The sequence below is a fragment of the Anomalospiza imberbis genome, chromosome 1, assembly GCF_031753505.1.
Source record: "Anomalospiza imberbis isolate Cuckoo-Finch-1a 21T00152 chromosome 1, ASM3175350v1, whole genome shotgun sequence".
In the NCBI taxonomy this organism is placed as follows: Eukaryota; Metazoa; Chordata; class Aves; order Passeriformes; family Viduidae; genus Anomalospiza; species Anomalospiza imberbis.
In genome coordinates, this window is record NC_089681.1 from 113,954,239 (window position 1) to 114,082,390 (window position 128,152).

At 42.1% G+C, this 128,152-nt stretch overlaps 3 protein-coding genes and 1 long non-coding RNA gene across 15 annotated transcripts; 1 reads left to right on the forward strand and 3 right to left on the reverse strand.

Annotated features, from left to right (window-relative positions):
- Nucleotides 1-803: 803 nt before the first annotated feature.
- Nucleotides 804-6,425, reverse strand: RPL15 (ribosomal protein L15). 2 transcript variants are annotated; one of them, XM_068207033.1, is made up of 4 exons: nt 6,284-6,425; nt 4,632-4,816; nt 3,236-3,372; nt 804-1,160 (listed from the first exon to the last, which is right to left on the reverse strand). In XM_068207033.1, exons 2-4 carry the CDS (start codon nt 4,801-4,803, stop codon nt 855-857), a joined length of 615 nt encoding a protein of 204 aa, XP_068063134.1. In that variant the 5' UTR covers nt 4,804-4,816; nt 6,284-6,425; the 3' UTR covers nt 804-854. The 2 variants fall into 2 exon arrangements, with proteins under 2 accessions (XP_068063134.1, XP_068063142.1); XM_068207041.1 differs by having other exon boundaries at nt 4,632-4,813; nt 6,284-6,424.
- Nucleotides 6,426-7,506: 1,081 nt separating this feature from the next.
- Nucleotides 7,507-20,005, forward strand: NKIRAS1 (NFKB inhibitor interacting Ras like 1). The gene is made up of 4 exons (XM_068207153.1): nt 7,507-7,612; nt 8,308-8,432; nt 16,025-16,266; nt 19,065-20,005. Exons 2-4 carry the CDS (start codon nt 8,339-8,341, stop codon nt 19,302-19,304), a joined length of 576 nt encoding a protein of 191 aa, XP_068063254.1. The 5' UTR covers nt 7,507-7,612; nt 8,308-8,338; the 3' UTR covers nt 19,305-20,005.
- LOC137483785 (uncharacterized) lies at nt 12,134-16,126 on the reverse strand. The gene is made up of 3 exons (XR_011004645.1): nt 15,992-16,126; nt 12,319-15,410; nt 12,134-12,248 (listed from the first exon to the last, which is right to left on the reverse strand). It is a non-coding gene; the product is annotated as an uncharacterized lncRNA (long non-coding RNA).
- Nucleotides 20,006-23,141: 3,136 nt separating the features above from the next.
- Nucleotides 23,142-68,656, reverse strand: LOC137483732 (ubiquitin-conjugating enzyme E2 E1). Of its 11 annotated transcripts, none has more exons than XM_068207067.1 (8): nt 68,462-68,656; nt 68,297-68,333; nt 67,723-67,787; nt 66,294-66,382; nt 64,159-64,209; nt 32,011-32,143; nt 24,864-25,011; nt 23,142-24,088 (listed from the first exon to the last, which is right to left on the reverse strand). In XM_068207067.1, the coding sequence occupies exons 1-8, from the start codon at nt 68,639-68,641 to the stop codon at nt 23,991-23,993; spliced, it is 801 nt and encodes a 266-aa protein (XP_068063168.1). In that variant the 5' UTR covers nt 68,642-68,656; the 3' UTR covers nt 23,142-23,990. The 11 variants fall into 11 exon arrangements, with proteins under 11 accessions (XP_068063168.1, XP_068063154.1, XP_068063188.1 ...); XM_068207053.1 differs by having other exon boundaries at nt 66,294-66,472; XM_068207087.1 differs by lacking the exon at nt 64,159-64,209.
- Between the last annotated feature and the right edge of the window lie 59,496 nt (nt 68,657-128,152).

A 128,152-nucleotide genomic window follows, 5' to 3' on the forward strand; every position in this document is an offset into this window, starting at 1 on the left:
TTTATGTGCAAACTGACTTCATGCTGAAAAGATCACACTGTGATTTCACAAAAAGTAGTCTAAATAAGTTTATCTATAACTGTTATTCAAATGTGTTTATTTCTACCACCTAACCATGCAGAGTAAATCAGAATGCAGATTTTAACAGACACAGGTTTTCTGTTCTGGTATCAAAAGGAAGGTTTAAGAAACTGTCTCCCCTCAATCTTGACAAATGAAATACCTACTACTCTACAGCCAGTATTTTATTGCTCAGCCTAAAACCTTATAATTCTTTGCAATGTGCCCACATTTTTAGTACTGTGCACTGCAATGAACAGAGCACGCCTTCACCTTTCCATTCTGTGCTTAGCTGATTTAGACAATGTTTGAGAGGCCCAAGAGCTGGTTTGACACTGAAGAAGTACAATAAAACAGAACTTGAAAAAAAAAATAGCCATTAGTATTTAATTACCCATAAAAAATAAATGAGTACTTTCGGTTTACATCTCATTGCACAAGATCAAAGCTGGCCTTCAGTCCAAGCACAGGACAAACAGAGACCCCAGCCTACAAATAATGACTAAATAAACTCAAACCAAGAGAAAAAAGAGCATGGACCAGCCCCTGGCCTTTCAATACACATTACACACGTCCTTCCATGTTATCAAAAGTGAAACCCATCACAGAAGTCCATACTCCAGGCCTACAATCTCCACAAGTATCCAATTACATTTTCAAAAGCCTGTCAAAATGTGGAAACACCTGAACTCCCAGAGAATTCTACACTTATCTACATAACCCAAGAAGCAGCAGAAGCACTGTTAAATTGAACAACCTGCATGATCTTTATTAGATGGCCAAGTGTACAAGAATTAGCGGTAGCGGTGCAGCTGCAGGGTGTTGCGCCTTCTCCAGGCCGCACGGCGCGAGCCACCGATGGTGTGGTGGAATTTGTGGCCCTTGCCAAGCCCGCGGCTCTTGCGCCCGGCTGACGTCAGCCCGCGCATCTCTCTGTGCTTGTGGACAGGCTTGGTGATCCATTGGGTATCGGGGTTCCGCCTGATGGTCTTATGGAAGGGATCGATCAGGATCACTTCAAAGAACTTGTAAGTGGAATCTTCACCCACCCAATACGAGTTCAAGACTCTCAGAGCCCCACAGTGACGGCCAGCACGTTCCTAGAGGAAAAAATAAATGCAACAGGCCGTAAAACCCTGGATGCAGGACGCTCTTTATGCAGGAAGGTTATTAACTCAAACATAAAATTTCAATTTTCCCGAGGACAACCTCTTTTCTTAGAAAAACTCATCCCCTTCCATATGCAAAGGTGCAAGGAAAGTAAAAGCTGAAAAGAACGCTGTGTTACAAAAAAAAAAAAAAAAAAAAAAAGGCTGTTTGGATTCCTGCATGAAACACGTTTTAAAGACCATGAGCAGGAAGGTGCTTGGTTGACAGAAGAAAGAACTCTGCGTACACAGAAGCACCCAGTCAATAAAAACACTATGTTAAAAATAACTTCAAAGTGAAGATGAGGAGCATGAGCTGCACTTGGGGTCATGGAAAAATCTTTTATGGGAAGTTATGAAAGACTGATTAATTTCCACATCCAAAGCTACAGGTAAGAAATAAATTTCTGCAGAGTGTAAGCCTGTACTGGTGGGAGTAAAGGAATAGCTGATGCAACAAATCTTTGTACCACTGCTGGCGTATTAGTGTGTGCTATTCCTATCCTCACTTGCGGTTAGGAAGACACAATCTTAGTTCAGAAAACAAAACAAAGCAGAAAATAGCAATTATACAACTCAATCTGCTTCTTCAGTCAAGAATGTTCCTTATTTAAAACACACTAAGTGTGTTTAGGACTTTGTCATCATCATGGGGAAGCATGAACCAATGGACCCTGTTCATTTTCTTCCCCAATGTGATCTTAACCTATTGTTACAGGCTGCTCTAAACAGCTTGACTATTTTCCGCACATGGAATAACATTTTTTCAAGTTCTTTTATTCTAGTGTGAGAGCAACACCTGTATGAAATATCAGAACACCAATCACCATCAACCAGCTTCTATTCGAGGATGGGAGCTCCAACTGAGGCTTTGCATTTCTGTAATCTGAAAAATCTAAGTCTTCTGGAAAGACTGTGTCAGATTCAGAAAATTTGAAGCTAAAGCTGAGGGCAAATAACCGCTTCCGTAGTTGTCCTAAGTGAGCATGTGATTGCCATCAGGTATCTGGGAATAATACATATGAAGAGAATGCCATGAGCACTGAAAACAGAACAGCATTTTTAATTCAAACTCATCACCTGTGCTTCTTTTAAAATAAACATGTCCCATTTATATCTTTTCCCTGAAAAAAAATAATCCCACCATATTCAACTTGCAGAAGTCACTCAGCAATATTTTCAAAGTCCTGAGAACAGAAAAGTCTTCTGCTTCAAGATGGAAAGGCAATGACACTCACCCTTCCTCCACAATGTCTAGTTTGAGAATGCAGCCTGGTATTAACTCTAACCCACTGAAAAAGTTTTTTTTTTTCGTAAAGGTGAGAAGTCTATCTCTTCCAGACTACAACGGTGATAGCAATGAAGCTTACAAGATCTCATCAAATCGAAGTTTACATTTTGAGTATTTCAGTAACAAGATCTCACCTAAAAATAAGTTAACCACCAAGCTGTGTGCTTGTGAGGTACCAGTTTTTTCTAAAGAAGCAGGTCTCTGGCACACTGCCTTCAGCTCCTGCAATACAGCTAAGTGTGCTGTGCAGCACTACTACACAAACAGGTGCTACAGGCTTTAAGACAGGAACCCACGTGTACTTTGTGAAAGGACCATCCCTAGCAGCTGGTGATCCACACCACACATCAGGGAACACAGGACTGGGATTTATTGACAAGTTAGACCTTAGCACATGCAAGTTCTTATTTCTCATGCCTAGCTATTTTACTGTGGCTTGGACTAATTATGTGTTTTTCGTAACAAATATTGTGGCATACTTGAGAAGTATGAACTTCACTAAACCACTTAAGTGGTTCCCATAGACCCCATTTTAAAAGTCTGAATAGTTTTTTTATTGTCTCAGTAGAGCTTTTAAAGACATTCTGCTGCTTTCCTGCCACCATCCTTCCGAATCTTACTAACAACTTAACAAAACAGCTGGTTTGGTGTTGTATTTTTTGTCTTTGAGTATTTTCAGCTTTTACAGACTAAAACTTTCCAACCCAAATTTGTGAGCAATAACCAAAATACTCACCTCTGCTACAGACTGAAGACTCCGGGCAAACTTGAGCTGGTTAACACCATGATGCACAGGCTTACCATAGGTTGCACCTTTGGGGACTGGGCGTTTGCGGCCACCACGGCGAACACGGACACGGTAAATAACGTAACCTAAAACAAACTGTGACTCAGGAACCAGAACAATTCTAGTAGCAATTGTACTGCATTTCCAATACCCCAAAATTTAAATGAAATGCTGCAACACAAAGTAATTTTGCCATTTTTTACCAAAATTTACAACTTGAGGTGGATAGTGCAAGGTGTTTTTGTTATTTTCATTACAACTGAGTAAGGAAAGTGATATCCTGATGCAACTGGTTTTGGTTCCAAACCACAGCTTATGGCACCTTTCCACTATCCAGTCCCAAACCAACTAAGATCAGCAAAACCACTAACCAAACTACACAATTCAGATGGCAGCACTCAAAAAGCACAAGCCATCCACAAACCCTGCTGAAATCTGGTAACTGAGAAATGACAAAACTAGATAAACAGTAACAGAAGTGTCACATCTTAGCTTTTTATTTTCTTTGTGAATAAATAAATGGATTTCCACAAGTTACACATGGATAGCCACTTTTCCCATTTCTTTCCCTGACCAGTAACTGTTTTTCAATGACAATACAATCATCTTGCTCAAGAGCATGCAGCTGTAATACAGTCATAATATGGCTGAGTTGGAAGGAACCTTAAAGATCATCCAGTTCCAACCCCCCTGCCATGGACAGGGATAATTTCCACCAGACTAGTTGGCTCAGAGCTCCATCCAACCTTGGCTTGGACACTGCCAGGGATGGGGTATTCACAACTCCTCTGGGCAATCTGCTCCAGTGCCTCACCACCCTCACAGTTTCTTCCTAGTATCTAATCTAAACCTGCTCTTTCAGTTTGGAACCCTTCCCCTTGTCCTGTCACTACATGCTCTTGTGCAAATCTCTATCCAGTTCTCTTGAAGCTTTTTTCAAGGTGCTAGAAGGTCACAGCTCAGTCACCTGAAAAAAGTCAAAGTAACACATGACAAAACTTAGGCAGAGAAAGGACATCCCCCAAACCTAGGATACTAAAGGCCCTGCTCAACTGTGTGGCACTAACATTGCACAAGAACAAAAATTGAGGCCAAAGCCCACTTGGTCTTCACCTGCCAGAATGGCAACAGAAGGCACAGATGCGAAATTAAGTGAAGTTAAGGTTTTAGGCTGTGGGCACTGCTACCAACAGAGGACATTTATGATACTCTGCTCACTTCACGCAGGACACTTCAGTTTATTGGGGGATACTTCTGTTTCAGACTTTGTTACTCTGCTGTCACCGAAGGAAGCCGATGTCACTCCATCGTGAGGCACACAGACCTCACCTGTCCGTGCCATTACCTTGCTTGGCCTTGTATCCGAGCCTGCGGGCTTTGTCCGGCCGCGTGGGCCGCGGGGCGCGGTGCAAGGCCGACAGCTGGCGGTACTGCCAGCAGCGCACGCGCAGCAGGAACCGCATCACGTCCGACTGCTTCTTCCTCCAGAGCTCCTGGATGTACTTGTAGGCACCCATGTCTGTCTACCTGCTGGATAGAGAGCTCGGTGAAAACACTGCACCAAAAACAACTCCCAGTTGGAACCTCTTCCAACAGGGGCACTGCACCTGATCGCACATGGAACAGCACTGAAAGACAGGGAGCTCTCGTACCACTGACACACCTGGAAACATGGATCACACCTGGCAGCCTTCAGCATGACACCCTGCAGTCACCATTCCCAGTAATTTTCTTCCTATTTTATGTATTCTGAAGTGTTAAACTCCTTAACCGAGAAATTTTCAGATGCACTATGTCTGATACTACCGAACCCAACAATCAACACCTGAATCAAGTTTTACATACAAATCAAGTTATACATACAAATATCAAGAACTACAGGGCTGTGAGGAGTATGGCCTTTATTGTTAACTCTGACTTTACTATAAAGGTTTTACTTCTAAATGAAAGCTTAACAGCTTTATTTGTAAGTGGAAGTTTAACAGTTGCTTCAGAAACTAACTGGATTGGGACTTTTACTTCCTTGGAGCTATTCACATGGTGTCTCCCACATCTCAGGAGAGACAAGGCCTTCCCCCATATCTACTGGAACTGGGCTTTAAGTAAAAGGAGGCGTACTGACCGTGTCATACTAAAAAAGAAGTGTCATAGCTCAGCGTCCTACTGCTGCTGACATTTGTGTTTTGCTCCATAGATGCCCTGTGGGCTTTCGTAGAGTTGTTTCTAAAAATCTCTTGTGCTGAGCACCATTTGGGGTAGTTTGTATTGACTTCAGCAGAGGAAAGACTCAAGACAAAGTTCCTACAGGTCAAATTTTGTCATTAAGAAAACAATGATTATTACAAACTCCCTCTTCTGAGCTGAATATGTCTTAATAGTATGAACATGTCTTAAACGAATATGACTGAATAGTTGAAGGAGTTTCAAAAATCACATATTACTTTATTTTGTCGTATTACTCTGTTTTCCTAAAAACCTCTGAGGCCTCTGCAGCAATCAGCACGTGTACCTGAACTCCATCAAGCCCCCACCCAACTCACCATCAGACACACGCAGCTCACTTTATTTACATGTAAAAACGCGCCACAAACAGTTCGTGTGTGATCTTGGATACCCCTCGTTTGAACCTGCCCAGCTATAGCTCATCCATTCCCATCCCCAGCCACCCCACCTTTTCACGGCCTAATTGCACAAGAAAACTCCACGATCAAACCGCAAACCCGAAGGAAACCAGTGATATGGGGATGCGCGCCGTCCGTCACCGACCCGCACCCGCTCTGGCGCTCCAGGACCACGCCGGGTGCCCCGCTCCCCTCCCCGCCCCACCGAGGCGCAGCCCGCGGGCCCTCCTCCACCGGCCTCCCAGAGGCTCCGCGCCGCAGGAGCAGCCCCATCCCGCCCGGAGGCGGGCGGGCGCGGCGGCTGGACGGGCGGATGGGCGCCCGGATCCCGGGATGGGCGCGGATTGAGGGAAAGGCCGCGCGGACCGGCCCTCACCTGATGGCGCCCAGCGACGGAAAGGAAAGGCCCTACTTCCCACAAACCCTCGGGCCGCAACACCCTTCCGCCGGCGGCAGCGGTGCCTCATGGGTAATGTAGTCCTGCGGGGGTGCGGGCCGCGCGTCCCGCCCCGCCCGGCCCGGCCCCCCGCGCCCGCCAATGGGCGGCGGGGGCGGGGCCCGCGCGCGTCCGCGGGGCCGGCCGGGCCGTCTGTGCAGGTGCGCGCTCGCGGCGGGGGGGCGGCCCCGGGGGCGCGCTCGGGGGCCGGGGGCGCGCTCCGGGGCCAGGGCACTGGGGCTACACGCTGGGGCAGGGGCTTGGCGAGATGCGGCATCCCCCGAGACACTCCCTCTCCCCAACCCCCATAAGAGCCCCAGGTCAGGGATTGGGGTGGGACTTTGCTTAAAACCCTGAAAAGAAGCCTTAAAAAATGCCTCTAAAATAATAATGATTTTAAAAATCGTAAAATTATGAGGAACGGCTGAGGGAGCTGGGTTTGTTTAGTTTCGAGAAGAGGAGGCTCGGGGGGAGCCTCATCCCTCTCTACAGCTCCCTGGAAGGAGAAGGTAGCGAGCTGGGGGCTGGTCTCCTCTGCTGTGACTGCAGTGAGAGGACCAGAGGAAACGGCCTTCGGCTGAGACAGGGGAGACTCAGATTAGGTATTAGAAGAAAAATGTTCACTGTTAGGACAGTCAGGCATTGGAATAGGTTGCCCAGGGATGTTGTGGAGTCACCATCCCTGGAGGGGTTTAAGAGGCATCTGGATATGGAGCTGGATGATGTGGTTTAGTGGTTTAGTGGTTACAGTGGTAGTTCTGGGTTGATGTTTGGACTGGATGATCTAAAAGGTCTCTTCCAACCTAATGATTCTGTGCTGTTCTAAATAATAAACGCTAAGGAAAAAAAAAAAAAACCCAAAAACCAAAAAAAACCCCACAAACCCTAAAACCAATTGTAAAACATTTTCAGTGGAGGGTAGGGAGAGAGCACCAAGGAGTCCCTGGTTCTGCAGGCCCTGGCTTTACCCACTCCTATCCCTGCTCCCCTCCCTCCTGCATATGGCACGGCACAGGTTGGATGGGGCGTTGAGCGACCTGGTCTCATTGGTGGCAGGAGGCTGGAAGGAGAGGATCTTTAAGCTGCCTTCCAAGCCAAGCCATTCTATGATTCTATGATTTAGGCTTTCCCAGCCTGCAAGTCCTTTCTGCCTCCCTACCTGTGGCTGCAGGATGACCTTTCTGTTTTTCAGTGTATGCTTTTCAGAGCATTACCTGGTTAAACTGGAATTGAAGAAGGACAACGTCAGCCCCTCCTGGTCCAGAAAAGGTACTCTTCAGCTGTCTTTGTGGGAAATGGCTCCAAAGATCAAACTGAGTCAGGGCCTGCTTCCCTGCCATGGCTCACTGGCATGCCCATGGAAGTTTTCACTGGAAGTGCCCCTAGCTGCTGGATGCCTCCTGCTAGAGCCAGCCCCCATCCATCAAACTGCTTTAAAGCAGACCAAAAAAACCTGCTTTCTGCATTTGCTTTCCTGTGCTTCTGCCTTTAACGCTCCTGTTTTGTAGCTCCTGGTCCAAAAAAGCTAGAAACTTTCTTGTGAGCAGAATAAAAGGGAAGGAACCACCATTTTCTTGCATTTCCAGAAGTCATCCTGGTACCATGAGATACCATCAAGCCCACTGCAAACCCAGGAAGCCCGATAATGCCGTGCACACACACGCCAACAAACACAGCCCCTGCCCCGGGGGTGTGCATGCTCCAGCGCTCCCGGTCTCCCCAAACCAGACAGGACAAGTGTCAGGGCTGCAGGCAAGCACCAGCACCACTGGCAGCAGCCTAAAACCTGAAAAAAATGGTGTGGGAGGAAACTCTAGTCCTAAAAATATCAGTCGCCGGCAAGCGCTGGGAGGGAGCTGTGCCCCCGCTGCTTCGCGCTTTGCCTTGCGCCTTCCGTGGGCTCAGCTCCTGCCCGTGCCCATCCCCGCGCCGTGCTGGGCTCACAGCCTCCCGTGTCTGCACAGGGCTCCACCGTGGAACCGGCCCTCGGGAAGCATGGGAAAGGGCTACAAGGTGGTGGTTTGTGGAATGGCCTCAGTGGGAAAGACTGCGATTTTGGAGCAGCTTCTCTATGGAAAGCATACTGTCGGTGAGACATTTTTACTTTTGGGGGGAGGTTGTTTAGCATCCTTTCTAGCATCTTGTTCAGTGTGGGCCCCAAAACACCAGTAATGGAGGACTGCGAACTGCGCTGTGAAAGAGGAAATTAATATGATTTTGTGGCATCTCTGGGCTGTTCCTAAAATTCATAGTCCCTTGCTTACGGATTTTTAAAAGAGTCTTGGAGAAGAACCTGTTCCATGATGTTCCCAGTAATAAAACACAAGAATGTTTAAAAAGAAACAAACATTGAAAGTGGGTGATGTGCCTGCCACGTATTTACAAAAGAAATATCTCGTTCCCTGAAAGATGCCGTAGATGCCTGAAAAATAAATAGCTGTCACATGATGAGTGTAGACACTGTTTAGACTTTTGTTTCATCTTCTTAAAGCTTTATTTTGCTTGGTTTTGGCTAACATTTAATCAAAGCTCTGGAAAGAAAAACTGCTCAGCTTTAGGTTCCACGTTCTATGCTGAATTTCGAAGGCCAAGTGTCTCTGCTCTTTAAGTAATCCCCACGAGGAAAACAGACTTGACAGAGGAACAGGGGGTGCCTGATATTTGCTGTGCACAAAATAAATGGAACAAAGGCAGAGCCTGCACGTTTCCCTCTGTTTCCACATTTGGCTTTGAAAGGAAGGGCAATGATCATCAGGCTGACAAATTTTTCCTGCCTCACCTAGAAACAAGGGGTGGCACCAGGGCTTTGACAGAAGATGTTTCGTCATTTGGCATTTTTTTCTTGAGCCGGTAAATTAGACATTGGGATAAGTTGTTGGATAAACAGACGGATTTCTAGCATGGTGCTTTGCAGCATTGCACCTTTAAAATGTGTGGATGGGAGGAATTTGCTGGCAAAGCGTGATGCAGAACTGTGTGCTAATACCCGTGTTTAAAAGGAGGATTTCCTCTAATGTTGCAGCAACATCTGTTTCCAGCATCCTACTGAGCACAAGGCACGTAGCCCTGTGTAGCTTTCAACGTGAAGGTTGCAAAGCTTTGCAGGCTGAAGATTTTTCCCTTTTCTACCGACCTGCCTCTCCTCTGTGCTGGGCTGGGTGACTGTCAGAGACGCCTGAGCAGCATGAGCAAGGCCACGTTACTTAAAGCGTATTGCCATGCATTAATTCCTGCCTCCTATTAGCAACCCCGTCAGGAAGGATATTTGGGTGTTGCTGATCAGAGGAGCTATTTATGGAGCCAGCCATGTACATGATTATACAACATCATGGACACTGGCTGACATAACCGGAGTGAGGCCTCGTGCCTGGGGTTTAGCCGTGGGTGTCCCTCTGTCACTCCCAAATATCCTGCTGCAGCTTGGCCATTGAGCAACATAGACCTCCCCCCCGCCCCCCTGGACTTAAAAAGATAATTTTTCCTTGCCTGCAGCTCTGCTCTTATTTTTTGGAGCTACTGGTAAGGGACGGAACAGCTGATAGCAGATGGGGAGAGCAAGGGGAGAAGGAAGAAGGTAGTTTCCTGTTTCCTGTGATTTTGGTCAAATCATATTCCTGAGACATTCAGAGAAATAGGGCAAGTAGCAGAGACAAGATGAAGATATGGAGAGGGTCATTACGGAGTTGCTGCACCCCCAAGAGAAGAGTGGCCATGGCCCAGCAATTTTGATATCCCCGACACAGGCCATCAGGCACATTTGAGGGCATGGATCAATCAGCTGGTGCTTTTGGCAGTCCTGCTGAGTGGTCACCATCCTCCCTGCCCCTTCCTCAGCACATAGGCAGTTGTGGCAGGGGTTGCCTGGAGTATGGGCTGCTGGAAATGGTTCCCAGAAGACCTTCAGCTACTGTTCCACTCTGTATTGATTTAACTGCTGAATTGCAGAGGCAGGATGCCATTGTGAGGATCTCACTACACAAGGACGGAGTTTGAGGAATGGTGAGTCTTTGACTGCTCCTTAGCTGAGCTGCTTTAAACTACACAATGGTGCTACCATTGCAGGGGTGGTCCTTCCACACCTGAAACATGATTACAGTCTCCTGATCCTCGTTTCCTAAAGCTTGTGAGCTCCAGAAAGCAGACATGTACATCTTGGCTGCTGGCCTTTTTGGCCGGAAGCAAGAAGGGAGTACTGTGTTTGCTGAAAGCCTGTCTGTTCAGAGCCATCCAGCAAGGCAGCTCACCAGGCATGGCAACATGGACACAAGCTGTTTCAAAACCTGTGCTTCCTGACTGACGTCAGGAGCAGCTCTGCGGCCACTCCAAGGTGGGGAGGACGCTGAGCCAACACAGGGAGTCTTTCCATTCTGATGGCAGGCACATTCTCCTCTCAGAGACAAGAGGCACGCTAGAACTTGGTTGGAGGCTCAGAGCACAAGGTCTGCTGCCATTCTCCGAGGTGTCACAGCCACTGTCACAAGGATCTCCTCCAGGCTGTAAATCAGCCATGAGTCTGTCAATGCTCACATGCCTCCTGTTTCCTGTAAGAAGGAGTGGTGGCACAGCTGGTGTCAGGGAAGTGATTAGAGTCCTTGGAGGTTTCATGCTGCTATGTAAAGCCCTTGGCTTTGAGCCCATGCTCCTGGCTGTGTGCTTGGTGATGGTGCTGTAAACCCCGTTGCACTGTATCTTTTCCTAGAAAAGCATGCACCTTCAGGTCTCCCTGGCTTGTCATGGATAAAGTCCCTAAGTGCCACTGTTACTTACATGGTCAGCAGCTAATACTCTTGAAAAGGCACTAAGATTGCTTGATGTCAAAGAGGAAAAAGTACCCAGGAAGGAGGAATACCCCAAAAAGGGACTATCTGTGTCCGTGTAGCATGTGAGAAATGATGTCTGGTATTGGATTTTGTTCTAGGCTTTAAACTGCAAGGGAGTTTGCCTTGTGTCCCAAGATGGGAAAGGAGAGGACAAATAGATGAGACATGCTCTCAGAACCACGTAAAATAATGTAGCTATTGCAAGGCAGACACTCTCACCAAATTAATACAAGGAATTAGAAAAAAACAAAAAGGTAATGTTTGAAATGGGTGCACATTTAGCATTGAGTCATGTAGGGACTATATCACCATAGGTCAGAGCAAAGAGTTGCTAAGGATTGCACATGTGTATGTGGTACATATACAGGTACAGCAGTGTGCCCAGGTGGCCGAGAAGGCGGATGGCAGACTGGCCTGTATCAGAAATGGTGTCACCAGCAGGGCCAGGGCAGTGATCATCCCCCTGTGCTCACCACTGATGAGGCAGCACCTTGAATCCTCTGTTCAGTTTTGGGCTCCTCTCTACAAGAAATACATTGTGGGGCTGGAGTGGGTCCAGAGAACGGCAGTAAAGCTGGTGAAGAGAAGGGTCTGGTGCACTGCTGTGATGAGGAGCAGCTGAGGGAGCTAGGGGTGTTCAGCCCAGAGAAAAGGAGGCTCCAAAGGGAGACGTTATTGCTCTCTGCAGATACCTGACAGGAGGGTGTAGCCAGATGGGGGTCAGTCTCTTCTCCCAAGTGGTAACAAACAACAGGAAAAGAGGAAATGGCCTCAAGTTGTGCCAGGGGATGTTTAGATTGGATATTAGGAAAAACTAAGGAAAGGGTGTTCAGGCATTGGAGCAGGCTGCTCAGGGAGGTGGTGGAAGCACCATTCCTGGAGGTGTTCAAAAACCACGTAGATACGGCACTTGGGGATGTGATTGAGTGGTGGGCTTGGCAGTGCTGATTGAGCAGTTTGACTCGATCTTGGAAATCTTTTTCAGCCTTAACTATTCCATGATTCGGTGATTGCCTTGTACCTGGGATGATCTCTTATTTTGTGACTTAAGTGTTGTGTTCATCCAAATCCTCCACCTTGCTGTCCTGAAGAAAGAGGAGCCAGTCTTCTCTCCTGAGTCCTTGACTGGCAGCAGGAGATTGTCCCACTAAGTACCTGTGGTACCTGTCACTGCTTGGCCTGACCTCTCTTGACCAGGCTAGCAGGAGACTTTCTGGCTTAGCTTTGGCACAGGACACGTCTGTAAAGAAGATGGATACTTTTCCTTAAACAGTGTTCCTGTTCAGTGATGGTGCAGAAAGGAGTCTTTCTTCTGGCTTTAAAATATTTCTGGCCTCTCAGCCTATACTAAAGCTTATCAGCTCAAAAGGAGGAGATGAGAACTCTCCCTTGTAGAAAACTTATCTCTACCTCCTGGCTTTGTAAATAGCTGATATGGTCACGTTATTCATAAGCAGCTACTTCAGATCCTCTTACTAGCTAGGAATGAAAACACCATATATTACTGTGTTAGAAGCCATAATGAGAGAAAATGCCTCACTTGTTCCAGCTGGAGGGATTTGGGGTTTTGGCTTACACACTTTGGATGTGGAGGCCAATTAACCTAATTATGTATTCATAGAAACAATAGAATGGTTTGTGTTGGAAGGGACCTTAAAGATCATCTCCTTCCAAGCCTCTTGCCATGGGCAGAGACACCTTTTTGCATCTTCATTTCTTAAATTAAAACTACCTGGTGATAGAGTTGCCATCAGCTTTGCACTTTAGAAATAGATGAAAATGGAACTGAATGTGTGTAACTGAGGGTCACAACCTGGCTATTTGTTGGTGGGACTAGTACTTCCCTAGCAGCTAAATCTAAACAGATCAGCTCCTCCTGAGGTTTGTCCAGCTCTTACCCAAGTCAGGGATCCTCTGATACACAGTCTTTTGAGATCTAAATAAGAAAAGCCTGTTATTCTGCAGCTTATAAACATAAGGAATAGCAGGTTATAGGAGCTCTTTGCTGAATTCCTCTGGAAAAAGAGAAAAAGAGATTACACAAGAGATCTTCAAAAGTACCCAAGAAGACACAAAATTTGTACTGCATTAATGTTCAAGATCCAGCTGGGAACTTTTGAAATTCCATCCTTCTTGAAATTTTGATTTACTTAGGTATTTGCAGTCTATCTGCTGAGCCTACCCTGAGTGTGCAGTATTCATTAGTATATTGAGCCTTTTCTTTTCCTCATTGGGAAGCCACAAAGGGTTGGAACAACACCCAATTTATGACTGAGGCTTCCCGTTGCAGTTCCTCTGTGGCAGCAGTCAGTAAAAAACAAATACCTTTCTGCCTCTCCTAAGATTTACACCAGCTAAGTAGGTGCTAGAGAGTGGCATCACTTCTGTCTATTCCTCCTTTCCCTCTCCAAATTTTTTATATCTTTAGTTTTCAAAGGAAGCGTGACATTGTGCACTATGTTCTTAGTTCCCCTTCACCCCTCCAACTTCTGAACCTGAAAGCTGGCTCACTGTAGTGCTCTGCTCCATGGAAAAAACAGTCAAGCTGGCAGCAGTCTGCAGGATAGTAACTTCCCAGCCCAAGCTGCCCTTGCCCACCCAGGTAGTGGTGGAAGAAAGATGCCTGAGGACGCCAGTGAAGGGAAAGAGAATCAGGATCTTTGTGGCAGGGAGGATGGGATGATGCCAGCACCTTTCTAGGACACTGACTAGTGTTGCTTCTCTTACAACAACTTGCCTGACCCATTTTGAATGCAGACCTAGGAAGTGTTTGAATGGGATGCTACCAAGAAGAAGTGTAAACGTCATTGTCAGCAAGATGTGGCTGGTACATGGTCTGGAGCAGGGCCTAGAATAAGGTGACACAGGTATTTCTAAAAAGTATCTATGTTTACTTAGGAAAGTACTTGCATATACTCCCTCCCCCAGTGCATGTAGGTGAAATTTCATCTCTGGAATCTGATACTTGTGAATAAATTTCAACTCCCTCCTAAGTGCCCCCCCTATTTCACATCAAAATTTGTTGCTCTATTCTGCTGAGTTAAGTCCTGGGTCTTAAATTTTCCTCTTCATTTTTAAATAGGATGTTAAAAGACATACTTTTCACTGCTTCTTTTAATGCCATTAGGAAGAGATTGTCACAGGATAACAAGGATATATTAGAGGCTGTTGGATTACAGTGTAGCATTTAGAGGATGAAAAACTGTACAATATTATTTGTTGCTTTTTAAAAAGAAAACTTAGGTACTTATGGTTCCTTCCTTCTTGCCAAAGCCATGTTTACTGATGCTAGTTATTTCCTTGACCTGTCTGTACAATGCAGCAAGACAGAGCAAGAATATAGTGCTGTGTCTAAACAACAGTGCTATATGCAGAGAGGGCTTTGTTACTACCTCAGTCTTTAAAAGTGACCCTTTAACACATTCTACAATCACACAGGATGCATTTGTGCTTCCTCTTTTCATTAACCTTTGCTTTGTCCTTCTGTTCTCAGTTTTGCTCCCACACATTAGCGTGGCTATATTTGGAGGCAAGATAAATTAAATCTTTGGAAACCTAATAAGAGTTTGATCTATGAAGACTGCACAGAGAGGGGCAAAAAGAACAGCTTGTGCCACTTTCCTGCACAGGAATGCTGCATACATCACGGGAAACCATCAGCGTGGGTGGAATGCTTCAGCTTCTTTGTCAATGTGAAGTGTTTTGAATAGTGTTATTGAATATAGCAAAATCCTTATTTTCATAGGCCAGATAATCCTTTGTGTTTTCTTAAACAATACACTAAAATGGTCCCTTTTTTGCAGACAAAGAGAATAAAGCAGGACTCATTATTGTAGTCCTGCAGCAACAAACAATTGTATATAGGAGTGCAGTGGAGGCAAAAACGTGGGCTGCAGAGGGCTTATATGAATACTTAAAACCCACTCTGAAAGTGGCCCAGCTACACTATACATAGATTGTTTCGACCTGTACCCTTATGCACCTGCATCCAGCAGGAACACAAAGCTAAGGTGATTGATGTGTTTTCAGGTTTGGCTTAGGAAAAAATAATTTTAATTAGTTCAAAGCAAGCTGCCTTGAATTACTTCACATTTACTGTGTGGAGAGGAGGAGGGAAAGAGGGCCAGTATGCTGATAGTCAGGGTGGAACAGGTGATACATATATGAAAGCTTGTTACCCTGTGCATGCTCTTGCCTTGCAATAAATGAACTTGTTCGTATTAGCAAATCTGAGTCATTTTAAATCCCTAGGGGATGGAAAAAGCTCACTGTGTATTTGAGGAAATATAGTATGCAACTTTGTTTGCCTGCAAACATCCCCTTCCCTTTCTGGCTTAATTTCACGTATTGGTTAGTTATCCCACTAATACACATTCATTTCCAGAATTTGGCTCCTGCTTCTGCAGTATGATCCAGCTCATTATGAGGCAAAGAAGTAGGCTTAAGATGTTAGTACTTGACTATCTGGTGTTCCCTGGCTCTTGTTCCAAAAGGGTATGTTTGGGCAGGCTCGTTTTGCAGCATGTTTGGCACAGAACTGGTACAACTGGGTGGTTGGAGTTTGGAAAACTTGGGAGGAGAGCATATATCTTATCCTGTTCTGAATGTGCATGTTGCATAGATTATTTTAACAGGCATAATCATGTGCTTACATATTAATGTATTTACAGTGTCACTATTGGAAATAGCTAGTGCAGTCATCTAAGAATGCAGCCCTCAATGGAGATGCCAGGCAAGGTCAAGGCCTGGTCAAGTCACTCTGTAAAACACAAACTGAAAGCTACTGTGGGGCAAAATTCTGCTGCACTTATAGTGAGGCTGTACTTACGGCAGTGGGACATTCCTGCTTGTTTTCAAACAGGCGTAGAAGAGGGTGCCACAATGGAAGATGTGTATTTGGCATCGGTGGAGACAGACCGAGGCGTGAAGGAACAGTTGCGGCTTTATGACACCAGGGGTCTGCAGGAGGGCGTGGAATTGCCCAAACACTATTTCTCCGTGGCTGACGGCTTCGTCCTGGTGTATGCCGTGACCAGCCTCGAAGCGTTCCAAAGAGTCGAACTGCTCAAAAAGGAGATCGATGTCTTCAGGGACAAAAAGGAGGTAAATGCATGCTTGGCTAAATGCTGTATCAGTGATAGGAAGATAAGGTCGCAAAGCCCAACTTTTGTTTCTGTAAACGTCTTTACAAAGGAAAATGAATATACCCACATCCTTGGGCAACCCAGCAAAAAGGAGGCTTTCACATGCCAGGCAAGCTTAATTCACATGCCATGCAGGTCATGCAAAAGAATGCTTTTTTTTTTCTCTCCTTATTTCCTTTACTACAGCTAAAATTCAGTCAGCTGAATGCACCAGCCAGGACACTTATGACTACTAAAACATATGGTCTACAGCAGTGCAGCTCATGTTTTTTTAGATATTGTACAGGGGAAGTCAAGTGCATAGAATAATGTAACGAAGGGCATTATCTTTGTTTGTTTTGTATTCACGTACTTGATGGCTTACAAACTAGTGTAATTGACAATGGGTCTCCCAGACATTAGTCAATTGGCAAAGCAGCTTTAGTGTATCTTAACAACCATATTGAATCAATTCAATTGTGTGAAATGACTGCTCTATTTTCCCTTAGAAAGCAGCTAGTGTTTTCAGCTGACAGTGTTTCAGCTTAGCTAAACAAATATAACTTGCATGTGGCATTAGCATTACGGTTTTTCCTACAGTATCTATAGTCTGGAGTAGTTTTCCCTGTTAAATGGCTTTAGCCTACACCTTTCCAAATGCCTGTTTTATGCTGTTTAAAAGAAAAAAAAATGCGTGAAGAATTAATTGGATAATGATAGGGAGACACTTTGCAAAAATGTAACTTGTTTTGTACTGACAGCACACAGGGTGGTAGAGGAAGGCAGGCTCAAGTTTGACAGCAGACAAATGTGCAGTCACAGGAGAGGTATGTTAGGTGGTAGGGCTGGTGTGAGCTGCAGACTGTCACGTATATCAGGAATACAAGAGTCAAGCATAACTCCCCTGCAGGGCAAGGAAAGGTGGACAAGCAGGAAATTTTTTCCAGGCACTGTGTTTTATGATGGCCCTGTTTTGGTACTATACAGCATGTTGCAATGCAGAGAGGGAGCCACAGCCCCAACAGGATCTGCACCCTGCTCATCTGTGTTATCTGTCAGAACTCTTCTCTCTCATTGCATGCAGGTATTTTAGAAAACAGACAATTTTCTTATCCTTTTGGAGAGCTCAAAATTGTGATTCTGACTGAAGATGACATGGTTTAAAAAGTGGTGACCACAGTAAGATGGATAAAATAGTTTTCATTCCTATGATTTCCATAAAAAATAGGCTTTAAGGTGTACAAGGTGAAATCAGGAGTCCTACCTTAAGGTAAACTGTTAATCAGCAGATTAACGATTCTGTGACTTAAAGTCTAGAATTGGGGATGTATCTACACACATGATGCTTCTGAGCTGGCAGAACTTCAACTCGTTGAATGGCACAGTCCCCTATTGAGTGGCAGATGACAGAAAGCACTGATGGCTGGTTCCTCACCTCTGCTGGCTGTGGGAGCTCTCCAGCACACACCTTAAAGCCTGGCCAAATTTTATACTAAATAGAGGTTTTGTTCTGTTATACTGACAGAGCTTTACCATAGCTAAAATTTCAGCTGGAGCATGTGGTAAATACACATGAAGATTATAGCTTCTTTCAAAGCCCTCACAGAGGGGGAAAAAACCCCTAAGCAGCATTTTTCCAAACACCCTGGACTGGTGTAGAAAAGAAGAAGTCTCAGACCTCACAGGAACAGGACAAACATCTCTAGCTGGAAAGAAGCAGAAGGCATTCTGGAGTTAGCCTGATGAACAGGAAAGAGCAAGCAGGTGTGACCACACCAAACCCCACAAATCATCAAGAGAGGACTTTATCACTTGATCTTTGGCAAAACACTAGTGTAGAGATGAAAACAGCGTTTGACTAAGGACCTTGAACTAAAAATGTAGGTATGGTTTTCTGGTAAGAGCTGGTGCTGGCAAAACATTTTTAGAGAACAGTTAACTTAAAACAAGGAGGAGCAGTAGCTTCACATAGCCAGCCCTGCCTTTGGCACTTCCCGGAGCTGAAGCTGAAGTCATATACCTACCAAGCTCAGCCACGCTGGACTGTCTGGGTCATAGTGACACAAGTCACAAGATGGATCCTTACAACTGCAGATCTGAGTTGATACAGCTGTGCTGCTCTTGAAGCTGCTCCCCAGAGGATGCTGCTGGTGCTTATCTGCCCCTCTCAGCAGACTGTTCCCTTCAGCCCTTTGGGTGGTTCTTGGTGCCTGGGGCTGGGCAGCCAGCAGGACTGAGCTGGGAGAGGGACCCCATAGCCCAGCCTGCCTGGACTGCTGGCACGGTTGCCTTTATTTATATTGCGGGATGGGGCTTGGGAAAGAAACTGGGCAAAATCCTCCAGTGTGGGATCCAGGCTTTCTCTGCTGCTGTGCATTTTTTCATCTCTCGAGCATCTGCTGCTGTGACCTACTCAGATGTCATGCTCTTATCATTTGTCTAGGGCAGCTCAAGTGCCAAGTAAGTGGAGAATAGGGCTGTTTAACTTTGGATCTCTTGGCTATTGTTTCCCTTCAAGCAATCATTGAGGGCGGGAAGTGGGGTGTCGAGAAGGGGAAATCCTGCATATCCTATGATTAAAACAAGCTTCCAAGCCATAAGTAGATGAGGCTAATTCAAATCCCAGACCCTGATATTCCAATCTACATGCAACTCACCTTGTGCCACTGCTAAGTTACAGAACAAGACTGAACTGTGTTGCTCCTTGCCCACTGTTTAAAAGGATGGTGACTGGTGGATAGTTTTGGTATAAAGCTCACCCTCTTGTTTGGTTTGTAGGTTGCAGTTATTGTCTTGGGAAACAAAACTGACCTCCTGGACCAAAGGCAAGTGGAAACAGAAGCAGCACAGCAATGGGCAAGGGCTGAGAAAGTGAGACTATGGGAAGTGACTGTGACAGATCGGAAAACACTGCTTGAACCCTTCACCTTCTTAGCTAGCAAACTGTCTCAGTCCCAGAACAAATCAACATTTCCCTTACCTGGAAGGAAGAGCAAAGGGAATAACTGTGAAAACTAGACTAGCTTAGCATTGTCTCCTGCTGCCAAATCACAGTCTAAGTCCTTTTTGTGCCATTTGCTCCTTGCAGTTTCACTTAAAGCAATAATATCATTCAGCAATAAAATCAGCAAGCTTATAGCTAAGAGGTATCCTTCCTTCTCATAGACTTGGCTTGGAAAAGCTGCTGGTGGTAAAAGCCTCAAAAAGCACTTTATGAGAGCAGTTATTTTGCAGCCAGGGTTATGGAGGAGGTAGGCACAGATGGATACCTGTCTAGCAGGGGCTTTTACTATGCCTGGATACAGCCATGTTGAGGGACAAATCAACAGCTTACCAGTATATAATCCCCCTGCAGATCTATAGCCTGTAGTCACAAAAAGTATTAGCTGCAATAAAGCATTCAATTTGGAAAGGTGATATATTTGAAATGGCAACAGCTCTTTTACCTTGACCTTAAACAGGGCCACAGGGCTTTTTGATGCTGCAAGAGGCTGAGATCAGTGTCTTGCTGTAGGAGAAGGATATAGAGCAGGAGGAACAATTACCAGATTTAGCGACCTATGTTTTGCTAGTGTCTGGAAGAATAAAAAAACCACCCCCACATCTTCTGGGAAATACCCCAACATGAACCTTGTCAACAAAGTAAGCAGTGCTTTCACGTCAGGAATTCATTTGTAGAAACCAGAACAGCTCTCAGAGTACTCATTGATTGAACAACCTAAGGATAACATAGCTGTGGGTTTGTTCCAGCACGTCCAGTACAAATCAGTCACATTCCCACAGGTGGTAATTTTACTGAGAATTATATGGATCAATTTTGTATGCAGGAGGTATTGTTGGGCTCTGCTTAGGGCACACTTACCTGGCTGCTCAGGCAAGCCGCAGCAATCCACCCTCCCTAGGCCAGGTAGCAGCTGGTACAAAGTGCTGTATGACTCTGCAGGTGGGGGCTAAGGTGGGTAGGAGGCTGCTTTTTTGGAGACATCCCTGGGCAAACACCCAGAAATACCTGTACAAATGGCCTCGGTCTTAATGTGCTGCACTTGGTCTGGCTGCAGGAGCACAACTGCATGTGCTGTGTTTGACTCAACGCTGGCAAACCTATGTGCTGCAGGAATCTGCTGTCCCAGGCCAGCCTGGCAGTAAACTGGACAAAAGGGGATATATAGAGCAACAGAATGAGCAATTTTCCCAGAGATGGGGGCCAGTTTTTGGCATCTAACAACCTCCTGTACTAATTGATACTAGCTTTTCTTTATATTTGAAGGCAAGAGCAGGGAGAGGGAGTGAAGTACCCAGTTTCTGCATTTTCCATTAAATTAATCCTCTTTTGAACAAATACTGAGAATTTCACTGTGAATCAGCAAAACCACAAGCAATATTTGTACTGTCATAGCATAAGTGCTAAATAGTATGCTTAATGATCACAATTAAGCTCATAGTATTGCTCTTCTTGAATACTGATTAATAAAGCCTGTCAGCATTACTAAAGTCTGTCAACATTATTAATGTCAGAGCAGCAGTACACTTCACTAAAAATTAAACAGGAATCCCTACCATTATAATGCAGGTAGACGAAACTGTTTATGTGCTTTGCTCAATATAGTTTGAATTGCTGTGGCCAAGGAGTAAGATAAGAGAGCAATTATGAATGAGCAAACTCTTGTAATGCCCTGCTAGGAACATACAATTGCTTCCACACTGCAGCTGAGTAAGCACAATAGCACGACTTCCCCGCAGCTGGCCAGTAAGAGTCATTGTCCCCAGCGATGCTGCAGGATGACACTCCCTTCTCACTCACTTCCTACTGAACACACATGTACTCCAGGCTTCTCCCTACCCAGAAGACTCTCCTTGCCTGCATGCTGCTTCACTTCTGAGCAGCAGCAGTTCATCTCTTCACTGCAACCTCTTACCAAGGAACGGGTTATGTTCCTCTTCTTCAGCTCTGCAGAACCCTTCTGGAAGGGACTTGCATCAGCTTTGGATCAATCAAAATAAGAGAAGATGTCTACTAACAGCACAGCACTAAAGCTTACCCTTGAGCCAAGGGAGTGCAGGTTGACAAGACAGAATGAACTTAAAATGCCTGGAGATGGAAAGAATGGGGATGACTGGTTCCTGTCCAGCTCTGCATGCTGCAGACTCGGTGCCAATTCTTCTGCCAAGACTGATGTCACCTGTAGGCTGCCAGAGCTGTGCAGTGCAAGTGTAGCTTGCTCACTCACTCCACTGGACTCCCAGGACTTGACAGTGTTTTAAGACAGGCAAAAGAAACAGTAACTTCTAAATGACTAAGGCCATTTTTCCAAATAGGCTACATAAAGGCAAACACATTTTCTTTGATTTGGCTAAATTTAGAGTTTAGATAATTTGAGGCATTCAGATAAAAAAATCACCACCCACTGTTTTCTTTCATAAACGTATTCTGATGTTTTTCTAAATATCATAGCGTTTACTGAGAAGTGATGCAAGATCTAGTGTCTCCTCTGCAAATGATATGCACACAGTGGCTGGTACTGAGTAAAAATGAAACTTGCTGTAGTAGAGTCTTACACAGGGTGAATAAGCAAAGTACAGAGTATAATGTAGTAGCTAATGGGCAGAATATTTACTTTGTTCTTCCTGTTCCACTGACTCAAACCCTGTTCTAGGTCACTGGGATCACTTACCTTCTGCAAAACCAGAGTCCCTTCACAAGATAATGGAGAAAAAATATTATAAAGAAGAAAAACAAATTAGTAAACTAAACCATCTTTCTCTTCCCTCTAAAGCCTCTATCCTGCTGAATAAACACTGTACAAATCAGTCGCCCCCACCAATTACAACAGTTAATTTGACAAGTCCTGGTGGCATAAAGCAAGAAGCTGGCAAAAACCTACTGATATTAAGCCATTTACCTCTTTACTCAGTAGAGGAGAAGGAAAGATTATCAGAGATGCTCCTAGTGTGATGTAGCTATGCACCAAACAGGTAAACAGCTGAGGGAGCTCATACATCAAACATGCACTGTGTCACATGATGGCAGTTCAGCCGATGAGGGTATGGTGCTACTACCCACCCAGCGAAGGAAAGGACACCTCTAATTAACAGATTACTTTGAACCAAGTTAGATTTGCTCTGTATCTAGATAGGAAGAGAAGTATGTAAATAAAATACATCCAGAATTTATTTTAAAGTACAAAACCAAGTCTGAGAGCGCAGATGACCACCCAGCACTCACAAGAATGTTGCAAGGTGAAGCACTTGCCATGAAAAATGAATCTGTGCTTCCGGCCTTTACCTTAAGGGAGTAGTCAGAAATGTCATATCCACAATTAACTGCCCTGTTGCTACACACCTCAATGCAAACACTATGTCTCTAGGAGATAATCTTTATGGGTAGTTAGAGGATGTACAGATACTCCTTTACGGTGTTGTCTGCTACCTTACCATGACACGATTCCTTGTCTTCCAGGTGTGAATAGACCACTCCACCAGAAAAGCACCAAGACATTCTTTTCTTCCTTTTACTTACTGCCTCCTTCCCTTCCAGATGGCTTACACTTTTCTGGTTGTACTTTCAAACAACATGCCAGTCCTGCAGTGGCAAGGCTATGAAAACTTAAGTTAAAAAGTAACCATCATGGATGCTGTGGCAAGTTACCTCCTCATGGCCAGGTCCCTGCACAACACTTAGTGAACAGTTGTGAAGGTCTTATACTGTCATTCATTGTATGTTTGTCTGGAACTGTCTTCCTAAAGTAGCAGCAGCCAGTGCAGATCTCCCTTGTCCTTAAACACAGCACAAATCCTCCAAAGCATACAGACACACCATTCTGGGAAAATGACAAAGCAAGGGACTAAGCAGAAATCTTTTCTTCTTCTTTTTTTTTTTTTTTAAACATATTTTTATTAGCACAGTAACAAATGCAGACTTAAGTAGCCCACAACATACAACCAATCCACTGAGTGACTCCTATTCCACACCTTACAGTTAACAGCTTAAGGTATTTCACTACAGGTTACCATAAGTCCTGATTAAACCCTTTATTCTTTTCACAAAGATAGATTGGCTTATAAAATAATACATTAACTACTTCTCATTTCATATATGAGGCCATATATCCACCTCTCCATATCACAGATCATGAGATGACAGTCTTTAAAAAGGATTTGTTAAATACCAATGTGCCCTCCATAGGGAAAAACAATCCCAATATCTTTTTACAAAAAAAAAAAAAAAAAAAAAACCAAAAAAAAACAAAAAAAAAAACAAAAAAACAACTCAACCCAGAACAAAATCAATCCCTCAAACCCAAACAAACAAAAAGCAAAAAGTGTGTAGAGTCTTGAAAGGACTTTTACATAAATGTCAATCTATGTACCTGTACAAAATTAAGCTGTTTTAATCTTTTACATATTGCAAGCAAACTGAAAACCAAAGAAGTCTAAGAAGTTTACATTCTTCTCGGTACTATATGTGAGCTAATATTGCTGAACTAATTACAGTCTTAAAGTATGCTATTCCAAATCCTAGCTGTCTACTGTAGCAAGATACCTTAAGTTACAACAACAAAATCTTAGGAAATAAAAGACTGAATAAAATCTGTTATAGAAATACCCTACTCTTTACCAGCACCCTCCCACCCCCCACCCCTTCAAAATCATAAGCAGCTCTTTCCATCACAGACAAATAATGTAAGAGTTTGACGAAAATCCAATTTATGTAGCGTATCTTTTGGTCCATTGTCTGGCCATTCTGTCATGCTCTGCTCTGTTAGTCATATACTGAGTGGCAATGCTTCCAACCAGGGGGTCAGCTGAAAAGGAAACACACCGCTTATTTCAGACAAGTTACCCAATAAAAGCTTTTAAATAAAGCTGAAATGTGAATTCCATACAAGGCAAACACATGGGTAAGGTGCACTGTAACAATCTAAACATACTGAATTGGTGATCTGTATCTTCTCTGATTTTGTGTATTTATGGTGATGTACTAATCTGTAATTTGATAGTGTCAAATGCCAATAAAGTTTGAAGAAGTTTAAGACACAACAATCAATTGTATTTTGCATTACTGAGGATTTTCACCAATTTATGCATTTCAGGTTTATTTTATTCCTTCCAAGGGTGCCTGAGATACTCATGCTAAGTGTACTTGTAACAATGTAAAGCTGCCTTCTAGGAAAGATAAAACCTCAAGAAGGGGTTTAGTACAACAAGTTTAGTACACTGTGAGATCTGGCCTTTCTCTCCTCTTTAGACATATATAAATGCAACCTATAAAATGACTTTGGAAATGAAAACATATTCCTCTTATCTGTGTGGACAGCGGGTGGATTAGAGCAGCAGTGATGACCACTTGTGACATAGCTGGCCACTTCTTTTAAATGGTCGATGGAAAGGAAAAGGTCAACCCTCCTGTTTTCAGGTTGGGAAGGTATATCTCCCTCCAACACCTCCCCCAAGTCTTACTGCTCTGGAGAGGGAAATGTGCTCAACCAGAGGCATGAACTGAGCTGGCCCTACCAATGGAATGAGGAGGGCCACGTTATTTAGGTGCTGGGAGGAATTCAAGGTGGCAGGTGGACTTACCGGGGTTACAGTCTGTGAGGAGGGAGCAGATGGAGAGGAGAACTTTAGAAATGGTTAACGCTGGACTCCAGTTGTCTTTTAAAATGTCCAGGCAGATGACGCCTTGGCTGTTAATGTTACAGTGGTAGATCCTTGTCCGGAACGTTACCTGCAAGAGAGGGGTGTGAGCGGGTGCGCCGGGCTGCCGCAGGCTGTGGGGAGCACAGGGCAGCAGTAGCAAGCGAGGGAGCGAAGCAGCGCCCGGGCGCGCCGGGCCCCGGGCTGACCCACGCTGGGCTCCCCGGGCCGCCGCCGCCCTCTCGCGGCCGAAACAAGAAACAGCCGGATTTAGAACAAAAATGAGCAACAGCCTCGGGAGCCAACTTCCACGGTCAACGCAAAACCCAGGTCGTGGTGGGTTTAATTTCTTTTCCCACCTTTTTTTTTTTTTTTTAATTAATTTTTGCCTTTTTGTTCCCAGTGACAAAAGGGCCCAAGGCCTTAACACCAGCATTTTTCTCCTTCTAGACTTCCAAGGATTTATAAAATCCTCCAGACAGGCCAAAACACTTGGAATCACAGCTTCCATCACTTCTAAGATGCTCAGCAATGGGGGAAGTTAGTTAGATTTACTTATTTTCATGATGTGACTGAGCTAGGCAGCTTGCCACAGAAGTTATCCAAAAGGGAAACAGAAGCACCAGGATCTGTGCTCAGAACGCCATGGGACCCGCACAGAGGCATTGCCCTGACTCACCGAGTGAACAGCAACAACTAATTTGGTGCAATTTGCATGGATTAAGATTATGAGCATGAATAAAGGCTGGTGGGTTCATGTCCTAAATCCTCAAAATTTGTCAGCTATCCACACCTAGAAATCTTATTGTCTGTTTATAGGTCACAGAAATATTTGCAAAACACACTTGGTAAGTGTGTGGTACGACAAGAACACACCAGTGCTTTCTCTCGAGATGGGACCAGCCCACACATAAAACTTGCCAGTCAATTCTCATTTTTTCTACTGCCTTTCTGATGCAAAAAATTTGCCTGTGACCCTCGCTCTCACAGGCTTGGGGAGCAGGCATGGGGTAGGGTGACAGCTACAGAACTCTGGTGACTGGCATGTCCCCGTGCACTGAATCCATGCAGTGTTTCCAAGAATGCTCCCAATGCACAGAGCACATGGGCTATTTTTGGACTTCCAAAAGCGGTTACTTGTCACACAGGAGACACCCACACTGCATGCTTGGGGAGATTTTATGCTTTATTTCTTGTGAGCTGCTTGGATTTTGGATTAAAACAGGAAGCAAACAAAGGAAACCCCAAATCCCTGCACGTTTGCACATTATGGGGGAAATAGCAAAATGACTGCAAGAGAGCAGAGATGTGTTACCCTCCTACACCTTCTGCAAAAAGCTGCCACTCCAAAACCAAGAACTCCTGATGCTTTCTACCTAGGGAGCCTTAGAGGTATAGCAGACAAGAAGCCTAAATGACCTTTGCTTCCCAGATCATCTAATCTTTGGAGGAAAGGCAGCGATTACTCCCTGCAGTCATGTGGAAGTACACGTGCAGCAGCCTGAGCAGAGGGTGGATCTACCTCTGCTGTACCTGCCCCAACCCACACTGTTCAGGGCAAAACACATTAGTGGCATTTGCAGTTGCTGGCAATGGCTCTGCCTCGGGTTCCAGGCTCTCCCTCAGCCCAGCCCTGCTCAGTATTTCTGTGTTTGACCTGCACCTTTGGTCTCCTTCCAAGAAGGTTTCTAACTGTAAGCGAGGTAACCATTTTGACAGTTTAAACACTTCCAGAAGGGAAAGCATGGAGTATTTCCAAGTTGATACAATAAGGACCAAATTAACATAGGTCAACAGTTCTAATTTGTAAAGACAGAAAGTTGTTAACCCTGATTCTCAGCACAAAAGCAAAATACTCTATAGACAGTTTCTCAGTCCAGTTGACTAATAACTGATAACAAAGCATGAATGCTGTTTGCCTTTAAGAGTAAGATTTATTTTAAAATTATTTTTCATGAAGGAGGGGAAAGTGAAAATGAAAGAAGACTCCCATATACTTGCAGAACAGCCTGGTTCCTTAACACACCTTAAGATACAATCCTTAAGGGATGTATCCATGGCACTAAGAGCAGTTTTCTCCAGTTAGAGGAACTATACCAAGCACTGTGGAAAAAAATCTAAATTTGTTTTCACTTTAGCAGCAACTCAGAACTAGGATGTTGTCAGACACTTATAGTCCAGCTGTTTGCCATGTATGATTTTAGCTGATGGCACAAAAACCAGCAGTGCAGGGAAATCAAATGGAGCTGGAAGAGAGAGAAACTGGAAGCCCACTTGAAAACAAATAAAAATATTTAAAGTAAATGCTATTACACCCTAAAAAGGAAAAAAAAAATCTCACATCAACCTAGTACATTCAGACCAAAATCAAAAGAAACTGAGTTACTTGGAAGGTAGTGAAGAGAACAGCATGTGAAATAGCAGAAAAAATATAGTGTAACTGAACAATCCTTTGGAAATGTCCCACCTGAGATTATATTAATGCAGTAACTACATGGAGTTAAGCACAGCTTTTGAAAAGACATAAAAGAATCTAATCTCAACCTTACCCCAAAGTGATAGAAGAGGTTAATTTACACAAGCAGCAGAATAGGAGTGGGTGGAAGGAAGTGGTTAGAGGTTATTAATACAAATGATCAAAGCACACACACCAGGTCAACATAAGTTACTGTTTTCACCTCAGTAAATGAAATCTAACCCAACCATAATGTAACTCTTGGGAAAATGTGCATTGTAATAGTACAAATACTGAACTCTTAAATTCTAATGATACTTGTTTACTGGATTCTCCTAAATCCAGGCACACCCAGCATGTTCCTGACTCATTTGCTATCTGAAACACAGGCAAAAACAGAATACAACACAAAATGAGAAAACATAAAAAGCAGAACAGATTAACACTAACATTTTCAAGGTGTTGTATAGAATGCTCAATTAAATGCAAAAGAACTCCATTATACATATTTAGGACATGAAAGAGAGTATCTGTCCCTATATCAGATTTCTCCTACTGAAGTTCCTTGTACCATGCAATGCATTTCCAAGTCAAATTTTAAGATCTTTCATTTCTCCAACCTCAAGCACAGTAGTGCAGTCCCTCCTAATACCTTCACAGGAACCTAAATATCACTTCTAGCACAGTCTTTTGGCTCTCCTACAGGAACATCCTCTCCAAGAACATCTGCTCCAACATACTGAATCAAGCCCTCAGCCAGAGCTAGACCCAGTCCTCAAAGGCTACACCTGTATATCCTTCATCACACATCTCTAAGATGCTCATCAAACACAGCATTTGTCAGTGTTTATGCCTCAACACCTTCTCTCGCACATATTCCTTAGGGCTTGGAAGCTTGCCAGGATGACCATTTTCACCTAATTTTATTTAAGAAAGTAAATCCTTTAATGAAATTTCAGTTTCAGGTTATGAAATGTGTTCAACTACAGGCACTTCACATTGGGCAGCCCACCACGGTAGGAACTGTCCTCACAGGAGCTACCGAAGAACTCACAGAGGTTTTCTTCCATTGGTCTTACTGGGCTTATCAAGGAAGATTCAAGGATTTCTAGTCCTTTTTCCTTACACAGCTTCATCTTTTCAGAAATCAAGGCTTTTAAAATGGCATTCTACTTTATTTTAAAATGACTCTACTGTTCTGTGAGTGCTTATCATCAAAGTGATATATGTTGGATTTTGTTTCAACTAGCTGTTTCTGTATTTCTTACCCTAAAAGGCACTTACAGGAAGGCTACTGTAATTACATTAGCCTACCACTTAAACATGATCCACAAACAGTATTCACTCTCTACTGCAAGTAGTTGGACATCTGAAATCAACAAAATAGCAGGAATAAAGCAGGAGTGATATGATAATCACATTTTCCACATTACCACTGATTAACACTAGATTTTAAAGGAGCAGCTTTGGTTCTCAAAGGATGGTTCTTCATTTAAACCTGAAGTGTCCAAGTACAAAAAGTGTGTTCTACTATAGCACCACCATGCTTTCTCCTATATATCATCTCAATGAGACTGAAGTTACCTGGACTTTACTTCCATGCCTACATGTGGTTTGTAAACCGACTTGGACTTTGCTAGATAAAAGACTCCGTTTAAATGAAACTGCTCCAATACAGTGAGTCGCCACTAAACTCATCTTTTAAAGCCTCAGTAAGTAGTCCCTATCTGTTTGGTGCTTTAATCCCACCCTTCTTTTCATCTGGGTGAAGGTTTAGATGTAAAGATACAGGCAAAGCAATCTCAGTCAGAAGCAACGAGCAGAAAGCAGGGCTGAGCAGGAATGACATAACTGTTTATTTGGTTCTGCATGGGGGAACCTGGCATACAGGGCTGTCTCAGTAGCTCTGGCAGTTATAGGATGGTCTTGCAAGGCATCCACTTGAGCCTCGAAGCAGCAAGGTGGGAACACATCTAAGAGGAAGGGCTGCAGCTCTGGCTGGGGCATTTGCACCATCTACCCTGCCCGTGGCAGATACTTCTACCCAGATGGAGCTGCTGAAGGGAGAGGCTGCAGAGTGGATCTCAGACTGCAGGCAGTGTCAAGACCTTTCTCCTGGGCAGGACAGCCAGCAGGCCTGCCTGCAAAAGGTGTTGCCCAGATGGAAAACCTCCTGCAGCAGTTGGCTGAGCTGTAGGAGGCAGTGAGAACATGTGTGGCATCAGAGCTGCTGAGAAGGAGTTAGACAGCTGGTTCTAAACTGCACTGGACCCACATCCTATGGCCAAATAGCCAGAAACTCCCACCAGCACACAGGGAAGGGAGGGGGCCAATAATGCAGAAGAATAAAAGCTTGCCATGGCAAGGATCTGCAGGAAGAGATTTCCCCCCAAAGACTGAGGTGTCCCCGCAGAACCACTTTCCTACTCTGAGCCTGGAAACACCCATTGTATCAGAAAAAACACTAAAGCCAAGTAGGCAGTCCTGGAAGTAACTCTGGAGCATGGGCAGTTTTTTCATCAATCCTCCTGGTCAAAGGGAAAGGATTCAAAAGGGCTAGTCAAATCTAGCAAACCAACAAATGGTTATGGGACTGGTGCCACAGACAGGGGTTTGGCTACTTAGACCATGGGACTTGCTTTGGGAAACCTGGTCTGCTGGGCACTGATGGGATCCATCTGTCAGAGAAGGGGGAACAGGCCTGCATGGATGAACAAGGAGCTCCTGGACAAACTCAAACGCAAAGGAACTGTACAGAAAGAGGAAGCAAGGACAGGCAGCCTAGGAGGAATAGAGAGAGGTGGGCCTGTGAACTTATGAAGTTCAATGAGCCCATGTGCAAGGTCCTTGCACCTGTGCCTGGCAATCACAAGGACTTGTGAGACCCCACCTGAAGCACAGAATCCAGCTCTGGGGCCTCCAGCATGGAAAAACATGGACCTGTTGGAGTGAGGTCAGAAGAGGGCCGTCAAGAGAATCAAAAGGCTGGAGCACCGCTCCTATGAAGAGAGATTGAGAGAGCTGGGCTTGTTCAGCCTGGAGAAGAGAAGGTTCTAGAGAGACTTTAGAGCAGCCTTCCAATACCTAAAGGGGCCCACAGGAGAGCTAGAGATGGACTTTTCACATGGGCATGGACAAGGAGTCACGGCCTTAAAATGAAAAAGAGTTAATTTAGATGACCTATTAGGAGGAAATCCCTTATTGTGAGAATGGTGAGGCACTGGAACAGGTTGCTCAGAAGAGTTGTGAATGCTCGATCCCTGGAAATGTTCAAGGCCATGTTAGATAGAGCTTTCAGCAAAGTAGTCTAGTGGAAGGCATATCTTCCCACAGTAAGGAGGTTAGAACTAGATGATCTTTAAGGCCCCTTCCAACCCAAACCATTCTAGGATTCTATGATGAGTCTGAACAAGCCTGGGCTGATAAATGCTTCTGACATGTAGCATAGAAAGCAAAGGTGTAACAAAGCACACATGGAAAAGCAAAAGATCCCTCTTTAAATGCTTACTGGGCTCACAACATAATAAATTGCATACAGTTGGTTGGACAATAAAATAGTCAGCAAATTAAAAAAAAAACCCAAAACAAAAAAACAAACAAACAAAGAAACTACTCTAAAGTGAAGTAAATTCTGACATGGGAACCATCTGTGTTGCCAGAGAATCTCCAAAAAGAGATGGATGGATGTCAGCAGAAAAGCCCTAGAGATGTTCCAAGGTAGATCATGCTGTTTGTGAATCGGAGCCCTATCTTAGAGGTAGAATTTAAGGACCTGTTGGTACTACCAGAAACCCTGAAGTTATGTGAGCAAGAACAAGCAAACAGTTTCCTTAATTTGGCAACCTTGTATTAGTTTGTCTTGTGTAAGCAATTAGCTTTGCTCTGTTGAGATGGACTGATGGCCTGAAGAAGTCCTTTCTGCTACAGACTAGACCAAAGTCCGAAAGATGGCACAGTCATTGGCATTTATCTCAACAATCAAACAACTTTTAAGTAGAAAGTTAAACATGCACATTAATGCTTTCAGATACAAGACAAATACCAAGTGTATACACAAGCTCCTGTTGTAACCCAACACTTTTCCTGTGGCCACATACTGGAACCACTGGATAACATTCACTTACACTGGTATTTGCCTTAGAGCACTGGAACACAACACCGGAATGTAAGAGCTTCACAAATATAACACACCTACAGAAAGTTTATTACTGTACAAATAGGTGAACAACACAAGTGTCCAACAAAACTGGAAAATTAAATACTACTTTGGTGGCCAAAACACATGTAACTTATGCTTACAGTACCTGAGTTGTTTGAGAAATAAGTATTTGTAGCATTTTTCGTCTTCTCAAGTTTATTTACTTTTCAGTTTCTCAGTCCTGTCCCAATGCTTGCACTATATGCTTAGGACTTCTTATAAACAGAAGCAGGAAGAAAGAAAACAAGCTGTAGGACAATTATCAAGAGGACTGGAAAAGCTGTTAACATTAGCTAATAGAAAGTCCTGTAATGTCTAAAGTGAGCTTAAGTTTTTTCTTAAGAAGAGTGGATTTCAAATGGGCTGTGCTCCATTAACACTGCATGCTATCCATGTTTAGCAATCATTACTTAAGATGTTAGCTACAGGTCTCTTACCTTTGGAGGCTTGAAGGGATATTCTGGGGTAAATGTGATGTCAAGGAAGAAAACACCTCCCTCATAGACTGAACCTGGAGGTCCTAGAATGGTTGATCTCCATTCGTAGATGTTATCACCTTTGGGGCCAGCACTAAGAGATAAAAACCAAAATCATTTAGAAATACTACCACAGCTCAAATAAATATGACTTCTTACATTCGTCAAGTATGATATGGAAGAAATATTTCAGTGTTACTACTTATACATCACCTGAAGTAAAGACAGGGATTAAAAGAAGACTGAATGCTTTCAAACACTCAGACATCTTACCTGAACTTATCAGTGTTCCAGACTGTTTAGCAAAGCTGAGAAACGAGAGGTGGGGTATGGTTTCCATTTTCTCTCCCTTGACAGTTACAAGAGCAGCATTGCCCAGAACTACTCCTAAACATACTACACTATCAATACAATACAAGAGCTGAGTTTCAAAGAACAATTTCCTACTGTATTTCAGAAATGGCTCTTCCATCTCAGTCTTAATAAAACTGTACCATATTAAAGACCATACAAAACAAATTAAGGATTTTATTAATTTATTTAATTAATCTTGTGTGTTCTTTAAAATTAAAATATATCCTGCATTATTATTTAACAAAGGCTCATAGCATAATTGAAGGAAGCCAAATTAATGATGATGCTCTTAAGTGCCAAAATTTTCTACACTTTTATCATTCTACTGCACTGATTTCTAAGATGAGGCCACATGATTTTACCCTGTTGATATTGCTTGCATTGTGGAACTGCGTTTCTTAGGGGGAATTAAAATCACTGTGCCAATTTAAAACAGCACTTTCTCAAATTAGCTCTGCTTATTTGAGATTCTGCCTAACCTGCCAGCAGCTCACTACAAGCAGTACAAACTAAAGGTGTTGCAGAGATCAAATGTCTGCTTGGTAAAATTAGTTTTATTGATATCCTCAGACACTTGTACTCAGTAGTGTGCCATATGTCACTGAGTATTCCTAAGTACAGCTCGACCTATAAAGCCATTAATGGTGCAGGACTCCTTTGCTGGCTCTTCCCTTCTTTACTGCTATGGTAGTATTTCATTTGTAAAATGCCAGAGCTGGAAAAATATTTGCATAACGGGAGGTGCTGACACAGCTTTTTTAATCATGGATGTACCATGGTTTCAGAAATCTCTTCTCCCCTTGTTCTGAAGGGGATGGATCTTAACATTCCTAATACAATGAAAACTAGCCTTGCTCTTCTTTCCTCCTTCTTTTAACAAGGCTTCTCTAAGACAGAAGGCAAAACCCAGGCTCTTTTCATATTATAATAATCACAGAGCAGTATCACTTGAGAGGGAAGGCAATACAATAATTTCAATATACATATGACAATGTGCATTTGATTAATATGCAGAGAACAAGAGTAATCACTACGTGTTAATAACAATGTTACAAACAGAAATACAATTGCAAGAACATAAATTGTAAACAGTGATCAGAGACATTTTTTCCCCTGCTCTTCCCAGTACTGGTGAACATGTTCTTGACAGCAGGGGAATCAGGAGAGAGAAAGGGAATTAATTCTGTTATCAAACCTACCATTTTTTTTCCAGATTAACCTAATAAAATTTCACAATGTTGGTGCTAGATAATTTAACAATGGTAAAGTTATGACAAAAAAACATGCTTCTAGGGAAAGGAAAGCATGTAAGAAAGCAGTAGACAGATTCTCTGCAAATGATGCACCAGCCACAAGGGAAAGATTTTTCTCTCCAGAACACAAAACCCTGCACAGCTCAAGATCAGTATTAAATTAAAGTAAAAGCCATTCCATCCTGAACACTCCTGGTATCCCACACCACCTTAACGACTTGTCCCTGTCCTATGCAGGTCCATATATTTGGGCACTCAGTACTCTCCAGCTACCACTTGTGCGCTAGACTGGAAAAGTGTTGTGTTTTGAGGGAAGTTCTGGCTCTGGAAAGACACCAACTTAACTGTGCAAACTTACTGAAAAGGACTCTCTGGGGCACCCTTAGCCACCGCTCCAAGGAATCACCTCTTTATGTACCTATTAGCAACCTACTGACACACTGTCATTACTGCAAGTTGTGCTGGCAATCATCCTCCCCTCCCTCCCTCCCTCCCTCCCCTAAAGGTGGAGCTACTGAACGGGAACAGGTACTTGAACTTCAGTAGCACCGATTTACTGTTGGAATTTATATCACCAGAACTGCCAATGGAGAGCACTTCAGCACTCAAAAATGTGATGTGCGATTAGCAGTGAATACAGCCCTCTGAGCCAATGAGAAATATTTCAACATTTTGCATTTTATTTCCAGCTTCAGCCCAAGGGACTGTCAATAAAAAACTCCCACAGACTTAAAAAATATATTATCATTAGTAATAGTCTTAGAAATCTCTTGTATCCTATTAGATTTCCAATTAGAGCCATCACTGCACACAAGTAATATACTGCCATATTAAGAGTGCAACATCTTTGTAAGACATCAGTAGGCTTTAACAATGACAGGCTAAGCTTTCCTTTTAAGCTTTTCATAATTCAATTAACAGAGTAAAATAGCTGTGCATGTCCAACTTTTACACATTAACATTGATTTCTTATAAAAGAAAGACTGAATGAGGATGATGCAAGTCAGCTTCAAGTATGATACTACTTAGATTCAATTTAGGATTGGTAATATCAAACAGCTCACGAAGACCTAGTCCATAATAGAAAAGTGACAATACTCGACCACAGTGCAAGAACAATGGCATTAACTTTTGGTGGAGATATGGAAACTGTCAAAGGCTAAAGACTACATTGTTTGTTTAAAACCCTTGCCATTATCTGCTTCAAAAAGAAATTCACTGATGCATGGACACAAGACTCACTGGCACAGCTGTCACCTTGCCTGATATGTGTCACCACTGCTCAAATTAAGTGTCTAGAGCTACTAATACAACACTTTAAAGCTGTCCAACATATGACCGCTAGAAAGACGATTTCAACCAATTAAATAGAAGTTGTTTCTACTCCAAGAAGAGAGTATGTGAGCAATAACTTTCTGTATTAACTCAACAGCCTACAACCTCTTCCCTTCCAAAGGAAGAAATGAATAAAAGACCAGCAATTCAGAGTGAAAAACTACTCAGAAAAAAAACTGAAAAGATCCCAAGCCATTATTATCCTATCAAGCAGCATGTGTTACATTGCAGTGCAGCTGAGATCTCTCTTGGAAAAACAGTGAAGATGCACAGCACACACTGTAACAACTGATCCTGATTGTTCCAAATGATGCTAGCTTATCCCCCAGACTGATGTTATGACAGAAACACTCTGTGGGAAACTTCCCACAGCCAAGGTATTGTTCAAGGAGTATCTAATTTTCCAAGTCTAGAAGCAGGAAAATGCAAGGCATTACCTCTTGGTAAACCCAAGGCAGAGAGAAAGTGTCAGCACAAGTGAGACCAAGCTCAAAGTCCTGCACAGGCCAAGTCCTAACCAGCGTTGTGCTGCTTTGGAAAAACCCAATCTTGCTCTGCCTCTCTTTGCTGGCAGGAGCCATATTCTTTCCCAACTTAAAAATCCAACGGGTAAATTAGAAATGCCTGGAGCAGAGGCTGGGAAGCAGAACGATGCCTAGGCAAATTAGCTGCAGATGCCTTGCAATACTGAGGAACTGTAAACACAGAACTCTGTCTCAGAGATTCAGTCTTCATGGAGAAGACACACACACACACCCCCACACCCACACTCTTTCACAAATGGAAAAAGCTGAAATGACAGACAATCTACAAGAACACCCAGCCTGTGGCTTTTTTTATTAAGCCTGCCAGATATAACCTCCACCACAGGTCTGCAATACATGATACCACCCTGATATTTTGCACACACAAACTCAGCTTCCTCCTCTGCCCTGGCATCCTGGGCAAATCACTCAAAATATGCCTATGCCACAAGGGAAGGCAGGACTTTCTGGTATTCACCACATATAGCTAATGTATGAAAATCCCTGGGAATACAGTGATGGTACTTTCCAGGAGAATGACTCAGTAGGAGTCTATTGTTTATGTAAACATGCTATTCATTTAGAAACTACCTGGTCCTTTCTAGGAGTGGACCAAATGATAATGTAAGTGCCCCCCTTTGTGAAAATTCAGACTAGCAAATAGTTTAATTTCTCTTCTTTGAGATACAGAAGGCACAATAGGAGATCACTGCAGTGATAAATCAAAATAGTTGATGCTACAGGCACTAGGTCAATACCCTGATATACCAAAGCAGCACATATTCCTTTTAAAAGCTAACTAATTTAGCAGAGTAGTTTAGAAGTGCCACAGACTGCTATCCGTGCTATCTTCTCAGCGTGAAGAGAAGAAGGGTGATTCCATGGTATGATGAACGAAATAACACCTAATGAAAACGTACAATATATTTCAGTTAAAATTGCAAGTAACAAACCCCTGAACTCATACACCAGCTACTCCATATCCCTAGGTGCTATTTTGGAGGCTATTTCGCCCTAAACATGAAGAGTCTGATGCTAGTAGCTAAGCTGTTTTGAAGTTGCACACTTGGGGAAAATAAACATAAATTCTAAAAACACTGCAGAAATGACCTTTTCCAAGGGACACAGCTCAAATCAGAAAGCAAACAACATGCTAACACCACACGGGAATTTCAAGGTGGCAGAGAATCTAATGATCTCCAAAGTAAAACTTCACCATTACAAACTGACAGCAACATCGATTTTTTTTGCTGTTCCTTTGTTTTCTAGTAAGAAATAGTTAAACGCTCAACATGGAAGTGCGTCTCAGTTATGGACTTACTAGGCAGCTTTAGGAAACAGCTGACTGTTAGAAGGTCCCTTTTCTTTCACCACCCCCTTTTTCTTTTTTTTCCCCTATTTTCTTCTCTAAAGATCTAAGCCTAAAACACATTAGAAGTTTTGGCTGCCAAGCAGGTAGCGTACCATTCTCACATGAAGTTCTGCTGCACCTCCATTATTCTGACAAACTCAACCCACTCCTGACCTCAGGGTAAATACACTTTCTTTTCTCATGGCCCAATGGGTGGGTCCACCCCTGAACTTGCTCACTTATGTTGTTAAGCTGAATCGGGTGGAGAGATGGGCAAAGCATCCCAGAAATACTGGATCACTGAGGGAGGCAGGTGCCACCTTTACAAAGAAGCAGGACAGCTCGTCCATCTTAGCCACTGAAAACAAACACCAAATCCCCCATTCAGAGAAATTTTGCTCTACAGATCCTTAAGCAAGCTGTCTTAAAATGGGAGTGTTGAAGGACAGAGTGAAAACCCACAAAACAAAATGGAGCTAATCCTTTGGCCCAAACATTACTTCAAAACCTTCATATTAATGCACAGTTCTAATTTTAGAAATAAATTGTCACCTTCTGCAAATGCTTTAGCTACCAAATCATTCACAGGCAGGACCCCACTATGCCAAGCCTGCTACAATACAATCCAAAGACCTGTGTACACAATTTACAAAGGTTTTTCAATTATAAAATAAGCATTAAAACATTACACAGTTATTAGGAAGAAATCCAAATAGACAAAACAGAAGCAATTAAAAGGATACCCGGGGCCATCCATTTAATTGCTATTTTTTTGGCAAAGTAGTTTAAAAGCATGATGCCTCTCATTTTTAAGTGAAAGAATGGAAATTAAAGGAAAATAAAGGAAAAAAAATAATCACAACACAAGAAAACCACTGCTGGGCAACGGTGGCAAATTAAAGGTAACATACTGAATTACCACGTGCCTACATGAATCAGTGGCAATTTTTGCCCACTGTCATTACACACACCCAAGCTGCTCCTCTGTGTTAACATAAAAATGATGGATTGATATCAGGTGACATTCCTGCAGGCTCAATAAAAGATAGAGGGAAAAGACAGCAAGAGAAAAAGTTGCAGCCAGCTTTAGTTAAAACATAAGAAGGAAGGAAAAGAGGTAGAGAGGTAAGTGAGCAAAGATGGAACTTAATATTCCTACAGCAACGCAAACATAAAATTTTGAAAATCGAACTTAATTCTTCTTCTAGTTCATGTTCAGGGATAGGATTCTGAAGTACAAAGCTATAAATATTATTATTTTTCTTGTAAGTCATTGAAATTACTGTGTTTTCTGTCTTCAATTTAAAATGCAGTCACAATATTATTGCACAAGCATAAGTGCCTTACAAATCCCACCACATTTCCAACAGAGTTAGAGATAATATCATTCTTCCCTGCATTTTCATGCACAAAATTTCTGTTTTAACATCTGGGAAAGCTTTTCCCTTAAGTATCAACCTAATGTAAAATTAGGAAGGTTTGAACAATTGCACAAAGCTTAAACTGAAGGATAAATGGTGAAGTGAATTACTTTCTTACTAGGTTAAAAAAGGAAATAAGTAACTAAATAGCTCTGATAATGGAGCTGATAAGGTGTAATGCAGGGATTTATGGGACTTCAAGTAAAACTGATCAGGGGGATTTCTTTGTGGGAATAAAAAAAAAAAGACTACGTTTTCCAATTTATATAAAAAATACTTGGCAATAAGATCACACAACAACCATTACCACAGCCAAGATCTCATTCTTTTTCTATTACAATAGGAACAGAAATGCTATGCGGTACTTGCAAATTTAGGACTTTCACATGAAATATTTCAGTCTCTACAAAATATAACTGTGAAGTTACTACTAAGCTACCTGGTGAAAAGGCCAACTCTCTTACACTATTCCATTGCAGAGTCTGATTTTTAAACCAGGGTTCAAAGATTCAAAATAAAATCTCAGTTTTGACCTCAGGGAGGTCAGAAGGAGACTTATGATATTCTCAGGAGTGTGCTGCAGCTCTATTTAATTTAACAATAATCACTCCAATTTAGGAGCAAGTCCTTATAAAAAGGTTCAAGAGAAATTAATCCATTTAGCATTGGTTCCAAAATTGAAAATAAATCCCGCCTGCTCAGTTCTCAAGGGTTTCAGTTTCTCTTTCCAGTGGCTTCTTTGTAGCCTTCTCTACTGCAAAGTACTTGAAGTTTGTCCCGCTACATACATGTAGGAACATTTTCAGTGTCATACATGATTGCAGAAAGGCTGTTTCTGTAAGTCTGAGACTTTAGTATGTACAGTACAGAAATACAGAAAATGTCAGACTAAGTAATGAATGAAATTATTTTCATTGTATGCAAATTTTTTTATTTTCTCCTCATATATTTAGTTTGAGGCTGTGAACAAAAATTAAATAAATTAAAATGTCCCAGCTTATACGTGACCTTACACGTCCCATTAAATAATACTCTGTATAAGAAACAATAAAACAAATTGGGAAAGAGTAACACAGAATCTGACCCACCTAACAATAAGCAATTTCTCATTCAAAATGACAAGAATATGTGATGGTAGAATCTGAGGTCTGCCAACATAACCTCATGTTATTTTTAAATCAGTTTCCTTCCTGCCATTTGTCTGTTGACTATCAACTACCAACATGGAGACAGAAATTATTACACATCATCAGACCTCATTTCCAAATTATTTATGTATTTATAGCACAGATGTGTAATTTACAGTTGGTAAGCAAAACCAGGCAGTTTCACAAATGCACTATTTCTGCAACTACACCATTTTTAAGGGGCCTCTTCATATTCCAACAGGTTTTTGGAAATTGATGTAGAAATATAACTAGTGAACCTATTTATTTCTGTAACTTTAATGGTTGCATAAAGCAAGCATACCCTAAACTGGTTGCCTAGAATCAAATTGACAGACCTGTAATTAAAGACAAATAAAAAACAATCAATACTACTGATAAATATGAAAGTTCTTGTTTCACTAATCTCAAATGTGGTGTATTCCTGAAAAGAAAGCAAATCTACTTCCTCCTGGCACTTACTGGGATATGGTAGGTTCTTCATACATGGAAAGGAAACTACCCCTTCTGACAACTAAACAGTTCAATAATATCCCCTTGCCCTCCATAAGCTCTAGAGGTGCTATACTGAATGATAACAGGGTTCTTTCTTAAATACTGTGCTTTATGCATTAAGGAAAATAGAAATCTACCACAATTAACCTGCCATTCCAGAATCAAGCTGGGACCTACATCTGTGTTTCTATCATGCCCATCTCCTGTCCTGCTCTCACCAGAGTGAGAATACAGAAGGTGATCTCACTAAGAAGATAAAACTCCCCAGTACATCATAAATATTTAGGAGCCCTGTAGTACATCAATTGTAAAAGTAATACATTTGAACCCACATGATCTGGACACTTCTGTCTCTTCACAAGTTGCTTGTCCTGTCAAGGAAAAAAAAAAAAAAACAAACCAGAGAATCCCACCTATTTCATAAACCTACCTATCCAGCACCAAGCTAACATAGTGGACTGTTTATTTTGGACTTTATCATCCATTTACCCTATTGCTTTCATTATAATTCTGTAGATCAAGAAATACATATCCTAAATAAATTAAATTGAAAGGGCAACAGCAGCTACAAACCAACTTGAAAAAAACAGCCCCAGAAAGTTAAAGATGCTATGTAACAACTGCCAAGATACCTCTGCTATGCTGAAAATTGAAAGCAAACAAGACTGTTGAGCTTCCTCACGCTAATAAGGACAAGGTTCTTGAGGCTTTACCCAACTACCTCCTTGAGCTAACTTTCTTACTTTCATGGGGAGGAAAACAGCTATTTGAAAGAGAAGAGTCAATACATTTCCAGACCAGAGATACACTACCATCTCTCTTGCACTGAATGGAGGAATTCCGCTTAAAGTCTGTACTAGGAACAGACAAAATAGTATTTTAAGATTACTAGTTTATATGCAACTTCTAAGTTTTCAAGAGAACATAACCTAAGGGAAAAAAAAACTGCTACTGTACCACAGGCTCCTAAACTGATTTACCTGTCCCATCATCTACCTACCTACCAACCAACTTGTCCTTAAAAATACGTTACAAATTAGAACAATCCATCAGCCAATCAACAAAGAAAGTCCCCTTCCCATTAGATGTAAATAGGTAGAGTCAACATCACTTAACCAGAGGAACATCCCATTATCCTGGCTTCACATCTTTATATTGCTTCCCATCAGCATGCCAATGCTGATACTGATAACATTATGTTGCTGAACAAAATACACTATGTCTTGAAGGACTTATCTTAAAGATACATGAAAGATAAAAAGAAAAAAAAAGTCTAATCTCGATGTCTTCCCCTTCTTCTTTACCTACATTAAACCTCCTTTCCTTGCCACTCACTAAATAAATGAAGATCACTGCATTTGAATGAACCTATTTCACTGTGGGTGCTAACAGCAAAACTACACAAACCAGCCAGTAACAGCTCAAAATATGGTTACTCTTCTCAAAACAACAACAAAATATTCTCAATTATGCTGTACTACCCAGAGAGAAAATATTTCCTGATTTTCACAGTTCTAAATTATCAAAATTACCTGGCAGAAAAGTATAATAATTTGAAAACACTGCCTTTGAGTTTTGAAACTCTGGCATGCATAGACTAGAAACAGAAATCTAAGATAAAAGTTTGCTTTAAGTAAAACAAGATTACCTACACTGTAGTACAGCACAGCTGCCAGCCATAAAATTGTTTATATACCACTGCAAGTTGTTCCCATTAATAATGCGAGCCAGTCACAATAGCTAGACAACATTTACTATAGTAGATACAAATATTTCTAAGCTGGTTAGAGGGAAAAACCTTCAAAACAACCCCAAAAATCTATCAAGAGATTTAATAAGAAAAATAGAACTTTGATTTTTCTATAGCAGATTCACATGCATAAAGGATAGCCTAAACAGGTGCTTGCAGTGACTTTCCAAACTTTTGTTTATTTTTTTTTTTTTCAAAGTATTAGGAACATTAAATTTAATCCTCATTAGGAGCCAGAAGTGACTAAGCAGTGCTCTTAAATAATGTATACAGTTTTGTGGCCAACTTGCATGCCTTAACTTGAAGAACAAATATAGTCTTCACAAATTATCTTTTTCTCCTCAGAACCCTACTTGGCAATTGATGTTAAGCAACTTCCCCGTGCAATGCAAAAAAAACCTCATAGATGAATTTCAAACTTCCCAATATCTTTACTTCGTGACCGTTTTATTTGGAAATGTCCAAATGTCCCAAATGTAAGGAAACATCAATGACAATGAAGCAATGAAGTGACAAGCAATAATAGTTTCAAATTAGGGCATTATGTCACTTACACCTTTTATGAAAAACATGTTACATTCACACAAGTCAACACTTGGTGTCTTCTCCTCCTTAATTTCCACCAAAGAGAGATGACCTAGCAACAATTTAATAAGCTGAAAGACAATTCCCATGTGTGGCAGTTAAGTTCTGCTGACAGAGAACAATGGCAGGCAGGGAACAGGGAATTGCTAGGGAGCACAAGAAATTCAGGCGTCCTCCTCAACATCACTCCTGGTCCCACATGGCTTAGGAATTTGCTTCTTCAGCTGATCACTGATATCCTTAGTTTAAAATAAACTTTTCGGTGCCATGAAGAAAAAAAAAAAAAAGTCATGCTAAACTCACAGTTTAATTACCTGAAATCACTCGCATTAAATAATACCTCATGTATTTTGCCATGGAGGCTTTTCTAGTCATTAAAAAAGAAAGACACTTTCCTCACAAACTTCTGGTGCAATCTAAGAAATGTACAAAAAAGAGTCTAAAATACACATTTCTTCATTGGATGGTGGTAACACTTGAATTGGCAGTAGTTCTAGCGAGTGGTTTTCTATTGTAGAGGCAGAAGGAGGAGAGCACACCTCACAGAAACATGCAAGTGTCTTAGAGACAGAGAACAGCACACAAGTTCTAACCTTTTAACCTCAGCAGTGTTACTAGTTATACTTTGAAGCAAGAGTGACAAGATTAGGCGTATGTTTTGAGAGCTGAGCCTTGCCTTTGTTATGCTCTAACCATTTCCATAAATGCCGAGGAAACTGTAGAATTGATGTAGAGATAGATGAGCAGTTTGCACCTAATATTAGACTATTAAGTTTCTGAACACAAATTGAACACGTTGCTTCTAATTAGCCACAAATATGAAAACAGCATAATAGCACACAGTGGTATGGCAAAACACCTGGAAGAAATGTCAGCCTTAATACCCGTGCTTGATGCAATTTTCCATACATAACAACATAAGAAAAATAAATCTCTCACTAGCTACAAATCGCAGGGTTTTCAGATATATGAAGGTAGGGAAAAATCTCTCTAAGCACAAAGAAAAGTGATTTGTTTCCAGCCACTCCAGATTCATTTACTTTGATTTTTCTTATTAAAGGCATTTTAAGTATTTCTTGTAGTGAAATAAAGATTTTCAAACAGCAATATTTTTACAATGTAAATATATTTACACTATTTACACTATGTTGTAAAATTTCTCATCCAGTCTAGACAACTCCACCTGAACTTTCAAGATAAAATAATAAGCAAGTATTTCTTTATTTAAGTTTCTATGTCAGGACCTCAGTTCAGAAAGGCCAGTAAATAAAACTCTTAGAGTACACACAAACAGCCTTCTTAACAAATTAGGGAGAACAGATAATTTCCAAAGGCAGCTGACATTCCCATCATTAAAAGTGACTTAACCTATTATTAAAAAAATTATATTTGGTATTTAATCAAAGGTAGTTACAGGTTATGATGAGCCAACTTTTTTCCAATTAAGGTAAAATAGCTGAAACTAACACTCTTCTGCTGAGTTTGTAAGCGTTAGAAGAGTAGAACACATCACTCACAAAAAATCATCCCAATGACAGTATCATTAACAGATTAGCAAACTAACCAATATTAATATGTTTTTTTAATTCACTCTACATAAATATACACAAAACACGTGCAACTTTCAAGCCATGAGTTAATGATACTACAAACTTGAAATCTGATCAGGTAAAGTCAACCTTAAGTAGTGAAGTGAAACACCAAAGTGTGTCCTTGTTTTGTGCTTTAAGACTCAATTCTCTAAGAGATGTACTAATCTGACAAAAATATAACCAAAAATACTTTTAGAAATCACTTTTAATAGTGATTTTGTTATATATAAATATACACACACACACATATATATATGAGTGTGTTTCACACAGCACAAACCTTTTTACAATATAACTTACAAAGATTTTTTTTCTGAACGTATTTTTCTCCTACAGAAAAATGTTAAAATAAAGTTTATTTCACACATTAGTATACTAGAGATAGTATTACTCCAAAGATTTTGATCACAGGTCAAGTGCAAATTTTATCTACTAGCTTATCAAAAGAAATACAGATCTTCCAGGCTGGATCTGATCTGAAGACCACCTAGTTTAACACCTCGTATCTCACTGGCTTCCAGTGTCAAATGGTCAGAGATGGGCATCAGAAGGTTTCTGCCAAGTTTTCTGTTTTCCTCTATCATAACAACACCCTCAGTGGTAACGGCTTGAGCCTCAACACCAGGCATCCATGTTTTCCTTCTAAAATCAGTATTATGAATCAGCTGCAGTAATTCTGTCTGATTTTGCCCTCCATAGAAGCCTAGGACTTTTTGAGGCTTGCTTAATTCCTGCTTTCAGTAATGTAACACAGCATGGAACCCCTGTGCCCCATTCTGTTCTGTAAAAAGTGAACAAATTAAATTTCAGTATCTTTTAATCTCATTCCATATGCCTATGTTCTTGTCTTAAAAGAGGAAAAAAACTTTCCTCTCTATTTTCTCTTGAGGTTAAAAAAATAAGAAAAAGGCTCAGGCTCCCCAGTGCAAGGATCACAGCACCAAGCCTGATAGAGCTCAATAAGTGTTTGGACAATACTGTTGGACACATGGTGTCAATCCCTGAGGATGGGGCTTTGGAGGGCCAGGAGTTGGACTTGATGATCCTTGTAGGTCCCTTCCAACTCAGCAAATTCCGTGATTCTGTAAACACTACATTTGCTGGTTTGGTTTTTCAGGGTTTTTTTTTTAAGGAAACAATCCCTGTGTCTTCACATAAGAAGTCCTCCAACTTCTTTTTTAAGTAAGTTCCATCTCTCCTCTCCAAAATCTGTTTACTTCTCCAATACACTCTTTTAGATAAAGTGGACAGCATTTCACAGAAGCTGACAGATGAGCCATTACTTTGTATGTATTCGAATTAAGCCTTTTTCTCATTCACATGATCCTTCTTTTAAAATGGGAAAACTTATCACCAGAGGTGATAATGGCCCTAGTGAGCACAAGGCCAGTAAAGAGTAAGTTTCTTTCCCTACTTCAAAGTTTGTGGCAAACCACTCATTGCTAAAGGTCTATCCTGTAAACATACATTTGTATGCTTCTAAAAGCAAGTACTTCTCTATCAGTCTGGACTAGCTGAAGTCAATGACAAAATTCCATCAAGTTCAACAGAAAGAATTTATATACAATGTAGGGCACAGAAATCTCTTGGGAATCCAGCAAAACCCCTCCAACAGAACCAGCAGCAACTGCAAAAGACAGACCACTGCAGAGCACTTGGATTGGGAGGTTGCTTCATCACAGTTAGCCCAGTCAGTAATTATGGCATTCCTAATTCCTACTGTCAGCAAAGAACACTTTTGAAAGCATCCTTGTTGCACCTGCATCCCATGAAAAAACAAAATGCTGTATTTTTTATAGAAGAGTAAAGTCTAAAAGTTTGTTATCAATCAATGCTGCTGCTGAGCATCTTCAAAACAAGAAACAAGCTTTGCTTCTGTCATTAAACTGACAGTAGTTTATAGATAATTACACAAGAGCAGAACCTTATAAGGAAAGCACAGAGCCACAGAGCTTTACAGAGAACTGAACACCTCTAAAGGAGAGATTAAGGTTCTTTTGTTTAAAGCCACATGATTTATTCAAGTTACCTTTCCTACATTCCCAATATAAGAATGTGGAGGCCTGGAATATTTTGACTAAAGCCTAGGTATTTCTAATTTTTGTTTCTATTAGTTTTTGCTCAACTACCTTTTCCTCTTCTCTGAATCTAGAGATGTGGATTTGTGTTGGGTTTTTCTGTTATGTGGGGTTTGGTTTTTTTTTTTTTTTTTTGGAGGGGTTTTTTTTTTTTTAAGTCTTTAGCATATCAAGATATTTCTCCTCCCTAGCCCCAAGATGTAGAAAATGTGTAGTTTAAAGTCCTGCTGAGATTTGCAGGCACAAATGTCAACTACAATAGTCTAGCCTTTTAACATATTTCCATATTTTCACTCCTGATATTTTTACACTCTGTGGAATTAATTCTGTAACCTGAAGTGCCACTAATTTAAAAGGCAAGCCATGGTAAAGAGCTTGCTACCATCATCACTTCCTTTACAGAAATATAGTGATTTCACTCATTACAGCACACTCAAGTTTAATCAACACTCTGGATTCTGCCCTGTGTAGGTATTAATCATTTATAAGTCTTTGGATTCTATTGCTCACTTTGTAGGTCATTTCCGTAGGCATTCCCTTGCAACTTGATCTGACATGATGCAAAAAATTAATTTCTGGGATGACCTGATATGGAAAGGGATGTGGAAAAGGATGACCTGATATGAAAAGGGACAAAGTCAGTATGGGAGGAGGATTTCTGGTCCCAAAGAGATAAAAGACAGGTATGCACATGTGTATGTGGAAGTGAAAAGGAGGGAAAAACACTCTCTGTGCAAGCTAGGAATGAACAAAGATTTTAATGTAATGCTCAGAATTAAAACAGATTTTAGTCTATAGGCAAGTTTAATTGGAAGAAACAAACAACTCTCCCCCAGCTCCCCTCCAGTCCCAAAAACCCCTCCATCATGCTCTTCTGGTACAATATCTCAAGGTATCTTGCTTAAACCTAGGAGCATGAGTTTAATATTGCTCCCAAATCACCATAATTAATAACACTGACTTTGAACACTGATGATAGCCACATGCCTGCCCAAATCTATTTCAAATTCTGTTATGTTCTTGGCCCCAATAATCTCCTATGACAGTACGTTCCAGAGACTAATTATATGTGTGAAATACACATATAATATCTTCCTTTTATTGCTCTTCTATTTGCCATCTTTGATTTCAATACAACATCTCTCTTGGTTCTTCTGTTATGAGAAAAAGAAAACAGATGCTTCTAATTTATTTTCTCTTACACTAGAATTCAGTGCAGCATGAAGTTAGCAGTTAAATGACTGAAGTATTTCATCCTGATTGTGTTCTTCCAGACAGAGTAAATGTCTGTTCTTCCAGAGTAAACTTACCTACCTACTAGAAGAATCAGAGAAAGACGAGCAAGGAATAAAGAAATTCAAACCTATGAACTTTAGGCATAAGGTTTATGACAGAAAATGAGAAACCAAATACCAAAAGCTTTAAAAATGCTCCCCTACTCAATGCTGGTATGTCTATATTTGGGAAAAAAACAAACCAAACAAACCACTCCAACGAACCACAAACTAACCAAATGAAATACTGTGCGTATGGCTGACGATGCTAGTGAGGGAGAGGGACAATTAAAAAAGCAAAAGAGCATAACTTTATATGTAACATCACCCAAACCTCTGGTATCACACATACTCAGCATGCTATTTTAAATCTCATTGTAGAAGCAATTAGTCAACAGTTGCAGCTTCCTCTGTGAGCATAAGCAAGTTCTCAGATGCCATCATCATGGTCATGGACGAGCAGCTTAACAAGGGTTCGATGCCACCATTTTGCCAATGACATTGCTGGGCACTTGCAGGAAGGGTGTACATCTGTATTTGCGTGTAACTACCATTATCTGGGTGTAAGCTGCATCAAACAAAAGCATGATTCAACCAAAACACTTCATTAAACAGGTATGTCCATGTAGAGGCAAGGAATTTGTAAAAGCAAGTGGAAGTAGGTTTCAGAGGGAACATACCAGATTGCAGACTGATGACATTGGTGTTAAAATTTCAGTGGAAACCTTGCCTCATTTAGTTATTGTAGGACAGGAAAGGACAATTCAGAGAAATGACAGAGTTTTTATGTTACTTCAGCTATAGGACTGATCCCTAAATACAAAGGTTGCCTGCCCTTACATCCACTACCAGCCTGCACTGCGTCTTACTATACCAAATTCCAACTTTCCTCATTTATTTTAATGGAAACAATGCAGCAGTTAAGGAAAAATACACACTTCGATGCTTCTTTCTTCAGGATGATGGGATCCTTGTTCTTTACACTAGATTTATTAGCATACATTTGATACACATGAAAAAGCCTCACCTATACTGCCCAGCTTTGATGACTTGAGAACAAATTTCTGGAGCAGAGAAACTCTTGTTGACAATATATATCATTTGGATCAGATTTTTTTTTTAAGTGTATTTTCAACAATGAAACAGATAATAAATAAACAAAGTGTTCTCATACAGTTAGGAAATTCATTGTTCCAAGTTAAAACACTGCAAATACTAGAAGAAAGCCACTAGTCTGCTATGATTAGCCAAGGGTAGAAGAGTACAATTAGTTATTACTTGATGACAGGATCAGATACAAAAAGGAAACTCAAGTGGGTGATACACAAAATGAGGCGTCCTGATTGAGAGCGACAACTTTCAGATTGAGCTTTCTAAAAATGTCATACATCTTTTAACAAACTTGTGAGATAATCGTCCTGTTATATCTAGCTTTGATCATACAGACACTATTTAATGTATAAAATTAGAGTACACAAAACCTCTACATCCCCATAGCTGTACTCACACCGTTCAGTGACTTGATCACACACATTCCCATAGGGTATTCCATTACAGCGAATCTAGAATTGTATTATCATTTTTGCTACAAAATAACAACAAGAATATACATTATGGCAGCACTGATCCCCTCTCAGTCATGAAAAATAGTTTGACTTTACCCTTTATACCACTGGTGTTAACTGGCAAGTCAGTGTTACCCTTGGAGTCTGTTTTGCACACCCCTAAGAGACTTTCCTATGTGTCCTTCTTCTCCTGGGTGACGCAGTGTTTGCAGTTTTTATGAAAACACATACTCTCAACTTCTACAAGTCAAATTAAATGCTGAAGAAAAGGAAACTTGATCTTACAGTGATTCTTTTCCACGTAGCTAATTCTGCACATTTAGGAGGAAAAAAATAAAGAAAAAAACCAAACCTCTTTACTTCCTCAAAACTTCCACTGCACTGTGGTAAGTGAATGGAAAATATGTGTTTGCACACACATACATGCTTTAAATACACTGCTGACAAAAAGCAGATCTGATTCAACACTGTTCCCTAGAGCTGTTGTCCCAGATAGCATCAAACAGTTTTAAAATGTGCAAATTACTATGAATTACCTCATAATTTGCAAAATGAAATGGCAGGCAAAATAAAAATCAAGCTAAAATCTACTTCATCATTTCAAAGTTGAAGTCTGGTAGTGGTTCAGTCTTCTTGAACAATTCAACTACTGCAAAACACATATTGAGAGGCAGCATTTAGAGTCTTCCTTACTGTAAGAGATTTACTTTTAACTGCTGGCAAAATCCAAGTACATGCTCTCCTCCTGAGCATCTTTTAATCTTTATAGTTTCTGTTCCTTTAATCCATGTAGAACAGACCTCCACCAAATAGATATGTCTCCCCAGGCCAGGTTACAGAGGGAAGGCAGCTCTGGGGTTCAGTGTCGACTGAGTTCAGGTGTATTTCTGAAAAGACTAGAAAGCAAGATCTAAGCTGTGCAAGCTCCAATTAAAGCAGAAAATCAGCTTAAACTAAGAAAAAGTCTACCTATAAAAAATGTCTTAGCAGCTGTGGCCAGCATGGATGAGAAATGGTGAGAGAGGTTGCCCAGTGGCTGTTGTGCTGGTTTCACACACTTTTCCCACTAGGGCAAAGAATGATTAACAGATTCACCATCCCAATGAATACTCTTACTGGAAACAGCTTTTGTGGAAAGTCAGATCCTTAAATGCATTCGCGTCATAATTTTATGAGACGTAGTGTTCTACTACATACTTAAAGACATACAGGAAGAATCAAAAATATAGGATAATTTAACCCCTTGTTTTCTTCAGTACTACTTGTAAAGAGAACCCTGAACACATAAAAGAAATCACTTTTCATAACCCTGTGAGTGTGCCAAGGATGCACATGGGCCTGACTGCCCACAGGCATGCAAGTACTAAAAGAAAAGAAGTTAAACAGACCTTCCCTCATCCAGATCAATGTCTAACTGCACATAAATTTATCTTCTTCCTTTGTCTGCTGTACGCCCACTAGGTCTACAACTCCTGAAGTCTCCTAAAATCAGAGGACTTTAACAGCAAAAGCAATGCAATAAAAGACAAAATCCCCAATCCTCCCACCAAAAAACACCCCAGCACCGCATGTGCTTCCTATCTTTTCTTATACTGAGAAACAGAATAATAAATGAGTAAGGAAGCAATGTGAATCTGTGAATAGCATTACCTTTTTTTTAATAATCTATATGTTTGCTTTTCATTAGCTCTCTGTGGTGGCAAAACTATAAATGTAAGAGTTAGAGACATAAAGGGAAAAACTAAAGTAGCCAATAGCAAAGATTTCAAATACATTTACACAACCACAGTTTGTTTTACAGCTGCTTTACATAACAATAAAAATGTAATATACCATGGACTTTTGGCAGTGTGTAGAGAGGCAGCATCAAATGGTAATAACGGAGTAAGCACAAAAGATCTCTTTGGAACAATTAAGCAATTTTAATAGGACCATTATGTCCAACAAGTAATGGGTCCAAAGAGACAGAAAGGTCAAAAGTGTGAGTTTCTCCATCCTGACTAGAGATCACATTTATATCCCTATGGAAGAGAGGATAACTTCATAATCATATTATATAACTCTTACTAGAAAACAACCCTGTTTAGCACACTAAACAAAAATAGAGATTTTTCCTTCAGATGCCAAAGGCAAGAATGCTTTCTCCCATCCAGTTGTCTCAGCATAATAAATAAATAAATAAATAAGGACAAAAAAATGCTTACCCTCTTTGCATAACCAGCTGAGAAAATCATTGCCTATATATAAAATAGTGAAGTGCTCACACAGTTTGGTAAACAGTCTTGCACTTTAAAGAAAAAAATGGGTAAGTAATACGAATTGTACATTAAACTCTACAGAACTGTTTTAGTGACCTTGAACTATAGTAACATAAGCATGGACATGCAAACCCACTTATTTCTGGACACAGTTCATTCACTATCTCCAGCAAGGACTGAAATTTAACACTGGACCTAGTGTGCCATTAGGATATGACACATTATCTTTCAGGAAAGCCAATCTAAGCAAACATTATATTTCCATTACTTTAATACCTAAAAAAATATTTAGATTCTCCCTCTGAAAATAAATTATTTGCTAAAACATCAACTAAATTACTTTCCAGGTGTAACATTTAATGTGTACATGAGAGGGTTAGTAAAAATACTGAGCAAAGGAATCTTTAATTTGCCTGGCATACAGTTGTCTAGGTTGCTGGCTCACCTTCTGCACAGTCAAATGTCCTTATAACTCTGAAGTGAAGTTTAGATGAATCCTCTTGACTAGAAACCTTTCAAGCTAATAAAATACTTCTCCAATGACCAAGGAATAATACATAAAGAAAGATAACAAATTTCAATTTCTATGTTACCTTGCACTCAGGATTATCCCATTTGCCCATTTATGTACTTTGAAAACACTTTCCTCTTTCCCTTTCATCAAGCTACTCTGATTCATAACCCAGATACTTTAGCAATTAAAAAAAAAAAGCAACCAAACTATATACACATTCAGTAGTTTAGCTGATCACTGCTAATTCATTTGCAAGTAAATTAATAAAACAGGAATGGTCATGTCTGCTTATTTTTTAATTCCTAATATACATTTTCCTTCTGTCAACAGGACAACCTTGCCTCTTCAGTTCTCTGCAGGCATGGGCATCAGACTTTGACAGATGCAATGGCTTAGTGCTGAAGGATCAGTGAGCCATCAGGAAAGAGAAGGCACCAGAACATTCTCAGCTCAGAAGAATAAGGAGGCAGGAAACACTAGCACTGTTCTTTACAAGGCTGAGATGGCTTGCAGAAAAGAGGCCCAACTCCAGGGGCCAGAACAGGCCCTCTGGCTCTGTCTTCCAGAACTTACACCACACTGGTGACTTGTAACACACTGGATTATGATGAAGGAAAGGAAAACCTAGAAGAGAAGCATAGAGATTGCTCAGAGTCTCTGCAAGAGACGGTTAAGATTTACTACTGGAAAGGGATCTGGTAATATACTTTTCTTCTCTCTTGTTTCCTGATTTTAAAAGTTACATCTAATCCCACCCTGTATTTTAATTCTTTCCTAGTATGTCATTGTTCAGCCATCAACTCTAGCTCCATCCTTTTTTTTCTCATTTGTTCTGAATCATTGAAGACTGTTGCAAACAGAACAGACTTCAGTAGGCAAGAGATAGCTCTCCTTTCTATATCCAAATCTAAATCAGCACTCCAACCTTACCTCTCTCTAAATCAAGCAGTGACTCACTAACAAATCTTACCCAGCTGTTCAACCAGCCACGAAAAAGGTCATGACACATCCCCACTTACCCACAACCCTTCACTCTGCTGCTGCCACTTACAGCTGGACCCTGCCACCTTTTTGTATTCCCACTGCAAAGTGTTAGCACACAAGCCTCTACTACCCAATCCCTACTTTTCAGTCTTTCCTGACAAAATCCAGTACTAGTTAATAAACATATCCTAAATGGCTAGTTCTGTGCTATTCAGCATGCAGTGAAATGTGCACCTGAACAATCCCAATGCTAAGTTATTTGTCTGGACTTTACATTTCCTATAAGTAAGACTCTTCTATGAAATACAAGGCAAAATCCTTGAAATGCAATGCAGAAACTAGAGACTGCACAGTCTACAGGGTTAGAAAATTTGCATTTTCTGTGAGAAAAACAATGTACAAGTCATAGCTAATACATTACAGAACCTCGTATGTAACATAGTATTTATAGTCATTAAGAGTACACACACTGAATACTAAGTACTTGAAACTGGAATGCCTCAACACATGTAATAGCTATGCATTTTAACTCATATTTCCCTAACAAATAGTTATAGTCCTCCTAGATATCGAGGTGGAAGGTGAAGTAGGAGCACAAAGACACCAAAGAAAGAGATTAGCTGTTGGACAGCTTCATTATTTCTCTGCCACTGTCCAGGAAGAAAAAAGCCCCCAACACTAAAATATCTCAAAATACACTATCCTATTACAAAGTAGTAGTATCACAAAGTAATAGCTGTGATAACCTTAGTGTGCATAAAAGCAGAAAATAATCAAATCACATATTCAAGATAATACAATAGCTGCTGAATAAAACAACTAACTTATTTAACTCTATCAGATAAGGGGAAAAAAAGGCAATTTTGCAGCATAAGCAGAACTTTTTGGGGGAAGGGAGGATACGGTGACACCTACAAGCCCAAAGACTAAACCTACTTTATTAATAAAGAACATTTAAACATAAATGGAAATTTACATATCACTTTGCCAACACCGACAAAAATTAAGGAAGTGCTTTACTCTGAAAAGATTACAGTCTAAAATAAGAAACACAAATGCATGAAGGTTAATCCTTCACAAAAGCAAGGAGAAGTAGCTAAGTGACAGGAAACAAGAGCTTGCTTTAAATGGCAAAGCACAAAAAGAAGAGAGGCAAGAACATTTCTGTGCATAAAAGCCATGTCAACTGGAACAAGGAAATAGAAAAGAGCCTGAAGTTAGTAGAGTGGAATGAGGGACAATGGGATGGGGGAAGGAGATAATTTTGTGGGTATTCCACATAGAACATAAAAGACCATTTGGGGTCATTTGACTCGGCATCCTACTCCTGGAAGTGGTAAGAGCATACTCCTCAGAATAGGTGACAGTGGACACTCTCTGTAGTCCATTCCCTATGTACTCCCTAAGAATCCACAGCCACTGGATTAGGGGTGCCTGACTTTTCTCTTTGTAGCTGTTTATGGACTTGTTGCTCATGAATTTGTTCAACCCACCTTTGAACATGTGGATACTATCTACTTCACAACCTCCTGCAGAAGCGTTTCCAGAACCTCACTACCTACTGGGTAGAAGGACTTCAACTGTTCTAAAATGACCATTTAACAGTTTCTGTGAATATGTGTTTCCTGTATTATGGAATTTTCTGAATAACAGCTTTTGCCATACTTCTCTTGCTAAAAAAACCAGGTGTGCTCCTTTGGGAGATTCAGATTCACAGGGCCATCAACAAAATTAATTTGCAACTTCCTATCTTTAATGCTAGTCTATTTGATTGGGATTGACTGAGTCATTTGTTTCTCTCTCTGTGTTTTCTGCCCTCTTCCTCCATTTCTCTGCCTACCTCCCCTCCCCGCTTGCTATCACTTCCCCAGTTTTTTTCCCCCCACTCCTCACATCTCACTGATGTGCTTGTGGGGGGACATGGCTAAAGAGTCACAAGTGACTCAAGTAGCAGTTCAAGGAGGTCTGCAAAGATACAGTGGGGCACCTATTACATATATTCTTTAAAGTGTAGTATGTTGTTCCCATGATAAGGCCATATAAGTACATTCACTTTATTACTAAATTAATATTTTATCTCTGAAGTGGGGGTGCAAAACAATCACCATAGCAAAACTATTGTTGCAGCTTGTATGCTTTACTGTTTCAAAAATCTACTCATGCCCAAGAAGAGGGTGGCCAACAGATGGTCCTCCCTATCCATCAAGAGGAAGATGCCCTGTGTCTTCTGTTCCTTACAGTACAAGGAGCAGAAAGTGGAGCTAAACTGCTGGACCAGAAGAAGTATCAGTCTTGTCTCTACTTCCACCTTTGCTAGAACTATTCCAGCAACCAGTGCAAAATCATCTCAGTCACCCTGATGGGCCAAATCTCTCTGCTGTCCCTTACAGTCTCTGTTAATGCCTTGTACAATCTTGTTGCCATGAATGGTTTTATGTCCTTTTCTGTTCCTCATCTACAACTCATTCATCTCCCAGTCTTACCAATACTGCAATCTGATTAACCTCACAAGAGGAGTGAGGGGATGGAAAAATTGGAAAGATGCTTTTCAAAAGAAAACATTAATATTTCACTAGAGATTTCAACCCTGGGATGCAGCTGAAAGACAAGCAGCAGGGCAGCTGAAAGCCTGGTACTAGTCACATTCAAAACTTAGATCTCCTAGGTCACTCTTGTCACTACTGTACATCTTTCTGCCTGATTTCCTAGGTTACGAGGGTGCTGTTGAAATTCAATTTAAAGTAGGAAGGAAAGCATTGCCACGACTTTAATGCAATGGAGAACTCAGTGAGATTCATGGTATTTTGAGACTTAGCATAACTATTTAAAGCCTTCAGTCTTTTCTCTCTCCCACAGTCACTCAAGTGTAAGGAGGCATAAATACTTTTACCTGAACTCAAAGCACTACAAAATACAATGGGAATCTCAAGTTAAGAATTATCCCATCAAAAAGAAATCTAGACAATTCTCGTTGATAAATAACTTATAAGGAAGACAAGGAGGACACTAACTACAAAGGTTTGTATGCATCACCTAATTTACTTCATTTAAAAAAAGCTACAAAGACATATAGAAAACACAGTGCAAATACAGTATTACAACAATCTGACTGATCAGAAACTTCTGATAAAATGACCTTTTGTGGTATACTACAGTATTGATCTAATTACTTTAAACTGGTATTATTACAACTGTGTACATTTTAGCCATCTTTCAAAACCTTCTGCAGCAGCTAAACGCTGCTTTAATGAAATAAATTGCACTTTCTCCACCATTTATAGGCCACTTCTCAGAGCTGCTACACTTGTTCAGAATATAAAATAACACTGAATTAAATATAAACAATATAAATACAACACAAACTTTCTAGAAGTTGTCCACTTGAGAACTGCAAACATATGAAATCCGTAACAGTCATAACCTAAATTAGCACCTTAAAACGTTAGTGAAGATAAAACCTTTGAGACAATTACCCTGGCAGTTTTCCTTGTAGAACAATCACTGTCTCAAACAAATCTGACAAAGTTCTTAGACTGTATCAAAAGTAGGTTTTTTTAATCAATTCACCAATTGTGAAAAGACACTTTTGATTTCAGAATTAAATTTAATGTCTGGGGGCCTTTTCACTCCTGTGTGCAACTGCTGTATGATCCTAGGCATCAAAAGAAAACACACCGAGACCCCTCTCCTGATTTCTCCCAGCAAAACACTGGGATTAGCATGCTGACTAAAATATTGCTCAGATACCCACAGCAGAAAAAACATTAAATATTAGCAGTCTACCTGCTCCAGAAAGCGCCTCCCCATTTTGCCTTTACAGTTCTCAGTACCAGATCAAAATTCTCTGTGTTTCCAGCAAGTCCAGCAGCCCCAAAGGGAGAGATGAGCAATTTTTTTAAACAGTCATTGACACTGATACAAAGTACAAAACACATCTACTAACATGCTTATCTGATTAGGTCCACACTCCCTTTTCACTCTAAAAGTTGAAGCTCCAGAAGGAGTTAAGACCTAAATTCTACACTGATTCACAGAAACACAGAAGCAAAGAAATCTAACAGGACTCTACATCATTAATCATACAGCCTCTTTAATCCAATTACTTTGTATTTTCTCTTAAACAAATGAACTGCCAAAACTTGGCCTGGACCCAGTTCTCAAAACAGCTCAATTTCATCTTACCTGACCCATATTTTCAGCTGTGAAACTATGGAAGAGACTGGAGGGAGTGAGGAGATTCAAACACCACATCTGCCCTGAGCTACAGTCTGCATGCCCCACTCTTCTTTTCTCCCCCAGCTTCCTTCCCCCAGAGTCCAGGTTAATAAAGAGCACCGAAAATTGGATATTGAAGTTAAGCATACACCTCTGCAACATCTCTTTGTAATGTCAATTAGCCCCTTACACACAGAAAATATGTATTAAATGCATGGTTGCAACCATTACACGTTCCCCAAATGCCTTGGAATTTTAATTGCATGCTGCAGAAATTTCCAAATTAGCAAGAGAAACAAGAAAACCCCTCTGAATTCTTGAGCGCACAGTGCTTATTTTGACAGTTGTAGTTTATTTATAGTACTTGACAATACATGTTCTCTCCTCAGTTTTATAATATAATGAAGTAAGCACTTAAGCCTCCACTGTTAAGCCTCAGAGGGAAAAATAAGAATAAATTTATTTCATTCAAATAAAAGTACAGATTGGCAAGATTTTACTTATAATGACTAAATTGCATCATTAATTTAACTTAGTTTGAAGCACTTTGTTTTGTGGAGAAAGCATAGCCCTTAACTTTGAGCATGGTGTGTGTCTGCACAGGTGTGCAATCTCTTAACCCATTCACATAAAATGGTATCCTATTTTTTAGTACAATAAATGCTTCTGAAAAGGTGCTGCATGGAAGGCTGGTCTGTCATGTACAATTAGAGAAGAGTGCAGGCAGAGGCTGCAGAAGTTTCACTATGCACAAACTCACTGATAACCTTAATTCTCTAATGTACCGGTGCAGTGAACTCTGTTTCCATTCCAACACAACCCCCTCCAACAGCGGGACCAAAGCGAACATCTGCCAGACACAATAACACCGGCTCTCAAAACCAACCCGTTCTTCAGAAACCACAAGGCTCTGGCAACCTGCTCTTGTTGAAATCTTCAAACACAAACCCATCCTCCTGGATCCCCTAGACAGGCCAGTTATCCATGAGTAATTTTGTCTTCATATAAAAAAGCAAGATAGATTCAAGCCCTGAAGTATAAACAGCGCACATACATTGTTTCCCATCTACCTCTATGAAGTATCATACACATACAGTGTGTGTTTCTTAAAACAAAACCAGACATATAAACTGCTGCTATACACATATCCAGTCTAAAAATCTAGACCAGTAGCACTGGAATACAACTGAAAAGCCAAACAAGACTGTGTAACCAAGAGGAAATATAAGAATTTGTCAGATAAAACATATATGGAGCATCATAAACACAGTTGCACAGTGCCCTCCAAGGGCAGCAAAACTGAAAGTCAAATAATAAAATTAAATGGTATACAAGGGAGTGTGCACAGAAGGGATTTCAATCCTCTTTGTTCTTAGCCATGATACAATTTCACAGCCGCTCTCAAGATTCATCGTTTCCATGTTTGGCATGCAAAAGCATAGAATGCAGTTCATTTGGGAATTACCGAGCCAGGACGTGCAAAGCAAAATCTACCACAGCATCAGCCAGCTCCTGCCACAGTGTTTGAAAGGCCTGACCATCAAAACATTTCTGACAGTTAAAATAAAAACAGAAGTGGCTTCAGAAAAGTTAATTCCTGTAATATTAACTAATCGATCCTCAGCAAAGAAACTGCTCCTGTGCAGCCTTTGTCTGAGTACATCGGGCAGAGGACTTTGCCTGCAGGAGCTGCTACCTCCACATACTTTAATTCAGCCAGTGTAGAAATGTATTATTTTTATGGTTTGCAAGCTAAACCATACACAGCTGCAGAGGATCTCTAAATTAGTTAATACACCATTTCAAAAGGAAGAGTTATTTCTCCTGGGATCATGTGCCAAACAAAGCAAGGAGGGAATGGTGAACCACTGGTAGTTTATATGACAAAAGATATTTTTCAACTACACACAGCACAAATTATGTAGGTCCTTCCTATCCTACATCTGGAAACTTCTCACAGAAAACACTCACATTTTCAACACAATACGAGGCAAAAAAAGAAAAAAAGACTTCTAAAACCACTTTTCTAAACTGATAATTTCACCTTCCTTAAAGGTGATAATATTTTTTTATTTCTACAAGGAAGCAAAAGCTGGCATTTGTGTCATTCTTGACCTAATAATTTGACTGGGCATGCTAAGGAAAAAAGTCAAAATGAAATTAAGCTTGTTACTTAGAAAACTGGAAAGTTTATGCTATAGAATACGATAGTGCTCAGGAAGGGTTATTTCACACATGAAAATAACAAAAACAACACTGATATTAGAGTTTAACAGTGACAATTCATCCTTAAATAATATGCTAGATTTAAAAGCAAAAGCACTTAAAGCATTATTGGCGTTGAAAGTATTGAAAAAATACATTTGCACAAAATTACAAGCACCATAAAAAACAAATGTAAGCAAGACAAATGCCAGACCTGCATGGTATGCAGACAAAATATATTAATTATAATATGAAACTGTTGACTTCAAAACTGCCTTTGAGCCACACATTTTATACAGACTTCTCTCAAGCCAAGAAATCTTAATTCCACACTGCAAAGTTTTGAAAACTATTAATATTCCATATGTTATAATGGAGAGCACTTCTCCCCACCATCTTTACTGAGACACATATTTATTAAGTGCTGACAGTTAACTTTCACGAGACTCTTAAGGAGATCTGGTCCTTATTCTGCAAATTTACAAAAACTGGGCTGAAGGTGCCAAAAAACACAACTGTATGTTATTATTATTTAAATAATGAATTTGTGATAGCATTCTACTCTGAAGCAATGGAAAGCCCTGCAGGGAAATGCCTTCTTTAACAAAGGTTTGAAAATTATTTTTGTTTAAATAACAGCTGGTCTTGCCTATATGGACTTAAATGAGCCATGTGGAGACAAACTTGTTTCAGTTTGGCTAAGATAGATTAAAAAACATTAATTCTAGTTGATATCCATTTTGGTCCCTCTACACAGATGGGAAAAATAACATTAAATTACCACGCTTACATACAGTCAATACCAGACACCCAATAAAGCACAAATTCAAAGCCCTGCTCATAATGCAACTGATGCACACAGTTCCAACAGAACAGCTCAGTTGCAAGTTAGCTTGAAACAAAAGAGATTTACATTCATTTCTCCACTTTGCCAGAGACATCCTGCATTACCTTAGACAAGTCACTTGTTTTTTGTGTGCTGTAACTCCCCACCCTGAAAAATGGGAAAAACCACTTGTTCCATAACGGCACATCAATAAGCAAATCTACCATCAGGAGATGCTTAGATACAGAGGTTGGATAAATTACACAAAGCGAATAAAGAGTACTTATAGTTTGAAGTAATTTCTCTTAAAGCTCTGGACATTTCATCACAGAGACAGAAGGAAAGCTTTTGCATAACACTCATAAGTGTTACCAGCAAACAAAAGTCAGGACTGCCTACATAGCAAGATAGAAGCATATTTTGACATGTGCAAACTCAAAGCAAAGGCATGACACCTCCTGTGTCACCAGCACATAATAAAGACCAAAAGTAAGAAGTTTCTAGTTACCTTCTTTGAGCTCTAGAACAGGACTTAAACTCTCTGATATAAAACCAAGTAGGAGCTCAGATACACTCTCAAAAGATTTTAAACACTTTAGGTCCAAACAGTCATTCTCCAATTCATATTAACCACTAACCACCTTTTGAACTTGAAAGTCATATTTAACTTTCATAACTCAGTATTAATATTGGGAGTCAAATCATCTTGAAGAAATTAAAGACCTCCAGTGCACTGGCCTACTGAAAATAATGAAGAGGACTAAAATCCATTCAGAAGTAGTTGCCAAACATACATTACACCAGGACACTTATGAGGACAGCATTGCTCCCAGCAGGAACCTACAAATTTGCAACATGTATTAAATGTATCTTTTTTGAAAATGTTTTCAAGTCCAAAAATCTACATTTTGAATGCAGGCACATATTCTGCACTGCTGCACAACTAACTACACTAGCCTGTGAAAATCAAAATCACAGCCTGCGGAAGGAGACACAAATGCACAGAGAGTAAGAGAAATTAACCAGCCAATGACACACAAGCCCAGGTAAACTTTTGGGGGACACAGGCAAGCTATGAAAAAACCAGAAGCAAGGAAAGTGCTGAGGAGAGAGGAAGTTTTGGAATAAGCTTCCCCTCATATTACCCACATATGTGTAAAAACCACACAGCTGCTCAATCACACTGTGTTGAGTGTGCTTGGGGTTTGGGTTTTTTGGTTTTTGTTTTTTAAACAGATGATCTGTGGGTTACATACATGAAAATACAGATACTAAAAGCTACAAAAATAAAAATGAAAGATTTATTTTTAAGCTATTTTGTTTGAAATGTCAAATGGTTGTCATTATTTGTAATTGCATCTTGTATGTCATATTTTATAAGAAGAAAAATACCTCAGATATGGTAAAAGAAAAAAAAAAACCCTCAGATATGGTAAGATATGGTAAAACAGTTCTTACAAAAAATCATTCACAACCTGAACCTTTATCTTTCAATATGCAGAGCTGCTCTGGGATGTGTTAAATATCTTTAACACCCATTACTGCAATAAGACTGAAAGAAGTATTTTGCAGCGAGGCCAAAAATTAAAGCACAGCCAACCATGAACTTATATCAAACACCAGACATAGAACAGGGGGAAATATAAACATGGTGGTGGGGATGTAAGAACAGATGTCCAGAAAAAGAAAAAAAAGATTATGATGTTTCCAACATAACACAGGATACAGTTTCGGACAAATATTTTCAAATGTGACTTGAGGCTTTGGCAATCCCTAAAACTGACAGTACAACAGGTAGTATGTGGCATCATACATAATGCTCTGAATATGTAAGTTCTAAGATTAAACTTGCAGGAAAGAGCAAGATGTCTAAAAGGAGAGGACTGGCCTCTCCTCCAGTGACACCTGAAAAAAGTCTGTAGAGGCACAAAGGCAGCAGAGATATGAGGGGCAGGAGGTCAGTGGAAAGGTTAGAATAAGCAAAGTCATAAAGGCAGGAAATTGAAACTAAGTTCTCAAACTATGTATTTAATACCTCCTTCACAGCACACCAATAATGTTCATACGAAAGGAAAAAATATAAAGGGAAGCAGTGACACTATTAGCAGGCTTCCCAAGAACAAATTCCGGCAACCTTAAATATCATGCAGCAACCAGAGTCTCTCATTTGCTTAATCTCCTCACAGTCATAAATTGACTATTTCTGGGGTTTTTTTTTTCTTTTTTTTTCCCCACAAGAGTTGAACTTTCCCCACAACTGCAATAGCTGAAACTCATCCCACTGTTGTGGCAACCGGCACCTGCCTGCCTTTTTACAAACCAGCCGCTACAGGGGCAAACTCCCAGTGCTTGACTGCACAACTGGAGCCTTGTTAGCCATAAGCAGAGATGCTCTTCTTGGCTCTCAGCACTATGTCTACAGAAGTAGGATGACTTCACCCCAAGATGAGCAATACCAAAACTCCTTTGGTCACACATACACATACAACAAACCCCTCCACTCACGTTTTCCTACCTATCAACATATTAAAAGGCAGTAACAACTACACCAGTTTCATGCATGACTTGCAAGAGTTGCCAGCCTTCACTGTCACTCATCTGAAAGTCAAAAGGAATGCAGAATACTTGTAACTTCACTATGGATGAAAATTAATCATCACTATTTGTACTACAAACTAATTTTTACTATTAGGAATATTTGTAAAGGCTGAAATAACACAAACTTACTATGTGGGCCTTGAAGCACATTATCCTCAATGGTCTATGTAATTAAAAAAGAAAAACCAAAACTATACTGCATTTTGAGAAGTAGTCTGCTAGTTCATCTTTACCTGTGAACGAATCCAATTGAAGCAAGGACAAATCAGGGTTCTAATGTCATTTACACAAATCTTCAGAAGAAACACGCAATCTAACGTACTCATATACTACCACAGCTTTTGGACACACTTGCAAAGTTCAGTCTGAAATCCCAGCACCTTGACAATCCAGGAAATTAGTGTTTCTGCCTAGTTTCAAACTAAAACCAACACACTCAGTTTTCTAGAGAGCAAGCAACAGTGCCCGAGATGTGCTTCCGTGTTTCTTTCCCATGAAAATCAGATTAAAGTGGGAGGAGGAGGGAAAAGCATGCAGACTTTGTCCTGACACAGAGCTGGGATGCACAGGGAACATCTCCAGCTCAAGAACTGGAAATGTTGTAATTTTCAGGTAAGTCATTACTGTCCCTAAAACAATATTGTCACAAGTAAAGATTTCAAAACTTATTATCATCCCAACAGCACAAAAATCTTCTTAGTATCAGATTAGGTGTCACACATCACATTCAATCTCTCCTTCAATTAATTATGATCCTAGGGACTGGTACTGAAGGGTGGCTCTAGACCTGTCAGGCTAACTCTTGTGCTAATGCCTCCCCACAGAATAACAGTGGCAAAATGCTTCAATAAAAAGGTTCATATACATTTGTGGGTGGAAACTCAATACAAAAAAGACCAATTTAAACAGTTATTTATAATTTTCTCTGATTTATGCCACTACCAACATCAAAAGACATCAAACCTAAGCTACAGCAAGAAGATGGGAACAGAGTTATGCACTGGCAGCTACAGCAAATATAGAACAGACTGAAAGCCTCTTTTGTCTTGGATGAGACAAGTATAACCCAGGATGTTACACTACTACTGCCTCCTCTCCAAATGCAAAGAGGTTCAGTAACATCATGCAATGAAACAAATCAACCTGCCAGATGTTTTAAAAAAACAATGTAAGTTTCTAAAACATACTTAAAAACAAGCTGCTTTATAAAGGGCAACAGAATATCCCTACTTTCTGTTTCACCAGGTAAGATATATGTTCCAGTGGGGCACCCACTGAGTGGCAAATTCACACTTCACTTCCACTGTCAGCTGCTGTTCACAACAGAACTCTGAGCTAAAAACCTCAGAGCATTCTTTGCTTCCTTGGCAGGACTCTTATTTATATAAGATTAGTGCAGTCAGGCATTAGATTTATAAACCAAAACCAAAAACAAACAAGGAGAAAGTTTTCACACTCTTCTTTATAGACCAGTTTCTGAAACATACACACACAAAACAGTATAACATATTGAAATGCAATTGTTAAAAAAAACCAAAACAACCCTCAAAACAAGCAGAAAACTGATCAAAATACATACAATTTCTGGAGGTATCCCCACCTGGAAACCATTTAAAGTCAGGCAAGCATTCACAAAAGTACTGTTGGCCACGGAAACAGCCATTCCTCTGCTCCATCCAGAGCCTTCTGAGGGCAATTACAACACATGGGCACACTTCAGCCCCTCACCTTCCCCAACCCTCCTCAGGTAAGGAATCGACACCAACCTGCAGTTGGGAGGTGGATCTAAGGTGATGTCAGCCAATTCCTTCTGAATCCTGTGGCAATAAAGCAAGAAGGAACAAAGGTAAGACACTGTGTGGGATAGCAGTTAACACATTATCCTTGCAGACATGCTGTCACTGTGAGCTTGCCACAGTACATAAGAGAGGCACTCTCAGCTGTGGCCTCCCACCAGTCCAAACCCCCTAAGCGGGACAGGCGCCCTGCCCCGTTAAAGAGACAGGCAGAAAAACGGCAGGCATCGTGCACTGAACCCAGACAGGTGCACCACTCTGCACTCCCACAAAGATGCCAATCACACAGTGGAAAAGACTGTCCTCTGTGCTCTGCCAAACAGCCTGTAAATGAGGGGAAACCTCTGCAAATGTGATGCACCAAGAAGAAACTGCAGTCTGAAAAGGAATTTTGTCTTACGGGATTGAGAGAAACAGTCATTGCCAAATTGGCTCCCTCCTCTCTCTCCCAGCTTCTCATCACCATCCTGAGAAAAAAAATCCACAGCCCTGAGGGAGTCAATAACTGCGCCATTCTCAAGGACACTTTAAGGAAGGTGACTATCTATTTCCGAGACTCCTGCACTTCCTACTACCTTCAATTCTCCCTTCTCTTCACCCTCAAGAGCCACACAACACCCCCAGGTCCCCTTCCTAGGACTCCAGACGCTCCCTCTCTTCACTGTGCTCAGCCAACACCCTGTCCTCCCAGCCCAGACTATTCTGGGCTTACGCTGCTTTTGCCACAAAACGCCCAACCAGCTATCATCCTCTTCCCTGGAGTCCCATTACTGTCACTCAGGCTTCCCTTCCAGATTTCCCCACCCAGCACTCAGCCTGCCTCCCTTCTCCTTTAAACTCAGCCAGCATCTCCTGCCACTTGTCACACACAAGAACCACAGTCTTTCCACAGGAGGCAGTTTAAAATCTTCTCCTTAAAAGAGTGAAGGGCACAACACGTAAACACTGCTTGCCACTATCTATGTCAGTTTGCCATGGAAACCTGCTGAGTAAAGATCTGGAATAACCAAACTGCCTAAATGCTATAAAGCCACAGAGAACTTAGTTGCTACGACAGGGCATTTGCATAAAACCCCAGTCACTTCAGACACCTACTGATACAACCTCTCTGCTGCTTGGCAAAGCTGTTCAGTAAGATGGTTTATTATTCTTACTGAAGTACTGCAACTTTGCTTGAAAAGCTCCATTTGTCAGCTTAGCTCCCTGAAGCAGAATGGTGCTGAATTCAGGTGACACACAGAACAAATAAGAAAGGGTAACTTTTTTTTTTTAATTAGTAGCTCAAAAAGTCTGTCCAAGTGAAGAAAACTGACTGACACAGCTGTTATGGAATTCCTATTCTATGCAGGTGTCTCTCCCTACACATTATTCTGGAATAAAAATTACTTTATTCTCAGAAAAAGCCCAAACCCACTCTGTGCTTTGAGCAAAGACTATTTTAGAGCAGAATGTCCACAAGTGGGCCTGCTGTAGATTATTTATTCCAGTCAGCATCCAACCATACACAGAAAATTCAATATAAGTGATGAGCAGACAAAAATAACAGTAATGTATTTGTTGGTAAAGATCTGGGGCTGTATTACACCCCTTGCACTGCAGTGCACTCCCCCAAAGCAAGCAAACTCAAAACTTCACAAACATTAATTAATCTCCAAATCAGTTCTGGAAAGAAAAAAAGACACTCTAGATTCCAACCCACAAGAGAGCGAAACAGATGTTGAAATGCAATGCCTTACTAGGGACCATATAGTTTCCAGTAGCAGAGAAAAAAATAAGGTCTAAATGTCAATCCTACACCATTCCCATAACAAATACTAGTAAGGAAAAGGGAAAAGAGAGCAGAAATAACTGAGGGTCAGAATAACAGCCCAGAAGAAGAAAAGCCAGGAAAATATTTGGAATAAGCAGGAAGAGGGACCAGAAAGCAGTGAAGTTGGGCAGACACTCACTGCTGCGACACTGAAAAAAGTGAGACAATAGCAGCTTCAGGTAGAAAGGTTGAGCACAAGGGCTAGAGATGAGGAATGGGAGGAGTGGGGAACTGTGCAAAATAAAATGAGAAAGAAGATGCAACAAATCAGTTAGAAAACTGACTGCAGCCTCACCTCTTGGCACTGGTAGATAGCAGTTTAGAGTTTTTACTCATGCTGACTTTGCTTTCCTTCTTCTTAGGCGTGCTTGTCTCTTTCTCTGTCTGTTGGTTGGAGGATGAAGATGAGGAGGAGCTGGTGCTGGCCCTCGAATCGTCATCCGACATAGCGACCCCCCCACCACACACCCCAACCTGGAGAGGAGACACCATGGGGCGTGGGGAACAAACAGTGAACACAAACACACACAGAGAAAGGCTGCTGACAATCTCACTCTGTGTTTGGGTCATGCTCCTTTTAAAGGATTCTCATGTATCCCTCTCCTCTCTAGGCCCTACAGCCATAGCAAGAGGAGCAGCAGCTTCCCCTGCATTAGTAACACTGAGGAGCAGGGGAAAAGGGACTTTAAAAGCTTCCTCTCAGAAAGCAAGTGTGGAATGAGAGGAGACTGGAACGGGGACAACTGCGAGGATCAGGGAAGCTCAAAGCAATTCTTTCTAATCTCCCCCAAACTGCACACACAAGAGGAGCCATCACCACCCACCACTATCGAGCCTAGGGGTGTAGGAGATAAAAATGGAACAGCTCCGGTCCCTTGGGTTCCCGGGAGGCACGTGGGGGAGGCAGGAAGGGATGGGCCAGGGGGGTGCCCGTCGCCAGTTTTAAAATGGAAGTGGGGCATCACTGGCAACAGAGGGAAGACCCTGGCAGATGTGTGACCTGTGGTGGGGAAACCGCTGCCTGTGGGATCGGGTGTTGGAAGCCGTGAGGGGAGGCGGGCAGGAAGGGAGCAAACCAAAGGGAAGGGCTAAGCAGGGAGTGGGGTGCACTGGTGGCACCCACCGAGGCCCACTGCACCGAGGGGCATGTGCCAGCGGAGGGGGAAGGGAGAGGAGGGTCTGTGCCGCGGGGGACGTGGGGGGAAGGGGGGCCAGGGCCTACGAGGGGCGAGAGTGGAGGGCCCGGGGAGGCCGGTGTCAGGGAGGGGGCCAGCAGGGGCCAGGGGGAGGCAGCCCGGGTCTATGCGGGCACCCCGGGGGCACGGGGGAGGAGGGCGAGCACGGCGGGCTACCGGGGGCAGGTCCGCACCCGAGAGGGGCGAGAAGCCGTCGGGAGGGATGGGGGGGCTGGCAGGGCACCCCGGGAGAGTTCGGGGGAAGGGCTCGGGGTGCAGCCGCGGGCCCGGGGGGGGGACGGAGGGAGGGCGACACACAACCGCCACCCTCCCCGGGGAGCTCCCCTGCCCCCGCCGGCCGAGAGCCGGAGGGGGCCCGGCCGAGCTGCCCCGGCCGCGGGCCCGCAGGGCCGGGGGACAGCGGTACCTGACAGCCCCGGGCGCGACCCCCCTGCCCCGCCGGCTGCCGCCCCATCGCCGGGCCGCGGCCGGCCCTGCCCCTCGCCCCTGCCCCCGGGGAGGGCGGCGGGGGGTGCCCCGTCCCCCTACCTCTCCCTTTGTGTCTGGCTGCTCCTCCTCGGTGCGGCTGGGCCTGGCCACTCGTGTCTCTCTCGCTGGGAGAGAAGCGGAAGTGCTGCAACAGCAACTATTAAACAGGCAATGGCTTCCCTGGCTGCCTCCCCCACCACCAAGCGGGGCTGGGGGGCGGCGGGGCCGGGGCGCCACCCGGTGCGGAGCGGGGGGCGGCGGGGGCGGGCGGCGGAGCTCCAGCTCCGGGGATGGAGGGGGATCCCGGCCGCCACGGCCCCCTCCCTTTCCCTTCCCCCCGGGCAGGGAAGAAAGGGGCACACGGAGGGGGACGTGAGTTTTTAATGGAGACCCTCTGAAAAGTAACCTGCAGGGTGTCGGGGGGCAGAGGGACAGGCGACCTCCCCGGCTCCGCTGCTGCTTCCGTGCGAGAGCCCCGCGGGGACGCGGTGCAAGCAGGTGGCTGGGAGAGGGGCAGTTCCCGGGGCTGTTTTTTTTTAAGGCTCGGAGGGGGTATTAGGATCGGCGCGGGGGCTGCTTGCTTTCCTCCTATTCTCACAACTGTCTCAACCCCAAAGCTTCTCCCCTGCCTCACCTGCTTTGTCCCTCCGGCGGCAGCAGCAACTTCTCACCTGTCTCAGTTTGAAAGCAATAAGGGGAAAAAAGAAAGAAAAAAAAAAAAAAAAGAGCCTAGCCCAAAGCCCACTCGCCCCCACCAATCCAGGCAAAAGGAATCCCCGGCAGCTTTCCCATCTCTCACCTGTTTCAGCCCTAAAGCAGCAGCTGTGTCTTCCCTTCCCTCCCCCGGCTCAGCCCTGAACCAGCAGCAGGAGCAGCCGCTTCCCACTCGCCCTCGCCCGGAGTTCAGGATTCCATTGTCCCCCACACTGCATTTGGTGACATCACTGACACACAAAGAAGGGGCACTTCGTGATGTCATCAACGCATGCTGGGAGAGAAAACAAAATTCTGGGCTTGGCAGCGACAGCACTAACACACAGACGCACACAGATACACACACAGACCTTTCAATTTTCCAAAGGTAAAAGTATTAGGGATTTTTTTTTCCCCCAGTCCCCTGATGGGGAGCCCGTCTGCGGAAAAAAGGCGTGTTGTATTCGCTAGCGTGTTGTAATCGCGAGGCGATTTACTCATTTCTCCAAAACCTCTGCTGTCCATCTCTCGCACCCTGTCCACCCAACGGAGAAAAGTGGTTTGGCTGGAGCGAACCACTGCCCCCGGCCCAGGCGCGGGCAGCAGCCCCGGTGGGCAGCTGCGGCTCTTCCTGGAGGTGCCAGATCCACTCGTGAAGGGACAATGGGGACCAGCATTCCCACCGACCTCACCCGGGGCACATTTGGCTCGCTGCCGCCAGTTTCCACAGCCTATCGAGGGATTGCCTATCGAGTTACTTGGTGTCTTCAGTGGCCGAAAATACACTGGACCGTCTCCACCACGCACCACGATAATGGATCGGAGTTTGTATGTCACCCTTTCTCCCACGGGAGGACCTCGAGGTGATCCGCAGGCACACAGGACTGCTGGCTCCACAGGGCGCTGTTACGACATGACACCTGGGGAGTCCCGAGGGGTCAATTACAAAACCGAAGTCGCAGAAGCGGCGGGGGACGGGGGCGGGGGGACATCCCAAGGCTGGGCATCTCCGCTTCGCAGCGACCGCGGTGGGGAGCGGGGGCAGCCGAAGCTGGCTCCTCCTGAAGCCCGGGCTTCCCGTCTGACGCTGCCAACATGGCCCCAGCGGCGGGCGCGGGTCCGGCGCCCCATTCCCCGCGGCGAGCGGCCGTGCCCAGCCGCTGCTCCCGTGGGACCCGGCGGTCTGCCCGCCCGCCCGTGGCACCGGTGGTGTGAAGCTCCCCCCCGCAAAGAGCCTGCCCCTTGGCTAGGGCGGAGGCTTGAGCGGGGACGAAACCCTTCAGGCTGGGATCGGGTAGCGGTGCCCGTGGCTTCTTTTGGGGTCAGCTGTCAGCCAGGCTGCCTGGGCATGCTGAGCCCTTCCTCCATGGGACAGCAGCTTCACACTTCGTGACTCAACACAAGGATCTGCTCATGGCACTCACCTTTCACCATTTATATCCTGTAATTTTTGATCCAGAGGTACCCCTAGAGTGGACATCCTTGCAGGGACAGTCTTTTCCTCTGTCGCTCTCTCCTCTGCTTCCTTGGACTTCTGCATCTGCTGTTTTTCACTCCTTACCCTCTCTCTTTCTCCTCTCACACCCATTTTCTGCACACATCTCAGCAGCACCTCATTTCCCCTGGGCCAGTCCCTAATTTACTTACACTCCTCAAACTTGCTACCTGGTCTCCTGTTTGAGCCATGGAGTGTGCTAGATATGTACACCCCAGTGACACTGTGAGTGTCACCCTGACAACAGAAGGAATTTCACTGCAGTGTCATGCTTAAATGGCCTTTGTGTGTAGGTTTTAATTTTAGAGCTTTTTTTTTTTTCTGCTAACCATGCTCTTCAGTCTTTATTACCTCTAGTACCATGTATTAGGCTTAAGTGAACTTTCTTCCAAAACCAGTTTGCTAGCAGAGACAGCCTGTCCAGTTTGACCTATGGGAATGACGCCTGGGAAGCTATGGTCATCCTACCTTCTAGGAACTGTAGAGCTGTGGCATCTCCACCATTGACCATGGCCCTGAAGACATATAACAAATGTCATAAAAACTGGCATTTAGATAAAGGTGGACGATCTGATTACTTCATGCCCCTCATTGAACAAACGGGGTCAGAATTCAGCTCCTGAAAACTGCGATGAGCTCCTCTGCCAGCATTTTCCTAACTGACCCAGGGAACAGTGGAGGATGGGGCTGGCAGTATGGTGCTGTGTCAGGTGACAAATGCAAAATATGTGAGGACACAGAGCAAAGTGAACAAGCATAACAAATTTCACTGTTTATATGGAATAGCTCTTTTAAAACAGAATATCTTCATTTTCACAAAAAAAAAAAAAAAACAAACCCCAACAACAACAAGAAAAAAAAAAACAACCCACAAAAACCCAACCCACAACAAGGAACAAAAAACAAACAAAAACCCCTCCAAAAAACTCCAGCCCTTTCCTGTTGTCACAGGAAACCTTCAGCGAAGTCAAGTGAGACAACTGATATTAATAATGAAAGCCATCCATTTCTATAATAAGGGACAAGGAAAATGTAAATATTGCTACAAAATCACACAGGCACTTTTGCCATATTATGTTAATAATCTTGGTGGGGGGTTATCTGTAGCTTAACCTTTTCTTTAGCACACAATCCTTAGTAACCCTGTTCAAAGTAATAATATGATAACCAGCAGCAGCGGTTATTTACTTTGAAGCCTACACAAAAAATGCTTTTGCTGAAAGCACCTACTAATGTCAGCACTTGAGCAGCTGTTACAGTGGCAACTCCCATTTTATGACTCACCTCCTAGGTCATGGCTAGGATCAGCAATGGGCTGTTCTCCTGTGTTAGCCATGCCATACCCAGAGCACTGGAGAGAGAGGGAGCCAAGAAGCTGGCTTCTATGTCCAGAAATGTTTATGCAGCTTGCCCTTCTTCCATGCTTAGCCTCTCAGCTCTGCACGGACATGGAAAAAAGGGAAGAGAGTGTAGGACATGATTTTTTTTTTCCCACCAAATGCAAGAACTACCTCCTCCAATAAATTTCATTCCACCCTGGGAATTTTGACAAAATGCCACTGATCTGCTTCTATTTCTTTCCTGTAAAGTGTGTGCACTTTATTGGGTGAGCTTTCCTTCTTATCAGTGCTTCCTCTTCCTATTTCCTTAGTGTTGTTTTGTTTTGGTTTTTATTTTCTTGGTTAAGTTGTGCAAAGGACTTGCAGAGGAAAACTGACCCAGATTATTCATTTTCCCTGTGCCCCAAGATTTTTTTAATCGATGGCACTAGTTCAGTGCAGCAACTGAATAGGATTAGTCACTTTTCCCTCTGGATTGAGTTTGGAGGAGGCTGAAAAAATAGATGACTGGAATCGAGTTGCTTTTGGGGCTTTGAGCTTAATTCACAACAGAAGGTAGCCAGTTCAAATCCCTCTGAGTCTTCTGCTAAGGGAAGGTGACTCAGATTAGTCCTTTTATACCATCTCAGTTCCAAATACCTTTTCAGCATTATTTCTGGCTGGTCTGTTTGGGTCTGAGCCAAAGCGCCTTATATTTCCAGCAATTCCAGTGAGTTCTGCATCAGACCTTTTGTGGGGAGCAGAAAGAAATTATCATTTCTTTGGCTCTCCTGATGTCAGCTTGGTGGTAGTGTCATGCTTGCAAGTGATATTGGCAAAGTGAGAAACATGCTGATACCTCACACAGTCCTGTGATGACACACTTTGTCCTTTCTGTGTGACCCTGTGATACAAAGTGAGGTGGCAAAGAAAAGTTACAATAAGTTCAGGATTTATGATACAACTATTTGAATAAAGCTAGACAGAAACTCTTCCAAAAGAGGAAGGAACTTCATTGAAATGAGACAAAACATAACAGAGAAAATACAAGTGGCTTATGTATGTGACATAAGAAAGTGAATTTACCCATGGGTTTCCTCTTCACAGCTATCTTGCCATAACTTAATAAAGCTGTCCAACTTGCCTTGCTGTAATTTTCTCACACAATACGGCTCTTAGTCCTTAGAATTATATTTTTTTTCAGTTCCTTACAGAAGAATGAAAGCGTCCACAAGCATTGTTTCCTCTCCTTTTATTCCAGTACAAAAGAGGACTTAGTTGTGATGGAAAAGTTTAGGTCGCATTGTCAGACTCCTGCTATTTACTACTTGGTTTTGGTTCTGTTTGAGGTTAGTCCTGGGATCTGAAGGCCTGTCTGGGAGACTCTCAGTGTGAACAGAAATACCTGAGATTTGTTACAGGTTTTTGGCTGAATCCCTATAGATGTAGAGACTAGCTGGCAATTAATTCCAAAAGCTTAAGCAGAGAAGTATAGCTGCCTATAACTACACATATCTTCTGCCTCTACTGTGCTCCTTTTGTGAATCTCCTGGTATACGATCTGGTTCATTTTGGTAATTGAAAAACTGGCGATGCTTAGATCAATTCAATTTCACAGCCTCATAAGAAGTTTCACAAGATATATTTCCAGGGGATTCTGCCTCACTTCCAGGTGATAAGATTGAGTCTTAGAATTGCTTTACCTTGAAGATACAATGATTCACTGCTTTCTCAGTTTGCCCAATCTATAGCTATTACTTAGCAATCAAGACTGAGATATGCGGTGCTTCCCTTGTCTGTGTTTCTGGCATTGACTCCATATTTCTGATCTTCACTTTTCATCCTGTAAAAAAGAGAATGATATTTATCTAGAATTAGACTAAAAGTATAAATAGAGGTGCACATTCAGACTTCACTCATAGCCACTCATTAGACTTTTTTGTCACTTCCTTTTTTGTGCGTCATGGATTGATCTTCTTTTCTGCAGAATGCTGCCTTTCTGTGCTTCCAGTGGTCTCTGTGCTTGCTTTGGGCTTTGGGTTATCTGGCTCTACTTTTCTTCATGGAATCATAAAATGTATAGTTGGAAGGCACCATAAGGATCACCTAGTTTCAGCTCCCCTGATATGGGCAGGGACACCTTCCACTAGACCAGGTTGCTCAAAGCCCCATTTGGGTTCCCTGGATTGCTATATTCCAGACTCTTTGACTTTTCCGTTCTGGCAGTATATGCTCCCCTAGTTCAGATGTTTTCCCTGTTTCTGCCTATTTTTCAGTTTACAGGAACTGTTACTTTATTGATCATCATCAGCTTTCCATTTCTTCATACCCCTTTTCCTTGGCAGCGGTACTCAGGTTCTGAAGAAACTCAGAACAGTGGAGGTATTATACTAGACTAAGCAGTAAATGGACTATCATCAAACAGTAGTGCCGCAGGAAAGATCCTAGGGTGATGGCATTCCTGTTGTCAAGTGCTCTGGAAGAGATGAAAGATGTGGGCCAACATGACCCAGACAAATGGACTCCTGGAAATGATCAGGGTCAAACTGCATCAAATACACTGCTTTTGCTTCTCTTCTCTTGCTAGCACAGAGGAAAGTAAAACTTGTCATTTAAACTTGTGTTTGCTTTTTATTTGTCACCACTAAGTGGTCAATGGCAATGTCCATTGCTGGAGCCAATCCACAGCTGACGTGTGGTTAGGTTATGACATGCCTGTGCTGGGATAACAGCAGGTGTAGCTAGTAAAAGCCAGTCTAAAAGACTGGTTTGCCAGCACAGAGTGCACCTCCTGACACTGCATTTTGTCTGTACAACTGTATTGCCTGCACAGCTATCCAAGAGATCTTTTTCTGGTGTAAGCTTAACCTCAGAGTGCTTCTGTCTTGAAACAAAATAGTCAGATAGGAGAACGACTGTAGATGGCTTATTAATAGTGTAGGCTTACAGTTTATGCTTCTGCCTTTGATTTTATCACTTTGATAAAATCAGATGAAAAAGGACAGTATTTATCATATGGTAACCAAAATGTTAGATTAATCATGGAATACATGCCCTGGAAAATCACTCATTGTGGAGATGCAGATCTGCAATAAGACATATAGAATGTCAGTCAGTTGTACTGAATAGGCTATTTAAGGACTCAATAATAAGTGGACAAAGTAATTTTCCTAGTATTTGAGATAAAAAGGTTTCTTGCCTTATAAATAATATTTTTATTTTAAGTAAAAAGGACCTGCAGTCCTTTCTTCCCGCACCTTCAAATATTTCTCAGTGTCACAGTAAATGTCTCTCTGGCTCAGATGGGTTAGTACAAGAAATTCTGCTTTGCTTGCTCATGCACTGAATTGGTAATATTCTAGTTTATTCTTTCTATTAAAAATGAGAGATTTCCCATCTGCTACAATTCTGTGGATTTCTAAATCCATGTGAGAAAAAAAATCTACATGTCCTAACTTCTTAGAAAATGTATTTAGTGAGGATTTCAATTGAGTCTTTCAACCTCTGGCTCCTCATCTAACAAAGGTTCTTCTCAACAGAGAAGGATCAGGAGAGGTGTTCAGGGCTCAGTAATTACACTCTGTGGCTTGACTACAGTTCAAGACTTCAATGGTCTTCAACTGCAATTTTTCTCCCTAGGCCTTCTTATTATCAGAGCCTTCAAAAGGAAGCAATAGAATCACTCAGACTTTTACAGATCCCTGATGTTGCATTCTTGAGAGACCGGTGTATTGCTATTCTTTTCTTCTCTTTTTGTCTGACCAGTACACGAAAGCAAAGAATAGAACATGCATCTGATTGTTACCCAGTACTTATATTTAACACCTGAATCATGTAGTTTTTAATCTTTATTGAGTGATTAAGTATTCTTCATTTCCCTTGTAAATAATTGAAACAAAAAGTGTAAGTTGTTAAAAACTCCAGCTTTAGAGAGCCCTTCATTTCAAAATTTCTTAGAAGTTATTGTCTATTTTTTTCTTCTTCCTGATATAGACCATGGTAACTCATAGATTATGCCAAAGGTTATAGAAGTGTTCACAGCGTGGACTAAAACTTCACACATAACATTTTTCATTATCCCTTCTCTTATTCATGTTCATGAAAGTTCCATGTAGTATATTCAGCAATTAGTGACACAGAAGTATAAGCTTAGGAAACCTAGAAATTTATGAGAACCTGTAAAATACCTTTTCTGTTGTTAAATAACCTTGTGCTGTTTTGTTCTGTCCCCATACCACAATAAAAGGTGTATTTGAAATGTGGCTTCTTGCTAAGCTAAAGAACATTGTGTCTATGATGTCACATTATCATTTATGGCCTGAAGGGCAGCTAGATATTTCAGACTTTATCCATACAGATGCGTTTCCCTTCACATCAATGCAACCATACAGATACAGTTAAACAAGCATAACCCTAACTGTGAACTCCTGTCCCACCATAAAAATGCTGTCTCTGGTTCAATTAATAACCTTTCCAGAGCAATGTAAGTCCAAATTGGAAAAAGGTTCACTTCTAGACTGTTCACACAAGGTACTGTATCATTATATAACATTATATAATATAACAACCTGCTTGGTTGCACAGACATGCTTTGGAAAACCTTATCCATGGTGTAATGAAGTTTCTTTGCCAATCTCTTCATTCAACATTTCTGTTGAATTAGAACTGGAGCAGGATGCGCTTCCTTTAATGCTGTGTTTGCAACTCTTTCTCAAAGAATTTATTGTAGCTTTTCTACCCCTCTGACTTTTCTTTACCTCTCCCAATAGCCTGAAGCACTGTCTTTCTCCATATTTGTATGACCATGATTCTCTGATTGTTTCTCACCTTTTCATTTTCTTCTTCCTTTTATCTTTATTTAACTCTCTGCAAGAGATTCCCTGAATTTTGGCCAGTATATCCAGTCAGCCAGATTTTTTTCTCCCATCGTCTCCAAGCATACAAAATGGTCAATTAGTTCCTTTCCCCCATTCCTTCCCTAGTAAATGCCACTACACGAGGTCCTTCTCCATATTTACTTTTTCTTCCAGGCTTCCAGGCTGCTACCTTGAAGAGCCTTGCGGCTGTCCATGGAAGCAGATTTCTCTGGGTTGATCAGTAACACAGCAAATGCTCTACAGACTCTCAGGTCCACACCACAGAGGCCAGCAGTCTGAGAACCACCACCTCTTGCATCAGTTGATTTGATACAAATAGAAGCCCTCTGGACATGAACTTTTCATTCCTACACCATAATTGGGCTTTAGGCTTTATCACAATATGAACAGGCCATAATAACATAATTGCAGAATTTTAAGTCCTGTTTCAAGGGATTTAACTCCTTTATTTTTTTAACCATACCTCAAGTCAATAGATATTTTCATAGAAATAAATCTATTGGAGTAAGGTGTCTCCTAGCCCAGAGACATGTCTGGTAAGACTCCAGTGATGTGTAAGCTTAGAACAAAGCAGAAGAACATGCCTCCTATAGAGAATACAATGTTTAAGGTGTCAGTGAAACTGCACAGCTCTGTGGCACTTTGGGTGGCAATTGTACCACACCCTAAAAAGGTTTGTTTTCAAAACTGAGGTTGAAAAAAACCATATAAAAGACACTGAACAGCAGATGTCAAGAGTACTTCCTCTGCTAGGTATAGTCATAAGGAGAGTTGCTCTTTGAAGGTTTCCACGTAAATTGTCGTGTCCTCAAAAATGAAATTTGCATTTCATGTCTCCGAATTTATGTATTGAAACTACAGGCGGTCTTTACAGCGTAGGCTGATATGAAAGGCATATTAATAAGATTTTTTAAAAACAGCTAATAAGGAAATGGCATATTACCATTTTTTCTAGGAATTTGTTGGCAAAGAACTTGGAGATTTTCCAAACAGCATAGACAGTACTAACACCTTTCCAATGCCACTTCTAAATTCTGCCATTATTTTTGTTTTAAACATCTGCTAATCTCAAAAGATGCCCATTTTTTTTTGTCCATGCCACAGAAAGACAACATTCATCCGACTAAATATACAGTGTCACACAGGACAAACAATGAAGTACAATCATCTGCAACCTGAGAAACTGTGGGTATATTTGAAATTACACTATTTCACCAGTTTGGATTTTATTTAAGTTCATCAAGCCTCATGTACTGACTGATGAAGTCAACAAGATTCTTTTCATTAGTTTAATCTGTTTCAAATCAAACCATAGGATAGGAGCAGATTTTTAGAAGCAACTCATTAGTGGAAATGCTGCTGCTTTCTGCAACTCGAAGGTTGCCATTGGGGGAATCCTTTAGTTACAGTCTTAACATCTGTGCTGTAGCCGTGTGTTTTGGATGTGTTACACAGGTATTGTGGGTCTCTTTAATTTACCTGCCTTAATATCCATTAAGTTATGTTTTTTCCACTGTTGTGAAATATTATTCTCCTGTCTTCCAGTTTCTGTGCTTTTGGCAGCCCTTCCTCTGTGCTTATCAAAAAAGCAAGAGGGGACAGTGTCACGCTTGAATGATTTTTATAAGGTTGGGATATACTGTGGTTTCACAGTAAGATAGCCTGGCCAATGGAGTTTGTATATAGAGATTTTTCAGTTTCGTTACAGCTATGGGATTAGGCAGCACAGTAAAGGAACAAAAGTGAAGAGAGGGATTCTGACTTTGCCTTGGCATAACTCTATTGAGTTCAGCAGGCTTACTCCAGATTTACACTGGAATAAAAGGAGCTCAGAGTCAAGCCCAATAGATCAGTTTATGGTGCTTTTGGAGGCATCAATTTACTCAGCCACCTGGAAAATCTTACTCCCCTACTGCCAAAGATCTGGGACAATTCACAATTCTAATATATTTGTAGGTCTGCTCTGTGGTGTGTAGATGTGTTTGCTTAGTAGAATTAGGAATCTGTTAAGCAAATTTCATACAGCAAGCCCTTCCCTCTCTTATGCTCAAGGGCAAAGTAGAAAATAAGATGCACAGGGAATTTCCCACCCCTGTAGGAAGACAAAAGACTAATGAGTGCTGCTGGCCTCTAGCAGACCTGAATGTGGCCTTCTAGCCACTGCTTGCTTACACAGCCCTCAGAAGCAAACTCACACTCAGACAGGTCCGAGTGCTGCTGTTCATGGGGAAAAGGATGCCAAGAGCCTGCTGTGAGGAGCCCTGTCCTACTGATAGGATTTCTCCCACCCTCAACAGCAGCTTTTCTCCCCTTCATTGGATGGACATTATTTTCATTCATCTATTAAATAGCTTAATATACTACATTTGTTCTGTAATTGAACAGGCTTAAGCAAACTTGGAGATGTGGGCAAAAAGGCAGTTTGCTTCCACTTGGCAAAAAGTATCTGGACACTAGAATGTGTCATTTGGTGACCTAAATGTTTATGTCCAAACCCCTGCCACTGATGACACAACACGCTGCAAGAACAAAAGTCTGTTGGCTGGAGTATTAACTGGTTTCCTAATTCACACCTGTGCACTGGAAGACAAGCAGCCATCAATCACAGACTCTTGCATATCCTGGGTATGCTGTTATGGGCAGGGCTGGAAACATTTCTGAGTGCTGATGGGAGGGATTGGGTAAGAAAAAAACAATAGAAGAAAAGGAAGAAAGCAAAGGTAATAGATATATAGGAAACAGGACTGCGAAGGATATCAGGAGGCTGAATTGACAATGCTGGTGTGATTCCTGACAGATGAGATTAAAAAGAATCTCTTGGAAATGCATTATGGCCACAGAACCACAGATAAAATTTGTTAGAAACAAATTACTCTCTACATCTGCTAAATCTTAAAGCACCTTCCCAGAGTGGTAGACAGGAGTTTGAGTTGCTGTACAAAAATTGTTATATCTTGTTTTATTTGAGTATGTATAAAGTATCTGTATAAAATATTTATCTACAGGATGGAAGAGTATAGGTGTGCATGATTTTTGTAACACTCTGACAAGAAATAGAATTTTTCTAGACTAAGGCTTGTGTAGCATGCTTGAAATTGGGCTCATAACCAGCTTGTATATCTTTCAGGTTTATGGGTGGATTTTGTGTTTAAGAAGTAGAGGTAAATAAAAGCAGATAAAAAGAATGTGACTACTATGCAGCTAAATCATCTTTAGGAAGGTATCAAGGCCAGGTCTCCTCATTAGTTTCTTTCTTCATTAGTACTGGAAGAACAAAGAACAGCATTTACTCTATATCCTAAAGATTAATTGAAGTGGGGGATGGAGCAGTGAAATTGAATTAGTAAATTATTAACCAATTTCTAAGTAATAAGAAATAATCTATTACAGAGCTTATCCCTCCATCTAGAGATTTGTCTTAAGCATTTGTCTTTGGGAGACATGGAAGGAATAAAGGGATACAGACTAGAGACAATCCATCAAGACAGCTATTGGAACATGAATAATGAAGACCTTTGAACTTGGCAAATCTTCCAGATCTCTCTCTCTTAACTGTGACTTACAGATTGTTTCAGGGTTGCTGCTTAATCTAATAGCCTGTTTTTAATTTTGCCTCCTCCCCCCCGCCGCGACCTGCCGTTGTTAAAAATATTCCTGTTGTAATCTCAGCATTTGACAGCCAAAGCAACAGTTAATGAGGCCCAAATCTGGCAGTGTGTCAGCTCAGGAACTCCCTCCAGCCTGCAAATACAACTCCACCCACTCGCATTTTCAGAAGAGGAGCCTGGTGCCAAGGCAGTGCTGGCAAGGTGGCAGCTGGGGAAGTGGAGGTTCTGGCTTCTTTGATTTCTGAAGCTACCTATGAATAACCGCCTTCTTTCTTCCTTTTTGAGTCAAGCCTCACTTTGATGGCTGGAAGGTTTCCTCATTGCCTGTTTCTAAGATTAAAACTCTGATTTACTTTTAGAAACCCAAATAAGTAACATTAGTGTCCAACTGAAACCAACAAACTTGCCTCATGTAAAGTTCTGACTTAGAGGAAGGGTCTGGCTCTCACTAAGAATATTTCTCATTAGCCTCGTGGTTTAAAGGTGCTTTGAAGCAGCTCATGGGGATGAGAATGTAATCTGTCCATCCCTCCTGGCTCCTGGCATATGGGGTGTGCTTCCAGTATGTGTGAAAATATTGGGAAGGAGGAGGGGAAAAGGCTTGTGGGGTATTCACAAGCATCTTCACTCGCCCCAGCTGCCCAATGGAGGTTAAGGCTGTTCTGAATCCACCTGGTCCCCTGGTTTGGGAAGGGCTAAAGCCTTTATATCAGGTGTAAAGCTCCATTCTTCTCTGCCTGTATGGTGGTCTCCTTCTGCCCTGCTTCATAGATGCACCTCTCAGCTCACAGCTGCAGCCCACAATACAAGCACAGTCTCTGCCCACAAGTACAGATGTGTTTTGTCCCAAGGTATAACTGTGCTGCACAGTTTATAGGGCCCTATGAATGGCCTTGATGGATTTTAGAGATGGGAGTGGGTAGGCCAGAAGTTGGATTTTTTGGAAAACATCTAGCCGGTGGTACTTGAGCTGTGCCAGATTTCCCTGGCTGGGTTGCAAACTGTGCAAACACACATTGCTGTCTCTCAGAACTTTGCTTAGGCTTTCGTGCAAGCCCACAAATGAAGTACTGCATTCTTTACTCCCACCTCCAGTGTTAAATGAATAGCTGCTTGACTCGTTGTACTCTATGCAGATTTTTAATGAATCACTTCAGTTCCAGGGGTGAGCCTCTCTCCCCAGCCTGCTTCCCTGTGTGTCAACACCCCTGTGTCCTCCCCACCCTAGCCCAATGGCTGAAACCATCTTCCTTTCATTTCCAGGGCCTGCCAGGAAGTTGCAAAGGGACACAGGTGAAATTGTCCTGTGCCTGGGGTTCATTTTCACCTCAAATGGTGCTCCTCTTGTTCCCTATTAGCCTACAGCTCTCAGCTCATATTCAAGAGGGGCCTGAATTCAATTTCTCCTTTACTCCTCCCCACCCCGCAATGATTGTTTGCTCTGGTTTGTAAACAAGAGAACAGCTACACCCCTCAAGTATCTGGTTCACAGTTTCTTCAGAATATACCTTACCTCTGAAAAAGTGAGAGGAAGCTCTTGGACTTGTTCTATTCAACTTCAGTGTGTAGTTGGGCTCTAAACCACATCACACCCAAGGGTAGATCTGCAGTGATTGCCTGTTGTCTGGCAACAGTGACTGGTGATGATTTCTCAGCGCAGTTTTCTCTTGGAAAACTTAATTCCTTCTTAAAATGCTCTCACCACACTCTGTGAAGATGAACTTCAGCAGCATCCACAGCAGATGCACTTCTGGATCTGGCTTTCCCAGCCCTCATGCCTCATGCAGAGCTCTGCTCTTCTTCTTCCTGTACAGAGACACTGCATCTAGAATGCATAGATGGGGAGAGCCTGCACAAAATTCTTCTGACTACAATGCATGTGGTGCCCTCTCTCAACACTAGTCTGCATTCACTTTTCCTCTGTGACTCAGGGGCAGGCTTACAGTCTCTGAAAAATTCTGTTTTCTCTTTTTTATATCCCAAGCCCTTTGAGTTAAACCATGACAAAGGAAGATACAGAGATTGCAAAGGAACAAGGGATTTTCTTGTAATTTCAGCATTTATTTCCTTCTTAAAGATGCAGTTGTATAAAATAAGTGATGTCCTGGCAAAGGCTAGTGTTATGCTGTGCCAGACAATTTTATCACCCTAGCCCATGAAGGCTCTAGTGTACAGCATAAAGCTGCTTTGCTTTCCAACATGCCAGTTTTTTTTTCAGTGCCAGACCTCACTTGGCTGCTCTAAGGAGTTTTCCTTCAAAATTAGCCCCCGTTCAGCATCCTTCTGCCCTGCCGTAGGTACCACGGGCGCCGAGCTGGAGCCGCCCCGAGCGGAGCTGGGCGGGACGGCACCGTCTCGGCGACAGGAGGGGGAGCTCGCAGCGCGCCGGCTTTAATCGGCGAATTAATTTAGCAACGCTGCAAAATCACCACTGCGGCTGAAATGTCCATAGGGCCTTTCTCCACACCTCCTCCCCCATCCCCCACAAAAACAAACAGGAAAAAAAAGGAATAATGGGGGTTTATATTGGGGTTCAGGTTACGATGGAGAATCAAGCTAAATTCAACGGGGGGTTGAGAGGCAATGCAGCTGCCAGGAAGTGATGGAGAGGGTGGATTTTAATATATATTTATGGTGCTAGCAGTGATGAATAAGATGCTCCCAGCAGTCAAAAACACTTCTCCTCAGGTAGACTGGGACAGGTTCACAGCTGGTGTGGGCTTCTCAGTTCAGCTGAGCCATCAAGGGTTGTGCCCACTTTCACTAGCACTGAACTTAGTTGTGTATGTGCTACGAGACCTGTGAGGAGAGCAAAACCCATGCCAGTAGAAAAGTCTTTGTTTCCAGACGTGAGACAGAAAAGCATGAGCTACCAGTCTCAACATAAAATCACAAGACTCATCAAGCTCTCCTCTGGAGTATGAATTCAAGAAAGGGGTACTCAAGTCTGTGCTGTTACATGGAATAATAGGGGCAGAATTTGGGTTCATGCACAAACTTCCGAACACACCTTTTGGCCTGACCCCAGGCTCAGCCCAAGTTATCATCAAGCTTCTCAAAGCTAGGATGCTTTTCTGAAAAATTCCTCTCAAACTTGGGTGCACCACAGCTTACTTCTTTTGCTTTTGCTATTTTTACTCTTCTCTAAGATATCAACTGAAGGCAGAATCTGGGAAAAATTCCTAACCTGTCAAAACACCCTCCTGAAGACATTTCACCCAAAAAATGCAGAGGAAATTGCAGCTTTCAGAATGCATTTGTCCAGACAAACCTAACACCAATTGTCATGGATCTAAGCCACAAGGAAAACGTGTGTTGGTTTCACAGCAGTAGTGAGAGCAGGTTTTCATGGTGGTAGGACCAAGCCCTCCCTGCCCTCGTGCACAGCCTGCTGGTGCAGTACTGCAAAGGAGCTCATCTCTAAAGTGGGCAGTAGTTTTCCTGGGGCAGACAGCCCTGTAGAAAGTTAATCTCCTAATATTGTAGTGATAAATTGGAGAGATTTCTTTTATGCCCCCCTAAGTGTCTGCATAATTCTTCTGTATAAAATCCATGAAAATTCCCAAAGCTGATAGCCGGCAATCTCTCATGAGATAGCTTTTTAAGGTAAAATATCCCCCTCCTTATCTATAAGCTCATGACCCTCATTATTAGAGCAAGCTGAGCCTGTGACTAGTAAAAAAGAGTTTACCTCTTGACCTAGAGGAGAAAGAATCTAGAGAGATCAAAATATATAGTGCCAAATTAAATAATTTCCTGATGAGCTCTCACAGATAGAGGGTTGCATCTTCCCTTGCTGTGGAAAAGGAGTAGGTTCTCGGCAGGCACAGAAAGCTTTCTACACATACAGCCCTGTGATACATTTAAACAGAATGAACCTCATTCTTAAACCCATCTAAAAATGTTAGTAGAATCATGAACACTGACCTTAAAATGAAAAATGATTTGCAACCTTTGCAGAGGTGTCTTTATCATAGTGCCATATTTTAAAGTATTTTATCCACTCAGCTACACAATCTTACCATTCATTTGCCATTGTCATTTTACCTACAAAAGAGTTCACTTAATATCCCCCAAAGCAAGAGAAATGTAACGAGTATTACAAGAGGAAAATTATTACTAGCATATTATATAGAAAGGCTGTAAAGTTCAAACAGAGGGAGTTGTGTGTGCACACCACGATTCATGCAAATTACGCTTAATAGTTTAACGCTGCATTAAATTTTGCCTCCTGAATAAAAATGCTACTTTAGTTATTTTTCTAATAATCTATGTAACTTTGGGGAACTAATTAAGGCAAACCATTTCCAATGTGCCTGTTTAGCTGCCTATATCAAGTGGCCTGATTTTTAAAAGTGCTGACTACTGAAGCTATAGTAAATATTTTGCATCCCTCACTACCTGGTAATTTTTATGTGGTTAGTATAAATTTAGGAGCCCTATGTCAACTACCTATGTGATACTTGTGGTTTAATTATTTTCCTGTAAGACCATAGCTCCCAGTAAGAAAATTAAATCTAAGAAACCTTTTTAGTAAGCTTATTTCTTCTTTCCTTTTCCCCCTTCTGCTCTAGGAAAAGATGCCGACCTATAAGATTTTCAATGTGAAGGTGTTTCTGTAATTGCAGGAAAATGCTGATATTGCTTCTTGATTGCAAGAGGAGCATGTGACACATAATTAATCCACATATGGACAAGGATGTCTTCCAAGACTAGAAATGGAAAACTAATCAAGACCACATATGACACACTGGATCCAACACACATGCTTCCCTAGGACTTCTTGGCTGCTTCACATCTGGCTGGCTCGGAGTGCAGGCAGAGCAGCACATGACTGCCTGCCTGCTTTCATGGAGATGATTGCTGGTCTGAAGCCTGGCTTTGCCTGCAAGGCTTCAGATTCATCAGTTGAGTGAGTACTACGGTGTGGTTTATCTTGCCTGGACTAGGGTTTTGAATGTATTATTTTGCTTCCAGTGAACTAATACTATCCAAAATGAATGTTTTTAATCCTAAGCCTTTGACTTGGCCTATATACAGGTTTTGTACTGAAGTAACTAACCCAAGTGCTAACATGATTTTAAAAACTTTTTAATGTTTTGTAAATCCAGGGACATATCCCAGGGAAGAAAATTCCTGCTGGCATCTGACTTGAAAACTGCATGCAGAGACCTTATTTTGACTGCTGATAGAGATACTGAATTCTCACTGACTTTAGCAGAAGATCTGCTTTAGAAAGGATGGAGGTGTCATGTTTTATATCACTGTGTTGGCTAATGGAAGCAGCTGTGCTTTCCAGTCACAGGGAGAATCACTGAGGTCTCAAAAAGGATGCTGAGGTTCCCATGGCTGAGCACCTCTGGAAAGGTTTAGATTTGGTTTCCCAGGAACTTATATCTTTCCTTAAAATGTAGATGAACAGGAAGACAAACTAATTCTTCATTCCTGGATGCCATATGTTATATAAAGATTTACAGAGCAGTTTGTAGCAAGTGCTTTGACTGTGCTGTTTACTGCTTCAATGAGAGACCAAGTAAGATTTTTATATTCCTCTCCCGTAATATTTAATGAGCAATATTTATGCTTATGTCAGAGATATGCTTTGAGCCGTGATTATTGTCTGCAATTTTGCACTCTAATACAATGTCCAACTTCAATACTCACTGTTATGAGGCACCATTATGAGTCAGTGGTCCTTGTCATCTGATCTTACAAAACATAGAGAGTGGTTATGGTTTAGGAGGCTGAAAAGGTCTGGGAATGTGAGTAGTGAATTATGAAACTGTTGAATTTTTGTATCCTGAATCTGAAGAGCAGCCAACCAAAGCAACATACCTACAATACATACATATACACACATAAAAATGCACACATGCACACGTGCAGAAACAGTACAGGTACAAGTACAGGTATGGAGACAAAACTTCAACCCCGTACATGTGTCCTGAATCAAATATACTAAAATAAATCTCAACCACATTGTCTCAAAAGCATCCCATAAATAGAAAGGTGCTCAGGCATGTTTGACCCTGCTAGCAGGGTACCATGCTTCTGCTGCTCTGCAATACCTCACTTGAAGTATCTGACTTATCAGTCATGCTGCCTGCCTTGTACAGCGGGCCAAGGGGATGGGCACAATCTCCCATCTCATGGGAGGCTGTTTGCTGGGCCTTGTATTGAAGGCAAGAGTCTGAGCTCTGTTTCTGAGGGAAAGAGATGACACAAGGCTAATTAAAAAAAAAAAACATAAAGGACAAGACCTTGGTGTGACCAAAACACTGTAAATGTATCAAAGTGGAAATTTGCTTCACCTCAAGACAAGGACTTTGAGACAACCGAGAGCCTTAATGAAACAGGGCATAGTTTCTCTTTAGATATCTGTTATCTATTATTTCTTACAGGTCAGATTCAGTCAGCATTTCAAAACACAATCAATAGGCAATGATTGAAAAAGTACTTCAGGCTTCCCTCACATATTCATCTTACTTGAACTGTATTCAAGTTACAAAACTTTCATTGATATCTTTGCACAGAGGCTTTTAATCCTTCTCATAGAAAGATGGAAGGAAAGGAAAGCAGAGAGTGAGCAACACTCTTGCACAGGTTCATGAGAGGGGGAGGGAGGGGATTTAATGTCAAGAAAATTGTCAAATCCGGAAAAAACTATCAAGAAGGGCTTTCACAGTAGCTCTCTTGGGTAGAACAGTTTTTCAAGCAAGTTCTCTTGGGGCTGAATCACACAATTCATTAGAAACAATTGGTGGGTAAAATAGTAGGAATGATCTTTGAAAAAGAGAGGTCCAATTTCTACTTCCCGTTTTGTCATAAGCTGTCAGGAAGTGTTACACAGTGCTATTGAACAGCTGTTGCTGTTCTTCTTAAAGATGGGTGATGTAATGCTGGTAGAGAGCCTTGCTTTCAGGAGATCTGTGACATGGGATGAAAATACCTCTGATCCCTCCTCCATGCTGTGAAATCTTAATTGCCCTGTTTTTTTCTGAATTCAAGAAATTCCATTTTGTTCCCTGGTGCATTCCTGGGTTGGAATGGGGTTTCTTGCAGGGTTCTGTCACCAGCAGCTGTCACTTTGAATGGTTCCAGGTCTGGGTGAGGAGGCAATGGAGAAACAGGAAAGAGGATGGTGGGAGAGAAGATGATGGTCATTCAGCTAATCAAAGCAGGTTTTTTAATAGCTAGTCCTAGGTACTACTTCAGCATGCTTTTGTTTGACTGCTGTTAGGCAACTTCTGTAGTGACATCTACTCTCTGTTAGGAGATTTGGAAAGGAATTAAGACTGCACTTTGAACACTGTCTCACTAGCTCTTGTTGACATCCTCCTGATTGACACCAGCATAAATGAGAAGAGAACCAGTCCTTAGGGCTTACAAAAAGCCTCCACATTACTAAACTAATATTTTTCATGAAATTAAAGCTGGCAGAGTGCTGGTGCTACCTCAGAGAGAACTGAATCAGTACCTAGTCACTTTGGTCCACATTCCTGCTGTTCTTCAGGCAGCCAAATGACAGTGAGAGGGAAGAGCTGTGATGGATGTGCTGCAAAAAGCACTAGAGTGCAAGAAGATGGGGGAAGAGGCAAGCAATTCCCTGCTTCAAAGCACCACCCAGCAAAGACTTCTAACTCAGTGGTGCAGCTGAGGCTGTTAGCCCACATCTGATGGAGATGGTTTGGATGGCTCCACTGAGTTGTTCAGTGTTCACTCCACTACATGAGCCTGGCTGATGCTGTGAGGCTTGTATACCTGTGTCACTGTCAGTGCTGTCAGTCGGCTGCCAAAAGGTCCCAGCTGGCAGAATGGTCTTCCCACTCGGTTATCCCACGTGCAGCAGCTGTGGAATGTCTTTTGCTGCCAGGCATCACTAGGCACATGAGGGGTGAGTCTCCCACTGGAGATGGATCTTGGTGGAACCTGCAGTGGACAGCCTTGTTCTTTTACAAACTAACATCTCCTGGGTTTGTGTACAAAGAAGACATTTTTATGCCTGCATGCAGATAGTAGGTGCTACTTTGCAGGAGTTTATATTTTAAGGTCTCACAGCCGTTGGTTTATATGAGCTGCCAATTCAGATGATCCTTTCATCGTGCAGCTGCAAAGGAGCTACTATTGGGACACCTTTACTGCTGATCCAGTCCAGCAGCAGACTGTGGGAGTTGAGACTCTTAAGAGGAAAGAGCTTGCTCCCACTGCCACTGAAGACAAGGTTGAATTTCACAGTGTAAGGGATCAAATGCCAGTAGGAAGAGCCAAGAATTTTCAGGTTTGTCAGAGAAATATTATAAACAAAGCAGAGTAAAAGCAAAGGTGTATAAAATGCCTTGACAATGACTTTTAAGAAAGTTGCTATGTGTTATTTTAGCCAAGTCTTTATTCTTTTTTACTTAATGTTGTGTTCTGAAGTTCTCAAAGCTGCTGGCAATACTCAGTGGAATAATTTTAGAGCAACCTTAATAGAATGAGCAGAATAAAGGATTGTTCAAATATATTGTAGCAAGATAGCTTTTTAATAGAACAAGTTATTCAAAACACTGATGGCTAGGGCTTGTGAATGGAAAAAATCTCCCCTGTGTTTAATTACCCCAGCCTGTCTTTATTTCCTTTGTATAATTCTAAACACTGTTTGCTTGTGCTGGATGTAGTCCAGTTGGAAAGTTGGTATTCGTTCAACGATGTCTTCTATTCACGGGCCGGAGATCCATGTTGGATGACTACAGCCAACCATCCAATCTGACCTCCCACATAATGTAGGTTATGCCATTCCACCCCACAAAGCCTGCAGTGGAAGGAATTACTCTTTGGGTTATTCTGGATTCAGAAAAGAATTTCTATTTAGAGCAGTACTTAAACACAGACTTAACTTTAATGATATGCTTAATTCCCATTTAAATATGCAGTGAAGCACAACTTTTGAGTTTGCACCTTTGTGAGCAAACATTATGGGGTCCAGTAACTTGGTCATACTGAAAGGTGTACTTCATGACTCCCAGAGCAAAGTTAAATCTGAAGAGTTTATTCAGAGAAGTCAGACGGCTCGCTGATGTGACTTCCAGAGAGGTCAATTTTGTACAGGGATTTTCAGGCCTGTGGAGCTGCAGTGGTGCTGCCATTTGCATTATGAAGCTGCACAGGAACTATAAGTGAGATCCCTTTTCATTTCACTTAGTACAAAGGATATATGAATCAATAATATTTCATTAATTCAGTAACAACCTCTGTTAAACCTCTCAAAAGACAAGAAAGAAGAGAAGCTGATTTTGTCTTAATTTCCAAGGTTTTTTTTCACTTGCTTGGGGAATGGAGGAAATCTCTGCTGCACCATAATACCCTACTTAATTGAGCTCTTAGATTAATGTTTAAACTTCATTTGCAAGTCCATTACCAAATCTAATCAGTTACAAAGGTACCATTAAGGAAAGGATTTTTTTTCAAATCCACTCTAATTCACATTTCCCCTCACAACTGTCCAAGGCACTGGCAGTGGCTGCAAGTGCTGTGTTATAGATATTGTACTTATACCAGGTGGGAAAAAGAAACTACTGAATATTTTCAGTGGAGATAATAATATACAAAATTACATGAAGTTCATATGCTAGTATGAGCCAAAAAGGGATTGGTTAAATCTTGAATCTACTGAAGAAAAGCAATAGTCATGTTCAGCCTCTTTTAAAGTGATGATACCACCTTTGAGAAGGTGTCAAATTGATTGCACTGAAGACTTTTCCCTAGATCTATTACCTGCAAGAGATGTGCAGCATTATCCACAGCTTCTTCCTGTGAAATGAAGTCCTGGCACAGCCCAGAAGTTTCAGGTCTGCTTAATTTTCAATGCTCATATAGTCCTCAACCCTGTTGCTGATAAATGCTCTTGTTGCTGATGAATGCTCTTTGCATTCAAAGTGAAATGTTCCTTTTGAGCTGCACATCAGAACAGGACCACCAACTTCTCAGTACTTTGGATAGCAGACAATATAAATGCTAACACAAGGCTGACCTGACCAAAGCTGAATGGGTGACTTCAAGCCAAAGACTGTCTCTCCCATTACCTAATCCCTGAGACATCCAGACTCTCATCCTCATCAGCACTTAAAAAAAAATAAAAATCTGGACTTTATTTTTATAACTCTTCTCAGAAGATAAACAAAGCTGAAGTGAAAATGAAGAAATGAGCAGTATGATATTATACAGACACCAATACTTTCAGGCAAATCAAAATTTTGCTGTTGTGTCTGTGTAATTGGGGAAAGTTCTGCCTACCCAGGGTGGTCGGCCCTGAGCTTTGGAAGGCAGGGCTGTTTAGAGGTAGTTGCTAATAGTCAGGGGTTTAGTGACCTCTTCTAAATCTCCTGATGCATATATTAATTTCCTAATCCCTGTGCACTCTTTGCAGCCTGCTTACCCTATCAGCCTAGCAATTTCTACAGAAAGCAGTGATTGGGAAGGAGTTTTGCAGAGTGCTGAGAAGAAAGTAACCCTTTTGCTACAGTAAAGATAATATTTGTGCTTGTCCATTAAAACAAGGCTATCTTCTGCTGGTCAAAAGTTCTCTGGTTATGGACAAGAGAGGCCTTTCCACCAGGCTTCTTGGCTTAAGAAGCACATAGCATAAAACTGAGGAAACTCTAAGGTCTCTCCCATGTTGTATCACTGGCCCGCTGTGTGCCCTTCGGCTTCTCTCTTAGCATCACTCCTCTGGTTCAACAAAACCAGGAATGATAATTGTTTTATTAGCACTTACCTTTGTAGAGCACTTGGAGATCTGTGGATAAAAAAAGCGCTGTGTAAGTACTTCTGCAATGAAATGCTGCTGCCTTTCTGTCTCCATGTGCAGAAAAGAACAAGAGCAAAGAACAAAAAGAGAAACAGGTAAGAATGATTAATAAATATTCAGTCTACGATGGCCTCTCTCCCCAGATAAATGTAGTAGTGACAATGAATGCAGAGGAGGAGAGGGGCCAGTGTACGGCAGAAATGAAAGTGTAGACAATGCCAGTATTATATCCACAGATCCTTGTCTCCATGGACTTCAGTCACCGCTGTGTGCTTGAAGCTGGTCAGAAGAATCCCCAGCAGAGGTATCTGACTACACGCCCTTAACATGGATCACTTTGCCTGCTTTAAACATGAATTAAAAGGAGGGAGGAAGAGCCCCAGGGTTCAACGTCAACAAGATCTAAACTACTTGACATTCTCGTTCTGAAATGCCAGCTCTTAAATTATCAAGGCCTTTTTTCTTTCCTTTTTTTTCCCCCAAGAGCTCTGTATTTCCCCATGTAACAGTGTGCAAACATTTTATCAGCAAATACCAAGGGGGTGGGGTGTGTGTGTGTGTGTGTGTGTGAAAAATCGGCTATCTAGAACTGATAAAGCAATTTGGCACCGACACAGCAGCTATCACTTTTAAATGGCTATGGGCTTTCTGAGGTTTAACAAGTTGCAGGGATAAAATTCTGGGGACTGACTGCTCTGAGGGTGAACGGGAAGCTGTGCTCACTCACCCCATGACATTCCTACTTGCTCCACTGCTCGTGTTACTGGGACTGTGCCCTAATGAAAGGGGTTTTGCTGTCCTGCCATATAGCAACAGTCTGTGACACTGTGCTAACAGCATGCTTGGGACCATTACTTAAGTGATAATCTCACTGGTCCTTTGTTTTATGAGGCAATAATCTGATTCCCATGTGCATAAAATGAGGCCAAAGGGTAAATAGTTTGTTATAATGAGGGAACAACATTAAGACTGATGAAAACTAGAGGTCAGTGTTATTATTTCTGTTATGACACCCATTCATTTAATAATCCTTCTGTTCATATCCTAACGGCAGGGATCCATGTCCTGGCTTTTCAAGGCAGTGTCTGTCCCCTAATAAAAGCAGATATTATCCTGCTGTCTCTCGTATCTAACTCAGCTCACTCTCGATGTGGTTCCTCATTACAATCACATCTGAGAGACTCCCAACACGGCTGTGTGGTGGAGGACTACTGGAGAAGGACCAGAGACACTAAAGAGACATTATCTGCATGGGCTCGAGGTATCAGCACCAGGCTAAGGAAGAACTCATCACAGCTTTTCTGTTTCACAGTGAGCTTCCCACTTAGAGGATTCTCCTTCTTTTCTGCTGCATCTTCCCGTCCCCACAAGGTACCTACTGTCCACTGACAGTTTACCATTCCCAGCTGGGAAAATATTCCCAGTATGAGTTAGTACATCAGAGAAGCATTTTTATAGAAATTTTTTATTTTTTTAGAGAGAATAGTAGCATAGCTGATCTACTTAGAATAGTAGATCTGAACATAGCAATATTGCTGGGTGTTCTTAATCACAGAATAAAATAAGAAATGCCAGGCTTATTGAATGGGAAAAGTTTCCATGTGTATGAAATGTATATAAAGGTATGTGTAATTTTGTAAACTATCTAAATAAATAAAATATTTTTATATAGACACTTACTATAATATACAATCTGCAAGTATCCTGGATCCACCCATCTTATTCTTTTGTCACCCAGTTAACCTCCTGTTAGGTAAATTCCTTCTTCCTCTTACTACTGGCACATATTCTTCTGCCTTTGGAGTGTATATATATATATATATATATATATATATATATATATAATTATTACTATTGCTATAATCATTATTATTATTATTATTACTTATGATGCTGTGCTGGCTAGCAGAGGCAATATACTGGAGTAATGTACATGGAACAGTATGTACATCTATTTTTTCTCCACATCAGCTGTGGGAAAGAACATTATTATAAAAACAGAGGGGTGATAGAAAACACCAGTAGATGAATAGGGGCCTTATTGTATGTTTTCTAATTCATTTAGTGTACAGTATTCGGTATTAATGCCACTTGAACAAAAAAAATAGTGAGAAAATGTGACTTACAGTTCCAGTGAAATCAGCAGAAGTAGAGTTGGCTCTAATGGTCCACATCTAAGATCGTTACTTTGCTTAAACACATTTTTTTCAGGTAGTCCTAAAGGCCAATTTTTCAAGAGGCTTAGTGAAACAGAGGCAGGTAAGACAGACAAAAAATCATTTTAGAAAAGGGCATTTTTATTATGGGAGCTAAACAAAAACAATTGGGATGAATTCCATTCAGATCTTCTAGAATATTTTCTCTTGCTTTTGGGAGAAATAAGAAAGTTGAAAACCAAAATTATTTGGTACTGGTATGGTGAAACTGGTGGAAGTTGACAGTTTCCTAGTGGTGGAAAAGATACCGTATCCAGGGAATAATCCAAATCTTGGCTAAAGATAACTTGCTAGATGGTTAATTTAAAAAAAAAAAAATCCTACAGAGTGCAGAGTTTGAACCAATATAGATAGGTATCCCTGATGTGCATCCAAATCTATGCCAAAGTAGCTGAAGTCTATTCTATTGAACAGATGTGGATACCAGAAAACTGCATAATGACTGACTGAATGTCAGTGAATCTGATAAAACTTCTATTCAAAACTTCCATGGAAACTCCCTTTAATTTCAGTGGTCTTTGAACTGGGCTTAGTATGAACTATTGGTCACAGATATTAATGCGAATCCCCAGATTATTTGTTTCATTTGCTAAGCAGATGACATCTGTTTAAGCAAAAATTGAAAGCATACATTTTGGGTTAAGAAAATAAAGAAAATCTGTTTTTCAAGCCCATTGGTAGGAAAGAATTTAACAATGAAATTCTCACCCCCCAGAAATAAATTAATTTCTTGCTTTCTAATATTATTACTAAAGAGTAAAGTTATAACTAAAGAATCAATCTTTTGGATTTTAGAAGCATCCTCCACTCCTTGTTAGATGCCAAAAGCACCAGTTCATCCTTTCCCAGTTGGCAATATCCTGTAGTGCCAGAATCCATTCCTTTAATTTACTGATGCACAGAACTTAAGGTGAAAAGGGATCATTAGATATTTGGCATAGCCTCCTGTGCATCACAGACCATTAAATTCCTTGCAGTTATGTCTGTAATGAAGCTAATAATTTTCATTTGGCAAAGGCACAGCCTGATTTGAAGATGCCATGAGATGGAGAATGACTTGTTCGTTTGGTCATGTGCTCCAATGGTTGATCACTTTCACTACAAAAACAAACAAACAAACAAACAAAAAAAACCCTCACTTATTTGATTTGAACTTGCCTGGCATTAGTTTCCAGCCATTAATCCTTACTACAATCTTCTCCACTAGTCTGGGGAGCACTTCTATTTTCTGCCTACAACAAAGGTATTTTTTGCTATAGTTCAGTGCCTTCAATATGCTTTACAGCAAGCTAAAACACTAAGCCCTTGCATCTCTTGCTGCAAAGATTTCTCTCAGATTTGTTTCAAATATCCTTTAAACCTGAGGACACCAAAAACAGATGTTGTATTCTGATATAACTTGCCCCAGTGTTCTACCCAGAAAATCACTCCCTTAGTCCTACACAGTAATCATCAGTTTAGAAGTCTCAGAGTAAGACTGCTCATGTTTTATCACACAATTGCCTTTGGAGTCCATGCTGAATTGCTTTTCTGCTATAATCACTTTCGGATCCATTCTTCTACAAGATGAAGTCTATAACTTTGGCTTGATTCCATACTGCTAAATGAATTGCTTTACATTTTGCTGCATAAACCCACATTCTGTCAGAAAGATCCAGGATTGCTAAGCTCTTGGTCAGTTTGTCATGAGTGGTCTGTACTAATAATTGTCTTTATGTCATCTGCAAATTTTATTTGCAGTGATTTTATATTCATTTCCAGGGCATTAATTTAGGGATGTTGAATGCCCTTGATCCTAATGCTGATGCTTACAAACACCTGATAGAAGCCCCTCAATACCACGTTATACAGTTATTATTGCTTTTTGAACTCTTAGTAGTGTGTTTCCCAGTCCACTGTAGGCTATCTCTGTGGAAATTGAATAATGATAAATATAAACAAAATGGCACAAAGCACTGTGTCAAACATATCAGCTGGTAAAAATAACTACATAGCTACATAACACATTCAGTTTGCCTGACCTTTTTTCCACAACATCTCCTGGTTGGTGATTATTATATTTTGGCCCTCCAATTCATTATTAATTGAGCCTTGCAACATAATATTCTTTTTTTTTTTTCCTGGGATTGAAACCAGCCCAACCAGTCTGTACCTCATGTGATGACCCTGGAACCTTGGGGTGACATCTGCTGATGACCAATGCAACAGCTATGCAATTTATTGTCTGATATATATGCAAACCTAATACAGGGCAAATCTCATATATAAACTATATTCATAAAACTTCTGTGAAAGCCAGCTTTGTAGCAATTGAACTCACAGGTGCTCCTGAAGATCAGGCATGGCTCACCATATAATACCTGAGGACACAAGGTATTGTTACAAACTTCTGGGGAGCCAGCCAGGACTGTGGCTTGTGTGGTCTTGAGATGCTTGGAGTTGCCAGCATAGGCTCAAGCTGCAAAACTGGGACAGACTGTCCTGCATCACACCAGGACCCCTTCCAGCATCTGAAGCAGGCAGGACAATGGGAGCATTCAGGTAGCTCCTTCTTCCCAATGACAAGAAGCTTTCTGCAGATCCTCTGAGGACATGTTTGGGTGGGTTTTTCTGCCTCTGTACTGCTTGACACAGATGTGTATTAAGTACTTGCTGGCACTTTTCACTAGGGCTAATGTGATGTTTGCCCTCTCTCTCTCATTCACCCCAAAAATAAATGACACCAAAAATTAGCATTAAAAATAACAAGGTGCCTGAAGACATTAATGCCTTTATTAAACTGTATATACATCATAAGACATATGAGCAGTACTCACAGACAACTGATGGTATCTTTTGTCCTGTCCTATCTACAAGGCATTGCAATTTTGAGTCTCAATTTCCCCAATTTGTACAGCCATTAGCACCTGGTGTATTTTTATTCTGTGCTTGAGAACAAAAAAATAGTGATAAAAATAGTGATAAAAATAGAAAATCCCCACTAGAAAACACACACTAATGCTATTTAGTATTCTGAATAAAATCAGAACTTGTTGGAAGCCTACAAGTATAGATAGCTGATGTGCCAAGAGTATATCATGAGCTTCCCTGAGCTCAGTCAAGGTTTTCCTGGTTTAGCAGGATAGAGCAAAGCTTGCTTTTTTTTTTTTTCTTATTACTTATATTTATTCAACATGAGTATCCAATTAAAATTTCCTGGATCAGGATTTGGATCATTTGTTTGCAGTACCACTGGGGGAGAAGCCCTAACATGAAATTAGGCCTGAAGTGTAGTGGTAGGAAAACTCCAAATAGGTGCACATGGAACACCTCCTGAGGACACGTGTGGTAGAAAGACTGTTGCAAAATACTACATGTAGCTCCACAGATGAAGGAAAAGAAAGCCCAGTGGTTCAGTCCAGGGGATTAGGAAACCATGTGTCTGATGATGAAGGTGCCGTGCTGTGCTGTGGGCTTGTTTCTCCATTGCCAGTCTTGTTTGCATTAGGCAACACAGCTTTTCGTACTTTTAAAGAAAATAGAAGCAGCAATGTGGTATCGCAAGGTCAGCTGCAGTCATATATGTTATCGGTGTTTATCTGGAAACACATGAAACAACAATCTTTCCTCACATCATCTCTTTGCTGCCTTCTTGTGCAAAAATGGCTTGCACATGAGGAGCTGAGAGTGGGTTTATTTTTCTTTCCCTCTGTGCAGTTCTTTCATGACTTGTGCAGCTTTATGTCTTGAAGAGAAACTCCTGCAAAGTTGGTCTGTTCCCATGAACAGTTCTGAAGGCAATGGAGATGCCACTGTGGGAAGCACCATCCCTGAACCTTCTGCAGGTTTTAAAGGAGATGTTGCGCCAACAGTTCACAGGGCAGAGAAATGAGTAGTGATGGCCTTCTCCTGTTCTTTTGTGACTTGTCCAACTCACAGCAAGGACAGCAGCAGGAACATCTAGCAGGCAAGATGTGGACTAGATCTATCTAGTGTTGGTCCTAATACAGGTTGTCTCCACACAGCAGAAATGCCCTCCTTCCTCTCTTTCTCTGCCTCTGTGGGAATCAATTCTTTGCAACAGATTAAAAAAAAAGTTTTAAGGCAGGTTAGTCACCCTCCTTTGATGGGTGGTACATGAAGTCTTGCAGGTGTGAGAGGTGCAGCTCCTGCTGACCTGAATCTGTCCCCAGAGGTGAGGCAGGCAGCAGGTGCTGGTTCTGCTGGCATGGGCAGCCCACAGTTTCTGTCAGTGTGCAGCCTCTGCAGGGGCAGCTGCCACAAATTCCTTTCATGGGAGGGACAGGAAACGGTGTTTTTGTAGTGCAGCGGAAAGCAAACTATTCACTGCTGACAGGGTTTCATCTTCTCACAAATATGAACTTTGTTTAGAAATGTGGCTTTGTAGTTCTGTGAGAACCAGTAGAGTTTCACTTCCAGGAAAATATTAATGATTAACCATAAATGAGTAAAGAAGGATGAGACCTTTGTGGTATCTGCTGAGAGATAGCAGTTATTTTGAAATAGCTGACAAAAATCCCAAACCTCTGTCCTGTGAATGCTTAGTTCAAACTTCCACTTATCCAAAATCAAGGCACATGTCACATTGTTACTCTCCAAATTTATCCAGAAAATTTCTTTCCTCCCTCAGTACATAACCCTGGGGATTCTTATCTCAAACCTCCCCTAGCCCCCTGCATCAGATCAAGGAGTAAGGACTCAGATTTGCCCAGATTCAGTGAAACTGGGCTGCAAAGTTTACTAGTAATTTTTCCAAGGTAGGAATTAGTATCTGCTCTTCCTCCTTATTCCTTCTCCATCAGCACCAGCTGCTACAATGTGTATTGTCTGTAAAACACTTTTTGTTGGATCCTGGTGCCCTCAGGTGCCTTCCTCCTCCCCCATCCTCCCAGAAGAACACCTGTGAGAGGCAGATGGTACAACTAATCCAAAATATATTTCTTGAGTCCAAATAGATATGCTGCCAAGCTGCTGATTTTTTGGCACCATGCCTTGTGGCATCCATGGCTGGTGAGAGATGCAGATGCTGCATGAAAATAGCTGAAGAGGAAATTCTCCCAGTGTCTCTGGAGGTCCAGGAAAGGCGGTTGCTGCTGCTGCAGTGTTCATGGGCAGACGTCCCACCGGAGCCCTTGCCGGGAATACCTTGCCAGCAGAGCTTCTTCTCTCATGTCTTAATCATCCTTTCCTTCAGCTCCACTTCAATGGGCTCCATGGGCACTGCCTTTCCTTCTCCCACTGAATGGTGAGAGGCCATTTCTTGTTGGACATGGCCTGGCAAAAGAAGGAAATGTGTTTGCATAAAGCTGAGAGCTGTTGTTGTGAGCTGTTGTTTCTTCCTGCGGACTTTGTGTCCATGCACACTCAGAGACTCCAGCAACAGACATTTCTGTTAATTTGTTTTCAGAAAAGATAAGCACTGGCACATATTTATGTCTGCCAGGGGTAAATAATACTCACCATCTTAACCACTGAGCTTTGTCAGAGTGGTTGCACAGGTATGAGAGGGCAACTCCTCAGAAGCCAGCACCCCCAGCCCTCTGAGCTGCAGTACAGGGTCCCTGGCACAATCCACCACCAGTTGTGGTTCAGCTCCCTCCTGACAGGAAAAGTGTTTTTTCAACATGTGGTTGTGCCTAGGAAGTAGCCTGGTTCCCACATGAAGAAATGAACCCTGTGGCAGGATTCATGCTCAGGCACAGCCACAGTACTCCCCCTGACATTCAGATATTCATCAGGGCCTATCACAACTGAAGCTGGAGGCCAGCGGTCATCAGGAAAAGGAGCTGAGACCAGTGCACCAGCACATAAGGCCAATAAAAATTATCAAAGAGTCAAGACACTGTGTGCTTCCTACTATGTGGGGCTTCAGGGAAGTGCACGTCCTTGCACTACCTGGCTGGTTCTGAAAGGCACATTCTTGTTGCCCAGGATCTTCCAAATGCTTTATGGACCGAAAGGAGAGCACACTCCTTGCCTGAAGGAGGTAATGGTCATTGGCAGACTAACAGTAAAGGAAAAAGAACAATTAAGATCAAAAGGCATGTCAGTGTTGGAAAGTGTGTGGTTTGCCCCAGTATATTTTGAGAAACTAGAAGAAAATTACAATTTTCTTGTCACTATTTATTCTTCCCTAGTTCTATAGCCTTAAGACCTGTAACCAAGGGTCTTAGCTCCTTCATTTCCAGTATTCAGTTCTTTTATGCATATTTGCAGAAAAATACCTCTTACCCCTTGCCCCCTCTTTCTCCTTCTCCAAAACCACAGCACTACACCGAGCTCCTTAAAAACACAGGGGTACCTAACCCCACTGAGATCAAATAAGCTTAACCTGATTTAGATCTCTAAATACCTCTGAGGATCTAGACATTAATCAGCTCATTTAATGAGCTCCTGGAGTCAAAATGCACAAACAAGATCTTAAAGCCAGTGGCTCTGAGACCCAGTCCAGAACAGGCTCCCCAAATCCAGACACCAAGGCAAAGGGTCAGGCAAAGTCTCAAAAAGTAGCACTGAGATGGCTGCAGGTATCCCACTTCCAAAGCAGAAACACTGTATTTGCGCTGGGTGACATAGTAACGATCAAAAAAGAGCAGTATCTGCAGGAGACCTGCTTTCTGCGTTCCCTGTAAGGCAGCCCCTCCTGCTTCTGTCTTCAGAAGGAACCTGATTTCTTGCTGAAGAGCAGGTGATCCAGAAGCAGGAAGGCACCAAGGACAATTTCAGCTGTGCCAACACAGTTTTGGGAAAATCCTTCTTCCCATTAAAGGACACCAATAACAAATCAACATCAGCCATAAGCAACTTAGTGTAGGGACTCAAAGGAACTCACAGCTGTGGCTGCTCTTGCTGTCTTACCACAAAATGGAAAAGAAGCTCCTTCTTAAAAATAATAATGCTATTCTCATTACCACGGAGCTTGCACACTAAATCCACTCCACTACAGAATATAACTCAGCCAGGTACTCTATGAACAGAAAACAAAACTAAAAAGAGGAAAAAGGTGCCTTTTGGCTGGAGAAGTTTAAAAGAAGAATAGTCAGTGCTATAAGCAACAAGAGGCAGTATTGCTGCTGCAGCAGCTCAAATATAAACAAGTCTGGGCTGTGGGTTTTGGTAAAGTGTCATAAGAAGAGACAGGGAGAAATTTTAACAGGAAAACAAGATTGCTTTTTTGGCAGTTTATGGACAGCCTGTGGGTATGAAAATGTAGATGGTAAGGGCTAAATAGTGCTATGCTATGAACTGTGGCAGTGCCAACCCCAAGGCTCGGTGAGGACTCTGCTCTCCTGAGCAGATGGCAGCTGAGCATGAAGGCTCAGACATGCACAGCAGCACCCAGCCTCCTCAGGAAGCCACTTATCTTCTACCTTGCTCAGGAGGTCTGACACAACCAAACACACATGGTTCATACTTGGGTTGCTTTGCTGCAACACAAACAGGTGCTATAAAAATATGAGCCAGTCCTTTATGCCTTTCACAGAGGATCTTGGCTTTGATCATATAAGAAATAAAAATTTTATATTATTTTATATTATTCAACACTTCACTGCCTCTGGATTGGCTGACGGGTCTCAGGAGCCTTTTCCAACAGTCATATCAGGCTGGAAAACCATGGACACATGACTTAAAATAGTCCTGCACCATAATAACAATTTTCACTGTGAGTTCATCTAGGAAAAGCCATTTCTTGGTATTATTACATAGAAGGGTACACTGGTACTAAGTTACGTGTGTGACCTTGGAAAATGAAGAGGTAATTAAACAAAATCTAATGCAGGAGCTGATTTCCACAATAATTAAGATGGGTGATAGTAACAGTTCACAGTAATAGTTGTCCCTGATGAGTCAAACTCCTGGATTTACTTTCTCAAAGAAACATTGAATGAGCTGGAGATATGAACAGAAGCAAAGAATTAGCTCCACATCTGGCAGAGATGTCTGGTGCTTCTCTCTGTTCCTCAGGCAGGACTGTGGTGCAGAAACTGTTTTATAAGGATTGCAGCATTTCATGAGGCAACAGAGAGTCCTTCTATCTAACCACAGCACGACCCTTCAGCGTTGCCTGCTGCACCTGAAGATGCTTCACTTCAGCCCTTCAGTACAGGGCACAGTTCGCCTGCTTTGGTTTATCAGGTTGCAGTGGGCCTTGCTACTGTAGCAGTGTCTGCAGGATACATTAGAAGGGGCAGAGGGAGCTGGGGTAACCATGGCTTGAGTAATGGCAGTTCTTGGAGGAGCTGACACTTCTGTTTTATTCAAGTGGCAGTTGCCAGGCATAGGGCTGTGCTGGGTTTTGGCAGCAGGCCTCCTTCAAGGCAGCTGTTTTAGACATCCTTGCATATTTCATAGATTGCTCCCCATTTAAATCCAGTGCCCACTACAGCTGTTCTCTTGCTTTAAGTGATGTGAGAATGCTCAGACCAACAGATCTGAGAAAGAGTAGATGGCCGTGGGCACCTTTCCCTGGGCACTTGTGGAAGCGTCACTACACCCGACCGCGCTCCAGGCTACCGCTCTCAGTAAAAGGTCTCATTTCAAGGCTTATAGCCCAACCCTCAACCCCTCTGACACAGCAGCTTGGATGAAAACCACCTGTTCCTTCAGATGCAGTCAAATCCTGCTGGACAGCCTGATCCCCTGCATGCTGGGGTGGCAGGATTTCTCAAGTTGGGAAGATACCTGAAGACCAGTTTGGCACTTCCACAAATTCTGTGAAGTATTGGTGCAGGAGCAATGCTGAACTCTTGAAACCAAGAAGAGCTGAGGACTAAACCTGAAGAGACATCTTTAGAGCACATATATCTTAAAAACATGTCCCATCTGCATTTTCAGAAAAATATCCTCCTTTCAAGATCATCCTCCATGGTTTCTTTTTCATTCTAGCAGTGCTCAGGGTGTTAGGTAAATGTCATAGCACTTCCAGTGAAAAGAGGCATTAGTGCAAATCATAATCAGGCCTGAGGATTCAAATCCTCCCTCCAGGTATATCACTGTAACCCTGGCTCCAAGTGGGGGCACTGCTCCAAGCATAAAATGGGGAGTCCTCTGAGGTCAAGACTGATTAGAAATTCAACTCAAGCCTCACATAGCTTCACTGTAACCAGTTTGGGAATCCCTGCATACATATACACCTTTTACGTTAGCTTTCACTGTAATTATTTTCCTTTCATAATCTCCATTTTATGTATACCAGCATCAGATTCTAAGCTGATGTAGATCAGCAGTGATCCATTGCCCTTGAGTGGCATTATTTTATAGCTGTTGAGGGGATGGCCCCTGGCTATTAATTTTGCCTTTCTCCTCTCTCTTGACAGGAATAATCTCTTTTAGAATTTGAGACTAAATAAACAATCACTCCTTGGATAGCTGAATCCTGTACTTCCCTCCTGGCCTCCACTTCTGCTTGCTGCCAGTGGAAAGGAAGAGTGCTGAGCACCAGGCAGGATCAGGCCCTTGGATGGCTCAGTGGCTGTGCCATCCCTCTAATTCTGGGGTAATGATAATAATTGGGCTTGCACCAAGTGTTGACACATATTTATTAATTGCAAGGTGCGGCTGGCTCTGCACTTAGTGCTAAGACAAACACTTGCAGAACAATGTGCACAGAGGATGCTGGAAGCCATCCAGCCATGTGTCAGCAGCAGCTGAGAGGGGCGGAAATTGCTAACTGTCCCACACAAGGAGGCAGAGAGCTCAAAATCTGTCTGGACATGGAAGGATCTCCTTCCTCGGGTTCAGCTTTCCTTTTGGATAAACCCTTCCTGTTCCACCACAAAGCCCCTGACCTCGCTGCGGCCCCAGCAGCTTGTGACACAAGACCAGGATGACACAATTGGAGCCAGGCTTCGTGCCAGGGCTGGCAGTGATTTAATGGTGTTCCTAGAGAGCAGGGGGAGGAAGGCCCTGGCCCACAAGCTCAAGGTTATTTGAGCAGAGGTAAGGTAGGAATCACATGAATCCCAGAGCGGTAGAAAGGGAAGGGAGCTTTCCTGCCTGCCTGTGGAGTGGCTAATTCTACAGAGATAAACTGCTTCAATCTCAGGGGAGAAACCAGCAATGAGACTGTGACAGAGAAGAGCTTTCATTCTTACTTTTAGTACGAAAATAATAAGTAACAAGTGACTACACAGAATTTATTTACTGCCCTGTAAATGGGGCCCAGTGACTCACTCCTTTTAGTGCTTTCCTTTATTAGTGATGAAGTTACTCTCTTGTGAGCAACTACTTTCCTTCCTTTTCCTTCAGCCTGAGGATTTACATGGAGCAATACCAGATAAGCAAAGACAGTGCAAGACAGCTCACTGAGTTTATACCTCAGCTTTGGTTGAATTATGCCTGGCAAAACTGCAGCTAGATTGAATGTGTCTGTGGGCTCTTTCTCACTATGCCTCTGCCTACTTTCCCACACAGCTGAGAGCACTTTGAATCTGTGCTTACTCATGTCACTTAGAGCAATTTTCAAAGTCCACTTAACTTATCTACCCTGTCATAGCTGTGACCAGCCTGGCACTAATCCGGATGTTCAAGAAATATCAGCCAGTTACTCACAGCTGTCTGAATCAGCGAAGAGGAGAAACTTCCTTTCTCATTTTAAGTAGTTTCTGTATGTCTAGAGACGTGTTACAGAAACAGAAACTATACCTGATAAAGTGCCAGCATTAATCCATTTGATGTATTTAAGTGTGGCTGTTTAACAGCAACATATCAAGTTAATGTGATACTGATGGAATAAGTAATGGCATCAGAGGGTTTCAAAAGATTTCTTATCACAAGGAAAAAAAAATGGATTTTGACTTCCCATTTCATTTCTCAGTGAATGAGAACACCTTTGCTATTTACATTATTTACTGTTTACCGTAGTAGAGTCACTGCTGAAAATCAAAGTGATTTGCAGAGCCCTGCCAGTTCTTTTTATATCTCCTTTGCTGACTCAATAAACATCTGACACTTCAGTATTGTAACTAAGTGTACTGATTCTGCCCTCATTGAAAACATCTTTCTAAGAGAAAGGAATTGTTCCTCTTCTGCTTAAAAATGTGATTTGTCTGGTGAAGCATTTGTAAAAGCTTTTCCCCCCCCAGTGTTGCTGTGGCAATTGTAAGCAGTTAGGCATGTACAGTAACTTGAGAAGCTCTGTGAAATCTTCTGATATGCAAATACACTGCTGTATACACGGCAAAGAAGAGTTTTCGGCACATTTACATGAAACAGAGTTGCAATAACAAACTATTCCCTTATATGCCAGTTTGAACTAAAACTTGATCCTGAAAAATGATGCAAAGTAAATATTCCAAAAATCCTGTGGTAGTAAGGAAATGGATCTGAGTTCATGCTAGTTCTGCCCCAGGCTAGTTCTGTTTCTCCTGATACAGCCATCTTCAAACAAAATAGAGCAGGATTGAAGCCAGGGATCCTGAGCAAGGTGCAGCAAGGGAAGATAATCTAGTAGCAGCTGGAAAGGAAAGGGCCTTTCAGGTCTCACCCATCACTTGGAAGAATCAAACTGGATGGATGTCCCAATGGGAAAAGGTGGCCTTCCAGTCTGCAGAGGACGCATTGCATCTGGTCTCTTACATACAAATTCAGGCAGGAACAAGAAAATGGGAAACCGAAAGAACAGTCTAACGCAACACCACTATGGTGTTCTTGGATGGCAGCCATAGGTGAGTCTTCCAGGTAAGCACAGAACACAAAGGAATTTATAAGCACATAAATCATAGGAGCTGAGGATGGGAAAGGCCACTGGATGACTAGTCAATGCAGGCCTGTTTTCTACTGGGAATTTCCCAATTGACAGTTTTAAGAATTTCAAACAATGGGGCTTTAACTTTCCTTTGGAAGCAGTTCAAGGTGGTTAGGGACCGATCTGAACCTTTCATCATCTCTGTGTGTTTCATGAGAGTAACACTATATAGATTCCTAGCAGCTCTTCCTGCAGGATTTTAGATTCAGATTTCTATTTTGCTGTTTATTTCAGACTTATTCTATAATGAAGCAAACCCAGAAGTGGAGGTAGTCACTTCAGGTTTGCCTACACTGCAGGTTTCCTCATATTTCCTCTCATGTAAACTGAGTCAACAGGAAGCAGTGTTGTGAAAGGCCCCTGAGTCAACAACCTAGGTTACAGTGAACTGGGGAAATGTATTAAAATAATGGAACAAGAAAGCCTACATGTAGCATTGTTGTGGGATGGCTGCAATGTGTTGCAGTTACCCTCTACCACAATGTAGTCTGTGCAGCAGGTCCCTAAGATTTGAGCCACTTTCACAAATTGCTCCTAGAAGCTAGGCTGAGTTTCAATAAGGCAGATCACATCTTCAAAAGGCTTTGCTGCTCTGCACTAGGCAGGCTGTTCATCATAAGCTACTCCACAATAGATTCCCAAAGAAGAAAGAAAGGGCATGCAGAAAGATTGAGGAAACCACCTCTGCCCCTTGCATCTGAGAGTAAGACTGTTAGAACAGGAATAGAGACCTGCCTGTACTTAAATTCCACTTTGTGTTCTCTGTAGAGATGAATAGAGTCTGTTGGCATTTTGCAATGACTGTGAGGAATTTTAGTGGTTAATTATATCCTCTGTTTCTTGCCTTGCTATCTCTATGCATATTCACACAAGTCCTAAAAGGAGTTTACTGTTCAAGTGCCTAGGCTCTGGGCCAGGAGCAATGCCTAGATAGAATACTGTGAAACATCTCCTCATGTGCTGTGATAAAATGCTTGGGGACATACTATAAAGAGCTGTGAGTATACCTGCAAAGTCATGAAACGTTATGTCATCAGTCCTGCGAGCGCCACAAGGTTGTGATCTCAGAGCAGGCTCTCAGCCAGAGTGGGAGAGTAACAAATCTAGACAGCATTAAGCATTCAAGGATTGTGTCACCATTAGATGGTTGTACATTTCAACTGCCTGGGCCCTGGGTGGGACAGAGGCGGTTGGCCAAAATGTGCAGGCTAGTGCAGTGTGAGAAGTTGGGGAATAACATAGCGGGTGAGAGGAAGGAAAGGGTGAAAAGCAGGTGACAGCAGTGCTGAGGTAGTGGCAGGACAGAGGGAAGCCAACAGAAGATTTTCAAGGCAGTGATGTGCTTAACCATTTCTTCTTGCCCTGGGTTGGTCACTTGCTATTGGTGTGTGAAAGGGAAGGCAGTGGTGTGCCACTGTGGTGTGCCAGGTGAGAGTCAGGAAGTAGTGGAGGAAGGGGATTTGGGGTGTGATAGTTAAGCCACAACTGGAAGAAGAGGGCTTGTGTTAGCCTTGGATTTGTTTGAATTTATCACTTTTCACCTTCCCTTTCACATCAATCTCGCCACCATTTAAATTTAAAATGCTAATAAAATGTAAAGAAGGACAGACATTTTCTACTGAGGTTCCTTACCCTGGACTGGCAGTCTGCACATCCATGTTTGTGCACAATCTGCCCTCTTCACATGTCTCTCCCTCCTGTGTTACAGGGAGATCCTTGCTTGCAAGCAGGGATTCCCTTGGGGCCCAGCAATTGAGGCTGTTCCCTGAAACCCTGGCAAGGTGAGAAGAGAAGGACAATACAATCAGCTAAGAGAGAAAGCAGTAAATACACCCAGTGCTGAAATAGAAGAAGGGACTTACCTCCTAGCTTTCCTCAGTATACTACAATTCTCTGGCTAGGTCTCACCAGATACCCTGCCAGCCCCAGAGTATTCAGCAGTCTTGACTAACCTGAGGCAATCATAGTATAATATAGTTTAGTAGGAATGATCCACGACAAAGACCCCTATCACCAATCAGAATTTGGCAGGTAGCACAAACCTTACCAGAATCTGACTTCTTTCTTTACAAAGCACTTCACCTCTAAGCTCCTGATTGAGACTTTCAAGGTGCCCTGACATGTTCTTGCTCCAACAGTTCATTAGCTGTGTCTTTCCACAATAATTGCTGTATTGCAGTATTTCTTCAGGGCTTCCTGGCTCTCCCCAGGAGACAAGGAGATGCAGGCTCAGCGGTGGGGCGGTGCATCAGGCAGCGCAGTCGTGTCCTTAGCAGAGCTCTGCTGCTGATTCCAGCAGATTGCAGTCATGAGAGAGCTGCACTTGAGTGCAAGCCGGCACACTGAAACACAGGCTTGGCCATCTGGCCGACATGATTGCAAATGGATGTGCAGGTACTGATGCATTTTGGCATGACACAAAAGAGAGCGGGAGGGCAGCTGGAGGCCAGTGAAACCAGCTGAGAAGCGTTAATCCTCACTCACAGCACGTTATTAGTGGGCAGAGCACAGACTCCAGTGTTCATACCCACTGGAAACTGCACTGTGTGGGTGCAGGGAATTTCAGTGAGGATAGAGCTGGGCTTGCTGGGAGTCTTGTGCCAATAGACTCTGACAGTAATAGCAAGTGTGGGATATAGGAAGCATGCTGTTAATTACTGTGGGTTTCCTGAGGCCAGGTCCTTCCTCTTGGCTTTTTGCCCTCCTCCCTGATACTGGATCATTGTGACTCCTTTGGAGCAAGTTCTGTCCATTCAAATGGGTGTGAACACAACAGCTTGAAGATCTGGTTTGGATAACTTCACCTGCACACTAGGAAGTGCATATTCACAGGGAGGTCCTTTCTTGCTTAACTGCCAACCTGCACTAACCCCTCTGCCTGTGTATCCGTGTCACAGGGGCAGAGAAATATGTGGCAGGAAAGGGTTAACTTGTTGGGGGCGGTTTGCAGGCAGAAGGGAGGAGCAGGGTAGTATTTCTGTATTAACATGCAGCTGGTTAATGCAGCTGAATAGCCCTGGCTCAGCTGTTACCTTTCTCAAAGCCAATGGCAAATGATGAAAAACCGTGGTAATATCTATTAAAAGTTTGTGGAAGGGGCCTGCTCAGTGGGAGCTTTTCTATCTCACATACAAGTGATGATTTAGAACAGAGAAAGATCCCCTCGAGGGGATTTTGTGAACCATGCAATGCTAATTAACTCCATTGTTGTATTTTGTTTTGAACATAAGAGTCCCTCTGGGATTGCAGCACTCTTTACTCCTGCAATAGATTTCCATTTTGCACCACTGTATAAAATCTTCTCCACATCCCATCAGCAAAAGGGATTAACAATAGGGAGAAGCATATGTGCATAGTTTTATGGGGTTCTAGGGAGGAATGTCTCTCCCTTCACCTCCCAGATGCATTCTCAATGGGGGTCACTTTGTACATCCTTATTTTAGCTGTTTCTTTAACCTTGAATTAAGAACAAGTGTACATCAGACCCTGGGTAGCATCTCCCTTTGATCTTTAGCATATTCAAACCACTTCCGAACATGCTGTGCTAGAATTTGTTTTAGTGGTTGGGTTGTTTGTGCAGAAATGCAAAAGTTTGGAGAAAAAAAAGAAAACCAAAACCCAGCTCCACCAAAAAAAAAAAAAAAAAAAAAAATTCAACAAAAGCCATCGACACCAAGAGTGGAAGCACTGATGAATGAGTGATTTGCTCATATACAGTACATTCTGAAAGGAAAGTAAGAGAATAAATGCTGTCATCTCTTTGAAGCCATTATTGGCTTGTGTCAACAATGTACAATGTTCAGAAGAAATTTGACTCCTTCTGTGCTGGATCAGCTTTTTATTTTCTGGACTTCTGGTGTCCCACTTCAGTTCGCCCCAGCCCTCTTCTCTCTGCTCACTCCTTTCGTATTGAACAAAGTGGATCCTGACTGAGCGTGGCACTCTGGTTATTAAAATTTAGCAGCAACTTCAGTGAAGCCAGAACAAGGACAAAAACAAGACCTTTCAAGTGAATCAAACCACTTCTTAATTTGTCATCTTCAGTCTCTGGCCTCCCTCCACTCTGAGAAAGCCCAGATCTTCATAGGGTGTCTCTTTCTCTTTCTCTTTCTCTTTCTCTTTCTCTTTCTCTTTCTCTTTCTCTTTCTCTTTCTCTTTCTCTTTCTCTTTCTCTTTCTCTTTCTCTTTCTCTTTCTCTTTCTCTTTCTCTTTCTCTTTCTCTTTCTCTTTCTCTTTCTCTTTCTCTTTCTCTTTCCCTTCCCTTCTCTCCACTGCCTTAAGTTTCAGCTCTGTGCAGCCCAAAATTTACAGAGTGTTGATTCCTCCTTTAAGCAATCCTGTTGTTGCACGGTAAGAAATACTTAGCAAGCTGTCCCGAGGGAGTGGCTATTAATATACTGGAGTCTCACTTATGTCTTCTGGATGGTACTGGAACTGCACTGGGAGCTACCTGCCACCAGCTGTAATGGAAATTTTGCATGAATTTGACTAAGAGAAGTAGAGATTTGCAAGTAAGATACTTTTTTGTGCACCTTATAACACTGTAAATTCTTAAGTCTTGATTCTTAATTCATCCTGGAAATCAGGGCAATTTTTGCATCCTCTGAATGAACAACTGGACAGATATTTAAGAGCATCTTCAGGAGTGTAAAAAACACAAGTCATAGAGGAGCCCAAACACTACTGCCTTTGCATTCAGGCCCCTGAGGGCATGGCTGCTGTCTGCAGACCCGGGTGGAGCTGCTGTCCATCAGAGACTCAGCAGAGACTCTACCCTCCCATCATGTCTTCTTCAGTCAGCTAAGCACAATCCTGTGTATATGAAACAGCTCTATCAGGGATCCTATGAGGATGCTCATTGAGGCAACAGCCTCTGTGGCATCGGTACTAGACTGATGAAGTAAAATTTTTCATGTAAAATTTTCCTTGCTTCACTGCCAACTCCTTTTTTGCTTTCCAAAAGGAGGGGAATAAATTAAAAATATTTATACTGCCTCCACCCTAAACCTTCCAGCAGCACATAGCTGGATGTGTTTTCTCTTGGAGTAGTGCATTCAGTGAACCCTGTAGAAGGTGCTCCTGACACCCTTTTTGTTCAAATGTTATGACATTGTCATATGCTGTAGGCTCTTGAGTGGTATTACTACATCAGTTGTAGTTGTCTATCACTGTAGTGGTCTGCAGAGCATGCTAGTGTGTGTAAAGCAACATACTGAAAAGACACTGAGAGTCAGTCTTTCTGAAAATGCTGCCTAATCTTTTCTGTTTGAGTGTTACAGGTCCATCTAAATACGTATTCTTCTCCTTTTCTTTGCAGTCCCTTTATACAAATTGACAGAATCAAAAAGGAAAAATTCAAGGGAAGGGTCTTGTCATTCTAAAATCCTTAGCTTACTTCAAACACACATAGTGTTTTAATGACCTCAACTTCTTCTTACTCACATCTGTATAAAGGTTTACCCCACTCAACATCCAGAGAAGGAATGGTAAGAGCCATCCCATTTTTGAGAAGCATTTCCACTGCAATGTTCTCATTAGGATCCAATTTGTCAAATCCTGCTGCTTTTTTTTACCTCCTAGTTTATATAGCTACAAGGGGAAATTTCAGTGAACAGAAAATCCCACAAATAATTTTTTTCTAGTCCAGTCTCTAAGCTGGTCTTTATCACTTGCTGGCGGCTGGCTTGTTAACGAGCAGGTGGGGAGAGCAGTGAAGGTTCTGCCAGCATGGTCCTTATCATGCCAGCCTGACAAGTGCGCAATGGGGACACCAAATCCCATGGGAAAAACAGAGCCCTTTGTTGACTTCTGAGACCACAGTAAGCCACAGAGCAGTGAAGGTTTTCCACAGATATAGGAAGTGTATTTTGGCTGGAGCTGCTCCTGCCCCTGGCACCATGGAGGCATCACACCCCTCACCCTTTCTCTCCCAGGCTAAGTGTGGAAGACAGTTGAACTCCCAGAAGTTTCATTGCCTCTTGGAGTTTAGCAGCACAGCTCTCGATGAGAAATCTCATCAGCCCAGCCAGGTTCTCTGGGGCTCTGCAAGAGGCTGCACATCCCTAGTGTGCAACCCACAGCTGGGCCTGCCCACCTTTGGCTTCCTTCTTTCAGCAGCAATGTGGAAATATTTTTGTATTTTCCAGGGTATGGACGCATAATGCCAATGTCCATTTGTCCTCTGTAACATGATTTTCCACACTCTCCTAGAATGGGTGAGAAGCAACTCTACTGCTACTTGAGCAGCTTTTGCATACTGTTAAGAAGAAGTTGGATACAGAGAAAGGGGCACAAGGAAGGTTGGAGCTTATTTCACAGCCCCTGAGCTTTCTTCCAGGTAGTTTCTGAGCTCTGCCCTGTCAGACAGAAAAGAGTGGAAGGGTATAGCTAACCCTGCACATCACACCAAGCACAGGGTACTTGCAAATATTATTTTAACATGTCCCTGTTCTTCCCTGGCTTACCCTAATATTTGCAGTAGATAATTTTAAAAGCCTAAATAACATAGGCTTGTGATTGAACATGCTTTTTCTGAGCTAAACTCCACCCTGTCCCTGAGTAATTTCTTCATCTCAGTTGCCCTTGTTAAATGCTCAGGAGAGCAGGGCAGAGGTTCAACCTCCAAGTCTCACAGCCAAGACACAAAGCCCAGTGGTCACCCCCATGTGCCTGGGGGCTCTGGGGTCTCCTGTATCACACCTGAATACAGCCCTCTGCCTTTCGCTGTCCCTTTCCACTCCACTGCCATGAATCAAGCCCAGATTTTATTTTTTTTTTTTCCCAGGAGAATAGCAGTGCCCAGCCTGGTACTGGCAGCCCCACAGAACTCCTCCAGGTCAGTCCCTGAAGTGCCCAACGTCTCCCATTCAGCTGCCAGCCAAGAGCCAGGAGGCCGAGGCAGGTGTCATGCCAGGATGCATTTCAAAGCAAAAGAACCCTTGTTTTAAGTCTGTGCAACAACCTTTCTCCCAGAAGACTGGCGAAAAAGCTTTTAAAATTAATTTGCATAATTGGATCTTTAATTCTCTTTAAATGAAAACCAAAATGGCACTGTTCTCAACAAAAAAGACTTTCACAAAAACCAAAGGATTGGTTGCAAGGTGGAGATGTGTTACTGAGCTGAAACTAAGCCTAGATAAAAGATAATTAGACAGACTGAGCAAAATTCTGCTTACAGAGAGAAGGGAAAGTCTGAGGTAACAGCACAGACTTCAGTAAAATGACTTCGCATTCATGTCACCATAACTGAGCCTTGGTCTGCAGTAAATACTTCAAGTTTTCAGCTCTGTGGTTAATTAGCAACTCTTTTCAATAATGTGGATTTTTAAATTCAAGAATGTATTAGATTAATAAACACTGCAGATATTTTTGTAACAGCAGGGCAGAAGTTCTGTTTGTGCAAAAGACCAAGACACCATTTGAGTCAATCTGATTGTAATCACTTAATTCAGTGGAAATTTTGGCACACTGAGATACTATTAGGAGAGCTGTACATAGAAAACCAGAAAGAGTTCAGCTAGTAAAAAGCTATTTTCATATGCTTGTAAATGAAAAGCAACCTTTCTAGTGAAGAGCAATGTATTTTATCTCTCATCCTTCCCTGAATTACATGTGCAGCTTTATATGGGGCTTTTACCTTAAAAAAAATTTAAAAACCCGCAATTTTAGTACATATGATCCACCCCACTTGTTTCTGAAGAGCTGTTTTTCATTGTTAAAATTATCCAAATGGCAAGGTACAAACCTGTTCTACAAGAGAGCTGGGTTTTCTCCCCCTGCTTGCAACAATTCATTCTTTAATCAAATACAAAGAAACTCCATTGGTGTCCTCACCAGGTCTTTTAGTTGCCCAAAGTCTGAGCACCAGCTGAAGGCATACAGCCATAGCCTTCTTAACCTTTGCTTTAAAACGATAGCAGAATAGAAACAGAGGAACTGGGGCAAACTGGCAGAATACAAATGGAAGGTCTCTGTGATTGTCAGTCCTCCTGGGTGTTCCATCACTGCCTGTGCCATGGAAACGCAGCAGGAGCACACGGAAGCTCACAGCTAAATTCTGCTCATGAGTAGCCCAGTGTAAATCCAGAACAACACCACCAGAGCCATTGGACCTAACTGGGATTTTCATCTGGGCAATCACAATGCCTGAAGAAGTAAGACATAGCTGGCCTGCTGCAGACACTGCCAGGAATAAAGCTGAGCTCTCAAGGTTAGTTGCAACTAAGTACTGCTGCCTCAATCAATTTTAAATAGTTTACAGCTTTCACAGATATCAGTATTGCCCTTTTTTGGGGGGTGTACTTTAAAAAATTTGTTAGAATAAAAACCATGCTTCTATAAATTAGAAAATCCTCATGAAATACAGTGAGAGCAACACATATTACACTGTGGCACCAGGGATGTGATCTGTTTTAAGAAACACATGGCTTTATGTTTAATGAAGGGAGCCTGTTGAAGGATTGCAGACCAGAAGGGCACACTAGATTTGTTGTTTTATTAGGTTCTGGGTTATGTGCTTCTCCTTTTGCTGCATATCTGACAACGTATGCCATTCCATTAAAAACTGAATGGGCTGAGGGGAAATAGGGCAGAAAAAATCATTTATGAAGGACTGGAGCACTTTATTTCCTACCTTTTGATAAAAGTGTTAAGGAAAAAAATGTTGTCATTTTGTCTAAACTAAAAACAGAAACAGATGGAAAGAAAATGAAATTTAAACAGATAGAGAAGAACAATTACTCTCCATAAGGAAGGAATTGTTAGAAATACTAAAGTATACTCAGCTGTTCATTGAAATCATACTCTTTGGATGTAGCAAAAATCCTCCATTATATCAGGGCCAGATCCTGAAAATACTTACTGCAGGATGAATTGGAGGCACTTTCCATCCCACATAGGACAATTTGTACTTTATGAGGTCAGAAACTGCATGGTTATGATCAGACTGCTTACAGATATGTGTTTCATGCTCCATCTCTGGAACTGCCTGAAACTAGGGAGTAAGGGGTACTGCTGGCCTTTGCTGCCCCTCCTTATCCAGCACCATGGTAGGACACCACCAGAAGGGTCAGCCCTGAATTCCTCTGTAACACTGGCTGCCTGCAGGGAGGTGTTCTCACCACACTATTTTGGATTTTGTGATCTGGCATCCAGTGCTATTCCATTTCAAGTTTGCCCAGGTTCCCTTTGTCAGAAAACTGCTCTTTCCAGACATGCCCCAGAAACCTCTTGACATCAAGTTAGCAAGTTTTGCTGGTTTGTCTACAGATGTGCAGGGGTGAGATATGAGGCAAAAAGTGATGTACTGGAATCTGGGGCTAAGGAACAGGAAGGGCTGGATAATTCCTTCCAGGTCACATAGGTGTAACATGAGGCCGTATGTCTAAAATGTGATTCAAAACACGCCTCAAGATATCCAGGCCCCCTGCCTGTACACTAAGGAGCTGCCAGAATGTTCCCACAGAAAATACAGACAACAAAAATGGGCTCCAAAATCCTTTTCTAACCCCTAACTTTAGCATTGGAGGATGACTGCAGGAAGGTTCACGTCTGCTTGTTTGAGCTTCATAATCCCAGGCTGACTCCTGAAAGATGTAGAAACCTCCTTCAGCCTTTAACATGATAACCTTGCACTTAAGACACTGATTTGAGATGTGCAGGCACTTGGGCTCATCTCCCTTCAAACTCAGAAAGGAGTTTGACCCATGCCTCCTAGAAATTGAAGGAATAGGTGGGAGTGAGGAGAGGGTATCCTTCTCTTGATAGTCTAGCACTGTGTGGCAATGAACATGAACTCATAGAACTGCCACTAAGCAGAAAGCAGCATTAATCTCCTCTCCTAGGTCACTGATTAGGGCAATGAGTGTGAATATAAACTGCTCTTCAGCTCTTCTCTTCAACCCCCGTCCACACCTGAGCCTGTTCACCTCTTCAGAGTATCATGGACTTCATGCCTTTGGTGGTTTGGTGCTAACAAAGCACTTAACGCTGGCAGGACTTTGCTGAGTAATGGCTTTGGTTGGAGTGCTTTAAGCCTGTGGCACAATTGTGACACTCTGGTTCCACAACATCACCACCTCAGCTGGCAATTCTGCATGCTTCCTGCTCTCTCCTTGAGCCCCTCGGAGAACAGCTTTTAAACTGTTTGGTAAGAGTATTCTACCCAGGCTCCAAGATATTAACAGTTGGCTTTTCTCACTCCCCCACAGTGCAGATATCCTTTTATTAGCTGCTAGAGCTACTGGATATGCTGATGACAATGCCATAACAAAGCTCCAGTAGTAGTTCAACTAACAGACCCCATATTTACAGCCTTTAGTCTTGGATATATAAATAGACAAAGGCTGTGGAAATCAAATATTTCCCCCTCACTATTGCTGCCAAATAATAATCAGTGAAGAAGTTGGCTGTTGCATGCCGAGTTGGTTCGGTTAGGGAACTTAATAAATGTTAGTTAAATCGGTTCTATGCACCCCTATTTCCCCCTCATAATGGTTTGCTTCAAGCTGTATCACAGGAGCTTGGTCGTGTCAATCTTGTAACCACTCCCCTTCCCCTCGGAAAGCTCTGTATCAATCACCCCACTTCTGTAATCCCATTTGTCCTGGAACCCTGTACACACCCCGTTATGTTCCCATAGGTTGCCGTGTTCCGCGTCACTCCCCTGTTGTCTGTCCCCATTAGGCGAGGGGGGCTTCCGCCCTCCTCCTATTTAATCCCTTGTTCCCGGCACCCCAGCGCCATTTTTGCCCATGCTAGCTTGAGGATAGCTGCATTGTCCACCACTGCAGCCATGTGGGAATAAAGAGTTCTCAGCCACGTGGACAGAGTGTGCCATTCTCTCACCCTTTGTCTCACCTCAGCGTCTGGCTATGGTGCAGCAGACCCACGCGGAGGCACAGCCCTAGAGCTCCGCACAAATGCAGTAGCCCTGGTCTCCACCAAGAGCAGTGTGCCAGCCGGGCACCCCCAGCTGCCTGGGGCAGAGGCAAAAAAAAAAAAAAACGAACGTCGCAGTTGGCCAGGCAGAAGTGTGAGGGTCCCCTCTCTGGTGCCCAGGCTTCTCTCTGGGCATGTGTGCATCTTTCTGCTAAAGAGCTCCATGTAGCAACACTGCAGTGATGGCTGTCCATCCCCTGGGATCACCCCTGGGGGAACATCCTTCACTTTTAATGGTAGAAGCAGATTTCAGTTTTAAATTCATGCCACTTTTTTTTCTCATGAGCTCAGAATAATAAACTGTGACTCTTCAGTGAGAAAATATTTTAACATTTCTCTGTAGACATTCAGAGAAAGATCCAAGCCCAAGGGGTCTTGTTTATAATTGCTGCCAGGCTGATAAATCCTGGTGACAGAGGCATCTACAGTAGCACAGGAAAACTGTGCAATACCAAGCTATCATCACTTTCTGATAGACAAAACATTTACAATTTATTGTCAGGAGGACTCTGGCTACAAAGCCCTTCCCTGAGCCAGAGTGGACTGACCTTTTGCAGTATGCACAATTAGACAGAAAACACGGCTGAGCTGTCCGAACTTCTGCAATAACCCCAGATCCCTTTTGATAAGGGGAATCGAAAGCACACAGTTCTCCACCACCTCCTAATAATGCCCATGACCTCAACAGTGCCTTACAAATCTGCTACATAGCTTGAGAGCTAGGTGCAACACCTGCTTCCTGGCAGCAGCCATTTGGTTTCCTCTGGATAGGTTCTTGGGAATCTCACATCTAGTTCTCCAAGCATCACGTAAGAGAGTTTTCATTTCTTATCATGCTATCTTAGTACTACCTGTCCAAGAAGCCTCATCCATATGACAGCAGTGATGAGCTTGATAACTTCCTCCTAAATAACACCCTCCCACTCTGCTTTGTGATCTGTGGTTCATTCCTCACTGGGTATTCCAGGAATTCTATACATGTAGTTGAAAATATGTAGTCTTTAAGAGTCCAGGTGCATTGCCCTTACTCCTACCACCTTTTGAGGCACTGCTTAATAAAGAAACAACTCAGAGAAGGCTCCAAACAAATCTGAAATGGGTTACAATTATTTTTAAGATCATTGAGTTCAACCATTAACCCAGCATTAATGTGTTCACCACTAAACCATGTCCCCAAGTGTCATATTGACATGCTTTTAGACACTTCCAGGCTTCGTGATTCCATCACTTTCCTGGGCAGCCTGTTTCGATGCCTGACCACCCTTTCAGTGAAGATATTTTCCCTAATATGTGTGTGTGTGTGTATATAGATGTATATATAAATATATATATGCATATATAAACCCTGCTGTATCACCTTAGGGAGTTTAGCAACTGGTCCTTACAACTACCTAGCATACCATAAAAGCAGCAATCCATTCAAACATCTTGCTTGATTTGCATCAAAAGAGACCTTTTTTATTTCACAGAAGTTCAACAATAGGGGGAGTGGGAAAAAAAAAAAAAAAAAAAAAAGAACTTAAGGAAAAAATGAGAACAAGCCAGATAATGAATCATATTGGGAAGTTACCAGCCTTGGGTGGTGGACATGAAATGCAAGTCCACATTTAGAACCAGGGTACCATTACCTAAGCCACAGCACATGTGTTCAGCTGTCAGCTGTAGGGGAGTTTAAATCAAAAGGGACTTTGGGTTTTTTGGGTTTGCTATTTAAATTGGTTTAAACTGTTATTTAGATATTTGAGTTCCACAGATCCCTAAATGTCCCTAAGTGTTCACTACATCAGTTTGCTCAGTGTCTTCCTTACACCCAAACTCCTTCCTGTGCTTCAGTCATTCCTCTGCCTATGTGGGGAGTCCTTTGCAAAATCATCCAGAGGTCAAATAATTTTGTTAAATAACTGGATATGACTTCTCTCCTTAGAAAATAAATGCAAACTCAATCCAAAGAGGGTAGGAGTTCTTCCATGTGTCTTTGATTCAGGCAGTGAAATCCTAAGTAGAAGGCAGGCTTTTCTGTTTCACATTTTTTGTTGGCAAAGTAGAAAATTCTCCATTCAGCACGCAGACTTGCTGCAGTTTGCTTAGACACCAAGTCTCCATCTGCTCTACCAGGGTTGTAAACCTCTTGGCTTGGGTTCTGCTAGTCCTTTACTTCCCTTGCCTTCTTCTCTTCTCTAAGAGTAAGAAACAAACCATAGAATCATTTAGGTTAGAAAAGACCTCTAAGACCATCGAGTCCAACTGTAAACCCATTACTGTCAAGTCCACCACTAAACCATGTCTGCAAAATGCACACTTAATATTCAGTTCCTGTCTGCAAAAGGAATTTCAATTAAAACAAACAAATTGCTGAACGAAAGTGAGGATAATAGCATTTTTTTGCTGCACAGCAGGGCTGTGAGGGTAGGTAAAGGTTCTGAGGTTGGAGTAAAGGGAGATGTATATGTTACCTAGATAGATGAACTCAATTTCATTTAAAAATGTAAATCCAAAATATGACTGTGAGTGTACATGTTTCCCTCCTCCACCCTGGACAATTGAATCCGTTTACCTAGAGTTTGATCAAGTTACAGCACAAAAAAATCCTATTTAAAAACAAGGCACTCCTCTTCCCCTTTTTACTCACATCTTAATGCTTTACAAAGCAAAACTCCAGACACTTTGTGAGTCACATATCACTACCAAATAAGTTGCAGTCATTGAATGGTGCCTCATAAAGGAGGCAGGAAACAGGAAAAGCTCAAAATAAAGCTGTTTGTAAATTAAAGAACTGAGGGAAAGAATGGATAGGAAATGAGTCCCTTATTTCTTCTTCAAAATTATTCTGATTAATGAGGAGAAAGATCAATAGCCTATCTGCAGCTGCCATGAGGAAGACAGGGTGAAGAGTGAATCCAGATCCAAGTATCCCCGTGGTGCCAACACATCACATTCTGCACAAGCTCGATATAATGAGCTGCAGGGTGAGATCTCATGCGACTGCATTACTTTACCTGTCCTTCCATTCAGTTCCTCATTATAGCTCAATGTGCTCAGTTACAGGGTACCAAAAGGAGAAATGTATGGCATAGATTTGTGAGTAGACAGAGAAAGGATTGCTTTCATTCCTCTAACACTGCTTTCCTCCTGCTGTAACAAGAGCCCCAGACACACCAGGCTTCCTCCTGCACTGCTGCTGCATGCAGCTTGGAAGTCATGCATACAGCGTTTCCACAACATGGGGCAACATCCAGGCCCACAGCACACTGAAAACAGCAAAACATTCCCACTGACATGTTTGGATTTTGTTTTTAAACCAACCCCCAAATGAAGCACCCCAGATACCGCTGCTTCCTTTATTAATGTTTGGTTTGGGGACTTCGTAATTATGCTTAGCAGCTTTTGTGGGCCAACAGATTCCAAGGCAAAATGACCTGGCAGGATGCTGAAGCCATTTCCACTGTTTTTGGAGCACTGTGTAAGGACAGAATGACTGTTTTTTGGATGGAGACCCTGGGTGAAACAAGGCAAGGCATCATGCTTCCATCCACTTTGGCTTGCCCCAGAGACGGGGAGAAAGTACCCAGCACTATTTCATTAAGGTTTTGGCATGTCCCTTAATGGCATTTGTGGTAGTTACAGGCACAAAGGAAGCATTTATCCCCGGTTGTTTTTCCCATCTGCAGCCATTCATTTGCAGATTTGCCCAGAGATCAATTCACACTGGCAAGAGAGATAAGAGGGACCTCTGACGCTGGAATTGAGAGATTACAGCAGCCAGGCGTCTCCTAGGGCAATTACAGAGCCGCAGAAGGGTGCTGTATTTTTGAGCATCCCTTAAAACGAGCGTCCCCTAACCAGGCACCCCAGGAACGCTATCCCAGCCTCCTGCTTGCTCCAGGCTCTGCAGAGGGCTGACGGACACCAGCGCTCAGATGCAGCTAGGGAGGGATTCCTCCTTTCTACAGCAACTGCGTACAGACAAAGCAACACACAGAGAAAGGCTAGTGCCAAAAATTATTACCGATACACATCTGTGAGGCAAAACTCGGTTTCCTTTCCCAGCTCTCCAGAAGACACGATCTTCTCTTTGGCATAACCCTGCTCCAAACGGGGAGGCAATCAAAGGGCTTTTAGCAGAAACCTCTTAGCAAGGGGCACTGCTCCCGCAGCCACAGGAGTGACTAGCAGTCAACGGGGCACAGTTCTTAAAGAGATGCTATAAATACTTTCAACATTTAAAAATGCTTAATGTGTTTGTGAAATCAACGGAAACAGTTATAAAAGGCTCATATTTAGATTTACTGAAGAAAATATTTTAATTTGGTACTTAACTGTATCCTTACATTTGGGCTTAAGCCACCCCTAAAATTGGCTCAGGCTGCCACAAAACAACAGCTTAAACCAATTTAATTGCTGTCTGCCGCAATCCCACCCGACTTCCCACCCCTGGCTGCACGTTCCCCATCTGCTTTCTTACGCCAACTCTCGTGCTCGTCCAGCCCTGCTCTGAGCCATTTGGGCAGGCAAGCCAGGCACACACCCTCGGCACCCGAAAACCCACCCTTTTTCTACCGATTTAGCACGCTGGGGTGACTCAGCACCAGGTCAGATGCACACTAGAGCCGGTGAAAAGAAAAGCGTGGAATTGCTCAGTTGAGGCAGGGTGGGACCACGAGGTTCAGAAATATGACAGCTCATCGCCGTAGTCCTGCTCCCTCCACCTCTGCCCAGGCCGTTTAATCCCATCCCGTGCTAAATTATCCAAATCTTAACCTGACCCTCCTCCCTAGACACACACAGACTCACAGACACACACACACAGACACGGTTTCTGCAAGGTCAGTAAATTCTCTCAGCTCAGCAGGAGTCCTTACCAGCATGGAAATGCATGGCTGGAGGTGAGAAGGGCTTCTCCCTTTCAACACCAGGGAGCCATTAGATCATCTAAGCGGTGCTGTCAAGCCATATCCTCAGGCTTCTGCATGCATTTGAATCCCTGATAACCTAAAATCCGGGCTAGTGAATTAGAGACAAAGCTTTAAGCTGAAGAGAATCGAAGAGCTGAGCAATAACCATGTTTCCTAGCAAAGGCTCCTGCAACCTTAGCCTTCTAGCAGCTTCTCTACCTCGTCGTTCCAATAGCCTGTTTTAGTATAAGGATACCAAGGACTGAGTCAGATCTTTCTGGAGGAGATGTAAGTCAATTTACAGGAAGTCCAAATATACTGAAGTAGCCAGAACCTAATAAAAATAAATGAAAAGGGAAAAAATTGAAAAAAGAAAAAAGAAAAGAAAAGAAAAGAAAAGAAAAGAAAAGAAAAGAAAAGAAAAGAAAAGAAAAGAAAAGAAGAAAAGAAAAGAAAAGAAAAGAAAAGAAAAGAAAAGAAAAGAAAAGAAAAGAAAAGAAAAGAGAGAAGAAAAAAGAAAAGAAGAAAAAGGCAACTAAAAGCAAAGCCCTACAGCAAGAAGACAGCTGAGATTTCTTACAGGATATCCTTCCCCTTCTCCCAGTCTGGATTTACCAGTGTTTTGTGACATAGACAGAGTCTTAAATATGAAGATAAGTGCTCCTCTGTAAAGAAAATTTCTCATACATTATGCAGCACTGTCTCTTCCACACTTCATCTACATCTGTCTGTACCTATAAATAGAAATTACATCTCATGTACATTATCATATATTACAACCTCTGATGATATGGTAAAGGAAAGGAAATAAGCAAAGGAAGTAGTGTGCTTCACCAGATCATGCAAACTCCACAGAGCCTTGGTTAGTCAGCTTTGGGCAAACCAGTGCAGGAAATAGTACAAAAACATGTGGAAAAGCAAAGTACAGCGTGGAAAAGCAAAAGGATGAGAAAAAAAGACAGTAAACCAATGGGTTTGTTTTGCATAACAAACAAAAGACCAAGTAATCTTGTGGAGAGGCTAGAAGACCAAAAAGAAGACTTGCATGCTTAAAAATGGAGTATTGCACAAAGTGGCACAGCACAAGTAGGGAGAACAGGCCAGAACAGGTCTGCTGGGCAGCACTGGGAGGAAGAAGACAGGATCCCTGCAATGCTGAGGCCAAATCAGAGTGAAGCCCCAACTCTCAGTCTGAAAGATAGGGGCCTGAACTGCTGATTGCTTTCCTTTTTCAGAATGTGTCACCTCTGCATTGCCGGAGGGTTCTTGTCCCTTCAAAAAAAAAGAGAAAAATCTTCACTCTCATGCATTTTATGAACTGATGAAATATCTTTCCAACTTGTTCTCATCAGTGTTTACTTGTTTAGTATTTCAGCTTGACCACAGTGCCTACGGGGCTAATGAGCCATGACTGGCAATACAATTAAAGATAGATTTGATGGCATCCTGGCAGAAAAAAGTGTTTCAATTAAACTGAAAGAAAACTGTTGTTTATGGGCCAGGAGCCCATACTGAATAGACAAAAGTAAGCCTTTTGATAGGAAAAATCAGTGCCACATCTAAGGGATGGGGAAACTGAGGTTTAATTCTCAGCTTTAGCAGACTTCCAGCGGAGCCCATTACTTTGGACCAAGGGCATGTTTTGACTAGTCTTTTGGAAAATGTGGAGAGTTCTGTCTCAGTGTCCCTGAAACTTTCTGGATATTTTCACTAGGGAGGGCTGAGCAGAGCCCAAAGGAAGCTCCACACTGGTTAGCAGCAGCACCACTTCCTAGTTCTCCCCACAACTTCATTTAACAGTAAAACTCAGAGCTCCGTTGTTTAAAGGCCAAGCTAAATCTGAACCAGCCAGGGTTACATTGAAAACCACAAGATTTATAAAGAGCAGTTCCCTCTCTCACCCTGTTAAGGCTCAAACAAATAGCAAAACTTGTTTTGACTTTCCTAAAAGTAAAGCCTCCAAGTTTGCTCTTTTAATTAACTTCTGTTACTTCTCAGCACTTTTGAAAATAGTATAGTTCTGAGCATTGCTTGATTGTGGAAGGAGATTTTGGAGACAGAAAGAATGGTAATGTATCAATTTCTCTAAGGCAGAAATATCACATATAGGCATTTTAAGGTGGCAGCTTCCCCTATTGAAGTTGTGCAATACTTTGCACTTAAATACTATACTATCACTTGCTTCACTTTGTCAACTTTTACTGCTTGGTCTGAAAGCTCTCACTGGATGCCACAAATTAATTACATACTTTCCTGGTTTTATCTAAGGGGTTCCTTATTTTTAGCTTTGCCAGAAAAGAAAACCAAACCAAAACCAAACCAAACCAAAAAAAAAAACCAGGGAAAAATTTAATATTAGCAGTGTATAGACTTCCACAGGTGTAATGGTATACATTATATCAGGAGTCTGACAAAACAATGACCTATGAAGTCTATGAAAGACATGAGAAAAGGAAAGTTATAAGACTGACAGTGCAGCCCATCTGAGTTCACCCATGAGTGAGTGAGAAATGTAGTCTTCATTTACACAAGAACTGAGGTTGATTCAAGGGCACCGTTACAGTGAGCATCTCTCTTTCAGTTCAGATTTAAAAGCTATGGTGCTTTGCAGGTCTCTCATACTTTCTCTGGGTGTCCTTTAAGCTGCAGGTAAATCCCTCCCTTTTACAGTAAGCTTTCACCTGAAACAGAAAATACATCCTATGGTTTTATCACCTGTCATCTAAGAACTGAGGCACCTCCTGTGGCTTCAGTTGCTGAAACCAAACAGTGGTTTATCTTGCCAAAAAGGCTCATACATAGAAATATTCATAATCCTTTCTCTTTTTTTCCCCCTCATGTGACACAAAAGGTCAGAAGGTACCTATAGTCCACAACCTCAGATGACACTGTTGCCTAAATACACATTCAGAATACACGGTTTTAGCTGGAGTCAACTCAGGAAGAACAGGAACACATTTAAGCTCAGAGAACCAGTCTAAAAAAACCAAAAAGGAAACTAAAAACCACTGCAGCCAAATTTCAATAAACAGAAATGGAATCATGCCACTAGGTAGCTCTTTTAAACCTCAAGTAAAAGTCCTACTTACCCTGGCTCAGCAACCAGCTTTTCTCACAGTCAATGCATGAACTGGTCAGCACGGAAAGTCTTCACCACTTACCCACTCCCCATCCAGCTTCCACCTCCAGGGCCACCTGTGGTGGCCATCAGACCCCCCAAGGACAGGCCACAGAAAATCTCTGGAGTTCACTCTTCCACTTCCAGATCGCTTCCTCCTGGCAGAGCACAGCTGCTTAGAGCATCAGAGCCAGACGGAACACAACAAGTAGTAAACCAACACCTCTCTTTGCTTATCATACTAATGACACCCCAGATTACTAGCACTTAATTGAATTTACTTTTCAGTGTGTTTTTTACATTTTGCTTTTCTATCAGCTGGGACAATAAAAATCAATTCCCGTAGGGCAATTTAATTTAGGTTTACATTGTGTTTTATATTCAAATTTTCAGTGTTGCAACATTTGTGCGGCAAATCTGTGCAGGACTGTTTTTTAAGTACGTCTGTGAAATTAAAGTAAACCTGTACTTAAGGTAGGCCCTTTAATAAGCAAAATACTTAAAAACAAGTAAATATTTAGGAAAAACAATATAATGAAAAAAAGTTATTTGGCCAACTGAAGCAGATTGGTTAGAGAGATCTCACACACATGCAAGAATTACAGTTACCCGTATAAATATTTGGAGGACTGGTGACACAGATAAATAGTTAATAACTTTTTTCCTGATGAGTTTTATGTTAGATCTGTTACAAAATACTGTTGAAATCTTCCCCCTGGGCAAATCTACCTACCATATAAAAGGTCTCATTTGTGAAAAACATCTTCACATGCTGAGCTTTGTGGATCAAGGATGGCTGTGCAGATCTACAGGTTGACTGTAAGTCACAGTCCATGAATTTAGCCATGGAGCAGGCTGGTTGAGACTGTGCATGGGTCTTGTGGTCTGTCCCTCCTGCTCAGGAAGGGTGAAGCACTGTGGTGGCTGCTATAGGGAAAAGGGAAGTAATTTCAGCCACTACTTAGCACCCTATGACTTCCCTGGAGAACGACCGACTCTAATATATTTTACTTTTTCCAAACGATTTAATAGAGACACGGAGATATTTCTCATTTTCTCCTAGCTGATGGGCTTTGCTGCTATCTGGGAGCAGCAATGTTTATTTAGAGGAACAGGTCTTTAAAAGACAAGTCTTTAGTGTTAGGAAGTTCAGCCTGAGGAGTGATTTTACTTTAGTAGATTTAAATATTTCTAGTAACTTTAATAAGTCTTATTCAACCGTGCAACAGCACGTATGGATTAGGCAACTAACATTTCAATATGTTTCTCTCTCACTGGACAAAGCAAGTTATACATTTCAGGGCTATGTACTAGGTGTCTAGTGGAAGCGTCTTGTTCCTGTTTTACCATGGTATAGGGCAATACTAGACAGGGAAAAGCCGATCTGTACTTCGAGATAATAATTTATGACTGGAAGGTGACATTTTGATCCTTAATTCACCTATTCAGACAAGTTTACTTCTGCTAGACCTACAGAAGATTTCTACTGACATTTCCCCCTTTTTGAATTCCTAAGTGTGTCACCATTAGTTCCTGTTAGCATTATTTTTTTTTAATTTCACCTTCTGCCACACTTGTAGGCAGCACTGGATGTGGTTGTGCTTTCACCCAACACCATTGGGGGCACTTGGAGGTTTAACCAAACCCTCTTTGGTCTTGGAGGTTCCAGCAGGTGTCCAGAGCAGGGATGTGTATATTAAAAATGCAACAATACACACACGTATCTGCTCCTGGGGGCTTGACAAGGGAGAGGCAGAGGGAAGAGGAGAGGATGTATATACATTGCTGGAGGAAATTTGGAGTGCATGAGTGTGGCATTTATTTCTCTAATTTTTGTTTCTTCTTGGCGTTTGACTCTTGTCCTTCTGTCTTCAGAGTTTTAGTGCCTCCTCTGAAAATTAGACAGAGTGGTTACACCTAACAGCTCCAGCAGCACATTAGCAGGGCTCAAGTGACTACTGGCATTTTTTGTTTGCAGATCTCACTCAATCTTTTACTCAAATTGAAAGGAAGAACTTACGAATACAATTATGTTTTTAAGACAAGTAAGTCTGCACATGCTACACCACAAAAGAAATAGTCTTCTTCTTCCACTAGAAAATTTTTGATCAAAGTTATTCCAATCTGCATTTATTTTAAGTAGATAAAATGGCAAATGTACATGGTAATGAAATATAGTATTTCATGATGTATATTATCAAATAGAAGAGAATGAGATTATTTCTTTAAGTATATAAATTATTAAATTATCATTAAAATGTATGTATATAAATAATTCTATTAGACTTTCTGATTAGGTTACTTTGATATGAAAGAACACATTGTGATTATTCTTTGATGCTTTGCAATAAGGATTTAAATTCTAAGTAGATGTCAGGAAGAATTTATTTTGAAACAGCAGCAAGAGGCAATGGGTGGACAATACTTAATGAAGCAGAACAGGAAACAAGAGTGACTTTTTAATTTACTCAGTTTCCTGTGTAAAAGATGATGAAGTTACCATCACACATATTTTTTGGGGGAAGTTTCATTTTGTTTATTAGATATTCAACTTTCAGGGCATTTAATATAAACTCTTTTGCTACTACTTGTAATACTGGAAGACCAAAGGAGAGTGCTGTTGTGACCTTTGAGATCAGGAGATCTGCAGAGAAGATTTGTACCTTAGTGGAAGTGCTGAGCACCAGGAAGATTACATTCTCTTCTGCATAAAGGAGAATTAAGCAGGTTTTCATCTCTCTTTTTGCAAAGATGGCAGCAATTTCTAGTGGTGGAGTGGACTTTTCCCTTCCTCAGTGAGATGTTGGAGCACTATACTGAGACAGTGCTGGGCTGCAAGCAGCCTGGAGCAGAGGTGACTGGTGTTTGCTGGGCTAAAGATGAGATTGGGGTGCCTGAAGCCTGAGAGAAGAAGCAGGTTTAGGAGGATGGGGAGCAGCAGAGAGGAGTAGGGATGAAGGTTGCATGAGGTCCAAAGGACAAAGCAAACATGATTTTTGCAGATCCCTGGCACGGCACAGTGGTTACTAGAGAAATATTCATATAATTGAGAGGTGTCCAAGAAATGTAAAAGGAAGAGTTTGAAGGTGGGCAAGCACACAGTTCAGCTGTGCTATCAGCAAGGTGTTTTGAAAGCTGATGAGCAAAGCACTTCCTTTGCCCCGTTTATGACAAGAGAAGAAAGGAGCAGGGCTGTATTGAAATATGTATGGAAGGGGCCCCTTTCATGTGAAGAGGCTCCATTCAGGGCCTTACAAAGGCTATGAGTCAACTGCAAAGAAAAGAGGCATTTCACAGAAACTGAAGTGTGACCCTTTGTTTTCGCTGACCCCAAGGTCCTCAGTGACACAAAAGGGGACCCCAGCACTGATTCTGCAGCAACAAATGCCTGTTGTGAGTGAGTGTATTTGAGGAGCAGTGACAAAAAGGAATGACCCGAGGTTCTTGTTTCCAGCCCTTGTTTCCCAAGGGACTGTCAAGAAGGGAGTCCTCCATACAGCCTGACTGAGGAGGGGAGATGAAGGTGCTGGAACGCTCTTCCTAGTGGATGCATTTCCCTTGAAAACCTCTCCTGAAATGCATGACCTGATCATCCACATCTACTCTTAGGACACCTGGATAATGAGGCTTTTGGACTTTGCTCTGCAAAGTCTATAGAAATTAATACGTCTTTGATTCAGCTGTTACGTGAAGTGGGGTTTTTCTAATTTAGGACTGGCAAGGGGTTAGAGTGTCTTAGTAGCCCTGCCTTTGTTTTAACCTTCCATTACTCCATGACTACTTTCTTTCACAATCAAAGCAGACATGAAAGGGATGTTTTGCTTTGCTCTTTTCATTATTCCAGAGAGCTCTAAGTCCCTATTAAAGTTCATGATGGAATCAGGGTGCAGAATGATGGATTTAAAGGTATCATAAAACTCTTCCTGGTAAGTAGTAGTCCCCAAATATATTCCAGTTGTGACCTGAGAGAGGCTGCTGGAGGCATCCCAAGCAGCCATGCACTGGCTCTACAGATCCTTTGAGCTGAGGAAATTCATTTGCATATGGATGCCATGCTAAGGAGGCCAGCCTGGATTTCATTACTGCTAATGATGTGTGTGGGAGAAGTGATTTAGTTTATAGCTGTGCTAGGCATGGCACAGCGAGGAAGTACTTAATTCATACAAAGCTCTTTCTTGCTTCTAAGACCTAAAAATCAGGAGACTCCAAGCAGCTCCAGTGTTACAGACGCAGTGTCTTCATGATCATGAACAGAGCTGTGATTGAGGCAAGGGAAGGAGAGAGAAGGAAACATCAAGATGTAGTATTGATGTCATAGGGGGAAAGGATAGGAGGAGAAATGAAAGGGAGTGAAAAGCAGAAGAGAAGAAAGACCAACGGAGGACAAAAAAAGCCAGCAAGAGAATTGGCTCTGCTGGAACTGTGGCTGCCAAGGCTGGATGTTTGGACTTTGGAGGTGACAGAATTTTCACTGGGTCTTTGCTATAGTTTTCACAATTCAAAATGCAGGCCTGCGGTAAGATGTTCATCTTTAGAGACAGGTTTGTGAGAACTGGAAAGGAGAAAAGGGATCCCAGGATACCACCGGAGTTGGAACAGTCGGGAATTGCTGCACTGCCTGAAAGCATCTTCCTACTCCACTGGAGCCATCTACTTTTCTAACAGACATTGCCTCAGACAAGGGGGAAAGGAGAGAGGCCTGGGGGCAGGTTCTTGGCACCTGCTTCAAGGGTCAAGGGCTGCTATGCTCAGGTAACTTCAGGAAGAGCTATTTGAACTGGGATCAGTGTCTTGGGTAGTCT

Excerpts from the sequence above, each read along its gene's own strand:
- NKIRAS1 (XM_068207153.1), top strand. The coding sequence starts at position 8,339 with ATGGGAAAGGGCTACAAGGTGGTGGTTTGTGGAATGGCCTCAGTGGGA. Across the intron at positions 8,433-16,024 it reads CTATGGAAAGCATACTGTCG|GCGTAGAAGAGGGTGCCACA; the intron begins GTGAGACATTTT and ends GTTTTCAAACAG. Across the intron at positions 16,267-19,064 it reads TCTTCAGGGACAAAAAGGAG|GTTGCAGTTATTGTCTTGGG; the intron begins GTAAATGCATGC and ends TTTGGTTTGTAG.
- RPL15 (XM_068207033.1), bottom strand. The coding sequence starts at position 4,803 with ATGGGTGCCTACAAGTACATCCAGGAGCTCTGGAGGAAGAAGCAGTCG. Across the intron at positions 3,373-4,631 it reads CGGATACAAGGCCAAGCAAG|GTTACGTTATTTACCGTGTC; the intron begins GTAATGGCACGG and ends AGTTTGTTTTAG. Across the intron at positions 1,161-3,235 it reads GTCTTCAGTCTGTAGCAGAG|GAACGTGCTGGCCGTCACTG; the intron begins GTGAGTATTTTG and ends TTTTTCCTCTAG.
- LOC137483732 (XM_068207053.1), bottom strand. The coding sequence starts at position 68,641 with ATGACATCACGAAGTGCCCCTTCTTTGTGTGTCAGTGATGTCACCAAA. Across the intron at positions 64,210-66,293 it reads CTATCTACCAGTGCCAAGAG|GATTCAGAAGGAATTGGCTG; the intron begins GTGAGGCTGCAG and ends TTATTGCCACAG. Across the intron at positions 25,012-32,010 it reads ATCCCTTCAAGCCTCCAAAG|GTAACGTTCCGGACAAGGAT; the intron begins GTAAGAGACCTG and ends CCTCTCTTGCAG.